Source organism: Schistocerca gregaria, chromosome 8 (assembly GCF_023897955.1).
Source record: "Schistocerca gregaria isolate iqSchGreg1 chromosome 8, iqSchGreg1.2, whole genome shotgun sequence".
NCBI lineage: Eukaryota > Metazoa > Arthropoda > Insecta > Orthoptera > Acrididae > Schistocerca > Schistocerca gregaria.
In genome coordinates, this window is record NC_064927.1 from 325,033,014 (window position 1) to 325,170,430 (window position 137,417).

Here is a 137,417-nt window from a genome sequence, read left to right on the forward strand (position 1 = left end):
AAAACAAACCCTGCCCTTTCCTTCTGTTATCCCACTATGTGTTTGTGTATCCTTGTGTGTTTATGTTCTTCTTGTCTTTATATGTTCATCTGATAAGACTTATGTCGTAAAATTTTCTAATATTCAGCTACATTCACTATGATGAGGAATAGTGTTATCCTCAAATATAATTTGCATTAATAATATGTCGTTTTCTTTGTAAATATGTTTAGAAATTATTTATTCTGTTCTGTTTTAATGCTCATGTGTGAAGTTGATGTTTCAAAAGTTATTCTGATCTTTTATGTATGTACTTATGTCGTAATTTTTGTAACACTGATGTATTTGCTATTTCGATTCTTTTGCAAAGCCTGTACTACTGCAAATGTTATCTGTATTGTTATGTTCTTTAATGATGTATTTTGTACCTTTGTTATTGTATTCTTATGTTATAAAATTGTAATTGACACCAGTTCTTCAAATTAAGTAACTTGTAAATTACATTTCACTGCACACGTTTCTGTTGGTCATAGTATATGGACAATATGTGAGAAGTAGGGACTGATAGTGTTTGCACGTGTGTTAATAATTCAGTAAGGGACTGGATAACAGCATTGCTGGTTCTAAGGACATTTCAAAAACAATTTTTGTGAGTGCACAAGTGGTGGTTATGGACTTGCTATATTATCCACAAGACTCTTCAACGGTGATTGTGAGCGTGCACAATGGCTGCTGGCCATCTCTGCAAGAACTACAGTGGGTCTACACCTTTGATGACCCACCAATACCATAATTTCTACAAGGACTGCAGTGGGTCTGCACCTCTGGTGGCCCACCAATACCGTAATCTCTACCAGGACTACTCTGTGACGACCTACCTACCAATAGTCTTTAAAACTTCGACTGACTCTGCTGTGGGTTTGCTCTGTTGTGGCCCATTACCTGTCTGCATGTCAAGAGTCAGCACTGTCTGTCCGTTGGAAGGACAACGATACTTCTTCAAGACTGCTTAGAAATTCACTACTTCCAAGTGCATTTTCTTTTACTGCTCAGACTTTGAGAAAAACACTGCAATTTTACTTTGATGAACGATCAGGACTGTCTTTATGGACTGTGAGAAAATGTTAGCTTCTGACCAACATTGTATCAATAAGTGTGTGCATTTGATATCTTTGTTATAGTAATTATGAAAAATTTTATCAAATCATTATTGGCCAGTGCCCAAAACAATTTGTAAAATTTTTTGTGCGGAGCATGGGGGCTATGTAAGTAGGCTGTTTAGGATTTTTTATTGGTAACTCCGCCGCCACGTAGCGCTCTGTATGAAAATCACTGGCTTTGCTGTGTGCAGTCTGTGTTTAGTTTGCATTGTTGTCTGCCATTGTAGTGTTGAGCTGCGGCAGCTGGATGCTAACAGTGCGTAGCGTTGCGCAGTTGGAGGTGAGCCGCCAGCAGTGGTGGACGTGGGGAGAGAGATGGCGGAGTTTCGAAATTTGTAAGAATTGGTGTCATGAACTGCTATATATATTATGACTAGTGAGGTAAATACATTGTTTGTTCTCTATTAAAATCTTTCATCTGCTAACTATGCCTATCAGTAGTTAGTGCCTTCAGTAGTTTGAATCTTTTATTTAGCTGGCATTAGTGGCGCTCGCTGTATTGCAGTAGCTTGAGTAACGAAGATTTTTGTGAGGTAAGTGATTTGTGAAACGTATAGGTTAATGTTAATCAGGGCCATTCTTTCGTAGGGATTTTTGGAAGTCAGATTGCGTTGCGCTAAAAAACGATTGTGTGTCAGTTTAAGCACAGTCGTGTATTATTTTTCTAAGGGGACGTTTCATAGGACAACATCAAAAAGTTAACAGACTTCAGCCCAGGTCTAACAAAAGAACTAGTGATGGTAGAAATGAAACAAATAATCAGAAAGAACAAACAATCCATAAAAACAAATACAAAAACATATGACAAGAAAACCATTAACAGTACACGCAAAAACCAACATAATGTACTCATCACCAAGCCAGACAAAGGGGACTCTTTGCTTTTAATAAAGAAAAAGAACAAATTGAGGAAACAGAGAAATTCTTCAAAGAAAATGAAATAACCAGCATAAAGTTACCAAAACAACCTGAAGGCTCTTAGAAAGAATCACACACACTCTCACAAAAAAACAGAGAAAAAGAATGACTGAAAGGAATCCTAAAGGTGCACTCTCTACAAGCCTTCTAAAGAGCCACAAAGCTGTTACTCCAGTCAGACCAGTGGCTGATTTCAGAAAAGCCCCGTGTTATTTACTAAGGAAACACATACACACATTCCTATAGAATAAGTACAAATAACAAACAACAGAAGTCTCAAAAAGACAGGAGAAACAATTGGGAAAATTAAGAATATCAACATCCTGTGAAAAGTAACACTGTTAAGCTTTATAGACCAACTTTCGAAACTAATTTCCAGACATACATGTAGATGAAATCTCACCCAGCTGAAGGTTAGTCACAGAACAAAATCATTTCAATTTCACTAACAACCTCTGTTTGCAACAAGAGGGGCTGCACATGGCTCCTCCATCAATGTCACTTCAGGCAACCTTTTCTTGGATGAGATGGAGAACACAATGTTTAACAACATTGTGAAACAGTAGGGTACAAAGTAATGCATTGGTACTGATATATGGACGACAGTCTTCCTCATAGATGAAACACAAAGTAGGAGAGAAGAGCTACACAGTAACATCAACATAATAGATCCAAAAATACACTTCACAGTAGTAATTGAAAAAATAAGAAACTACTTTTCCTAGACCTTATAATTGCAAAAAACACCAATCAACAAGAATTTTCCACCTACAAAAAACATACACCCACAAGCAATGCTATCCATAGCACCTCCAACCATCCAGCAGCTTGTAAGTATGGCAGTTTCACATGCATGCTCCACAGTATAAACAGAACAGATTTTATACCTGAAAGCTACAAACATGAGATGAAGATAACCCGAGAAGTTGTTGAAAATGAGTACAAATCAGACACCATGAAAAATCAAAAAATAAATATAAAAATAAAAGATAATGATCGTGGCCACTCACTCAAATGCACAACCAAAGGATCTGAAAACACAGAAGCAGAATACACAGAACATACCAGAAAAAAGAAACAACTAATAAAATAGCGTATAGAATTGGAAATATATTGATGATTCAAGGGTCCTGAATAACATTCAGAAAAAAACAGCACTGTACTACGAAGGATAAGAGCAGAAAGGAAACCTTGAGACAAATTCAGCAAAGCGGGAATATACCAACCCATAGGCATCGGTGGTCAATCCCCGTAAGTAGAACAAACTAGCATAAACTTCCAAAGAAGCTACATAGAGCACATGCGTGCTCCGAAGTGTAACAGCACACATTTTGTTTTCTCAGAACTCTTAACACATAAAAACCACCAACCCACAAATATCACACATTGAAACACAGTTACAGTCTACATGTTGTATGGTTAAAAAACGCAACAAACATAGAAAACATGTAGTGACTCGAATGTAAATCGGAGGTACCGTATTATAAAAACTATTCACAAAACAGGAACTGGAAGCAAACAATACACATGCAATAACATTTTTTATTGTTTTATAACGGTGCTAGCTGCACATGATTTAGAACAAAGAAAAAAAAAAACCACTGGTGTGTCGCACAGCTTGAGCAAGCATGTAAACAAAAGTCTTATGCATCAAGGCGTACCTGCATTCCTAGATTGCACACCGATAAAATTAGTTACGTCAGTAGTTTCACAAATATTCACTTTATTTTACAAGAGTAGCAACAACAATGTATTCTCAAAAGAATTTTCTACAAGGATCGCTCTCTCCTTTGTAGGAGCGAATCAAGGATAAGTAAAAAAAGATTAGACGAACGAACGGTGAGGTGCGAGCCGCCTCTGTGCATCCCTTACATCAAGACTTTTTAAACCTTCCCGTCCGAAATCCATTCCCTACAACAGTATGTCATCACGGTACCTACTCGCTCTTACACATGTCATTAGTACTAACAACATATGCAAACAATCGAAATGAAAGCCTTTACACGTATTTTCCTGCATAAATGCTGTCACTGCAACCCCCTTTACTGAAACTCTGATCGAGTATATACACTGCCGGAAAAAATATAACACCCTCAAGGAATGTGTTCACCGCCACCAGGGTATAGTATGAACGTACTGAGAGACTCGACTGAGTTACAGTTCACACGCAGTGTGTACTAGGCCGAAGTATATGCTTTTATTGTATCTATCTCTTTCTTTCTCGTACGTAAACAAAGCCCTAGTCAGGTGTTCTCTTTCCTTTGCCAGGCAGTACATTGTTGACAACCATGATAGCAGACGAAGCTAAACCTCAGTGTGTTCTGCGGAGAACAGTGCTAACAGCAAAGTGTACAAAACCCAGCAAATTAAAAGACTACGTTTGAAAGAAGTCATGCAGAGTTCGCTGGAAGACACATTGAATTCAAATGGTTCAAATGGCTCTAAGCACTATGAGACTTAACATCTGAGGTCATCAGTCCCGTGGACTTAGAACTACATAAGCCTAACTAACCTAAGGACATCACACACATCCATGCCCGAACCTGCGACCGTAGCGGTCTGGCGGTTCCTGACTGAAGCGCCTAGAACCGCTCTGTCACAAGGGCCGGTAGACATTGAATTCTTCAAACGTAAAGAAGTTGCTCTGGTAAGTCGAAGTAACGATACAACATGCTACTTTCTCTAGTCAGCAGAAACTGATTTAGAAGGTTCATACCGAATCACTCTCCGAATCGCTGAGAGTAAGAAACATCGCGTCAATAGGGGAGGAGCCCATCGAGTTCGGCTTACTAGATGTGGTGAAGTTAGTTCACAGAGAGCAACACCTGGAAAAGATAAACAAAATATCTATTCCTAACAACAACACCAGAATGAGTCTAGATGTTTTGGGCACTGTAGTCAGTGAAACAAGATGAAGTCAGTTCTTTGACATGCACTTAGATGAATAGACATGTGTTACATCTTGTTCCCGGTTGCTTGACTACATTCGATACATAAAAGATGGCTGTATCTGTTCTAAAAGTACTAGATACTACAACATTCGGTGGATATATTTTTGAGTCAGCGCAGAATTTTGTTGAAAAAACAAGAGATGTCTTGGTCGAAGCTGGTTACGTCTGCACAGAGGGAGCACCTTCCACGATGGGCGTTCGCTCTTCATCTCTCACAATAGTGATAGAAGTTGCTCCAAATGCAGCATCTAGCCAAAGTACTATGCACCGTTATGCTTTGGCAATGAAAATACTTCCACCTGATTTTGTTGCATTTTCTGAAGCAGGTAGTGAAGAATGTAAACCGCATCGCAGGAGTGCAACAAAAACTTCTGAAAGAGTTGTGCAAAGAGGTTAGAACCAAATTTTTGTGCTATTATTCCAGACAGAAGTACGATGGCTACCACATGTCAAGATGTTGCATACAATGGTCGAGATTCGACAACAAATTTCTTTGTCACTGGAAAGGGCGAGGATAGAGAAGAACGAAGACTTACATGCTAAACAACAGATAATATATTTATTTACAAAGTGATATAGCTTGCGAATTTCTATCTAGAAATATATGGGCTTAACCTCGTCTTGCAAAGAAAAATATTGTGAATATTTCGGTTGCACAAGATCAAATTGATAGTTTTCTTTGTGGATTAGAGATTTACCATCATAGTACTGAAATTCAAGACATTTTCAAGTTTCACATGTGCACGACACCATCAGTGAAAGATGCACATCCATACAAGAAGTGATTTAGCTCTTATCAGTAGGAATAAATTCTACCAGTAACTGTTTTTATGAATTGGATACCCAACAAGTAGATGGCTGGGCTTTAAGACCGTTTTCAGTGAATGAAGGAGTATTTTCGGATAGTGAGGTTCAAGTCAGTGCAGTATTTCTTGGACTACATGAGGACAGCAGACTGAAATAGATTTCTCGAAACTAGCAGTAACTGGAAGGAAGATTGACTAAGGGTATCCATTATTTTCAGGAAAAGTCTTACTGATGGTTGTGGCCACAACTTATAGGTGTGATGTGGATTTACACCTAAGATAGCAATAAAAACGAACACAAGGAAGCGATTGAACTTGAAACATGATTTGCAATGTGCGTTGTCTAAACCAGCATAAAAAAGATTGTTGGAACCAACAATGTCACTGATTTTCGTTGTTTCTTGTTTTAATATAACTTGTGAAAATTTTGTATTTTCTTGTAATATTAAAACAGAAATGTTCAAACAATTTTTTCCCAGTCTAAACTCTCTGAGATGTATTGGTTTCTATATCCTTTCTCATCTCTTTTAGAAGTAATGATCTCAGAAAGGCTGTGAACCAATGTGTCAGACTATGATACACAATACAATTAGGATGTGTAGAGATTTTTCTGATAATCAGTTTCTGAAAAAGCACTTTGAATCATCGACCGAATGAGACGGCGCAGTGGCTAAGTTCCTGGACTGAAATTGATATGGAGGATTTGCAAATTCCCATCAGTCAATCACTTTCAAGTTTTCTGTCATTGGTAAAATGACAGAAAACTTGAAAGTGCTAGCCCAGCCCGACAGTGTTTAACTTCGGTGATCCGAGAACCGGTGCTATCACAGCGGCAAGACCGTTGTCTGGAGCGTATCTAGCCACGAGAAACACCCCCATCTGGAACACTACCTCCTCCATATTTAACTGTGGGTACTGGACATGATGGTAGGTGTCGTTCTCCAGGTTCTCGGCATACCCATCGCTTTCCATCTGATTGACACAAGTTATAGCATGATTAGCCACTCCAGATCACTCATTTCCAGTTATCGACTGTCCAGCGGCGTCGCTGTTTACTCCACATCATACGTTGCTTAGCACTGAATACAGAAACGTTATGTTTCTGAGGAGCTGTTCGACCGTTGTACTCACCCTTTTCGACTCCATATGCACAGTCATTGTGCCAGATGAAGTGCTAGTTGCACTACGGAAATCTCGAGTGTTTTATTCGGCCGATTCTATGCGATTTTTGAGAACCGGCCTCCGTAATGCTCGACGATCGCTGCCCAGCAGACCATGAGATATGCCTGGTCTGGGTTAGCTGTGGTCAGTTCCTTCGCGTTTCCACTTCAACATCGCATCACCAACAGTCGATGCGGGCAGCTCTGCTGGGGTCGAAATGTCACTGATGGGTATGTTGCTCAGATGACATCCTATGACTAGTCCACGTCTCAAGGCACTGAGATCTCCTAACTGACCCCTTCTCTGCTGAAAACACGGTGATCCCCACCTCGTTTCATGCTGGCGCACTTCTTTGACATCTGATGATCAACTCCGCCATAAATAGGGATGTCCGGATACTTTTGATGGGGTAGTGTAATTAAGTAGGTTCTGTTAACTAATTTTTGGTTTACAATGATTTATAAATTTTGCTGCACTGAATAAATCTAAACTTTCTTCAATCTGTTAACAACTAGACTGCATTATTCCTTGGTGAAATCGATCGTTTTTCTTTCTTAAAGATTTCTAAGTACTCGATTTCGTGTTGATGTCCTTGATCATTGACACGGAAGAACGGGAGAGAGCAGGAACGTACTCCACTGGACAACCGTGTCCCGAATCTACCATGTCTGTTAAAACTAGACTTCCTTTCCTTTGATTAAGACACTGCGAAGATATTCGCCTTGGAACTTTACATAGTGGATTTATGACTAGTGAGTGGTAACGATGAAGCGAGCGCAACAGTTCAGATATGGGGGACGTTAATCACCTGATCTTTGCTTGCCAAAAGTATAAAAATTCGTCTCTGAGCCAGGATATCTAGGGATTCCGTTCCCTTTAAGTACTATTAGTCTACTAATGCTTCTATGTCTCGTGAGGCGCATTTTAAGTAGTAATATGAAAATATGAGAGGATCGATTACAAGTGAAGTGATTTTCTGAAATGTATGTGTTTTCTAAAACGCTGTGTAGGAGATATTTGTTGGACCTGTCCGTGTCTAATTAGTTTTATATGGGTGAGTGCCAAATAAAATAAATAAAACAGCCTTTAGTCGTCCGCGCGGAACTTCTTTAAAATCAGGTATGGTTCAGAACTGGAATGTTTGGCTCGGTGTTACCAACGACTGCAGAGCTTATAAAAGGAATATTCAGAAAGAAACGCTAGTTATTTCTATTACACATTTTTATTCAGCAGTTCCGAATGGCGTCGCATCATTACAGTACATCTGTTAGGACAAGGAAGCTGACGAACGTTTCCCCCGCGCTGGCGCCGACTTCTAACGTCTGCTGCTCGTGCTGTTGCTCCTGGCGGCTACCAGAGAATCCACCAGTGACGTCACAGTGTCCACAGCCTGAAACACAGCATCAGTGTCCTCCACCTGAGTAAACGAACTGTGTAGATGTTACTCGCAAAAGCGAAAACGCGTATTTTCTTAAATTTGCAGTCTGTCAAATGCTTTGATGCTGCTCTCCATCGCATCCTAAGGCGCACTTAATCTTTTAATAACTGGATATCTACTACACTCGGCATTGGTTCAAATGGCTCTTAGCACTATGGGACTTATCATCTGTGCTCATCAGTCCCCTAGAACTTAGATCTACTTAAACCTAACTAACCTAAGGACATCACACACATCCATGCCCGAGGCAGGATTCCAACCTGCGACCGTAGCAGTCGCGCGGTTCCGGACTGAGCGCCTAGAACCGCTCGGCCACCGCCGCCGGCACACTCAGCATTCTCTGCTTTTTTCACTTGGATTGGAGTCCACTAGCACGATAAATTTCATAATTTGGCGCATTGGCTCTTATTGTCGAGATTAAACTAACCTTTTATTGCTCACTATTGGCTTTATAATAATATTCAAAGCGTAAAGCATAATCCGTTAAGCATTCATACTTTCGTTGCATTCAGCATACTCATCTATATCGCACAATTTTAGGAGCAGTGTGTGTGTGGCTGCCTGGCCTTTAGAATTACAGTCACAACACCAGGTATTTAAAAAATAATAATTACCTGTACAGTCAACGGATTAAGGTTTGCAATTTAGACTTGCTACACAGCCGAAACAATGTATCAATCAACTACCCAATGAAAAATAAATCGTTTAACACTAACGAGAACAGCCAGTGGGGAAAACTGGTTTCATTCATAACGATTTCTGCTCTATATTTTGCTAAACTTACCTGTCCCACTAATTTTCCACTGTATTTCATCTCATCGCCATATTCAGTGTTCGTAGACGCGTTAGGAAACATCACTCTAAGACAGTCGCAGTCAACCTGGTCCCTTCCGCTCACTAGTGTGTGTTCCAGCTTTTGTGCTGGGTTGCGGGCGATTGGCATTAATGACATTTTCACTTCATTTTCGTAAAATTTTGACATCAAGTATTTCGTAAGTAATTACTATCGTATTCTTAACGTTATTGTAACACTGCTTAGTAGATTTTATAAAGTAATTTCCATAGTATGCAAATATCAATTACTGTGAACTTCTGGGCTGTTAAAATGTTACTACTAACAGAGGTGCATAGGTGGGCAGTAGGTAAGAAAGGTCCGCCCCAATACCTAAACGGTCAGCGCGTTGGAATGCCACGGCTGGGTGCGACTCTCGCCTGGGCAGAAGATTTTCTCCATTCAGGGACTGTTTGTTGTGCTGTTATCATCATCATTTCATCCCAATTGTAGACGCTAAAATCGCCCAATGTGGCGTCGCACTCCATAAGACTTGCATTTGGCTGCCGAACTTCCCGCATGGGAACTCCCGGCCACTGACGTCACACGATCACTTCCAGGTAAGAAATTTTGACTATCCCTGACGAAACTGTTCCTTATTCTGGTTAAAGCTATCTGTCGACATGTTTCTTGGCTGTAATTCCGTTAGTAGTCTGGTGTGCAAGAAAATGAGTAAATTAAATCAGTTGTACTATGTATAGTTTGTTTTTCGTACTCGATATGGTGGTGTCTGTTTGTTCTATATCGTGTCTCCCTACCACTTCCGCGCAATGACGCTCTGAGCGTCTTTTTTAGGGAATTGACTAGTTTGAACCTGGGACCTGTTGCTGGTAAGGAGACGCCAGACCACACATGACATGTAGAATTCAGAAGAGTTCAGTGAGACTAGCGATGATATAACCAGATACTAAATGATCTCAGCGTCAGATTCCACTGCACTCCGTTTAAAAGAATCTTAATACTAACTAAATTTAGTGGAAGGGGTTCAAGGCTTTCCTATTTTTAGTTATCTGGTAAAATAACGTCGAAAAAGCAGTTAAGTTTACCATTGGAAATTTTATTCTACTCACAAAACATCATTTATAAATTGCACTATTGATAAAAGGAAATGTTTTAATACAGGATGGTAAAAACCAACTGCGTTCAACAAAAATGTGAACGAATATTCCCTGAATGGGTTTCAAGTTCTACAATCGATCGAAGGATGACCTATGCCATATCACATCTATAATCTAGGTTTAATTTAAGTTTCACAAAAGAGAAAACTATCAAAATGGTCTACAGTGACCCTCAATTATCTTTAATTACTTATCTAACTTGTCGTAAATTACAGTGGGTGATGTGGCTTCTCAATAACTATATAAAAGAAAAATCATCGCGTTTCAGTTCAGTTCTTCAAGTGGCAAATGCGAACACCATGAGTTTTAATTAACGATCGACACTAGTATTACGCAAAAAGGGGTGTAACAGATGAGACTTGTGCAGTTCTGAGTGAAGCCTTATGCGCTCAAAAAATGCGGCATCGCGTGCGTTTATTACCTTGTCGGTGTTTAGACAGCGTCAGGGCAGCGGCCGGCGCAGCACAGCTCCGCTCACCTCGCCATCCCGGAAGCAACTCTCCCCTAACTTCTCCTTACTACAGTTTACCGAAGTTGGTTTAAAAAACTAACTGGCTGTGTTTTCATCTGACCAATCAGGGTCTCAATGTTATCCTTAAGCTCCGCCTACAAAAATTCTGTCTATACAATGAGAAACGTTATACTTTTCGTGGTGGGGCAATGTTTTTAAAGTTTGCAACGTAATAGAGACGCTAAAACGTCTCACGCTGAAACCCGCAGCTGGTGTGGTCCTTTTAGCGTTATCGTAAGATCTATACTGTTCTTCTGGAGGACTCTATCTTTTAACATGGGCTGGGGGGTGGTCCTTGACGTACCTGAGACGCGAAAAAGTCTCACGCTAAAACGTGCGGGTGGTAGTGGCCCTTTTTGTGTTATCGTAAGATCTACACTGTTTTTCTGGAGGGCTCTAGCTTTTAACATGGGCTGGAGGTTGGTTCTTGACATAACAGAAATGCGAAAAAGTCTCACACTAAAACTTGCGGGTGGTAGTGTTAGCGGTAGGCTGGCGACGTGTGTGTCCAGTCCGTCTCTTATCGTAGGGCCTTCTAGCTTAACACGGTTCTGCTCTCGGCTTTTGTTCTCGTTTCTCCCCTAGGAAATGCGTTGGTCTCACGGTGGGAAGGTATGACATGCATTTAGGCATTCTTGTGTTAGTCTGTGGTATTCCATTTGCTCACTTATTACTCGTATTACTTTGGTTAATTTAATGTCACGATTTATTCCGAGGTATGTGACATACTACTGGATTTGCTTATCATGTCAGGGTGTTCATGGAAGGTGTTGGATTTGCCTGACACCTTACAATGTCATCGTGTGTGTCAGTCCCTGAAGTCCTACTTCTTAGGAAGATAGGAACAGGATGTACACAACATTGCCACAACAAATTTGAAACTACTTCAAGTCAGCTGGGGGCTTCGATTTGCAATTAACGGCCGAAAGAGCATGTGGTAACCACGAGATCGTCTTTGCTAATATTAACTATATTATTAATCCAGAGTTACATAGTCGCTCAGAAAAGAAATTTTTAAAAGTCAGCCTTTTCTCTCACAGTCGCTACTGCAGATTTTCGATAACATCTTGGTAGCGTGTAAAGCGATTTGCTGCTTCGACCATGTCGTCGAGCGTAATATATTCTCTAATACGCACTGACGGAAAAATATCACAACACCAAAAAGTAATTAATGTAGACTAATGAAATTTCGGGAATAAATTTGTTTAGGTAACATTGGAAGATCAAAGGTTCATGTAGGGGTGAGATAAGCCACTGCAAATGTGAACTGCTAGTGCAGTAATAGCCGGTGTTGCCGCCAGATTGTTTAATGCAAGCATGCTAAGTTGCATGCATTGTGTTGTACAGGTGCCGGATGTCAGTATGTGCGATGGAGTTCCATGCCTGTTGCACTTCCTTGATGAATTCAGGGACAGTTAGTGGTGTTTGTAGTTGACACTGGTGTTCTCCTCCGATGAATGGCAGCACAACATGTCGAACCATCAGACTGACGTACAGACTGGCATTCAGAGCGCTTGGGATAACCACGAGAGTCGTCCACCTGCCATACGAAATCGTACACCGGAACATAAGTCCAGCTGCAGTTCCAGACAGGTTGCTTGCGGTCTCTCAACTGGCCTCCAACCAATACATGGCCTTCACTGGTACCGAGGTAGAAGTGGCTTTCATCGGGAAACACAACAGAATTCCACCCCTCTGCTCCAATGAGTTCTCGCTTGACTGATGCAGCAGATACTGGTGGTTTGGGGTCTTGGAATGCACATTACAGGGAGTCTGGCTCAGAGATGTCCTCGAAGTAACCGATTTGCAACACGAATTTCCAGAATCCTGGAGTAGCGTGGATCAGCATTTAGTTATCCGTATATATTGTAACTGTTCATTGGCCCAGTCTTCTTGCGACCATACATCCTCTTGACCACCGGTTCCAGCAGTCATGCACAGTAGCCACTTTCCTGCCAAGTATTTCTGTAATATCGCAGAAGGAACATCGAGCTTACTGGAGCCCAATTAAATAACCCTGTTCAAAACCTCTGGGCTCTTGACAATGGCGTCTTTGTCACGCTAAAGACATTCTTGACCAACATCAAGTCACCACACCCAGTCCCAAAGGTGACTAACATTCACACACGTTACAGTGCGTAAAGCAAACCTGGTACGCAGTCTCATAGTGGCACTCCTAGAGCCACTCTGATGCCAGTGGCATGAAATTGGAATAGACATCATGTATTAGATAAGAAACACGCCCACTAATTTTATTATGTCATGCAACTCATTCTGTGTCAGGGTGTAAGAGCCTGTTACTACGAGTAGAAACAAATATTGAACTGGGGACCTAGAAACGACGGGAAGTTTAGTTCCCGCCTTAGCCCTCAGTGGTACGCAACACCACAACCGGCTGCAGCAGTCCATTCACCTCACAAAAAATTGCTCTAAGCATTATGGGACTTAACATCTGATGTCATCAGTCCCCTAGACTTAGAACTTCCTAAAGCTAACTAACCTAAGGACATCACACACATCCATACCCGAGGCAGGATTCGAACCTGTGACAGTAGCATCAGCTCGGTTCCGGATTAAAGCACCTAGAACAGCACGGTCACAGCAGCTGGCCTTACCCCGCCGCCCCCCCCCACTCCGAACCAAGTATTAATGTATGGTTCGCCACTCCCCCCTCCCCCTACCCCCGCCCCCCCCCCTCCCCGTGGAACGTCTCATTACAGACGATTGTAACCCCAACGTTTGCGTGGTACAGTAATTATGGTGTACGCGTTCGTGGAGACTGTGCAGCAATCGCCGACATAGTGTAACTGAGGCGGAATAAGGGTAACCATCCTGAATTCGCCGAGACATACGGAAAACCGACTTAAAAACCATCCACAGGCTGGCCAGCACATCCGACCTCGCCACTAATCCACCGGGCGGATTCGTGCCGGGGAGCGTCACGCCTTCCCGCTCGGGAAGCAGTGAGTTAGACCGCACTACTTGCCGGGGGTGCTAACAAATATATATTTACAATGAAATAAAAGTTGCAACATTAATCGGAAAAACACTTGCCATTGCTGAACAGAAAAAACAGTCGTAGGCAGTAGAAGTTGTCAACTTACCTTAGTACACTCCTGGAAATTGAAATAAGAACACCGTGAATTCATTGTCCCAGGAAGGGGGGACTTTATTGACACATTCCTGGGGTCAGATACATCACATGATTACACTGACAGAACCACAGGCACATAAACACAGGCAACAGAGCATGCACAATGTCGGCACTAGTACAGTGTATATCCACCTTTCGCAGCAATGCAGGCTGCAGTTCTCCCATGGAGACAATCGTAGAGATGCTGGATGTAGTCCTGTGGAACGGCTTGCCATGCCATTTCCACCTGGCGCCTCAGTTGGACCAGCGTTCGTGCTGGACGTGCAGACCACGTGAGACGACGCTTCATCCAGTCACAAACATGCTCAATGGGGGACAGATCCGGAGATCTTGCTGGCCAGGGTAGTTGACTTACACTTTCTAGAGCACGTTGGGTGGCACGGGATACATGCGGACGTGCATTGTCCTGTTGGAACAGCAAGTTCCCTTGCCGGTATAGGAATGGTAGAACGATGGGTACGATGACGGTTTGGATGTACCGTGCACTATTCAGTGTCCCCTCGACGATCACCAGAGGTGTACGGCCAGTGTAGGAGATCGCTCCCCACACCATAATGCCGGGTGTTGGCCCTGTGTGCCTCGGTCGTATGCAGTCCTGATTGTGGCGCTCACCTGCACGGCGCAAAACACGCATACGACCATCATTGGCACCAAGGCAGAAGCGACTTTCATCGCTGAAGACGACACGTCTCCATTCGTCCCTCCATTGACGCCTGTCGCGACACCACTGGAGGTGGGCTGCACGATGTTGGGGCGTGAGCGGAAGACGGCCTAACGGTGTGCGGGACCGTAGCCCAGCTTCATGGAGACGGTTGCGAATGGTCCTCGCCGATACCCCAGGAGCAACAGTGTACCTAATTTGCTGGGAAGTGGCGGTGCGGTCCCCTACGGCACTGCGTAGGATCCTACGGTCTTGGCGTGCATCCGTGCGTCGCTGCGGTCCGGTCCCAGGTCGACGGGCACGTGCACCTTCCGCCGACAACTGACGACAACATCGATGCACTGTGGAGATCTCACGCCCCACGTGTTGAGCAATTCGGCGGTACGTCCACCCGGCCTCCCGCATGCCCACTATACGGCCTCGCTCAAAGTCCGTCAACTGCACATACGGTTCACGTCCACGCTGTCGCGGCATGCTACCAGTGTTAAAGACTGCGATGGAGCTCCGTATGCCACGGCAAACTGGCTGACACTGACGGCGGCGGTGCACAAATGCTGCGCAGCTAGCGCCATTCGACGGCCAACACCGCGGTTCCTGGTGTGTCCGCTGTGCCGTGCGTGTGATCATTGCTTGTACAGCCCTCTCGCAGTGTCCGGAGCAAGTATGGTGGGTCTGACACACCGGTGTCAATGTGTTCTTTTTTCCATTTCCAGTAGTGTAAAATGGGTCAACTGTAAGAAGCAAATGGTTTGCAATAAACACCTGCTCAACTCTATGCAACGAAATTAGCATCTCAAGTTTCACTATTAATCCAGGAGTCTGCTACTCTTACCCCTTTGAGTAAGGACGCGACCATGTTAAGCTTCGCGTCGCCCACTGCCTGTCCGAGGTCCGCCAGCTGTTTCAGGGAGGCGGTGGCGTCGGCCGTCAGCTGGACGATGGCGTCGACGCTGTCTTCAGCCGCGCTGCCGAGCAGGCCGATCAGCTGCGCCACGTCGCTGCCGATGCCGTTGGCCAGTGAAGAGACGGAGCTCAGAACGCCAGACGAGACGCTGCCGCTCAGGTTCTAAAAAAAGACACGAGAACACACGGATGACTGGGGCCGAGGTTTACAAGCAAATGATTGGAAATGAGTTAGGGAACGTACTGTATTTCCTTCTCGGAATAGAATCTAATTTGTAACGAGTGTTTACTTCAGTTCCTCACGTCAGGCGGTTGTTGTTGTTGTTGTGGTCTTCAGTCCTGAGACTGGTTTGATGCAGCTCTTCATGCTACTATATCCTGTGCAAGCTTCTTCATCTCTCAGTACCTACTGCTACTTACATCCTTCTCAATCTGCTTGGTGTTTTCATCTCTTGGTCTCCCTTTACAATTTTTACCCTCCACGCTCCTCACCAGTACTAAATTGGTGATCCCTTGAGGTCTCAGAACATGTACTACCAACCGATCCCTTTCTCTACTTAAGTTGTGTCACAAACTCATTAGTTATGTGATCTACCCATCTAATCTTCAGCATTCTTCTTTAGCATCACATTTCGAACTCTTATATTCTCTTATTCTCTAAACTATTAATCGTCCATGTGTCACTTCCATACATGGCTACACTCCAAACTAATACTTCCAGAAACGACTTAATGCCACTTAAATCTATACTCGATCTTAACAAATTTATCTTCTTCAGAAACGCTTTCCTTGCCATTGCCTGTCTACATTTTATATCCTCTCTACTTCGACCATCATGAGTTATTTTGCTCCCCAAATAGCAAAACTCTTTTACTACTTTAAGTGTCTCATTTTCTAACCTAATTCCCTAAGCATCACCCGACTTAATTCGACTACATTCCATTATCCTCCTGCAGTGCTAGTTGGCATATAAACTTGTACAACTGTAGTAGGCGTGGGCTTCGTATCTATCTTGGCCACAATAATGCGTTCACATGCTGTTTGTAGTAGCTCAGCCGCGCTCCTATTTTTTTATTCATTATTAAACCTACTCCTGGATTACCCCTATTTGATTTTGTATTTATAACCCTGTATTCACTTGACCAAAAGTCTTGTTCCTCCTGCCACCGAACTTCACTATATCTCACTATATCTAACTTTAACCTATCCATTTCCCTTTTTAAATTTTCTAACCTACCCACCCAATTAAGGGATCTGACATTCCACGCTCCGATCCGTAGAGCGCCAGTTTTCTTTCTCCTGATAACGACGTACTCTCGAGTAGTCCCCGCCCGGAGGTCCGAATGGAGGACTATCCGGAATATTTTACCCAAGAGGACGCCATCAACATTTAATCATACAGTAAAGCTGCATACCCTCAGGAAAAATTACGGCTGTAGTTTCCCCTTGCTTTCAGCCGTTCACAGTACCAGCACAGCAAGGCCGTTTTGGTTAGTGTTACAGGGCCAGATCAGTCAATCATCCAGACTGTTACCCCTGCAACTACTGAAAAGGCTGCTGCCCCTCTTCAGGAACCACACGTTTGTCTAGCCTCTCAACAGATACCCCTCCGTTGTGGTTGCACCTATGGTACGGTTGATGTCTTTAAATCTGTATGAAAGTGTCTGTTGCGCCGGCAAGCATCGTTCTCACCTGAAGATGGCCGCTAACGAAGGGCTCAAATACCGTGAAAATATGATTGCTTTATCAGGCTACGTATTCAACAAGAATATTGTCACTTATTTCGCCGGCAAAGTCTATGTAATGTTGTTACGATCATGTGCGGCGTTCAGAACCGCATTTTCGCAAGCATAGATTTAGCAAGCGAACTTCCGCTTAAAACTTCTATTTTCTTAGCACCTATAGGGAGCTAAGTTGGTTGGTGTTTATCTCACCAATCTGTCGTCTCAGTTACAGATGAGTGACGACAGATTCCTTTGCATGCAAAGGGAAGTAACTCTAACCGTGAAACCCGGCAGCGGCGTTTGAGAAAATAAGTAATATGTAACAAGTACCGACGTCATCCATTAATGTTATAAAGTCTTATGAAAGTCTTATCTTAGAAAATCAGTTCTTATTTAAACAGAGTGGCTTCCTGTGCATCTATCCATTAGTCTCATTAGTATTTTATGCCACGATAGTCAGAAAAAATCACTAGCAGTACGGCTCAGCGTGTAAGTAAACAGATAACACATTCCGTAAGGACTTAAGTTGTGCCTTTAGTATTTTTCCCTCTGGAACTGAAAGGTGCAAACAAGAAATGTACGTTATGCACCGTACACTCTCCCATAAACGGATACAACTGAATAAATCCGAAGCAAATGGGAGTGGTAACGGACTTACTGAACGGTGTGAAACTTTCTGCAGAAAAATCATCTTCACTTTCTACGTGAGACTTACCAGCATAAAGAAAATTAGTGTTCGCCGCATAGAGACCTTAGTGAATATCAGCTCTCATACTCCCATCTTAGTAGGAATCGTCCAAGGAATTAATAACGTAGAAGTTCAAAAAGAAACTAGATTCGAATCATTGCGAGACACGTATAAAGCTGAGAGATATTCCATTAAATAAAAAATGTGGCAATAAATGCGAACCAGGAAAGGCTGCAGGAGAACACTTGTGAGTTTCACAGACTATTACTGGAAAAGAAAAATGGAGACCGGAACCAATATCCTGGAAATTCTGTCAAATCATTACAACTAACGCTCAGACGCAGATAGTGAACTAAAGACTGCGATCAGGCAACTGACAAGCGAGCAGACAATCGTAAAGCTTGATGTGTAGAAAAATGGAAGACAAATCTGACACATACAAAAAAGCGTGCATACCGACAGCGACAATCCTGTAGCAAGCCAAAAGAAACATATCTCCGGGAATTATAAGAAGAGCCTTCGACATGACTATCAAACCATACTTAAATGAGAAGCAACCATAAATCATGAATTTTTGAAGAGAAAATGAGAAATTGTCTGGTAGTAAGAATGAAAATTGTGAGATCTTAGCCAGATACTTAAAGAACTTGTTAAATTGTGAAGAATCCTGAAGATAAATGACAAATCAGAGTTATAGAACAAAAGAACAAAAGTTGAAATCCCCAAGACGAAAAAGAATTACTTAAAATAGCTGCGCAACCCAGAAATAACAAAGTGGCAGCTAGAGACACAGTCACAGCAAATATTCTGGAAAAGGGTAGTGAAATAACGTTTAGAAGTTCAAAGCAAGAAACGGGAAAAGTCTGAGAATCTGAAGTAATACTCATTCATTCAAATAATAATTCTTTTCATCCTTCATACACAAAAAGTTGATGAACATATTTGGTGAAATAATTGTTTTAGTGGTTTGGCATGAAATGACAAAGTGAAAAATTCTTAATTTCCCGACACTCAGTAGTCCTCGCTCCGGTTGAAAATGGCACACCAAACGGAAGTCTGTGACGTTCAACAGGGATAAGTTTCGCCGTCGTAAGATGAACTTGAACAATTCTGTATAAGGGGGATTTATATGAAGACGAATGTAATCACTGTTTTCTTCTGAAGTATATTTCTTAACATTGCTTGAACCTCTACCCAACTCACATAAAAAATATATCAACTTGACGAAGAGTTCATGGGATGTACTACAAGCGTTAAAAATCACTAACATAAAATCATGTAATTCTAGAGGTAGTGGCATGTGAAAAGGATGTTATTTATGTATATGAAAAAAGTGGCACAAAACACCACATTATGAGTTGTATGTTGCTTCTAAGAAATATTCGCTTGTCACCGGTTGTCAAAAATGTATCTAAGATATGATGTAAGAACATAAAGTGTGTTTCTGAATATCTACCTTTGCCAAAAACTATGCATTACTACAACAATGTGACATCGCGTCTGTTACTTAATTGCTTACCAGAACTCCTTCTACCGCTGTCTCAACTTGGTCTTGGACATCCTCCTGCAAAGAATGAAAGAAAATGTTTTCACTGTTGTAATGCCTCTTGTAGATCGTGACCGTCTTTCAGCCACAGTTTATAATCCCACCTGTATGTCAGACACAACATTAGCAGTCGTGTTAAGGGCATCCACGAGACGACTTCGTTTGTGGCGTTGACCATCGTACCTACGGACTGTCCCAACGAACCAAGCACGTCCCCCAAGCCACCGATAAGGCCCCACGTGGGGGTAGATGTGCCGATCTGTAAAATAACAAGACACAATAAAGTCAGTCTATCCATAACATGCAGTGTGCCTAGAACGCTTTGTTTCCACTACAACTAATCATATATTAGAATGGTTGTACCATGAAACAGTGTGTTTTATTTCAACTTTGGTTCCGACTCCTAAGTAACTGAAAATGTCGATACCGCCTAACCGGTTGAACGATAAGCTAAGTGTAAGCAGATATGTACCACCGAAAAAAATGTCGTGTTCTTGTTGGACGATGACTTTTCAAGAAACCAGGCTGCCTGTATTAATTTACAACCCCGGAGTGTAAGATGAAGTTTGTTTCAACAGACGTCTGGTGGTAGTGACGGAGTAGCTAAATAGCTTGTCTGTCTCACGTTGCCGGCCGGAGTGGTAGAGCGGTTCTAGGCGCTTCAGTCTGCAACCGCGCGACCGCTACGGTCGCAGGTTCAGGTTCGAATCCTGCCTCGGGCATGGATGTGTGTGTTGTCCTTAGGTTAGTTAGGTTTAAGTAGTTCTAAGTTCTAGGGGACTGATGACAACAGAAGTTAAGTCCCATAGTGCTCAGAGCCATTTGAACAATTTTTTTTGTCTCAACTTATCCTGTCGTGAAAGACTGATGAAAGGTTTGGAATCACCTCACAGTCTGGTTAACGGTATTGTCATACCGTTGCTTATTTCCGATTAGGCAGCCAAATTCAGGCACTCGTACATGGAAAGCAAGGAGGTGATATCGAAGAGTGCAAAAGAATACTTCGGGGAGAGACATAAGAAAACAAAGTGAAGAAGGATAGCCAGTTGGAGAATAAGAAGAAAAGGATAAAGAAGAAGAAGATGACGATTACTTCATCAATGTGCCAGTAAAGCGAGAAACACTGCTGATACGTTCTATGGTACATACAGGGTGGTCCATCGATCGTGACCGGGCCAAATATCTCATGAAATAAGCGTCAAACGGAAAAACTACAAAGAACGAAACTTGTATAGCTTGAAGGGAGAAACCAGATGGCGCTATGGTTGGCCCACTAGATGGCGCTGCCATAGGTCAAACGGATATCAACTGCGTTTTAAAAAATAGGAACTCCCATTTTTTATTACATATTCGTGTAGTACGTAAAGAAATATGAATGTTTTAGTCGGACCACTTTTTTCGCTTTGTGATAGATGACCCTGTAATAGTCACAAACATATGGCTCACAATTTTAGACGAACAGTTGGTAACAGTTAGGTTTCTTAAATTAAAACACAGAACTTGGGTACGTTTGAATATTTTATTTCGATTGTTCCAATGTGATACATGTAATTTTGTGAACTCATCATTTCTGAAAACGCATACTGTTACAGCTATGTTACTAGTAAATACCACATTAATGAATTAATGCTCAAAATGATGTTTAGCCTCAATGCATTGGCAAGACGTGTAACAACATTCCTCTCAACAGCGAGTAGTTCGCCTTCCGTAATGTTCGCACATACACTGACAATGCGCTGACGCATGTTGTCAGGCGTTGTCGGTGGATCACGATAGCAAATATCCTTCAACTTTCCCCACAGAAAGAAATCCGGGGACGTCAGATATGGTGAACGTGCTGGCCATGGTATGATTCTCGACGACCAATCCGCCTGTCATTAAATATGCTATTCAATACCACTTCAACCCCTATGTGCCGGATATCCATCGTGTTGGAAGTACGTCGCCATTCTGTCATGCAGTGAAGTATCTTGTAGTAACATTACGTAGGCAATCAGCATACATTGCACCATTTACATTGCAATCGATAAAATGGGGGCCAATTATCCTCCCTCCCATAATGCCGCACCATACATTAATCCGGCAAGGTCGCTGATGTTCCACTTTTCGCAGCCATCGTAATTTTCCGTTGTCCAATAGTGCGTATTATGCCGGTTTATATTACCGCTGTTGGTGAATGACGCTACGTCGCTAAATAGAACGCGTGCAAAAAATCTGTCATCGTCCCGTAACTTCTCTTGCCTGGTGGCAGAACTGTACACAACGTTCAAAGTCGTCGCCATGCAACTCCTGGTGCATATAAATACGGTGCGGGTGCAATCGATGTTGATGTAGCATTCTCAACACCGACGTTTTTGAGATTCCCGATTCTCGCGTAATTTATCTGCTACTGATGTGCGGATTAGCCGCGACAGCAGCTAAAACACCTGCATGGGCATCATAATTTGCTGCAGGTCGTGGTTGACGTTTCACATGTGGCTGAACACTTCCTGTTTCCTTAAATAACGTAACTATCCGGCGAACGGTCCGGACGGATGATGTCGTCCAGGATACCGAGCAACATACATAGCACACTCTCGTTGGGCATTTTGATCACAATATCCATACCTGAACACGATATTGACTTTTTATGCAATTGGTAAACGGTCCATTTGAACACGGGTAATGTATCACGAAGCAAATACCGTCCACACTGGCGGGATGTTACATGATACCACGTACTTATACATTTGTGACCATTATAGCGCCATCTATCACAAAGCGAAAAAAGTGGTCCAACTAAAACATTCATATTTCTTTATGTACTAGACGAATATGTAATAAAAAATGGGGGTTGCTGTTTTAAAAAAATGGAGTTGATATCTCTTTGACCTATGGCAGCGCCATCTAGCGGGCCAAGCATAGCGCCATCTGGTTTCCTTCTTCAAGTTAGACGAGTTTCGTTCTTTGTAGTTTCTTCGTTTGACGCTTATTTCGTGAGATATTTGCCCTGGTGACTATCAATGGACCACCCCTGTATATTACAGTGTAGATTACAGGGTGGTGATAATGAGACTATCCTCCAGTTATCTTTTCAGTATTGTAGTATCGTATCTTAAGAGAAGAAATGGAAAGAAACGATATTGGTCCAGTAATGATCACGAGAAACCAAATGTCAACTTCGTATGTGAACATACAGCAAAAGGTCATTCTCCACATATTGCGAAAGTTATGTTGTGCCGTCCAAGTCGAGCACGGTTAAATGGGGGGGGGGGGGGGGGGAGGGGGGGAGGGTCCAGCAATTAGTGTTGCGGCCATTCCTGCTCCTTATTTATGGTATGCCTATTACGATGACAGGTGATTACAAAAATATCTGTTTGCTGATGACGTAAAATCATCTTGGTAAAGCTTGGTAGTAAAGGATGTTGTGTGAAACGGTGGCACTGTTTCAAATAACGCAGTTCAAACCATATGTTCATGGCTTGTAGTAAATAAGCTAACACTAAATCGCTATAGGACACAGTTTTTACTGTTTCTAACACGCAGTTCAACAAAACCTGACGTCCTAATTACACAGAATGGGTGTATGATTAGTGAGAATCAACATTTAAAATTTATAGGTGTTCAGACTGATAGTAAACTGTCGTGGAATGCCCATGTTTAGGATCTTGTTCAGAGAATTAATGCTACCATTTTCTATCAGAATATATCTCAAGTATGTGATAGTTCGACACGTAAAGTAATCTGCTTATTTTAATTCGCTTATGACGTATGGTACTGTATTTTAGGGTAACTCTCCTTTCTCAAAGGTTAATTTTGCCTCAGATACAGGCGGTTCGAGCAGTAAGTAGTGTAAGTTCGCGAACCTGTTGTTCATTAGTCTTAGTATTCTGAAACTGATTTCTCAATGTATACAGTCTTTAATGTCAGTTTTTGTTAACAATATCAGCTTTCGCTCAGCGCATGCTAGGCAGAAATCCAATCTGAATTTGGATCCCACCTCCTTTACTCTTGAGCATCCATTTTCAATAAAGAATAAAATTCAAAACTCTCGTCAGTAATACTCGTGTTTGCGAATCTAAACTGAAGAGTTTCCTCATGGGTAAGTCCTTCTATTCCGTCGAAGAATTCCTTGAAAAATCTAGCTAATTCGTGTGTTACATTGTTGATTGTTTCTATACACTGCTGGAGATGGAAAAAAGAACACATTGACACTGGTGTGTCAGACCCACCATACTTGCTCCGGACACTGTGAGAGGGCTGTACAAGCAATGATCACATGCACGGCACAGCGGACACACCAGTAACAGTGGTGTTGGCCGTCGAATGGCGCTATCTGCCAGGCATTTGTGCACAGCCGCCGTCAGTGTCAGCCAGTTTGCCGTGGCATACAGAGCTCCATCGCAGTCTTTAACACTGGTAGCATGCCGCGACAGCGTGGACGTGAACCGTATGTGCAGTTGACGGACTTTGAGCGAGGCCGTATAGTGGGCATGCGGGAGGCCGGGTGGACGTACCGCCGAATTGCTCAACACGTGGGGTGTGAGGTCTCCACAGTACATCGATGTTGTCGCCAGTGGTCGGTGGAAGATGCACGTGCCCGTCGACCTGGGACCGGACCGCAGCAACGCACGGATGCACGCCAAGACCGTAGGATCCTACGCAGTGCCGTAGGGGACCGCACCGCCACTTCCCAGCAAATTAGGGACACTGTTGCTCCTGGGGTATCGGTGAGGACCATTCGCAACCGTCTCCATAAAGCTGGGATACGGTCCCGCACACCGATAGGCCGTCTTCCGCTCACGCCCCAACATCGTGCAGCCCGCCTCCAGTGGTGTCGCGACAGGCGTGAATGGAGGGACGAATGGAGACGTGTCGTCTTCAGCGATGAAAGTCGCTTCTGCCTTGGTGCCAATGATGGTCGTATGCGTGTTTTGCGCCGTGCAGGTGAGTGCCACAATCAGGACTGCATACGACCGAGGCACACAGGGCCAACACCCGGCATCATGGTGTGGGGAGCGATCTCCTACACTGGCCGTACACCTCTGGTGATCGTCGAGGGGACACTGAATAGTGTACGGTACATCCAAACCGTCATCGTACCCATCGTTCTACCATTCCTAGACCGGCAAGGGAACTTGCTGTTCCAACAGGACAATGCACGTCCGCATGTATCCCGTGCCACCCAACGTGCTCTAGAAGGTGTAAGTCAACTACCGTGGCCAGCAAGATCTCCGGATATGTCCCCCATTGAGCATGTTTGGGACTGGATGAAGTGTCGTCTCACGCGGTCTGCACGAACGCTGGTCCAACTGAGGCGCCAGGTGGAAATGGCATGGCAAGCCGTTCCATAGGACTACATCCAGCATCTCTACGATTGTCTCCATGGGAGAATAGCAGCCTGCATTGCTGCGAAAGGTGGATATACACTGTACTAGTGCCGACATTGTGCATGCTCTGTTGCCTGTGTCTATGTGCCTGTGGTTCCGTCAGTGTGATCATGTGATGTATCTGACCCCAGGAATGTGTCAATAAAGTTTCCCCTTCCTGGGACAACGAATTCACGGTGTTCTTATTTCAATTTCCAGGAGTTTATAAAGTGATAGATTGTCGTTTTTTTAGGATTCATAAACATTTTATTCGAGCTATTATTATTTTTCTATTGCAATTTATGTACTCACACGTTCCATGACCATGGAGATTTGCTCATCAGTTGGTTCTAATTAACTAGAGGCGCAAAATAAAAAATAAAATAGAAAATAAAAAAATTAAACAGAATCCACTTCCGCAGTTCAGGGCTCAGTGTGTGTAAGACAGCTATATACAGCAACAACATGTAGGTGCTGGTGTATTTATTGCTATTTCGTTGGGGAAGACCGATCTACTTGGCGGGGAAACCGGTTTGGTGATTACATGTGACCTCAGTACCCCAACGGTATACACTACAGGCAGAATGGACAGTAATGGCTGATCTTCAGGGCAATTCCATACGTGAGTGACTGCATAAAACCCGAAGATAAAAAAGACACAGAGCGCCCGAGGTGCCACGGCCAAGATCGTAGCTTGCAGTAGGCTCGAGAGTAAAGACTGCAAGTTCCTGGAGCACAGAGGCCAGAGCGAGAAAGATGATTAGTTTGGACGCCATGTCGGTAAATGCTGCTGCTGCTGGTTCTGCTGCTGCTGAGAAGTGCCACTCTGATGCGGAATCAGAGCATTTTATACCATTTTTCCTCTGAAAACACAGCTTTTGCATAATGTTTGCAACGATACCAAATGTAACCTCTGCAAACAGGTTGCATCAGGTCATGAAGTTAGTACAGGTGCAGAGGAGGACCTTGAGCCAGTGGCGACGAGCGTGATGGATGTGACGTTACTTGCAGTTACCACAAAGAACCGGGTGAACTGTAAGTCACAAGGCCACATTGGTGTACCCAGCTGTTTGCCTTACTGGAAATTATGGTCTCGCCACCGTCCTTATTCACTCATATCACACTCTGAGGCTGTTCTGTAGCACCGCCTGCCCTGATTTTTTAATTCATCTCCAAACTTCAACAAGACGTTTATGGTCAGCACCAGAAAGCACTTTACACTCAGCATATCGTCCACCTAGACGAACTCTTGAAAATGGCACAAATACCGAAACAAGCCTGTCGTGAATTCATGCAAAAACAAGAAGGGATAAACTATTTGCAGCTAATTTTGTAAAAGTAAAGAAGATGCCATGTTTTGAAGTTATGCAAGCTGAGGACCAAGCAGAGAAGAAGCCTTGTGCATTTGAAACTAAAAAGTACTAGTTGCATAATTCCTAAGGGTGTGGCAAAACGATGTTTCATATAATATCTTTTCTGCCCAACTAACTTGTGGGTGAAATTTCGGAGCAAAACATGTGTCTGGTTCTGAGAGAGCGATAATTAATATACCATTATCTTGTTGGTTCCTATAAGAGCAGAGTATAGGGCAACTGCCTAGCCGTTAGTTACGATTCAAATACTGCAACACAGTTTCGTTAGCACCGGTCGGACATACAGGAATACTAAATTTTGTTCAATATAATTTCACAACATAAAGTTTCAAATGCTCATTTCTATCATGTACAAGCCTGTGAAGACTTACTGTGCAGTGTAATGTGTCCCACAAAATTAATAATACGAGAAAGAGAAATTTTGAATGTTAATTTTTACGGAGGTGGGACGTATCACATTGAAGACAGAAGACGCACATTAATTACATCGATAAGTAAAATTTTGAGGGGAGTGAAATTAAAACGTCTACAGTAGAAGAAAGCCCTATTACCTGGATACTTAAGTGCCTGTAAATTTAGACGCACAGATCGTCCTTGGAGAACGGAGAAACTCGGTGTTGCCAGACCGTGATAACATGAAACTAAATGTAATAAATGACTTACATTACGACAGCAATAGCAATCGGACCTCGTACTATGAATTTGGTCTACAGGTTAGAATTAAGAATGTGATAAGGCGCATTTGATAGCGAGTTGATGTCCTGTTATCGTCACGTCACCGAACCAATCGCTCCCAGTGTATTTAGCTTGCTGAAACATACTGTACATACAAGCTTCATGAATTATTAGTAAAGTGTATTAATTTCTCAATAAATAAAAACATAGTAAGTACTAGCAATAGTAATATTCGTAACCTAATTCCGTATAATAAATAACAGGTTCTTACAACATGGCAGTCTGAGACACAAGGTAACAAGAATGAGGCTTACCGTGTCTCATTTCTTTTCAAAAGATAAGATAAGTGAAGTTTATAAACGGATAGTTTATAACTTCAGCTACAGACACAAAATTATCTGAACGTTGATATATAGAATACCGTGATTTGTTATAGCAGGAAACGTTTTCAAGAATGAATCTTTAACCCTGCGGTGGAAAGTGCGCTGAAGTGAAACTCCCGGAAAAATTAAAACATTTCGCTAATCCATATCTCTAATCCGCAGTCTTGGTCTTACCAAAAAGATGTATCACAAGGCCAAGTTATCCGGGCGCACCACATCATTCATCTCAAACTTTCGTTCTGCCAATGTATCTCTCCTAGTGTCTGATCTACAGAGAGGCTTTCTAGCACTACATATTATGTAGTAAAAATATACCCAAATAATGGATAAGCGTTGTGAAAAAGGTTACACGTGTAAAAAATTACATCTGTCATCGCAGAATACTCTTCCCAAGTATAAGATCAATGAGTGGAAAATTGTTTGCTCAAGATATGCGATGTAAAATACTAAACTACTTTCAGTTTCATCTACTTTCTGGAGGGATGCTGCCTCAGAGACGAACATTTGAGACAGCAAAGAAAACTATGGAGTGGCATCATGGCTGTGACGTCAGCAGAGAGCGTGTGTAAGTCATATGTTTACGGTATGTAGAGGCCCATGGTGAGATGAAATACTCTAAAGTTTGTTCCGAAATTAACTAGATTCTAAATAATTGTAAACCTGTGGGTCCGTTAACTTTTAACATTGCTTTATTGTTGGATTAAATGACATGTCTAATACCACTGTTAAATGATCTGTACATGAAAGACTAACTTATCTGCTGCAGTAGCAGTCCTCAACAGGAGGATGTGGTAAAAATGACAATGGAACAATTTAAGCGTTGCCCTTTTTGGAGAATCATTGTCAATTCACGAGACATCCCTGAACAGTCCGTATAGTGGAAGCAAGGTGAGGGCCCAGGTTCCTTTGGTCCGCTACATGAGTTGGCGTTTTCGATACACTTACTCCTCGTAATTTAGTTCTTGTATCTTAATAACGCTGTTTTCTTGCGCAAATGAATATCTTATAGATATTTCTCGGTCGAAGAACGGTGAGAAAATTTTGAGAACGGTGTGCTTAAAGTACCATCTCGGCAGTCACTTAAAATCATTTGAGGAAGCCACAGAAAACTTAAAATTGGTCGGCAGATGGGTATTGAAAGTCCTCCATACGAATTTGTATCCAGAGACTTCACCACTGCACTATCTCCTTTGGTCGATAATTTAAAATGCTTTGTGAGAAACAGACTAACCAGATGTCGCAAAGTATCGAAGTTGTACTGTATTCCATAGTCTACTAACACTTACACTAGCGACACTTTCTGTTGATCCATTTGACAGGAGGAGCAACGCTAGCTCTCTCAAAGCGGTGAAATCATACCATCAGATAACGTCATAGACTCCTATGTGATGTGGAGCTGACCACTAGACGTCAAGAGAGACGGACCACTACAACAGGATACCGGGAGATTGTCAGTAGAGGAGCTGACTTCCCCTCTGGACTAGTCATCGGACTTTGACTGAGCAATAAATCCATTAGCGACATTTCCGAAGGATTATATCGTAGTTATGGAAACAGCAAGCAATCAGCAATATTGTGCTGATGCTATGTACATGCCTCATGAATAAGGAAAAAATAAGAATTGATATAAATTTAGGTTAGGGTCAAAGAGTTCGTACTAAGGTGTCGCGATCGCCTTTGATTCGATAATCGATAATGATTTTAACACCATTTTCTCCTAGAACCAAGTTTTAAAAATGAACGAAGATTCTAATGTAACGTCTCGTCGACAAAGACCTCGGAATACGAGAAGACGGGGAAAGAAAACGGCAGTGTCCTTTCAAAGAAACCATCCTGAAATTTCCCGTAAGTGATATAGGGAATTCACATGAAACTGAATTGCAGTTTTGAACTATCTTTCTCCTGATTGTGAGTTGAGTGTGCTAAACACTGCGCCACTTGGTTTGCTACCAAGTTTTAGCTCTTGCATTTAGTACACATCGGCGCGCAGATAATTTGCTTCTTCGAATTAACGATCGATGATGTGATCGTAAAAATCGTGCCTCCATACTTTCACAGACTCGCAATCTTTACAGTAATTCATCACTCACGTGATTCAGAACCATTCCAACTATAGCGAAAATTCAGAAACGTTGAGACCGCTACTTTGTACACGCAGCAGTTGTTCTGCTGCAGCTGTGTAACCATATCGGAAGTCGGGACGTGACGCCCCAGGATATCCGCTGCGTGCATTCAGTTGCCAGGTAGCAGCTGACACGGGAGCTGCTGATGCGCTTGTAGCACTAACCTGAGCAGGTGCTATACTTCACTGCGGGTATTATTGGGAACAGATGCTCTCAGCTTTGTTATATTGACTGTAACTGCGTTTCAGGTATTGTGAAAAGCGAAGACCTCTTCCACAAAACGCCGTGAATTTAAAATAAAACTATCAATATTTAAGGCAATTATGGAAATAGCCTAAACGGATGTCCTATTTGTAGCTTGTCGCGCAGATGGCGTTATGCACATAATATGGCTACTCTTTATTGTATGGATCCAACGAGTTCAGTAAACACTAGAGAACAAAATACAGGGTGTCCTGGCTAGGGGTAAACACAAAAAAAAAAAATGCTTATAACGAAAAACTCGTCATTTTTTTTACGTTTTGGGTAAATATACAATTGACAGAGACACTCTCCAAGGTGTGATCCTCACCATTTCGTGTACGGCACTGACTCATCTGGGGCCTACACGAGCATCAGAGAAAGTAAATCATCCCACATGTAAATCACCTGAACCGAACTCTTCGGGGGAAGGGAAGTTTGATTTCAAATGCTTAAAAGTCTTAAAATGCACGTGAATGAAGAGACGGTGGAATGCGTGCGCGGGGAATTCTCTAGAAAGCCACATAAATACATTAGAGAAGCCAGTAGGGACCAGGTTTCCCCAGTTAGACGGTGCGCGCCATTGCACACAAACATTTATGCTTGCGTGTTTACAAACTTCTGTTTTTGCATCACATTAAGCCTGGGAGTCACAGAAAACAATGTGATATTGCTGTTGAAATGTTGCATCGTATGGACGAAAACATTGATTACCTCAGTGCAGTGCTATTCGTTGTTAGATCTACCTTCGACGTCTGTGGCAAAGTTGACCGACATAATTGTCGAACAGAGGAAGTGAGACTCCAGGAGAAGTGTCTGAGTACGGAAGAGACACGCTAAAAGTTAATGTGTAATTGGGACTACGTAACAATATCTGATTGGTCCACTTTCATTAAGGGCACAAATATCTCGACATGTTGGCGAACTATGCAGTTGCACAGATGCCTTCCGACGTCATTTTTGAGCACCACTGTCCAGAATGTTCTTCAAACCAATCGCGAACAATTGTGACTCGGTGACATGGCGAATGGTCAGTCACAAAAATTTCATCTTTGCGATCAAGACACCCATGAATGGCTGCAAATGATTTCCAAGTAACCGAATATCTAGAGGACCCATTTCATTCCATGTACACACAATCACATCCGAGGTTTCCAGTCGCCTATCGTCCAGCCAATATGATTACAAGGCCAGGAAAGACGCTACAAGCGATGTCGTGCTCTTACGAAAGGCACCCATGTCGATCCCCTTCTGCCCCTTAACATCAAATTTCGCTTTACTGTTCTAAGGGATCCGTTTATCAGACGTCGAACATTGATATCGGCGGATATTTCGCGCAGTTGCTTGTCTGTTAGCACTGGCAAATTTACGTAAGCACCGATGCTTCCGTGGTAACAGGATATTCTAGGCACACTCTTGACATTGTGGATATCGGAATATTCAATTTCCTTATGTCGGTGTTTGCTTCATAATCTTTTTCAAATATATCCCCTGTTTTGTTTAACAGATTTTTGAATATCTTTTCCGTCTCCAATAAAATTACTGTGTCATCATCAAACTGCAACATTTTCGTTTCTGCGGTCTGAGCTTGAATTCAATTCACAAATTTCTCTTTATTTTCTTTCACTGCTTGCTCAATGCTAAAACAGGATAACATTAATGATAGGATAAAACCGGTCTCACTCTCCTGAACCACAGTTTTATTTTCACACCCTTCCTCTCATCTGACTGGAGTCCGGTTTCTGGCACCTTTCGTTCCTATTGCTTTATCCCTGCTACATTTCAAATATCGAGGAGTTCTATATTCACAGCTCCTATGTAAGGTGTCAGGTAAATCCAACACCTTCCATGAAAACCCTGACATGATAGCAAATCCGGCAGTATGTCACAAAACTCCAAATAAATCCTGACATTAAATTAACCAAAGTAATATGATCAACGAGTGAGCAAATGGAATACCACAGACTAACACAAGAACGCCTAAATGCATGTCACACCTTCCCACTATGAAACAGACGCAGTTACGAGAGGAGAAACGAGAAGCCTAGAGCTGAGTCGTGTAGGCTAGGAGGCCCTACGATAAGGGACGGATACCCACGTCTCCGGCCGACCGCCAAGACCACCCCCAGCCCATGTTAAAAGATAGAGCCCTCCACAAGAACAGTATAGATCTTAGGATAACACTAAAAGGGCTACACCATCTGCAAGTTTTAGCGTGAGACTATATGCGTCTCTGTTACGTTGCAAACATTAAAAACATTGCCCCACCATGAAAAGAATAACGTTTCTCACTGGATAGGCAGAATTTTTGTGGGCGGAGCTTAAGGTTAACATTGAGACCCTGATTGGTCAGTTGAAAACACAGCCAGATAGCTTTTCTTAAACCAACTTCGGTAAATTGTAGTAAGGAGAAGATAGAAAGAGTTGCTTCCGAGACGACGAGGTGTGTGGAGCTGCGCCGCCCGCCGCCCCCTGACGCTGCCTAACCAACGACAAGGTAGTGAACGCACGCGATGACACATGAGAGTGCATAAGGCTTCACTCAGAACTGCAGAAGTCTCATCTGTTACACCCCCTTTCCACTTAATACTAGTGTTGATCATCTATTAAACTTCGTAGTATTCACATTTGCTATTAGAAGTTAAAGTCTGAAATGCGATGATTTTTCTGTTATATAATTATTGAGAAGCCACATCAGCCACTGTAATTTACGACAAGTTGAATAAGTAATTAAAGATAATACTGTAGACCAGTTTGATAGTTTTCTCTTTTATGAAACGTAACTTAAACCTAGATTATAGATGTGATATGGCATAATTCATCCTTCGATCCATTATAGAACTTGGAAACCCATTCAGGGAATATTCGTTCACATTTTTGATGAACGCAGTTGGTTTTTATCATCCTGTATTAAAATATTTCCTTTTATCAATAGTGCAATTTATAAACAATTTTTTGTGAGTAGAATAAAATTTCCAGTGGTAAACTTAACTGCTTTTTCGACACTATTTTACGAGCTAACTAAAAATAGGAAAGCCTTGAACCTCTTCCACTAAATTTAGTTAGTATTAAGATTCTTTTATAGTGAGTGCAGTGGAGCTGACGCTGAAATCATTAAGTATTTGATTATATCATCGCTAGTCTTACTGAACTCTTCTGAACTCTACATGTGATGTGTGGTGTGGCGTCTCCTTACCAGCAACAGGTCCCATTTTCAAACTAGTCAATTCCCTAAAAAACACGCTCAGAGCGTCGTTGCGCGAAAGTGGTAGGGAGACACGAGTTAGGACAAACAGACACCACGCAGAATGTTAGAGCTAAATATTAGGTTTGCCTTACTTCAGTCTGTCTGTCTGTCTCCTGCGTTTCTCAAGAACCTAAACTGCTCAAGGTTGGTTTTCGCCAGTCGTTCTGTTCGCTTCCAAATAATTTATGTTAGTATTTTGCGTAATGTATAAGGGGACATATAAATATGATTCTTGTCTTCATAAGAACTGTTCCATATGTTCGGTGAATGTTTGTTGTGCAGCATGTCTTAAGAATATTTCCCTTTTAGGAATCTTTCGTAACCTAGGGTACAGTAAAATGTGACAGTGGTGCACACCCGAGGGGTAGGTGTGTGCAGAAACATTGGAGTTTTGGCTTCACTGAAGAATGACTGATATTAAACGCTGTGTAACTAGGAAAGTTTTCGTGGTAGAGGAACCAATCTCTTGCTCGCTACAATGCAGGCACTTTTTCTCTGCGGTGTCACAAGCAAACAATCCGGAGATAAAGCTGGTTAAGAAATGCTTCGGGAACAAATCCCTGGTTGACTGTATCTAGCTCTCCCTCAAAAAGCAAACCTACATACACGGCTCAGTGTCATTGATGTGATCACCGCCAATGTCCGACATACATACATGTCCAAGGGAACGTTGGATCGTAATTATGTATAATACAGGCACTGCAATATTGTAGAAATAAAGATGGATTTTTCAAAGTGGCCGGTATAACAATTAGGAATGCCATCTGATCGTACATATAAAATGAGCTTGTGTTTATTCTCCATGTAAGATCTGTAGTAATTATGTACTGTGTGCTCACTGATAGTGACAAAACAACGTCAATAAAAAAATTTAAAAGATAGAACCTATATCTTCAATTAACAAATTAACTAGAAGTAAATAGATAACAGCACAAGTGCGAGCACGAATGTTCAACCGGCCAATAGAAGTGATATATATATAAAAAGCATTGTAGATAGTTACAACTACACTCACTATACAACCCAGTCTACAATGTAATTTTATTGAAGCTGTCTACAATAATTTTATAGTATAGTCTACGTCATTTTGATTGACTCTGTGGTAGTCACTACGCACCGAGTAAGGCTTGCATTCGAATTAAGATGACATTTGAAGTAAGTTCAGCCCCGAGTAGTTTTTCATAGCCCCTCTCCCTCCATCCCCCTTTTTATCATGAGTGATACTTCGCAAGACCCCTCCAAGTGTGGCCGGTTTTGCATTCGCTCCCACACCAGTGCGGTTTTCTTTTCACGTCATGATGCCTTGTTAATTAACGATATAGGTTACATGTAAAAACTTGTTTTGATTACTCTTGCTTTCTCACACAGTATGTCATTACTACAATATTTTATATGGAGCATAGGTCCGTGCTAATTTTGTATTTATAGTCAGACACCATTCCTAATTTTTGTATCGGGCACATTGAAAAAATACGCCTTTATTTCTGGGGCACCGACGTTAATTGCTTCTAACCACAGCATGTCATCATTTAATTCGTACTACACACGCTATCCAGCGTCGAAATAGGTAACTGTAGCGGTTCTCCACCTTTACGTTCACACTCCGCCGGTAGTACAATGTTGTGTGGCAATCTTGTGAGAATCAAGTTCGCCGCCAATATGCACGGGTGGTATGAGGATATTGTCAACTGTGTGCATTTTGTCAACTGGATTTTTATCAAGATACGTATACCTGTGGAGCGTCTTTTTATGTTTTGACTTCAGGTAACGTAACATGGCAATTTCATAAACACTTCCCTAACAAATGATGCCGTTTGTATTTTACATAATTGGTGAAATTAATTGTAGCCTCCCTTCCCGTTTTTTAATATCTTTATATGTTTCCCCTTACATCATATGATGGCATCATAAGACTGATGAAACTTGTTGTCTTGGAACAATGAGAAAGTCAACACTGCCATTGCGGGGTACGAAGTCTGTTATTCATTCCCAACTGTTTACGACCACGTGCTCTCCAGCGTAGCTGACACTTCAGAACAAATGTCGTATGGTTAAGAATACTTTTAATCTTTGTGTTTCTTCGTACAAATGTGTGAAGCCGAAATCTGCTTCACAAAAGGACGGCTGCATTCTTAGCAAAAGAGAGTTATGGCTAGGATGCCGAAAATTTTCGGAAAGCTCATCAAACCGAATTCGGCCATTCCTTGGCACGTCGTGGGTGCACTTGCTGGTTTATTCAGTCTTCAATTTTCAGGAGATAACAGCTAAAGGGGTAGAGATAGTTTCTAAGAGATTTTGTATTTCAGAAATCTGCACTCGTCTGAACCCTCGGTATGTCGAAGCATGTTGCCTCTGTTCGAGGTCACCACCAGCCTCAGAAATGCTACTAGGAACAAAGGCGTTTGAGCCTTTCTTCAAACTAACCACTGAGACGAAAGTAATGCCACTTCCTTACCGTGGTGCGTGTGTCATTCAACGACTTTTCGAGTCAAAAAGGGGCGATAATATTTTAGTTCCCCATTTTCACTCTGTTATACATTTTGTTTCCAAACTCAGTGGAGCATATAAGTATTCAATGACAGCAATGTATCAACTGTTGCATTAAAAACTAGTTTCGCGTTTGGTCTGTTATAAATATTGACGGTAACACTTATATCTCTCCTTACTGAGTGACATTGGGAATTATGTAAAAACATTTTTTTTACGTTTGTTTATGTTAGATCTGTTAGCAAATGCTCACATAATGTTGTTTGTTTTCTATTTGATGTGGAGACGACGACATCGTGACTAAGAGGCATCGTAACTTTATACACTGAAGCGCCAAAGAAACTGGTATAGGCATCCGTTTTCAAATACAGAGATAAGTAAACAGGCAGAATTCAGAGCTGCCATCGGCAACACCTATATAAGACAAGTGTGTGGCGCAATTGTTAGATCGATTAGTGCTGCTACAATGGCAGGTTATCAAGATTTAAGTGAGTTTGAACGTGGTGTTGTAGTCGGCGCACGAGCGATGGGACACACCGTCTAAAAATGGCTCTGAGCACTATGGGACTTAACATCTGAGGTCATCAGTCCCCTAGAACTTAGAACTACTTAAACCTAACTAACCTAGGGACACCACACACATCAATGCCTGAGGCAGGATTCGAACCTGCGACCGTAGCGGTCACGCGATTCCAGACTGATGCGCCTAGAACCGCTTGCCCACACCGGCCGGCTGGACTTTAGGAACCGAAGCCCACTCGTGTACCTTTGATGACTACACGACGCGAAGCTTTACGCCCGTCAACAATGACATTGGATTAATGAAGACTGGAACCATGTTGTCTGGTCGAGTCATTTCAAATTGTATCGAGCTATGGAGACAATATGATTAGTCCACGGACCCTGCGTGTCGGCAGGGGACTGTTCAAGCTGGCGGAGGCTCTGTAATTGTGTAAGGCATGTGCAGTTGGAGTGATATTGGACCACTGATAATTCCAGATATGACTCTGACAGGTGACAAGCACGTAAGGATCCATTCACGTTCATTGTGCATTCCGAAGGACTTGGTCAATTCCAGTAGGACAATGTGTCACCCTACCCAGAATTGCTGCAGAGTAGCTCCAGGAGCACTCTTCTGAGTTTAAACACTTCCGCCCGCCATCAAACTCCCCATATATGAACACTATTGATAATATCTGCGATGCGTTTCAAAGTGTTGTTCAGAAGATATCCCCACCCCCTCGTATTCTTACGGATTTATGGACAACCCTTGCAGGGTTCATGGTTCAGTTCCCTCCAGCACTACTTCAGACATTAGTGGTGTCCACCTCACATCGTGTTGCGGCACTTCTGCGGCTCCCGTGGACCCTCCACGATATTAGGCAGGTGTACCAGTTCTTTTGGCATGGATTGAAAGGTACATTTGCAACCGCCTTTCGAAAGAACGATGAACAGATGTAACTACAGTGGCGATTTGACGACACATATCGTCTGGCATAGTCGGTTCTTCGTCATACACTACATCTTTGAGTGCTCCACAAAGAAATTTTTTTTTTTTTTTTGGTCATCAGTCTACTGACTGGTTTGATGTGGCCCGCGAGGAATTCCTTTCCTGTACTAACCTCTTCATCTCAGAGTAGCACTTGCAACCTACGTCCTCAATTATTTGCTTGACGTATTCCAATCTCTGTCTTCCTCTACAGTTTTTGCCCTCTACAGCTCCCTCTAGTACCATGGAAGTCATTCCCTCATGTCTTAGCAGATGTCCTGTCATCCTGTCCCTTCTCCTTATCAGAAAGTAGAGGAGTTAAACCGTGAAACCTCACAGGCCATTTGACAACAGAATATCGGTCTATCCAACGTCTAGGAAAGGTCTTATTCAGCGTTTGCTTTGCAATATGGGACGAGTAAGCTGGACAATCGTCGTGTTGCAGCCACATACGCTGTCGAATATCAAGTGTTACCTCTTCCAGAAGAACCTTCAGAATTTCCGTTTAGAAGATAGCCCGTACCGTAGGTGCAACCACAGCGGAAAGATGTCTGTTGAGGAGCCAGACGAACGTGTGGTTCCTGAAGAGGGCAGCAGCCTCTTCAGTAGTTGCAGGGGCAACGTTCCGGACGATTGACTGACCTGGCCTTTTAACATCAGCCAAAGCGGCCTTGCTGTGCTGGTACTGCGAATAGCTGAAAGCAAGGGGAAACTACAGCCGTAATTTTTCCCAAAGGCATGCAGCTCTACTGTATCGTTAAATGATGATGGCATCTTCTTGGGTAAGAGGTAACATAGTCCTTCATTAGGAACTCTGGCCGAGGACTACTCAGGAGGATGTCGTTATCACGAGATACGAAACTGGCGTTCTACGGATCGAAGTGTGGGATGTCTGATTCCTTATTTGGGCATGTATGTAAGAAAATTTGAAATAGGGAAATGGATAGGTTAATGCTAGATATAGGGAAATTAGTGAAGTCCGGTGGCAGGAGAAACAGGACTTCTGGTCATGTGAATACAGGGTTATAAATACAAAATCAAATAGGGGTAATGCGAGAGTAGGTTTAATAACGGATAACGAAACAGGGGCGCATTATCGTAGCCAAGATAGACACGAAGCCACAGTAGTAGAGGTTTATATGCTAACTAGCTCTGCAGATGAGGAGGGGATAGGGGAAATGTGTGATGAGATAAAAGAAATTATTCAGATAGTCAAGGGATAGGAAAATTTAGTAGTCATGGGGGACTGGAATTCGATGGTAGGAAAAGGAAGAGAGCGGAAAGTTGTAGGTGAATATGGACTTGGGGAAAGGAACGAAAAAGGAAGCCGCCTGGCAGAATTTTGCGCAGAGCGCAGTTTAATCATAGCTAACACTCGGTTAAAGAATCCTGAAAGAAGGCTGTTTACGTGCAATGGACCTAGAGACACCGGAAGGTTTCAGATTTATTATACAATGGTAAGACAGAGAGTTCAGAGTAAATTGTAAGACATTTCCAGAGGCAGATGTGGAACCTGACCACAATTAATTGGATATGAACTGCAAATTAAAACTGAAAAAAACTGCAAAAATGCGGGAATTTAAGGAGACGGGACCTGGATAAACTGAAAGAACGAGTGGTTGTAGACAGTTTCAGAGGGAGCATTAGGGAACGACTGACGAGAAAAGGGGAAAGGAATACAGCAGAAGAAGAATGGGTAGTTTTGACAGACAAAATAGTGAAGGCAGCAGAGTATCTTGACGAGGGCTAGCACAAATCCTTGGGTAACAGAAGAGATATTCAGTTTAATCGACGAAAGGAGGGAATATAAAAATGCAATAAGTGAGGCAGGTGAAAGGGAATACAAACGTCTAAAGAGTGAGACTGACAGGAAGTCCATATTGGCTAAGTAGGAATGGCTAGTAGGCAAATGTAATGATACGGTAGCATATATCACTAGTGGTAAGATAGATGCTACACACAGAAAAAATTAAAGAGACCTTTGGAGAAAAGAGAAGCAATTGTATGAATAACAAGAGCTCAGATGGAAAACCAAAGTAAAGAAGGGAAAGCAGAAAGTGGAAGGAGTATATAGAGGGTCTCTACAAAAGAGATGTAATTGAGGGCAATACTATGGAAATGGAAGAGGACGTAAATACAGAGGAAATGGGAGATATGATACTGCTTGAAGAATTTGACAGAGGACTTAAAGACCTAAGTCGAAACAGACCAGGAGTAGATAATATTCCGTTTGAACTGCTGATAGCCTTGGGAGAGCCAGCCGTGATGAAACTCTTCCATCTGGTGAGCAAGATTTATGAGACAGGTGAAATACCTGCTGACTTAAAGAAGAATAAGGTAATTCCAATTCCAAAGAAAGCAGTTGCTAACAGGTGTGAAGATTGCCAAACTACCAGTTTAATAAGTCACAGCTGCAAAATACTAACACGGATCCTTTACAGAAGATTCGAGAAACTGACAATAGTCGACCTCGGGGAAGATCCATTTGTATTCCGGAGAGATATAGGACCACGCGAGGCAGTACTGACGCAACGACTTCTCATAGGAGATAGGTTAAGGAAAGATAAACCTACGTTTATAGATTTGTAGACGAAAATGTTGACTGTAATACTCTCTTTCAAATTCTAAAGGCGGAAAGGGCAAAGTATAGGGAGCGGAAGGCTATTTACAATTTGCGCAGAAACCAGATGGCAGTAATAAGAGTCGAGGGCACGAAAGGGACGCAGTGGTTAAGAAAGGGAAAGAAGTGAGACAGATTTGTAGCCTATCCCCGCTGTTATTCAATCTGTATATAGAGCAAGCAGTAAAGGAAACAAAAGAAAAATTTGTAGTAGGAATTAAAGTCGAAGAAATAAAAACTTTGAGGTTTGCCGATGACATTGTAATTCTGTCAGAGACAGCAGAGGACTTAGGGTAGCAGCTGAACAAAATGGACAGCGCCTTGAAAGGATTGTAACCATGTTGTTGTTGTTGTTGCGGTCTTCAGTCCTGAGACTGGTTTGATGCACCTCTCCATGCTGCTCTATCCTCTGCAAGCTTCTTCATCTCCCAGTACCTACTGTAACCTACATCCTTCTGAATCTGCTTAGTGTATTCATCTCTTGGTCTCCCTCTACGATTTTTACCCTCCACGCTGCCCTCCAATACCAAATTGGTGATCCCTTGAGGCCTCAGAACATGTACTACCAACCGATCCCTTTTTCTACTCAAGTTGTGCTACAAACGCGTTAGTTATGTGATCTACCCATCTAATCTTCAACATTCTTCTGTAGCACCACATTTCAAAAGCTTCTATTCTCTTCTTGTCCAAACAATTTTTCGTCCATGTTTCACTTCCATACTTGGCTACACTCCATACAAATACTTTCAGATATGACTTCCTGACACTTAAATCTATACTCGATGTTAACAAATTTCTCTTCTTCAGAAACGCTTTCCCTGTCATTGGCCATCTACATTTTATATCGTCTCTACTTCGACCATCATCAGTTATTTTGCTCCCCAAATAGCAAATCTCCTTTACTACTTTAAGTGTCTCATTTCCTAATCTAATTCCCTCAGCATCACCCGACTTAATTCGACTACATTCCATTATCCTCGTTTTGCTTTTGTTGATGTTCATCTTATATCCTCCTTTCAAGACACTGTCCATTCCGTTCAACTGCTCTTCCAAGTCCTTTGCTGTCTCTGACAGAATTACAATGTCATCGGCGAACCTCATAGTTTTTATTTCTTCTCCATGCATTTTAATACCTACTCCGAATTTTTCTTTTGTTTCATTTACTGCTTGCTCAATATACAGATTGAATAACATCGGGGAGAGGCTACAACCCTGTCTCACTCCCTTCCCGACCACTGCTTTCCTTTCATGTCCCTCGACTCTTATAACTGCCATCTGGTTTCTGTACAAAATGTAAATAGCCTTTCGCTCCCTGTATTTTACCCCTGCCACCTTTAGAATTTGAAAGAGAGTGTTCCAGTCAACATTGTCAAAAGCTTTCTTTAAGTCTACAAATGCTAGACAAGTAAGTTTGCCTATCCTTAATCTTTCTTCTAAGATAAGTCGTAGTGTCAATATTGCCTCACGTGTTCCAGTGTTTCTATGGAATCCAAACTGATCTTCCCCGAGGTCGGCTTCTACTAGTTTTTCCATTCTTCTGTAAAGAACTAGTGTTAGTATTTTGCAGCTGTTGCTTATTAAACTGATTGTTCTGTAATTTTCACATCTGTCAACACTTGCTTTGTTTGGGATTGGAATTATTATATTCTTCTTGGAGTCTGAGGGTATTTCGTCTGTTTCATACATCTTGCTCACCAGATGCTAAAGTTTTGTCAGGACTGGCTCTCCCAAGGCCGTCAGTAGTTCCAATGGAATGTTGTCTACTCCGGGGGCCTTGTTTCCACTCAGGTCTTTCAGTGCTCTGTCAAACTCTTCACGCAATATCATATCTCCCATTTCATCTTCATCTACATTCTCTTCAATTTCCATAATATTGTCCTCAAGTACATCGCCCTTGTATAGACCCTCTATATACTCCTTCCACCTTTCTGCTTTCCCTTCTTTGCTTAGAACTGGGTTTCCATCTGAGCTCTTGATGTTCATACAAGTACTTCTCTTATCTCCAAAGGTCTCTTTAATTTTCCTGTAGGCAGTATCTATCTTACCCCTAGTGCGATAAGCCTCTACATCCTTACATTTGCCCTGCTTGGCCATTTTGCACTTCCTGTCGATCTCATTTTTGAGACGCTTGTATTCCTTTTTGCCTGCTTCATTTACTGCATTTTTATATTTTCTCCTTTCATCAATTAAATTCAATATTTCTTCTGTTACCCAAGGATTTCTACTAGCTCTCGTCTTTTTACCTACTTGATCCTCTGCTGCCTTCACTACTTCATCCCTCAGAGCTACCCATTCTTCTTCTACTGTATTTCTTTCCCCCATTCCTTTCAATTGTTCCCTTATGCTCTCCCTGAAACTCTGTACAACCTCTGGTTCTTTCAGTTTATCCAAGTCCCATCTCCTTTATTTCCCACATTTTTGCAATTTCTTCAGTATTAATCTACAGGTCATAACCAATAGATTGTGGTCAGAGTCCACATCTGCCCTGGAAATGTCTAACAATTTAAAACCTGGTTCCTAAATCTCTGTCTTACCATTATATAATCTATCTGATACCTTTTAGTATCTCCAGGGTTCTTCCATGTATACAACCTCCTTTCATGATTCTGAAACCGAGTGTTAGCTGTGATTTAGTTGTGCTCTGTGCAAAATTCTACCAGGCGGCTTCCTCTTTCACTTCTTAGCCCCAATCCATATTCACCTACTATGTTTCCTTCTCTCCCTTTTCCTACACTCGAATTCCAGTCACCCATAACTATTAAATTTTCGTCTCCCTTCACTATATGAATAATTTCTTTTATTTCATCATACATTTCTTCAATTTCTTCGACATCTGCAGAGTTAGTTGGCATATAAACTTGTACTACTGTAGTAGGTGTGGACTTCGTATCTATCTTGGCCACAATAATGCGTTCACTATGCTGTTTGTAGTAGCTTACCCGCATTCCTATTTTCCTATTCATTATTAAACCTACTCCTGCATTACCCCTATTTGATTTTGTATTTATAACCCTGTATTCATCTGACCAAAAGTCTTGTTCCTCCTGCCACCGAACTTCACTATATCCCATTATATCTAACTTTAACCTATCCATTTCCCTTTTTAAATTTTCTAACCCACCTGCCCGATTAAGGGATCTGACATTCCACACTCCGATCCATAGAATGCCAGTTTTCTTTCTCCTGATAACGATGTCCTCCTGAGTAGTACCCACCCGGACATCCGAATGGGGGACTATTTTACATCCGGAATATTTTACCCAAGAGGACGCCATCATCATTTATTCATACAGTAAAGCTGCATGCCCTCGGGATAAATTACGGCCGTAGTTTCGCCTTGCTTTCAGCCGTTCGCAGTACCAGCACAGCAAAGTCGTTTTGGTTATTGTTGGAAGGGCAGATCAGTCAATCATCCAGACTGTTGCCCTTGCAACTAGTGAAAAGGCTGCTGCCCCTCATCAGGAACCACACGTTTGTCTGGCCTCTCAACAGATACCCCTCCGTTGTGGTTGCACCTACGGTACGGCTATCTGTATCGCTGAGGCACGTAAGCCTCCCCACCAGCGGCAAGGTCCATGGTTCATTTAGGCTTTTGAGATATGGTGCTACAGAAGAATGGTGAAGATTAGATGGGTAGATTACGTAACTAATTAGGAGGTACTGAATAGAATTGGGGAGAAGAGAAATTTGTGGTACAACCTAACTAAAGGAAGGGATCGGTTGCTAGGACACATTCTGAAGCATCAAGGGATCACCAATTTATTACTGAAGGGAAGCGTGGGGGGTAAAAATCTTAGTGGGAGGCCAATAGATGACTGCGCTAAGCAGATTCAAGAGGATGTAGGTTGCTGTAGTTGCTCGGAGATGAAGAAGCTTGTGCAGGATAGAATATCATGTAACGCTGGATCAAACCAGTCTTTGGACTGAAGAACGCAACAGCAACATGAAGCCGTAACACACGTTTACGCTCCATGGCCATTGATGTTGAACCAGACGAAGCCAGTGTGGAATTTCGGCTGCTCTGTAGTGAATGTTATCCAAATTTACGTTAGCGAGGTTAGTACCGTTACCTTATCGGTAAAGAACACACCTCGGAAATACCTAGCGTCGTCTCTCAGTTACTAAAGAACAAACGGAAAAAAATCTATACGACTTTCGAAATCACGGATGTCGAGCGCCTGAATTAGTGACAGATGATAGGGATGGAGATCTGTCCATACAGAATGCAAATGACACTGAACTGGCTGATTCCACATTCTTTGGCAATATATCTCGTAGCAATGTGCGGAGTCATTAGCTCGTAGCCGCAACAGATCCTTCGTGTTCTCTGTCAGTTGCAATCTTGTCCTCTTTTTTGACGTTCAGTCAGGGTTTTCGCACTAGCGACGTAATAATTCGTGCAGTTACCTGGCGCGTTGGACACTGGCGATCCGGATAGGTACTCCATGCCGTTGTACTGTTTTTACGGCATTTCTTCTACAATCGCCATATAAAAGTAGTATATCCTACTTCTTCTAATTAGAATAGACGTCTGCACGAAGCGAATGTTGAAGCAGAAGTGGGCGGCCTGCAGTACAGGCAAGGAAACAGGTAGGTGTGCTGACATTCTGTCGCAGCGTAGCACGAGAGTTCTACTTGGCGGTGTTCGCTACGACATTCCTCGAACCTTTTTACGACCGGGTACAACGACAACAAACGCTATATCACTGCAATTCTTCTCAAGAGCTATCGAATGCAGCTTTAAAGGTATACAGTTCCATTTAAAAAATGGACTTGCTTCATTCTCTCCGTTGATACCAGTGCTATAAACGTTAACACATTAAGCAAGGGAAAAAAAGACCTTCGTGCCCCTCGAGGCTCAAACATTTGCCTAAAACCGCTTTTCCATATGTTAATCGTTCACGAAATAAAAAAGTCTGTTACGTCTTACGTGGCTCGCCCTATATATCCAAATACAGAGATGTGTAAATAAGCAGAATACGGCTCTTCGGTCGGCAAAATCTATACAAGAGAATAAGTAAGTGTCTGTCGCAGTCGTTAGCTTGGTTACTGCTGCTACAATGGGCAGATAAGCAAGATTTAAGTGAGTTTGCACGTGGTGTTGTAATAGGCGCATGAGCGGCGGGCCACATCTCCAAGGTCTACTAAGCACACTGCCTACACTACGCCGGTGTGGGATCCTTACTAGATAGGACTTAAAGAAAAAGTTCATAGAAGGTCAGCACGGTTTTATTATAGCGAAATATGAGAGAGAGTGTCATCCCGCAGTACTCTTACGGATTTATGGATAGTTCCCTCTAGCATTACTTCAGATATTAGTCGAGTCCATGAAACGTCGTGTTGCGACACTTCCGTTTGCTCGCGCGTGCCCTACAGGATACTGGGCAGGTGTACCAGTTTCTTTGGCTCTTCAGTATGTATATATACTGGGTGGTCGTAAATTCCCGTTACAAACTTCTAGGACTTGCAGAGGTGAGTGAGTACGTGATATTTTGAATAGGAATACAGCTGGCCAGAGTGGCCGAGCTGCTCTAGGCACTACAGTCTGGAACCGCGCGACCGCTACGGTCGCAGGTTCGAATCCTGCCTCGGACATATATGTGTGTGATGTCCTTAGGTTAGTTAGGTTTAAGTAGTTCTAAGTTCTAGGGAACTGATGACCTCAGCAGCAGTTAAGTCCCATAGTGCTCAGAGCCTTATGAACCATTTGAATAGGAATACATGTCCGGAAACGTTCCGTTTTCGTGCTACAGCCGTTTGAAAAGATGTTTACTAGGTAGGTTTGCAACAGGATAGTCATAGTAATGGGGGCTTACGTCATATCGGCTGACATCCTATCCTACCTCACTGACCTGGTTGGTCTGTCAGTGTTGGAGCAACATGGTTGAGTACAAGTTTGCAGAAAACACAGACGTGATCTTCCTGAAGGCCGAAGCTCACGGCAATGTAAGAGCTGGTCGTCGCCTTTATCAAGATAGTTCTCCACAACTTCAGACTATATCGCGTACCCTTTTCGCCACAATCACGCAGCGGTTTCGAAAAAGGGTATATTCACCAGCAGCAGGAGTGACTGTGCTGCTCCAGGGAGTCCCCACACGCCCGAATCGGAAGAGGCGTTAGTGCATCACATTGAAGAGAATCCGGCGACAAGTACACGAGTAGTCTCATTGTCTATTAAAGTATAGAACTATAAAACAAGTGATTTACTGGATCACGCCCAGTCAACCACTTGTAAAAACGGTCGCATTAGCAACACGTTTTCAAATGGTTGTAGCACGGAAAAGGTACGTTTCTGAACATGGCTTCCTATTCAAAATATTATGCGCTCCCTCCCCACTACAAGCCCTAGAAGTTTGTAACGGGAATTTCCAACCACAACTTAAGAGTAAGTGGAACAATGTATTGTTAAAAAGTTTCCCAGGAGATTTCAATTGCATACTGTAGATTTCTTACATGAATGCAAATTGTGTGGATATGTGTGTGTGTATGTGTGTTGAAATAAAACAATCCCTTGCTTTACATTCCTTTTTTGATATCCCAATGAAATACTCTCCGAAGATGCAACCCATTGAAAGTTTCGTAATTCCAGTTGTATCTAATAAGTGATTTTGTATAATACATGAAATCCATAAAATTTATTATTTCATGTATTTACTAGTATCTTATGTTTGTCCAATATATAACAGCTTTTTATGCATTCACTAATTAAGCTACAATTATGAAAAATCAGGTTGGCATTTTTACCATTATTTCGTATAATGTGATGTATATCTTATGTAAGAATCTTTTGTATTCTATACTCCAGTTTGGGCCTAAAATACGAAAGTTTGTGTGTACAGTTATTCATAATAACTTTGAACTTTTAATAGTTAATTTTATAAATTTGCATTATAGTTTTGTTAACTTCATTTTTAAGAACGTATAAATAGGGGGAGCAGAAAGTTCAGGAAAGCTCAGTTGCAGATGGTTCACAGACGTGACAACTGTGACGCACGTCAGTGTAATAATATAATTGTTGTACTATGGTTTTGTGACTATGTAGCATGTTATGTGGAGTGAGCTCCCACCAAGACGACGTTGTGAAGCTTGTCACTAATAAATCGCTATAAAACGACTTGGTACCTGGCCTATTTCATGGAATTCACGTAACAAGATCCACATTGCAGATGAAGTTGACCGGGATGACGACTTCAGCAGCAGCGGCAGGAAGCAGATTACTCCGAGTTACACCGAACTAAGATATGTATAAGAAATGAACTAAACTTTACATGTCAATGCAGAACTAATTACTAAAGTTTAATGTTTGGAAACTGATCTAGCAGTAAACATATGTAATTGTCTCAAAGTTATCTTTGAGCGGTTGAGGCCAAAGTGTTGAATAATGATCACATGTTCTTGACGTCATTGGAACACAAGTATAACAACAAACTTTTGAAATTCTCTGTTTAATCAAATAATCTTTCAATGATTGTTTCTGCGACAGTTCTAGTCTCCTCCATGACACTGCCAAAAATTTCCTTACAATGGTGGAGGAGCTGGGATAGTCGTAAGTCTACATGGAGTGCTAATACCTGTGAAATTTCAGGTGCCGTAAATAAATGAAAGATGAATCTTGTTTATATGTGGACAGAAGAAAAGTAACAAAAACTGATGCTCCACTCTAAGGACTTGCAACATCGCCAGTGAACGAAAGATGAGCACTCTGTTTCTCAATTATATTGGCTTGGAACGAATTCATTGTTAATTTCAGTTGTTCAATGGTTACAAAGTGCTACGACAAATCTGTAATAGTTGTCGTACAAGGTTCTATCCGTGTGACGATTCGTGGGTAGAGAACACAATTTACTGATTCTGAGCATTGTTGCACGTCTAATACCCCCATTAAGAGTGAGAATAATATTCTTCTCGTACCTATCAGCACTAGGGTGAGTAGTCAAATTTATGCTTCGACTCCGAACTTAAATTCTGAAACTCATAATCATGAAAATGCGTCGCGCTGTTCGTGTTACCCTGTACATGGCTTTGAACAATCAGGCCAATTTATAAATTTAATTAAACAGTTATCCCAATTTTTGGATACTAAACTGTTAGATGGTTGCAAGAAAGTAGAGAAGAATGTCAATCAGAATATAAAGAATGTTAATCAGGACATAGATAGTAACATTCAGAAAGTCTATGCAAGTTAGGCTCATTCAATCAGAATTTGGGTACAACCAATACGAAATTGGCCGACACTACATTCGTGTCGACAATATTGAAACAAAAGTTGATTGTTTAAGTAAAGATACCGACTCAGAAGTAAATACAATAAATGATAGAATTCATGTCGTTGAGGAACGGGTCAGATTCACAGAAACAAATGTTATCGATGAGTTAATCAAGAGCAGGAAAGCAGAAATTAAAGCTGTGCAGGAATATGTTACTTCCGAAAGTCAATATGTAGATGAGAAACTGAAATTTAACTCCTTATTAGTTGCAGAAGATTTTAAAACAGTCAACTTAAGAGTAAGTGTAACAATGTATTGTTAAAAACTTTCCCTGGAGGTGTCAAATTGCATCCTGCAGATTTCTTATATCAATGCAAAAACAGTTTCACACGTGGTACACCAGAAACATTAAAAGTGAAAGTAGCTAAGCGTTTTCTGGGTAGTAAAGCTTTCTCTTAGGCAAATCAGATTGTAAGGCCTGAAATGACTTTTGAACAGTTTTAAACATGGTTTTTTAATAAATTCTGGTCTAAAAGCAGTCAAGCTAGGAAAAAGTCTGAATTTTTGAAGGTCAGCAAATGAAAAGAACGGAAATTAAGCATGCGTGAGTTTTGTGAAATACAGCTAAGAAAATTGAAGCATCTAGACAAACATTTAGACCAGATTGATGCACTGAAACGACGTCTACCAAACCGGGTTCAGTGGAGCCAATTGACTAGATTGAAGAATTTTTGAAGTACATGGATAGGTTAGACTATTAATGGCAAAGTCATGGCAGGTCAAACAACCTAAGTAGGGGACAGTAGCAACACCAGACAGGTGGGTTCTCTCAAAATCAAAATTACCATAACAATAACAGACAAAATTACTATGGCAACAGTGGTTAAAATAGTAACAATTATAGACAAAACACCAACTCCAATTAGAACAGACAGTATAGACAGGAAAACGAGTAACTAGCTCATTGGGGGCCTGTCAGTTCGAGGTGAGGAGAAAAACTCATAACCAAGCTAAGAGCAGGAGAAACAGACAAAGGTCACACCACCAACATCACACAGATAACAATAGGAACTGTCACGTTAATAATGTAAAAAAGCACTATGAATGTTGGAAACTATATGTTGAAAGAAATGAGTAAAGATGACACAAAGACACAAAATAACTATAAGCTTAGTGAAGAACAGCTGACTAATTTATTTGACTCCAAGTGTGTATCCCAGGATTATTATAATGATGATTATAGTATTGCTAATTTACTAGTTAATGATGATGATCCTGTTTTGTTTGGTGTAGTAGAAGTCAACATGATAACCTTGTACCCAAAAATATTGATTATTTAGTAGATGATTCAGATGATGATGTAGCAGTACAGAGATTTGATGTTGTGCATCATCATCATGTGACTCATGACAATGATGATGATGATGATGATGACAATGACATTTGTTTAAAGAGGAGCCTGATGGCACGATTATTGTAGAAGTATTGGGAGACGAAGTTAATAATAATCAATTATTTGGTATTGATGACTTGATGAGTGATGATAAGGTACATAAAAGTCAATGATATTCTGCTGATGTCAGTGATATTTTAGCTAAGAGTAATGATGAGAGTGTACAAACTAAGCAGATAGGTTACAATTTACAGAAGTTTCAAATAATCAAGAAGTCAGTGAAGTGAAATGTAGCAGTGAAGAAGATCATTTGGAATTTGGGAATAATGAAGGCATGGAACACACACGAATAAACAATGAGTTAAGTAAAAATTCAGGCAGTCAGTAAGGTATAATTAGTGAGCACGGTTCCAAAGAAAGCAATAGTTTGTCAGATGCAGAAGAAATTCAGTCTAATAATGATATGGCTTTGCGTAATTTACTAACAGTTTCAGTGAATAAGCAACAGTCATGCATTAGTTTAGATTTTAAAGAAATGGAAGGTGATCTATTAATGGAGAAAGTGTAAGTTGATAAACAAGAGGTATCTGGTAGTCCATATTTTGAAATAACAACGGGGAATTGGAAAGGTCTGTGACTAATAGACACAGGTTATTTGTTGTATATCTGGTAAATTAAGAGAATGGTTGAGAAACAGTGCTTCATACATAGAATTTCCTGTAACATATTTTAAGATTAAGGGAGCTACAGGTAAATGCAGCAAACCAATTTCCAAACAGGCTTTGATATCATTTTTAATTGGGGATTTATTGTTTGAACAAGGATGTTTAAACAAGTATGTTTTGTGGTGGTAGACCTAAATGAAAATATTCTGTTGGCCATGAAATGGGTGATAAAAATGCAATTTTTGATTGGGAAAACTTAAGAATATGTTTCACAGAATCAAAATCTGGTAGTTCTGATGAGGCCAAAGTATATTTAAAGTGTACAGGAAATTGCAGTAGTCAGATAAAAGAAACTGAATTTTATGATGACATCTGCATGAAGATTGAGAGGAGTAACAGGAGGACAATTTTGATAGTAACAGTTTTTCACAGTTAGTGATAAAGTAAATAATGCAGATAGCTTACCCAACTCTGAGAGAGAAGATGTAGATCAGTTTCTATGGGAATATTGTGACGTTTTTTGTAATAAGCCACGAAGAGTTAAAAATTTTGTTTTCAAATTAAAAATGAAACCGCATGATACATTTTTGTCAGTCGATATGGGGTCTCTATTTGCAAAAGAAAATTAGTGGTGAGAGAACTGCAGAAGATGCAACCATGGAGGATAGTGGAAAGGAGTAGCAGCCAGTTCAATAATCCACTGGTTGTTGTTTCTAAGAGAGATGGAAGTGTTAGGCTTGTTTAGGATTCTCAACATTTAAACAAATTCCTTGAACAGGAAACTAACCATCTGGAATCCATGGAGGAGTTATTAAATAAATTCAGTGACACAAAATATTTTTCTAATCTAGATCTGAGATCAGGATTTCACCAAATTGTTTTGGATCCAAATTCAAGACAGTAGTCTGCATTATTATATAATGGAAAAAGCTATCAATATTGTGTGGTGCCATTTGCAGTTAAGGTTTCAGTTGTTGAATTTATCCACGCTTTAGATCATGTCTTAAGTAGAGAATTATGCCCAAATTGGAAATTTATGTGGATGATATTTTAGTAACTAGTAACCTATGGTAAGAACATGTTGAAATCTTAAGGCTAATTGGAAAAAAATTTAGACAGTGGATATGACTTCCAAATGTATATTTGGAGTGACAGAATTAAAATTTTTGGGCCACACTATTAGTGAAAAGGGGATTCTGCCTGACAATGATAAACTCATCGCCATATAGAAATTTCTGGTACCCAAAAATAAAAAGCCACTTAGGTCATTTTATGGTTTGGCAAACTTTTGCCATAAAATGTCTGTACACAGGCACTTAACGCATCATGTCTCAGAGAACTTTTTAAGAAAAATTCAGTTTGGGAATGGTCGACTAACCTAACCTAACCTAACCTAACCAGTCAAGAGGCATTGAATGAAATTATGAAGCAATGTTGCAACAGTAAAATCCTTCATGGCATTATCATTTGGTCTAATGACTTATGGAAGAGATTATCGGCTTGGGGGTCATCTTTTTCAGCAGAAAAAGTCAATGGGGCTATTGAACACATTTCAATCAGTTTTGACAGGAGAGGATTACAGAAACACGACAGAAATTATATAGTCATAGCTATTGTCTGGGGCTTTGGTCATAAAACAGTAGTTTTCTCTAACCACAAAGCTTTGAGCTACATACAGGAATGCTAACTTTTTCATGACAGAATTACCAGGTGGGCTATTTTCCTACAACAATTTGACTGCACAATACATTACATAAAAGGAGACAATATGTGATGCCTGATGCTCTCTCTTAATTACTAGTGGGGGTGAACTGGAAAATGAAAACTTACAGAGCAACAAAAATTTTCCGATCATGCACATTAGGAGAATAAAAGGGGAAAAGATAATTGCTAACATCTGTAACCAACTAGGTATAACCAAAATCAAGATGGGTATGAAAAAGTGAAATTATGTTATCAGCTTTTTAAACGGATTCTACTTCAAAGAAGCAGTTCCGACCCAGACAGTTGGAAGGTATGCTGGCCCAAACAACACATAGATACATGAATTAAATACACTCCTGGAAATTGAAATAAGAACACCGTGAATTCATTGTCATAGGAAGGGGAAACTTTATTGACACATTCTTGTTGTCAGATACATCATATGATCACACTGACAGAACCACAGGCACATAGACACAGGCAACAGAGCATGTACAATGTCGGCACTAGTACAGTGTATATCCACCTTTCGCAGCAATGCAGGCTGCTATTCTCCCATGCAGACGATCGTAGATATGCTGGATGTAGTCCTGGGGAACGGCTTGCCATGCCATTTCCACCTGGCGCCTCAGTTGGACCAGTGTTCGTGCCGGACGTGCAGACCGCGTGAGACGACGCTTCATCCAGTCCCAAACATGCTCATTGGGGGACAGATCCGAAGATCTTGCTGGCCAGGGTAGTTGACTTACACCTTCTAGAGCACGTTGGGTGGCACGGGATACATGTGGATGTGCATTGTCCTGTTGGAACAGCAAGTTCCCTTGCCGGTCTAGGAATGGTAGAACGATGGGTTCGATGACGGTTTGGATGTACCGTGCACTATTCAGTGTCCCCTCGACGATCACTTGAGGTGTACGGCCAGTGTAGGAGATTGCTCCCCACACCATGATGCTGGGTGTTGGCCCTGTGTGCCTCGGTTGTATGCAGTCCTGATTTTGGCGCTCACCTGCACGGCGCCAAACACGCATACGACCATCATTGGCACCAAGGCAGAAGCAACTCTCATCGCTGAAGACGACACGTCTCCATTCGTCCCCCATTCACGCCTGTCGTGACACCACTGGAGGCGGGATGCACGATGTTGGGGCGTGAGCGGAAGACGGCGTAACGGTGTGCGGGACCGTAGCCCAGCTTCATGGAGACGGTTGCGAATGGTCCTCGCCGATACCCCAGGAGCAACAGTGTCCCTAATTTGCCGGGAAGTGGCGGTGCGATCCCCTACGTCACTGCGTAGGATCCTACAGTCTTGGCGTGCATCCGTGCGTTGCTGCGGTCCGGTCGCAGGTCGACGGGCACGTGCACCTTCCGCCGACCACTGGCGACAACATCGATGTACTGTGGAGACCTCACGCCCCACGTGTTGAGCAATTCGGCGGTACGTCCACCCGGCCTCCCGCATGCCCACTATATGCCCTCGCTCAAAGTCCGTTAACTGCACATACGGTTCACGTCCACGCTGTCGCGGCATGCTACCAGTGTTAAAGACTGCGATGGAGCTCCGTACGCCACGGCAAACTGGCTGACACTGACGGCGGCGATGCACAACTGCTGTGCAGCTAGTGCCATTCAACGGCCAACACCGCGGTTCCTGGTGTGTCCGCTGTGCCGTGCGTGTGATCATTGCTTGTACAGCCCTCTCGCAGTGTCTGGAGCAAGTATGGTGGGTCTGACACACCGGTGTCAATGTGTTCTTTTTTCCATTTCCAGGAGTGTACATACACCAACTCTATGGACACTGTGGCATAATGAAATGTATACAAAAACTGAAGGAAAACGTATATTTCAATAATATCTCTAGAAGAATTAGGGATTGTCTGTTAACTGGTGACTGATGTCAGAGAGTTAAAGTGTTCAACAAGAGCATCAGGGTTTTAGGCAAAGTAAGTCTGCATTAAATGGCATTGATTTATTTGGAAAACTACCTCCTCTAACAATGATCGTTGTTATTTTTAATTGCAGCAGATCTGTTTTCGAAATTTATCGAATTGTATCCACTGAGGAAAGCAAACAGTAGGAAAATTTTTCAGTCTTTTACTAAATATTATTTCTTGAAAGTGGCTAAGCCACAGATAATCTTATCAGATAATGGCTGTCAGTTCACTTCAGCAATATGCAAGGAATTTAATAGCTATGAAAAGATAAAACATGTTTTAATATCTATTTATTCGTCATTGTACAATCCAACAGAGGTACATAGAGTACCAAAGATCACACAGCCTGGCCTCAGTAACACAATCAATTTGAAGCTGTACTGAATAATTAACAACACACTACCACAGGATTCACACCATTTGAAACAGTATGATAAAAACCCTGAAAAAGTTTTAATAGACTGGTTGGTTACCCTACTCATACTGAAATCACTGCAAATGACAGAAACAAAATTGTTTGGGAAAATATTGAATTATGCCACAAGAAAAGGAAACAAAAACGCCATAAGGAGCTTAAAATCATTCAATATAACGTAGGTAATCTGGTATTAAGCGAAAATTATGAAAAATCTAAAGCCACTAATATGGAGATATACGAATTTTTTGATATTTACATTGCATCATTTGAAATTGCAGAGATACCTGATCCTAATGCTTACCTTGTGATGTATCCTAGGTCAAAGAAGTTGTTTGGAATGAGAAATATTACTCAGCTGAAACCATATATTTAATAACTGTAAACCTTCAGGGGGGTACACATACACTTTGTTTACCATGTGTGTTTCATATGAAAGGTGCCCCAGCTAATGTGACATTTGCTTAACAGAAACATACCAGTGTCACATTGCACATACATAGCTTAAATACACATCTATTAGTAACTGAAGATAACTATCAAATTTTTTTTGAACACGAGTACCACATTCTGAAATATATGTTACATTATAAGAATGAGAGTAGATTTGAAAAGGTTTTCTGTTATTTTAAAGTATACCTAAGTGATCATGTGAGTACACAAGCCTATTTTCAAATTTTGCTAGATTATTGGATACTACATTGAATTTTCTGTACTAAACTTCACGTTTACAAACTCAAGAATTTTCAGGAATTTGCCTGATGACTGAGCTCTTTTTTGTGTTTAATTTTCAAATAAATAGAGGATCAAACTTATTGTGAGGTGATGAATTTTACAGAATATGCTTTTTGAAAAAAATTTACTGTACCATGATGAAGAGAATTTGAGGAAATTAATAGTGAGGAAGATAAATTCTGCCTGTGTCAAACAAGAGCAAAGTGGAAATGAAGTTTGAAAGTTTTAAAGGGTAGGCAGAACACAATTTTCATATTAACAATATTTCACATGAAAGCTGAAGCTTTCTGACAAGAGATGCTGTTTCTAGAACCAAGAAGAAACAATTGTGATTCTGCTATGTAGTCTTATGTTTAATGTTGTGACCAAACACTTAATGATTTTGATATACTCAGAGTATGAATTTCTAAAGATACATTTGTGTTACACACAATTTAAGATAAAACAGAAAAGTTAGAGAGGGAACACTCATAGATTGCAATTATCAGGGAGTTATGTACATATTTGTTTCTAGACTTATACACAGAGGTTAGCATGTGCCTTTGTGGACTGAAATATTGGGGTAAAAATGATTTGGAGAAACTGAATGAAACACTAAAAAAGTATTAGCATTTTAGAATGGTTTTCTTTGAATATTGTTGTTTTACTCATATATGACTTTTACATACATTTTTCACAAGATATATAAGATTGCAACATTTTATAATGAGATGTTGCCACATGTGAGGAAGAGAAAACAGTAGCACACAGTTCAAAAAGAATTCTGTATGGGAGAGAGAGGAAAAAAGATATGTAATATTTCAATGTACTGACATAATTTTGTTCCACTGACATGAAATTGAAAGCATTTGCTTCAAAGGTTTTCTATGAGATGTAATAGAACCTCAACTATACTTTTGTTACAAGAATAATAATGAAATATTTATCTTAAGTTGGACTTTATTTGCCTATGTGGTGTCAGTTTTCATAAAAAGCTGTCTGGTTTGTCGTTGGGTTATCAAATTTGCCCTAACACTGTCAGATGTTGTCCTAATGCCGTCAGATTTTCTCCTAATGGTGTCAAAGAGGAAGGGTCTTGGTTCTTCTGCGTTGGATAAAAGGAGGATCTGGCACGCAACTTACAGTGAAAGTCGTTGCATTGATGAAATGTGGACTGAAAAATAACTGAGACTTCACAAGTTGAAAAACTAATGAAACTTACTTGAATTTGTAAATGAATATCTTGTCGCCATTTCATCCAAGACAAATATTTCACTATATCCAAATGAAAATGACTAAGACTCAGGAGATGAGCAATACATGATAAAGAAACTATTCTTATAAATATTGTAAAATAATTTACTGAAATGTTAATCCAATTATGTAATTTCTCATATTTTTTAGGAAATTTGATCTTATGTGTATGTGTCTTCTTAAGTATAGTATTTATGTATCAATGTTTTGTGAGCTGATGCAGATTGGAACATTGAGGTCAACTGTAAAGTGAAGCCTGAAAAGTGATTCAAGGATTCTTGTTTGAAACAAAGACACAAAGAAAGTGAAATGCAAGAACCATAAAATGGGTGATGTGAAAGAAAACTTGGAAACCAGTTCTATGAAGACTGTACACAACGATTAAAAACACGTCACTGTACTCAGTGTCTTTAAAGAATTTCATGTACATTAGATGTAATGTTTATTCCTTTTGTAGCACTTATGAGTATTCTCCATTTGTATTTCTAAAGAAGAGCTTTGGCTCTCACAGATACCCAAACCTCTTTGGGGGGCTATTGAAATAGAACAATCCTTTGTTTTAGATTCAGTTTTCGGTACCCTAACGAAATACTCTCCGAAGAGGCAAATCATGGGACGTTTCGTAATTCCAATTGTATCTAATAAGTGAATTTGTATAATACATTAAATTTCATAAAATTTTCTTTTTCATTTGTTTACTTCTATGTCATGTTTGTCCAATATATGCTAGTATTATTTTGAATTCACTAATTAAGCCTTAATTAAGAAAAATTAAGTTGGCATTGTTGTTTTTCACTATTTTGTATGATGTGGTGTATTTCTTGTGAAAATTCTTTTATATTGTATACGTCAGTTTGGGCATTAAATAGGAAAAGTATTGTCTATGGTTTTTCAAAATAACTTTGAACTTTTTATAGTTTTGTTAACTTCATTGTCAACAACATGTAAATAGGGGAAGCAGAAGGCTAAGGAAAGCTCAGTTGCAGACAGTTCACAGACGCGACCATTGTGTCGCACGTCAGTGTAATAATCGAATTGGTGTATTGTGGTTTTGTTACTATGTAGTCTGCCTGTTGCGTGGATGGAGCTCCCACAAAGTAGAAGTTGTGAAGATTGTCACTAATATACCGCTATATAACTTGGTACCAGCATTATTTCATGGAATTCACGTAACTAGACCAGATCGCAGATTTAATTGACTTTGACGACGGCTTCAGCAGCAGCTGCAGGAAGCAGATTACTCCAAGCTACACCGATCTAAGATATGTATAAGCAATGAACTAAACTTTATATGTCATTACAGAACTAATTACTAAAGTTTAATGTTCGGAAACTGTTCTAGCAGTAAACATATGTAATGGTCTCATAGTTATCTTTGAGTGGTGGGGGCCAAAGTGTTCAATGATGATCACACGTTCTTGATGTCATTGTCACACAAGTATATCAATAAACTTTTCAAATTCTCTGTGTAATCAAATAATCGTTCAAGGATTTTTCTGTTGTATCCCAGCCTCTCCACTGCCAAAAAGTTTCGTTACAGTGTGTGCGCCCACACACAATGTGCAGTCATTTTGGACAGGTACATATTACACGCATATATGACAAACACATACAGGCACACATAATGTAAAAGCAACACACTCGCTCCTATATGGACAATTGCAAATGGGTCAGACAGTTTCACGAATACAGACGCATGTACACTATATTTACATCAAACAAATATATTTTCCCTTTCTTTCTCTACCACCTGAGTGAAGAGTGTGAATATGGAAGTGACGCGATTTCATTCTCAAAAATGTCCCGTTTGTTGTAATGGGCCGGCTTTAAGTTCCGATAAAGTGTGTATCACGTGGTATCATGATTGAATGCTTTCTTGGTGCGTCGTATGCAGGGCAGCGTGAGCAGCACTGAGCAGCAATCCTTTGTAATCAACAATCACAAGCACCACTGCTTCCACATGTCCCAAGCCCTTCTCTCGCCTTTGGGTGACACTCATATCTGCATGGTACAAAAAAACTGTTTAGCCAAAATATTATGACTACTTAAAAGCGTGTTGGTCCACCGCTGGAATGCAATTAAGCACTGGTTCTGCGTGCTATGGATTCGACAAGTATTTGAGAGGTTTCCAGGGGTTTGTGACACCATGTGCCCAAGCACAGATCACACACTTCACATAATTTACAGGCGGTTTCTTTGTGGGCGCGCACTGTCGCCAGATAGCGTCCCAACTGGGTTTCATCATATGTAGATAAGACTATTTGGTGGTCAAGATATCAGCGTGAGTCACTATCATGCTTCTCAAACCATTACAGCACGATCCTAGCCTTGTGATAGTGACAGCCATCGTGCTGGAAGATGACATCGCTGTTGAGGATAAATCAAGCATAAGGGGCTACAGATGGTCCTTAATAATGTTTACGTAGTCCACAGATATCATGGTGCTTACAATTATTACCGCAGGTCCCGTGGAAGAACTGATGGATGGCCCCCTTACCATAATACTGCTCCCTACAGCCAGCGTATGTGTCTCGCTGCATCTTTTGAGCAGCCGTTCGCCCTGATGACGGGGTATCTAGTCACGACAATCGAACTAGTTAAACAAGAAACTGGATACATTCGAGCCGGCGACATAATTCCATCGTTCTGCGATCCAATCCAAATGATCCAAAGCCCACTGTAACCGTAATTGACAATGTTTTTAACTCAAGATGGGAACACATAGGGTTCCTCTGCTGCTGAACACCATGTTCAACACTGTACACTGAATGGTGTTCTCCGAAATACGCGTGCCTACGTGAGCACTGTACCCTGTCGTCAGATTTGCCACAGATCGCCGCCTGTTCTGCTTTAGAGAGCGGGCAAGCTTCCCATCCCCATGTTCTGTAATGAGGTATTGACATCCGAATTCTTGTCGCTGATAACCTAGTTTGCAGTTATGAGTCTTGTTCAGAAGTTTCGATTGAGCGTGAAATTGAAACCACAGTGGAAATCAAAGCCGGTCGGGGAGCCGAGCGGTTCTAGGCGCTTCAGTTCGGAACCGCGCGACTGCTGCAGTCGTAGGTTCGAATCTTGCCTCGGGCATGGATGTGTGTAACGTCCTTAGGTTAGTTAGGTTTAAGTAGTTCTAAGTTCTAGGGGCTGATGACCTCAGATGTGAAGTCCCATAGTGCTTAGAGCCATTTGAACCATTTTCATTGGATATCAGAATTGTTTTATTTGCAGCAGGTAGCTACACCTTCCAGCTTCATCCCTACATAGTTATTGCTCCCACTTAGACATTTGTAGTAGTGTTATTCTAAAAATGAAATACCCTCGTCATATTAGGCAGCTGCATGTACTTACCAGCTTGCTGTCAATTCTCTATGCTGCTCTGCAGCTCGTTGTGTGCCAAAATATTATCCCTGTAGCCAGCAGTACATGTTTACAGAGATGAATAGTGTTATAGGATACCACCTCCGGGATGTATGGTGGGCGATCAAACCCTTCCCATCGAAAACGCTACAAGAACTTCTTCATTGCCCCTGCAGGGTGCGGCTGAGAATTTTTATGAAGAAGGAAAAGCATTCTGGGGTGTATGATGGGCGAGCAAACACTTCCTGTCGAAAACGCTGCAAGAGCTTCTTGATTGCCCCTGCAGTGTGGGACCGAGAAATTTCATGAAGATGGAAATGCATGACACTTATATATTGCAGGGCTGCGTGAAATCAGGCGAAATCTTGCAGGCACCCATACTTGACAGAAGACACTGTTTTCTATGTATCTTTATGTGCTCACTGTGCACTCAGAACGGCAAAGAGCAACGTGATTTGATCGACGAGCATACTGGAGACACTGCCCAACACATCTGTGCAAATCTTGATTGGATTTTCATTTTGCAACCGATCGGAACTTACTTTCTGGAGAACCCTCGTGCTATGCCATAATGATTACCAGCCACATAATCAGATACGTTGAACCCGTCGGGGAGGCATCTTTTTGCTTCATCTGGATCACAGCCCTTCACCCAAAAGATGAATCTGTCCCTATCCATATTAACTAACTTCAGACCGGCGAAAGGAGCTTTTGCAACCTCGTAATGAAACTGGTATGGATGGAATTTAGGTATGTCCGATATACACATACCGACGTAGACAGGTTGTGCAGGTGTATATTTTGGATATATTAGAACCAGTCGGCATAATCATCATCCCTCTCTCTATCTATCTGGCACCCACGTCATTCTCCAGGCTATGTTCACATGTATTTTTCGCATTTGCTTAGTGATGCAAGTTCCCACGATCGTTATGAAACAACTACGCTGCTTTTGCAGCAGTCATGAACGTGTGTGCAGAGAAGAAGCACAAAGGTTTAAGATAGAATACGATTCGATTCAAACCACGGGGTTTTTGCACATCACGCTGCCAAGTGTTGTATCTCGGGTGGAGGTGGCATGTGACTCCTGCTGATACTAAAGGTGCATCAGTGAAATGAGTATAATTCTGTCACCTGAATGTTAAGTACCTGAAAGGCGGCGTATCTGGACGTAGTAGTATACATACAACGAGTACAAAATTTCTTACCTTAAAATTGTACCTGTACATGTAGAGCAGCTTGTTCAAACCTGTCGGGACGAGGAGGAGAATGAACTGAATAAATAATAACAAACGTTATTTTCATTAAGAAATGATTTGTTTTCCATTCAAAAGAAATTTTACGATATCTGAAGCACACATAAGACGATTTTCTTCTTCTCCACAGTTCTTCTCCAGCTGCCAGATGGAAGGAGACTTATATGATTCATGTAGATACTTACATCCATGCGGTCTTCTTGCCACATTTGGTGTAGACAGTCAACTTTGCCTCATCAAATATTCGAAGTGATGTTGCCATATCTTTGTAAGGTGTGCCTGGTTTCTTCTATCGTGAACTTGTGTTAACCGTAATGCGGTTCGTCATGTTTTGACACACTTTACATAGCTGAAAGGCTTTGGTGAAGAGACATTTTTGAAGAATGTCATTATTATATGTCAACTGTTTGTGAATGCAGTAAATGTAGTATCCTTATATACAGTTACCTACATTCGTTGTAGAAGTCATGAAGCACCTATACCAATTTTTGCACGTTGAGGTGTCATTACAAAATGCTTAGGTGCACGCAACACGTCTGCGTTCATACTACTTGCTGAATAGGTCTTGTGAATGGTGAATAGTTAAATACATGGAGATGCAGTACTAAAGCATAAGCTACGGTGCCAGATAAGGAATTCCTTGAAGATTCGAATTCTAAGTGAACATCTGTCTGTCCTGCTTCAATTATTTCGTTCTATTTTGAGCAATCTGTCACGATGTTTGACGCCAAATTTCCGAGGGGTGAATGGTGAAACCTAGTAGACATATTGTACGGTAGACTGTACTCCTTCTCATTCCAGTATAGCATACACTGGATAAAAATTTGATTTAAGACAGACTTTTGCATTAGTTACATTACAATTGTTGAATATGGTAGAAACTTTTCCAGAGTTTCCCTTCCTCTCAGTTTGGAAGGCTAGTATAATGACCTATGATGTTCCTATTTCAATCAAAGTTTTAGCAAACCCGGGTTGCTTGGAGGTTGTTTTAGCATGGGATATTTAAAGCCCACCCATGGACAGGAAGATAACGACTGATGAATACCCACATTCAGAATCAGTGGAGCGAGTCATTCTCCAAATTGTTTTATCGGTGATAATTCAGGGATCTTCAGGGCCTCCTTATCAAGAGAATATTAAAAAAGCTGTACAAATCTTTTGCAGAAGTTGTTTGTGTCATGTATAAGCGGTTCATTTAATATACTTCTGATTTTTTGCTCTTTATATAGTACTCTCCAATTACTGTACTATATAAGTTTCCTACATTTCAGTTGTATATGCTTAATTGTGAGATCCTCATCCATTTCCAATATAGAGTGCCAATTTTCATTAATGTTAAAGGCTCCTCTTCAAAATTATCAATCCGAAAACATCCCTTTATTCCTTTTACCTCAATTTTAATGACTTGTCTCTGTTGGATGAAGTGACGATGCAAGTGCTACACAGGAATATATAGATAGCAGCTTTACCATATTTGTCAACGTCGTTTTCCAGTGAATTCCTGAATTTAAACTGTAGCGTGTTGTTGGTTGTAAATGAGACTTATGTATCACCTTTGCTTTTTTTATATCTCTTTTAACTCACTATGTGCTCACTCACATTACATTTGTGATTCTCTTTCTGATGTACATACGAATAGCTGTTTCTATGATGCTTCCAAATCGCAGGACATGTACGTCGCTCATTACAGTCTATTTCATCAGCTGCTGGTGATGAGAATGCACATTTTAAGGGGACGCGGTTTTATTGGAAATAGCCATCTAATTTTACCGTTGTTATTTATATTTCATCTTGATCTGTTTCAGACGTTCTTGTATACCAATTCTGATCATGAAGACTTGACCTTCGAACGATTAAAGATGAGTGTTTCACTTATTGTAAATATGTTTGAACATTGGTTTTAAGAACCATAACCTCATATCCATTGTGGATGAAATCAAATATCCTTACATGGTTTCAATATATGTAGTGGATTTAATAAACTTCATATCCATTGGACATGTGTGATAAAGTTGGATGCTTTTCTTTAAGATCCCATAAAAATTTCACATTTACTTTTGAGAAATCGCCTGAAAACTAACTACTTCTTGCAAAACTCAGTTTCTCCCATCCATTCCCATACAAAATGTAGAAGAGAAATCTGAATACTACGCACTGTTGTAGAAAGCGGGGGATCCACTGTAGAAATGTAATTCCGGCATATGTTAATAGTATGCTCAATAAGGATTGAAAGTTTTAAACTTCGTTTGCCTCCCTTCCACGTGGTCTACTGTTAAAGTGACAACTTTTAGAAGTTCCCGAGCAATTATATTAATTTTAGTACTGTATGTGTGATATCAACAGAATAAGACGCTCAGTTCGTAAAATCATCTATAAATGAGAAATCTGTAATTCTTAAGTTCATATCAGTTAGCGTATAATGGCTTTGTGGGTTTTAAACCTCAGCGCATCAGAGATATGGACGTGTGTGGACAATTTGTATAATGGTTGAAGTAAACGACCTCTTGTATCTTTCTTCATTTGTCACTTCTTTGCAAAGGGAACGGTTAGATTCAGGGTGGACAAGGTTATTACATTAACTTTTTCTTACACACAGAGTGTGAATTTACCTTACAATCAATGCATAAACAATATTAATTGCAACATAACATTTTACAAGTTATATACTACATTTAACTGTTATTTTTACATTATTAGTTCTGGAACAATGACTGATTTTAACAACAAATGTTTTACGTAACAAACATGAACACCTTATCTAAGTAGGTTACCAAACTGACAAAATCGATATTATAAATTATTTAACGCTACCCTTCTATGAACAGCATTACCTTGACTTGTCCAAGGTTTTGATCTATCTTGTTAGAAATGGTTCAAATGCCTCTGAGCACTATGGGAATTAACATCTGAGGTCATGAGTCCCCTAGAATTTAGAACTACTTATGCCTAACTAACGTAAGGACATCATACACATCCATGCCCGAGGCAGGATTCGAACCTGTTACCGTAGCGGTCGCACTGTTCCAGACTGAAGCGTCTAGAACCGCTCGGCCACAACGGCCGGCTATCTTGTTAGACTAATGTAACAACAGTGATACCAGTATGGCTATACTAATACTCTGGTACAAGACATTGATACATATACAGGGTATTACAAGAAGATACGGCCAAACTTTCAGAAAACATTCCTCACACAAAACGAAAGAAAATATGTTATGTGGACATGTGTCCTGAAACGCTTACTTTACATGTTAGAGCTCATTTTATTACTTCTCTTCAAATCACATTAATCATGGAATGGAAACATACAGCAACAGAACGTACCAGCGTGACTTCAAACACTTTGTTACAGGAAATGTTCAAAATGTCCTCCGTTAGCGAGGATACATGTATCCACCCTCCGTCGCATGAAATCCCTGATGCGCTGATGCAGCCCTGGAGAACGGCGTATTGTATCACAGCCGTCCACAATACGAGCACGAAGAGTCTCTATTTTGGTACCGGGGTTGCTTTCAAATGCCCCCATAAATGAAAGTCAAGAGGGTTGAGGGCAGGACAACGTGGAGGCCATGGAACTGCCTCTACCAATTCATCGGTCACCGAATCTGTTGTTGAGAAGCGTACGAAAACTTCGACTCAAATGTGCAGGAGCTCCATCGTGTATGAACCACAAGTTTTCTCGTACTTGTAAAGGCACATGATCTAGCAGCACAGGTATAGTATCCCGTATGAAATCATGATAACGTGCTCCACTGAGCGTAGGTGGAAATACATGGGGCCCAATCAAGACATCACCAACAATGCCTGCCCAAACGTTCACAGAAAATCTGTGTTGATGACGTGATTGCACAATTACGTGCGGATTCTCGTCAGCCCACACATGTTAATTGTGAAAATTTACAATCTGATCACGTTGGAATGAAGCCTCATCCGTAAAGAGAACATTTGCACTGAAATGAGGATTGACACATTGTTGGATGAACCATTCGCAGAAGTGTACCTGTGGAGGCCAATGTGCTGCAGATAGTGCCTGCACACGCTGTACATGGTACGGAAACAACTGGTTCTCCCGTAGCACTCTCCATACAGTGACGTGGTCAACGTTACCTTGTACAGCAACAACTTCTCTGACGCTGACATTAGGGTTACCGTCAACTGCACGAAGAATTGCTTCGTCCATTGCAGGTGTCGTCGTTCTAGGTCTTCCCAGTCGCGAGTCATAGGCTGGAATGTTCCGTGCTCCCTAAGACGCCGATCAATTGCTTCGAACGTCTTCCTGTCGGGACACCTTCGTTCTGGAAATCTGTCCCTATACAAACGAACCGAGCCACGGCTATTGCCCAGGGCTAATCCATAAATCAAATGGGCGTCTGCCAACTCCGCATTTGTAAATATTACACTGACTGCAAAACCACGTTCGTGATGAACACTAACCTGTTGATGCTACGTACTGATGTGCTTGATGCTAGTACTGTAGAGCAATGAATCGCATGTCAACAAAAGCACCGAAGTCAACATTACCATTCAATTGGGCCAACTGGCGGTGAATCGAGGAAGTACAGTACAAACTAACGAAAGTAAAATGAGCTCTTACAAGGAAATTAAGCGTTTCCGGACACATATCCACATAACATCTTTTCTTTATTTGTGTGTGAGGAATGACTCCTGAAAGTTTTGCCGTACCTTTTTGTAACACCCCGTATAACTAAACGACAACCTGTAACCGTGAATGATGGCAGTGTCTTCCGGGCAGGCCACTGCCGTGTTAATCCCCAGCAGGCAGCTCCCCTTTCATTATGTTTCGATGATTATGATACAATTTCATTCATATTTGGTGTATCGAAATTTTCCTTGACTGATATTAATCTGATGGACTATTAGGGATAGTGTAAGCCATTGATTGATCTCACACTACTTGCATGACTTGAGTAGACGCGGGAGGTGGCCACTGAATGAGAGGCAACTTTAGCACTTTCCCCGAGCAACAAGCCAGTTTGTAGATTCCTTTGGAGTCACCAAAATTGGCTGTTGGCGTGGTAGGCTAGGAGTTTATGGGCCGCCATTCTGGCAGCCGGCCTTGTTCCACTAGTGGTCAAGCACGAGGGTTTGAACGCCGTGGCTGAATGTGAAATGTCACTTCTTTAGAAACTGGCAGCGTCGGGCAACCTGGTGCCGGCCTAACTGCTATATTAGTGAGTGGAGGTGATTTGGGAGCCTGGTCTCTTATCCTGTGTGCGGGTCCTGGTAAAGCGACATCAGGCTGGCGCCCGGCTAATACGTTTATTTCAAGAACAGCGTACCCTGTGAGACGGCGGATTTCTCCGGATGTCGCTTTTCTTAGAGGGCGCAGCGCCCCGTCAAAACGGCACCCACTAAATCGTTTTATGGACGAGGCAGCTTGTTTTCACTAGGAAGCTTTCCTCATATTGTGAATTGCTCCGAGGATTTGGCTGCAGAATCTCCAGTCTTTGTGTGCTGTTTTTTCGGAGACCAGAATGTGCACAGCATTGAGAAAGATCAGATCTCCTCGCTAGAAAACACGATTGGCACAGTAACCACATGTAGGTTTATTCTAAAACATTTGGGGAAATGGCTGCTTTTCTGAAAGTTTTGAGCGAAGGGAAGAGGGGAACACTTGCTTCTCTACCGTCGCGGAGTACAGTCGTGAGAGCTCTTCTGTTTCTGAGGAGAGAGCAGTTAATTGTAAAGACGTCCAGACTCCCGGGCGAAACTTTAAATTTGTGCAGTCAAGAGACAATCACCGGCAGACGTGGTGTCACCTCCCACAGAACGACACTTCGGGAGTGCCTGCTCGCAGACGACAGCATCTCGTCTTTCAACAGCTATATCAGAAACGTTGCGTAGCTTCGGCAATCGTTTTCACGACCATCTTTTTTCATGGTATCCTTGGGCTTGCAGTAGTCACTCTGTATGCTCAGTGCTTCTTCACTACTACCAGTAATGATGTAACTTCCGGGATCCTCCCGAAATCATCTGAAGATGAACCTGAAAGGGTTCGAAAACCGGTTCATGTAATAAAGCATTATTATTATTATTGAAAAAAGTGACTGGTTGCAGTTGTGTATAAGTCATTTACACAGGATATAGTTCTGTTACAGGAAGTGTCTATCTTAAGTTTTCATGTATCAGGATTTGCAACAATTGTAAACGCCGCGGTGGACGGGTGTACAGGGGCGGCCATTCTATCACGAGACGGAATCCCAGTGAGCAATAACGAAATGTTGGACTCCGGTAGAGGCATAGCTTGCTTCTTTAAACAAGACATCATCTACTTGTTACGCCACAACCCCACCTAGTTGATAATTAGTGGTGATTTTAACTGTGTGATCCACAGGAAAGATGAATCACCAAACTTTAATTACTGTAGGGAAACTACATGATATGGTGCGTCACCTGCAGCTGAAGGATGCGTGGGAACTAAAATTTCCTACCCTGGTAAAGTAAACGTACCTGACCTCCCCACATGTAGCCGTCTAGACCGTTTGTATATCTCTGAGAACATTCGCCAACATGTTCTGGACGCAGATGTCATTCCAGCTAGTTTCTCCGACCACTGCGCCCTCTGCGTCACGATAAATCCGGCCAAACAGCATGCTAAATGGCATAGGATTTCGTGGAGCCTAAATGTTTCTATTCTCGCTGTTGCCGCGCTACGTCATCTCCACGACATGGGCGGATTGCCTCAAGCAATGCTGCATATATCCGAGAAACATAGCCTGGTGGAATGTTGTGGTCAAACGGAAAATGCGATTAGCCAAAAAAAAAAAAAAAAAAAAACAACTATAGTTGGCAATGGCCGCAAGATGTCAAACGCACGCTTGATTTTTACCAGACAGTGCTGCGAGATTTGCATGTGACTACGTCACTAATCAACACGCAGCTGACGACCATCAAATAAATAAAGGCGAAGCTTATAGGCTTAAAGCGAACGCAGCTTGAAGGACTGAAGTTCAGATCTAAAGCAAAATCGCTTCAAGAGGACGAACTTGAATCGCTGTATCACCTCATAAAACATCGTGCCAATCTCAAGCGAGGTTTTATCGGGGAGCTTGGCGTAGATGATGGACTCCGTTTGACCCGACGGAGTGATATTCTTGTTGCAGTTTACCGGTACTTCACGGATCTGTACTCGCAATGCGATACATATGATGACGACGACGGCGATATCGTGCGTGCTCTGCCCACCGTGCTCACGCCTGCGGAGAACTCGGCGGTCGTACACGATTTTGCTCCAGACGAAGTCCTTGAACTGATTTCTGGCTCGCCATCGGATAAATCCCCTGGCCATGATGGTCTGCACGGGAATTTTATGTGCGTTTCTGGCCCAAAATCGGACAAGCTCTTACAGATGTTCTCAATGAAGTGATGCGAAGGAGTGACGTGCCGGCCGAAAAGAAGGTCGAATTATATTGATACCTAAAGGAAATAACCGAAAAACCTTAGATAACTTCCGACCGATTACTTTACCCAATTTTGATTACAAAACCTTTGACAGAGCACTCAACAGCAGATTGTCTCCATTAATGAAGCAAGTGATTTACAACCATCAATCATGCTTCCCTCGTCGCACTATTATGACGCCCCTTTTGGAATATAGAGATGTAATACCCATACCGTCAGTCACTAACATGAATCTCGAATTGGTGTTTAATGACTTTTGCGAGGCATTTGATCGCGTCCGCCACGAGTACCTCCTACAACTACTGCAGTGGTGTGGTTTTGATCAACGGGTTATTAATGTCGTGCAACATTTCGTCACCGACATTACAACCAAAGTCAGCGTAAATGGACAGCTTATTCAGCCCAACGAGGTCCAAAGAGGAGTGCCGCAGGGGAGCCCTCTCTCCATGATGTTATTTGTTCCATCGCTCGAGCCGCTCTTATCAACCCTCAATACCGCGGTAGACGAGTACTGTCGTGCTTCCGGTGCTAAAATCAACGTCGTTATTGTACCTCGGGCGAAGCGTGTCCAAGCCCACACCACTCTGGGGACGATTATCGACAAATGCCCGCTAGAAATGAATGCAAAAAATTGGAAGCAGGCCACCAACAAAATGAAAGGTGCCATCTATGAAAACAATTGGTGGTCCGTAGGCATTTTCCTACGCATACTATTGCTCAGCACTTATATATTCAGTAAGGCGTACTATATAGCCCAAATATTTCCAGTCCCCAAGATGCAGGCCAAACACGTGATGAAACTCTCTAATAGATTTATCTGCAAGGGCATGTTTAAAGTGAAATTCACCACGCTGACGTCTTCCAGACAGGGCGGCGGACTCAACATGCCTGATATCAACAGAAAGTGTATTGCGTTATATATTTAACGAATCACCCAGTTATTGGACAGGGAACCTCTGAACGTAACCAGTTGACTCTTCCGAACCATACAACCCACTGATATGTCCCCACCCATTCTTGTAGGTAAAATGCATTACAAACTACGACATGTCAAGCAGTTTTTCTTAAAGTAAGCTATACAGATGGAAACTTTCTCATGCAGGATTTACCGACGACACATCTGAACTTAAATACCCGAGTGTTCATTGGAAGGCAGTTTGGGACAACATAAGTTTAACCGTCCACACTGCTGAGGTGGCGTCCACATGGTATAAAGTGGTAAACGATGTGATACCCACTAATGAAAGGTTGCATAAAATCGGCTTATGTGACAGTGACAAATGCGTTCGATGTTGTCTGGTCGACACCTTTTGCCATCGCTTCACTTGGGGCGGTCATCTCATTAACTGAAAATGGGTGCAGCAGAGGCTGGGCCTGATTACCCGCAGCACCCCAGACAGCCACTGCACCAACATCCTGCTCTGGTCGGACACGATACATCTTCCTGCAACCAAGAACAACACCACGATGTGGCTGTTAGGACAGTGTGTCACATATACCATCATCCACAATAGTGAAGATAATCTCATTAGTTTCGAGGCTTATATGAGAACTGCACGTTGGAAGATGAAACCTTACCCAAATTTCAGGACTATGTTTGGTAACATGTTAGACGTAATTTTTGAAAAACAAGGCGTAGGGTAATTCTCGACGCCGGTAAGAACACAAATCACATGCACGACGATGTAGCGGACAAAATACACAACGAATAAGGGGTTACACCGGTTATCAGGACTGCTACCGGCTTCTCAACGGTGTTATTAACTTCATTTGATCTTTTCCTTAATTTATGTTGGCTGTGCATGTCTTTGTTATTCGTTTGTATGCTCCAAATGACTTTCTGTGGAGAGTTTGGACGGTTGTGCATCAAATGAATTGCAATTCTAGTTAAGGCAATCATTTATATGTATATTTTGTAATTCTCTTTAATATGTTTGCGTTTTGGTTCTATGTCTCTGTCTGGACTGGAGATGGTATTGTCAGTTTAAAATTTTTGTTATGTTTTGTAAGCTTAAAAATGGCACTAAGTATATTGAAATGAGTTCGTCAGTCTATTGTAGGAAACAATTCGTTTTGAAACGGTTCCAGTACTTCATTATTTAGTTTTTGTGCTTATGTGCTTATATGATTGTTTAACAAAGAAAAAAAAGTGGCGGGCGAGCGAGACTCCCGTCCGGACGACCCTGGTTCGAGATCCTTCTTTGCTACTTTTGTTTCCTTTTTTTTCCAAATGTTTTAATTTGTAATTAATCAAGAAAATTCCGCAAGGAATTGATTGGAAGGAATTGCAGGCCTCTATAAATCACAAATACACATTGAATGCCAAATTTTTGCTTCAATCTTTTGCGTTTTTTTATTTGAACAAGAAATTAACCGCAATGTAATTTCAGGAAATATTTTATTATTGTTCATTTCTTTTAAAAAAAAAGTAGTCAGCTTGACGGAATGTCAATCCTAAGGGCCAGGGTTCGATTCCCGGCTGGGACGGAGATTTTCTCCCCTCAGGGACAGGGTGTTGTATTGTCCTAATCGTCATCATTTCATCCCCATCGACGTGCAAGTCGCCAAAGTGGCGTCAAATCGAAAGACTTGCACCCGGCGAACTGTCTAACCGACGGGACTCTTACATTTATTTTTATCGTCATTTATGCCAAATATATCGCATTTGTCTAATTGCTGTGGTTTTCTGACTTTTTTTCAGAGAGGTACAATGCGATTTTCCTGCACTGTTGTTGAGATGAAAGTCATCGTTTGGAAACACTTGACAATTTGGTGGTTTAGCTTCAGTTTCCTATTTGTACGAGCTTTATCGGTATTGCTAATGATACTACCTCACAAGACTATCCGGCAATATCTTTTTTTCAATAGCATATCGGTTTATGTTTCGCTGCTGTTGGTAATCGCTGCTTAAAGCACAACAAACGTTCTATGAAAATGACCGTCGATTCTTCAACTTTTGAAGTCCTGTCTTCCTCAGTTGGGTGTAATATTACGGTACATTGTCCCAAAATATAAACTAAATAGTGACAATATGTATATATTCATTGCCACCGAGGATGCCTTACAGCGAATAAAGGCGAAACGCGTATGGCACGGAATTTGTGTTTCATTCAGTTGCTTTCAGACGGTCCAAAAAGTAAAAAATATCAATATAACGTAAATGAACATCGATTGGTTGTAGTAGGGGACAAAGTGAACGATGAATTCCCTCATTATACCGTAAATGACCATCGATTGTTTGTAATAGGGGACAAATGGAATGAAGAATTCATTTTTGGGGAATCTGCAATCCGTAAGAGCCAAGTAGTTTGCTTTCACCTGTAAGTTTGCAATTAAAACAGATATTTATGACGAGACAAAGTTTGTTTTGTCGTCACCTGTAATTAGGCATCACACAGAGAAGTGAAAGAGGGAAAACCTCGCACAATATGTATCAATACAGGCGCGCAATTCACATCACCTGTGCAAGCACATTCTTAGGCAACCACTGGGACCCTGTCCTTGAATGTAACACACAAGCTGCACTCACCGAAGAATCAGACCATATGCACTACTCAAACTCCCCAAGAATAGCAGAGGCTCTGTAGGTTTCGCTGAGTTATCATTTACTTAAAGAGTAGTTTAATTATTTGCCTTGCAGCATTGATGACTTCTAAAGAAAGAAAAATACAGTTGACTGGAGATGTAAATAAAAACACAGAAGCGCTCATATAGGGATTTCGAGAATCAATATTTATGTATGTTGCCCAAATTGATCAACTTGTTGAACGGACCTTAAACACAGAATTCCAGCATTTACCAGGAATTTTTTCCAATGGAGAGAAACTCTAAATCATAGCATCATTTAAGTTACAGTCTACGCTATCTGACCTGTTCCAGTTTAACAAACCACCTTCTCCAGGGACATCCCATACTACATTTTTAAAAGGAACAGTAGCGCAGAGCTAGTTTTGGTACGCGATTTTTATCCATTCACAGCATTCAATGTTCGCAGCGTATTTCCATACCAAACTATTTATTTATTTATTTGTCTGTTACTTTTAGATCATGTGGAACTAAAGGGTCAGGCAAATGAAAAGGAGACAGTTGAAAAAAATTAGTAAACAGTTTATCATTTCAACAGTAGTAGGGTTGATTGTTAATACATTTATCCCACTGTGAGACAAGATGGTCAATGCCTTTAATGGAAAAATGTTTCGGATTGCCAATGGAACTATGATTGAACCCAAGCGCGCAACTCTACGTCCTAAGCAACTCGCAGGCTCGCAGGCTCTTCAAGCGTCAAGAATGTGGAATCGCATGAGGAGAAATCTCGACTGTACTATGAGAAGTGTAAGGACTTCCCAGTGAAACTTCTGCAAGCAGGAGTTACGTCATCTCTGGGAAAGCTATGATGATTTTCCTCGGTCTGTAACGGCCGACTTCTTATTGACCTTCTGGAATACAGCACTATAGTTCACACACAGAGTGTTAGTAACGGTGGGATGCGAGACACAGTCATCAGCACCCTGAACCCATGACAGATTATTTTGGAATGGATACCAAGATACAGATTGTTGCTCAGAATTTGGTGTTTATTATCATAATGGTTTGCAGAATGAGCACTGATAGCTAAGAGTTTGCGCAGTTGTTAATCAACATTCTCGTAGCTAACACAAATATTGCCCGTATTACCTCATTTCAAAGGAACATTCACACCAGAAAGCATCTCACAAAAATCATCTTCTAACCACCACGTCCTCCATCTGAGCTACCCTCACATTATCATAAACAACGGACTTCTGCTGATAGCAGAACCACAAACAGTCATCAGCACCTGAACTCATGATTATTTTGGAATGGATACCAAAGTACAGATTATTGGTCAAAATTTGGTCTTTATTATCATAACGGTTTGCAGAACGAGCGCTGGTACCTAAGGGTTTGCGGGGTTGTTACTCTACACTCTCGCAGAAAATACGAACATTGCCCGTGTTACCTCATTTCAAAGGAGCAGTCACATCAGAAAGCATGTAAAAAAAGAAGAAAAAAAAAAGAAAATCATTCTCTAACCACCATGTCCACCATCCGAGGTGCCCTTTCATCTATCATCAACAACGGACTTATGCTCATAGCAGAACCATAGTGACATCATCTGTTTCTAAAATAACTTCCAGTAACCAAGGAGTTATATGTCATCCATGTGCTGTGGTATCCAATGACTGTCTCTTTGGTAAATATAACAAATAAAACTGCCTCTTCTCGTAATGTAGAAACCTTACATCCCCTCATACCTACCAGTCAAGGATATCGCACAATATTGTTTGCTAAAGAAATTCTTTCAAAATTATATGCAAAAGAAATCAAAGTACTGAGATGTGATTATATGTCAAAAGACAAAAAAAGAAATACACAAACTTATACATTCAATAATTATAGAGCAGAATGGAAAAATCATTGTTTTCAAGGTAGTAGATATATCAAACATAAAGAATAAGTAAAGGTAGTGGTAAAGTAATGTAGACGGCCAACAAATCCAAACAGCCGTGTCCGTTGACGGACGGCATTATTCTCTTGCACCATAATTGGGTTGGGTTGTTTGGAGGTGGAGACTAGACAGCAAGGTCATCGGTCTCCTCGGATTTGGAAATGACGGGGAAGGAAGTCTGGCGTGCCCTTTCAAAGGAATCATCCCAGCATTCGTCTGGAGCGATTTAGGGAAATCACAGAAAATCTAAATCAGGATGGCCGTACGCGGGTGCAGCATAATGCGTGCCCACATGTTGCCGAGAAGTTTCGACTACGGGTCCGAAGTTTCACTTGAAATCCCTCACACATCTTCCATACAGTTCCAATCTTCCCGATTTAGATATTTTTGGAGCCTTGATGACAGGCTTTCGCAGCCGTCGATTTGCTTCATACGAAGAGACGCGCGCCAGGGTACAATCGTGGTTCCATAGCCAACCACAAACATATTTTCGTGATGGGCATTGCTCTTTTGTTTCACAGTGGGATAAAAGTATTGAAAGTTAAGCCGATTACTCTTGAAATTATATAGAGTTTATGTACTTTTTTCATCGTGCTTGGACGCACATTTAACTTTCCAAGCCTTGATGGCGACAACCTCGAAGTGCTCACATAATAAATATCTATTTTATTTGCAACTTTTGCTGTCACTTTGCATCGTAAATCAATAAGTGGTGCTGCCCTATAATATCTAACAGGCTGGGAGTGAACACATAATATTAAATCCACGATTAATATTTTTATTACGAAGGGAAAGGATATCGTGGTGTAGGAACTCCAGTAGACACAGGAGTGTGTAAATTACTAGAAAGTGTAGGAAAAGCTGAAAACACTTGTATGATAGATAACTGAAGAAAACCACAAATATGTTACGGAAATCTTCTTATAAAATATCAGACTCATACTTTATTGGTCAATTTTAATCGTTCTACACGATGAACTAGAACTCCACCGATAAAATTTCGGAAGTTGCTCAGTAATATTTTCTGAGAATTTTGGCGTAACGGACTTGTGGTCTCCAGTGGCTCGTAACAAAGTAATAATAGGATTGTGTGTAGTGGCACCAACATTTAGGATAGGGAAAGTAAATTTTGTGTCATATTCGGAGCATGTGTCACAGTCAGGTGTGGGCTGGATTGCAGTATGTTATGCATACCAGCAGTTGCGATGGTGGCGTAGAACTACCAGAGAGGGAGCACACAGCAGTTTCCATGGTGCTAGTAACAGGCAGAAGAGGGCCACTAAGGCAAATAGAGGACATGGTGGCGTAGAACTACCAGAGAGGGAGCAAACAGCAGTTTCCATGGTGCTAGTAAAAGGCAGAAGAGGGCCACTAAGGCAAATAGAGGACATGGTGGCGTAGAACTACCAGAGAGGGAGCACACAGCAGTTTCCATGGTGCTAGTAACAGGCAGAAGAGGGCCACTAAGGCAAATAGAGGACATGGTGGCGTAGAACTACCAGAGAGGGAGCACACAGCAGTTTCCATGGTGCTAGTAACAGGCAGAAGAGGGCCACTAAGGCAAATAGAGGACATGGTGGCGTAGAACTACCAGAGAGGGAGCACACAGCAGTTTCCATGGTGCTAGTAACAGGCAGAAGAGGGCCACTAAGGCAAATAGAGGACATGGTGGCGTAGAACTACCAGAGAGGGAGCACACAGCAGTTTCCATGGTGCTAGTAACAGGCAGAAGAGGGCCACTAAGGCAAATAGAGGACATGGTGGCGTAGAACTACCAGAGAGGGAGCACACAGCAGTTTCCATGGTGCTAGTAACAGGCAGAAGAGGGCCACTAAGGCAAATAGAGGACATGGTGGCGTAGAACTACCAGAGAGGGAGCAAACAGCAGTTTCCATGGTGCTAGTAACAGGCAGAAGAGGGCCACTAAGGCAAATAGAGGACATGGTGGCGTAGAACTACCAGAGAGGGAGCACACAGCAGTTTCCATGGTGCTAGTAACAGGCAGAAGAGGGCCACTAAGGCAAATAGAGGACATGGTGGCGTAGAACTACCAGAGAGGGAGCACACAGCAGTTTCCATGGTGCTAGTAACAGGCAGAAGAGGGCCACTAAGGCAAATAGAGGACATGGTGGCGTAGAACTACCAGAGAGGGAGCACACAGCAGTTTCCATGGTGCTAGTAACAGGCAGAAGAGGGCCACTAAGGCAAATAGAGGACATGGTGGCGTAGAACTACCAGAGAGGGAGCACACAGCAGTTTCCATGGTGCTAGTAACAGGCAGAAGAGGGCCACTGGCCAACCTAAGTGTTACGCATACGTGACGTGAAGCAGTGCATTAGCAAATCAGAGGTGCACAGCCGAATATAAATTGGTGCCACTTTCTAACAAGATTCATTCAAGTGTGGCAGCTCTCCTGGATGGCGGGGTGTGTCACACGACCTGGCTACACACAGCAACAGACGGGGCGACAGCATCCCAGTCCACGGCAGGTCATTGGTTCGACCCTCTGAGGCCAACACAGGGTCCGCAGCCAGCCAGCGGCAAGCCACTCTTTGGCTCGCTACCGTAGGCAGTCGTCTCGGCTCCCTACACACACCAGAGACTTCCGAGGCGAGAGCCGCATATCCGGATGCCATATCAGTGATGATCGTTGCCGCTGTGTTCTCAGCTACGCCAGCAAGAAAGAAGCAGCAGCAGGGTCGGCCTACAGCTCCTGGCAGAGCAGCGCGGATTCAATGGGGACGGTGGCCACTGAGTTGGCTGCATGTGCAGCCATCATGAAGTAATCGGAATTCTGCAGCTGGTGTACAAGACCAGCACGACACAGCGTTGTGTTGCACAGGCCGCTGGGGTGCTTCCTCAGCACTGAGGGCTCCCTTTGACGCAGACTGAGGTGAATGGAGCATTGTAGTGGAAACAAATAAATCATTTGGAAAGTTCTCGCTGAGTTTTAATACGGCACCTCCTGGCACCCACGAACTACGTTTGGTGTCTTCCTGCTACAATTTGGTCGTCCTGATACATTCGGTGGCAGAAGTATCCACAACATATGGTTTATTCGGTTTACTTCATCGATTACCTTTCTTTCTGTGACAATACCTTCACCACAGTGAAGAAGTGCGTAACACAGTCACTAAAATGTACAATTAAATACACAAAATAATGCAACGGGCCTTAGAAGCACAAGTATTGTGACGTAAATGTTACTGCTGTATTTTAGGAACTTTTATTACCCTACAACCAGCTTAATTCTAAGTGAATGTCTTCAGCGGTGATCTGATGATTATTTAGAACGATTCTGGGTGTTGCACAGTGAAAGAATCTACAATATAGCTGTCGTTTTTATTGACAACTTTTCCATTACTTAGGTGTAGGGCCAAAAGTTATCAAATTTGAGTGCTGTGTTGTTTTTGCCGTTGCTTTGTGAACAGGTAACCACAGCAAAGCTGTGATGCTTTTCGTCAGCATACATTAGCTGTCTATAATCTAACTCTTCAACACTAAAGCTACGCATGTTCCTGTGCACTGCTGCCAGAAATACACACCCATTACAGGATGGAACAGTTCTGACAGAAAGCGTGAGGGCGAAGAGTAAAATGGGCATTACTGTTGTCAAGAACAAAAACTGAGAGTAAACATAACAACACTGTTTCCAAACTGAAAACACACAACACAATGGCTACATTTGAGCTGTTGGGCATATGTTGTCCATAGAATACAGACACAAAGATAAACGGGGACAAAAACATCAAACGAAACATAATTTCTCTATAATGAGTCACTGGAGACCAACGGTCCCTTACTCCAAAGTAAACAAGATTAAGAACAGTTTCAAGAAGTTTTTGTCGCCTCGAGAACCAATCACTGTGGATCTGAAGATAATTATTTATTGAAATTCTTTTATTTTACTTGGGTGTGTGTTACGTCTTGACGATGCACTATTGTGTTAAGTCTTCGCGTGCTGCTTGAAAGTGCTGATAAGTAATCCAGTAATCCAAAGTTCTAGTAGCGATCAGTGCGGACAAATACAATATTACTGAATTATATTCCGATCGACTCACGAACCATGGGCCTTACTGAGATGCTGTGGTTTCCGTGCCTATGAGACATAGTTAGCCTTATCCTAACAGCAACCGCGTCATATAGGTATTTATGGAGAGGCTAGACAAATAAGGGATTTCTGTAGAAAGGCATCAGTTTGGGTGATTGATTAATATGACGTTGTAACTTTAGCCCAAATGACCTCACTACGCTGGTGCTCCGAAAGGCTGAAAGCATGTGAAAACTACAATCGTTACATTTCCCGAGGACATGCAACTCTACCGTATGGCTTAATGATTGTATCCTCCAGGGTAAAATATTACGGAGGTAAAAGACTTGTCAGGTAGAATCAGCAAGCGGGGGCTACTCAGGAGAATGTTGTCATCAGGAGAAACAAAAATAGCGTCCTAGAATGTTAATTCCCTAATCAGACAGACTGGGCAGATAATTTAAAAACAGGACAGACATTCTCGTCAGGGGGGTCAACACAAAATGAAAGAGGGGTAATGCAGGATTAGCCCAACTAATTAATAAGAAATGTGGAATGCAGGTTGGCTACTGTGAATAGCATACTGGAAAAATAGTAGGAGAATCAGAGCTGGGGGAGAGGAGTGGAAGAGTAAGCCACCCGCTAGAATTCTGCACAGAACACAACTTAATCGTTGCTAGTAGTTGGTTGGTAAATCGTGAAAGAAGACTGTATTTGTGGATGAGGCTTGGGAACATCAGAAGTTTTGAAATAGCTCGCATGATCTAAAGACAGGGATAACTAGGTTTTAAAGACCAAAATATTTCCAGGGGCAAATGTGCACTATAACCTTAATTTATTGGCTGGAAATTGCGTATTAAAGGTGAAATATTGCAAAAGCATAGGAATTTAAGGGGATGGGATCTGAATACGTTCGACAAATAGGGGCTGTCTAGAGTTTCAAAGGGAACATTTAGACAATGATTGACTGAAACAGGAGTAAGGAATGCTACAGAAGACACATGGATAGTTTTGAGAGATGAAATGGTTAAGTGAACGGAGAACCAGTACGCAAAATGACAATGCTCAATAGAAATTCTTAGTTAATACACAATTTAATGAATGCAAGTAACGAAAGGAGAAGTAAAAAGATAGCAAATGAAGAAGACAGAAAGGAGAAAAGATCTACGAAATGAGACTGAAGGCAAGTGTAAACTGCTGAAGTAAAAATGGCTGTGGGAAAGAGAGAAGCAGTGCATAAGAAAAGTGAAGAGTTCTTCGGAGAAAAGAGAAGCACGTGTATGAGTATTAAGAACTCAGATGGCAAGCATGTAACAAGAAAAAAAGTGAAGGATGAAAAGTAGAAGGAATACGTGCAGGGTCTATACTGATCAGCCAGAACAATATGACCACCTATCGACTATCGATACAAACGATAGGAGCGTCAACTGGCGGGGAATGACTGCTAGTTAGCATGTTGTACCAGTGGTGTACGGCTAGACCCGTGGTCTAGGGGAGCCGGCACGGTAGCTCAGCGTGTTCGGTCAGAGGGTTAGCTGCCCTCTGTAATAAAAAAACTGAGTTAATCGAGCAATAACGGACATAAACGGATGTCTCGCGACGTCCGCACCGAGCAAAGACAACGAACGAAAACGACCAAATGAGATTTAAAAAAAATTAAAAAGTGGGTAACGTTGAAGTCCCGTAATCGCTGCATCGATGGATTGAGTCCCGTTCATCAGAAAAAAAGGCAGCTTCTTTGATTCAAAATCAAAACGTCTTCGGTCCCGGGTTCGATCCCCGCCACTGCCTACACTTTGATAAATAATCAGCATTGGCGGCCGAAGACTTGCGGCATAAGAAGTTAGCCTCATTCTGCCAACGGCCTTGTCAAAGAGGGCGGAGGAGCGGATAGAGGTTGAGGATACTCTCTTGTCCTAGGGGTGGGAAATTGCCCCTAAAAGCGGAAGAATCAGCAATGATCAATGACATGAGGATTCAGAAGGCAATGGAAACCACTGCATTAAAGACACGTAACGTGTATCCACAGGACATGTTGCCTGTAGTTGAAGAAGTGTCATGTTGATCTCTCCATTGGCAAAAGATTCCGGAATAGTCCCCCATTCGGATCTCCGGGAGGGGACTGCCGAGGGGGAGGTTACCGTGAGGAAAAGATTGAATAATCATCGAAGGGATAATGTTCTACGAGTCGAGGCGTGGAATGTCAGAAGCTTGAACGTGATAGGGAAACTAGAAAATCAGAAAAGGGAAATGCAAAGGCTCAATCTAGATATAGTAGGGGTCAGTGAAGTGAAGTGGAAGGAAGACAAGGATTTCTGGTCAGATGAGTATCGGGTAATATCAACACCAGCAGAAAAAGGTATAACAGGTGTAGGATTCGTTATGAATAGGAAGGTAGGGCAGAGGGCGTGTTACTGTGAACAGTTCAGTGACCGGGTTGTTCTAATCAGAATCGACAGCAGACCAACACCGACAACGATAGTTCAGGTATACATGCCGACGTCGCAACCTGAAGATGAACAGATAGAGAAAGTGTATGAGGATATTGAAAGGGTAATGCAGTATGTAAAGGGGGACGAAAATCTAATGGTCATGGGCGACTAGAATTCAGTTGTAGGGGAAGGAGTTGAAGTAAAGGAGTGAAAGAGGAGAAAGACTAATAGAGTTCTGTAACAAGTTTCAGCTAGTAATAGCGAATACCCTGTTCAAGGATCACAAGAGGAGGAGATATACTTGGGAAAATTAGATTACATCATGGTCAGACAGAGATTCCGAAATCAGATACTGGATTGTAAGGCGTACCCAGGAGTAGATATAGACTCAGATCACAATATAGTAGTGATGAAGAGTAGGCTGAAGTTCAAGACATTAGTCAAGAAGAATCAATACGCTAAGAAGTGGGATACGGAAGTTCTAAGGAATGACGAGATACGTTTGAAGGTCTCTAACGCTATAGATACATCAATAAGGAATAGCGCAGTAGGCAACACAGTTGAAGAGGAATGGACGTCTCTAAAAAGGACCATCACAGAAGTTGGGAAGGAAAACATAGGTACAAAGAAGGCAGCTGCGAAGAAACCATGGGTAACAGACGAAAGACTTCAGTTGATTGATGAAAGGAGGAAGTACAAACATGTTCCGGGAAAATCAGGAGTACAGAAATACAAGTCGCTGAGAAACGAAATAAATAGGAAGTGCAGGGAAGCTAAGACGAAATGGCTGCAGGAAAAATGTAAAGACATCGAAAAAGATATGACTGTCGGAAGGACAGACTCAGCATACAGGAAAGTCAAAACAACCTTTGGTGACATTAAAAGCAACGGTGGTAACATGAAGAGTGCAACGGGAATTCCACTATTAAATGCAGAGGAGAGAGCAGATAGGTGGAAAGAATACATTGAAAGCCTCTATGAGGGTGAAGATTTTTCTGATGTGATAGAAGAAGAAACAGAAGTCGATTTAGAAGAGATAGGGGATCCAGTATTAGAATCGGAATTTAAAAGAGCTTTGGAGGACTTACGGTCTAATAAGGCAGAAGGGATAGATAACATTCCATCAGAATTTCTAAAATCATTAGGGGAAGTGGCAACAAAATGACTATTCACGTTGGTGTGTAGAATATATGAGTCTGACGACATACCATCTGACTTTCGGAAAAGCATCATCCACACATTTCCGAAGATGGCAAGAGCTGACAAGTGCGAGAATTATAGCACAATCAGCTTAACAGCTCATGCATCGAAGCTGCTTACAAGAATAATATACAGAAGAATGGAAAATAAAATTGAGAATGCGCTAGGTGACGATCAGTTTGGCTTTAGGAAAAGTAAAGGCACGAGAGAGGCAATTCTGACGTTACGGCTAATAATGGAAGCAAGGCGAAAGAAAAATCAAGACACGTTCATAGGATTTGCCGACCTGGAAAAAGCGTTCGACAATATAAAATGGTGCAAGCTGTTCAAGATTCTGAAAAAAAGTAGGGGTAAGCTATAGCGAGAAACGGGTCATATACAATATGTACAACAACCAAGAGGGAATAATAAGAGTGGACGATCAAGAACGAAGTGCTCGTTTTAAGAAGGGAGTAAGACAAGGCTGTAGCCTTTCGCCCTACTCTTCAATCTGTACATCGAGGAAGCAATGATGGAAATAAAAGAAAGATTCAGGAATGGAATTAAAATACAAGGTGAAAGGATATCAATGATACGATTCGCTGATGACATTGCTATCCTGAGTGAAAGTGAAGAAGAATTAAATGATCTGCTGAACGGAATGAACAGTCTAATGAGTACACACTATGGTTTGAGAGTAAATCGGAGGAAGACGAAGGTAATGAGAAGTAGTAGAAATGAGAACAGCGAGAAACTTAACATCAGGATTGATGGTCACGAAGTTAAAGAATTCTGCTACCTAGGCAGTAAAATAACCAATGACGGACGGAGCAAGAAGGACATCAAAAGCAGACTCGCTATGGCAAAAAAGGCATTTCTGGCCAAGAGAAGTCTACTAATATCAAATACCGGCCTTAATTTGAGGAAGAAATTCCTGACGATGTACGCATTGTATGGTAGTGAAACATGGACTGTGGGAAAACCGGAACAGAAGAGAATCGAAGCATTTGAGATGCGGTGCTATAGACGAATGTTGAAAATTAGGTGGACTGATAAGGTAAGGAATGAGGAGGTTCTACGCAGAATCGGAGAGGAAAGGAATATGTGGAAAACACTGATAAGGAGAAGGGATATGATGATAGGACATCTGCTAAGACATGAGGGAATGACTTCCACGGTACTAGAGGCGGGCCGCATCAAACCAGTCAGTAGACTGATGACCAAAGGAAAAAAAAAAAAACAGTGGTGTGCTGTCCACGTGAGGAATTGAGGAATAACGAAGGCGCGCGATCTGTCTGAGTATGACCGATGGCAGATTGTGATGGTCCAGAGGTTCGGCACGAGAGTTTGGCAAACTGCACGACTTGTGGTGTGTTCGAGGAGTGATGTCTTCAACGCGCTAGAACCGCCGCTATGACGTTCCAAGTAAGGTTTGCTTTAAATGCACGCAATTAGGGTCGTGAGCGTTAGTTACCTTTGAGGTTGGACGTGGTGACTTGATGTTAGTCAATAATGTATTTAAGACGGCAAAGACGCCTTTGTGAATACCTCAGTAAATTCGGTGTGTGTTAAAAATGTGCGTGAATTCCTAAGGGACCAAACCGCTGAGGTCATCGGTCCCTAGACTTACACACTACTTAAACTAACTTACGCTAAGGGCAACACACACACCCATGCCCGACGGATGAGTCGACTCTCCGGCGGAAGGGGGCGCGCAATTCGTAACATGGTGCCTCTAACCGCGCGGTTTGAACGAGTGTAATACGGCCACGAGGAGTTGGATGTTCCTCCTGCGATGCTACAGAAAGACTAGACAGGAAAGGAGCCACTCTACATGGCTGCTGGCAGCGGTTGACAAAGGAATGTACGGTGACAAGAATTCCGGGCTTTGGGCGTCCAGTCCGCTGCTCGAGGTCTCGGGGTCGCCTTCTCGCTTCCCGAGCACGGGGTCCCGGGTCCGATTACCGGAAGGGTCAGGGATTTTCACCGGCCTCGAGATGACTGGATGTTTGTGTTGTCCTCATAATTTCATCATCATTCATGAAAATGGCGAAATTGAACTGAACAAAGGTTGGGAATTTGTACGGGCGCTCATAACCGCGCAGTTGAGCGCCCCACAAACCAAACGTCATCATAATCATCTGGACCGCTACGTACTGCTACCGAAAAGGAAGACCATCATGTTCGTCGTATGGTTCTGCCATATTGTACTGCACCTGCAGCAGCAATTTCAGCAGAAGTTGGCGCCACGGTGAGTCATCGAATTCTTACAAATCGGTTACTTCCAGGACAAATCAGGACCAGAAGCCCTGTGGCGTGCATTTCACTGACTTGAAACCACCTTCATTTGCGACTTCAGTGGTGTTAAGCGAGAGCTCATTGGAGGGCAGAGAGGAGATCCGTTGTGTTTTTTGATGGACGTTGATTCTACCTTGGTGCCAGTGTAGACCGTGTGTTGTTTAGAAGGAGGCCAGTTGAAAGCGTGCGACCAATCTGTCTGTGTGCTGGACGCATTGGGCCTAAACATGGAGACATGGGCGGAGGTGAAATTTCGTATGACTTTTCTCCATTCTTATTCGAATGATAAAGCTCTGTGAGACACTTAATTCCGAAGGAACCATTATTATTATGATGACGATGTATACCAGGCCCCAGGCAGTGCACATCGTCAGGATCTGTTCAGCTGAATCTCTCTTATTTTCATGTAGAAAGTAAAGTATGTCGCCGTGGTTAGTCATGTTTGTCACTCACAGTGCTATAAGAACAAGCAAGTAGCTGCATGACGGCTGTCAGAGAACCGTATGTAACCATGACGGCCTATTTTAGCCGGGAAATGATAATAAGAGCGATTTAGGTAAATATTTTATGACGATGTGTAATGCCTGGTACCTTGTATACATGGAATCAAATAATAAACAGATTTTTTGTTCAACTGAAGGTGGCTCGTCAATGAGCCGAAACTAGTTATCTAATAAAGGAGTTTTAGAGGTCTTGACCTAGGCTTTTTTATCCAAATATTTTAATTGAAATAGAACATTAAAACTCAACAAACATAAATGTGTACAATTATAGTATATGGGCACCCTTCGCCTTTATGACGGCTTGAACGCTGGGGACACTTTCAGTGAGGTGTCAGATTGGCAGTGGAGGAATAACACCCTATTTGGTCTCAAGAGACAAAATGAAAGAAGGTGATAGCGATGGACGCTGGAGTCTGCGCGAAGATGACGGTCTGACTCATCGTAAAGCGGTTCCACAACGTTCAGGTCGAGACCCTGAGCAGGCCAGTCCCTGTCAGGAATGTTATACGACTCTGTCGCGTAGATGCTGTTTTAGGACAGGGAGCATCGTCATTCTGATACAATCATGGTCTCCGAATTGTTCCTGCAATGTCCGCAGTACAAAATGCTGAAAAATGTGTTCATATCGTTCTACATGTAGCGTTTCCTTAAGTGCAATAAGGGGGCCACACCCCTATACCGTAACAGCATCTCCTCCATATTTCACTGTTGGTACTAGACATGGTAGGTATCGTTCTCCAGGGATTCCAGAAACTCAAACCATTTCATCTAGTTGACTCAGGCTATAGCATCATTCGTCATGCCAAATCACTCGTTTCCAGTTATAGACTGTTTCCCTCACATTATGTACCGCTTAGCATTAACTACAGCAGTGTGTGGTTTGTGAGGAGCTACTCTACCGTTGCACTCTTTTCAACCCGCTATGCACAGTCATTGTCCTAGATCGATTGCTGGTTACACTGTGTAACTCTCGACTTTTTTCATTCCGCTGATTTTATGCGATTTTTGATAGGTGGTCCTTGTTTGGCTTTGGTATTGTTATGAAGTTTGCCTGTTTCCAAGCCGGAGGAAAGTTCTGAAGAGTTAGGCAAGCGTTGTATAGGGGCTGTGAGGAATTCGATTGGGTAGGTGTTTCAGTTGAAGAGGTAGGATGTTGTCTGGGCCAGTTGTCTTTCTGTCGCTTATGTATCTGAAGCATGTGCTGAATCATCCCATGTAGGCTTTCACGGCCGGCGTCTTCATCAGCAAACACTTCCGGGCTAAATTGCCGTGGTCGATCTGAAGAACTTCTTCTCCCTAACGTTTCGTCCTCAACTACGGAGAACATCTTCCGAGGTGAGTCGACGACTCGCTGCTAGGAGCTGGGGTCGCCGCTTATATGGAGATCGTAGAGGGCGCCACCGCACGTCACGTGGAGTCGATATGTAGCCATCTCTGGCTAACATCTGTTCTCTCGATTGCAGGCAATCGATTGTCACGTGATTGATGCAATGTCGACCGCCATATTTTGTCCAATTTTAATCCTTCTTCTTTACGATTAAAATTGTATTGATGTTTGTGGATTTCAATTGCCTCTCTATACATACGTGTATAATAATGCGACGTCCCGGCTAGCACGCTTGTCTCACCGAATTTTATTTCGTGATCTCCATCCTTAAAAACATGTTCCGCTACTGCCGATTTGTCGATGTGTCCCAAGCGACAGTTTCTTTTGTTCTCCGTCAAACGTGTATTGATGCTTCTTTTTGTAGTTCCTATGTAAAGCCTGCCACAACTACACGGAATTTTATACACCCCTGGGGCGGCTAGGGGGTGACGAGCATCTTTTGTTGATCTTAGGCACTCACTAATTTTCTTAGTAGGTCTGAAAATAGTCTCCACCTGAAACTTGGCTAGTACTTTTCCAATGAGATCCGTGATGTTATGGACGAAGGGCAGAAATACTTTTCCAGCTGATGGTTGTTGCTGTCTCCTATTTTTAGGCATTTTTCTACTTGGGTGAAGGGCTCGGTTAATCTCGTTTTTCGTATAACCATTTTTCACAAAAGCCATTCGTAAATGATGTAGTTCTTCTTGTAAGTAGCCTGGTTCACAAATATTATTGGCCCTATCCACTAGTGTCTTTATGATCCCCCTCTTTCGGCTAGGGTGGTGGTTTGAGTTCTTATGGAGGTAGCGATCAGTATGTGTACCTTTCCTGTAGACCTTGTAGCCTAAGGTCCCATCCGCCCGTTTGATAACTGATACATCCAAAAAGTTAGGTTGCCCATTATTCTCTTTTTCCATGGTAAATTTGATCTTTGGGTTGATCATTCAAGTCCTCTTCCCCATGATTCCATATTACAAAGGTATCATCCACATACCGATACCACTTCGAGGGGCTTTTTGTGGCCGACTGCAGTGCTTGATGTTCAAAATAGTCCATGAATAAATTCGCAATTGCAGGGCTTAGGGGGCTTCCCATGGCTACCCCATCAATCTGTTCATAAAATTCACCATTGTACTGAAAATAGGTCGAGGATAGACAGTGTTGGAACAAGGCCACTATATCAGTAGGGAACGTATCGGCTATATGAGAGAGAGCTTCATCAACTGGAACCATAGTAAACAATATGTGCTGAATGTATCGGAGTCCACTGGTGGAAATATGGTGTCGCTAGGACTTCAAAGTATTCTGTTCACTTACCTTATAACGTGTTCCTCGTGATCGCCACTCTCGTCCTCCACAGATGTTGGAGTGGGGAACTGTAGTTCCAGAGTGTCGGCCAATGCTTCAGCCTTGTCCTCCGCTTCGTAAGCGATCCCATTTCTATTCCTCCTTTCTGGTTTTGACAAGAATCGATAAATTTTTGGTGTTTTTTCTGCGTCAGCAAGAACGCTTACCCAGGTGGCTTCTCTGTGGGCCTAGAGCTCTCATCTGACGTTTCTGGCGAGTCTGTGGGCCCTGATTCGGTCTGCTGGGTCCCGATAGGTGTACCATCTCTGGCGGTAGTGTTTCTTCTCTTACAGCAAATCTTGAAGATGCTGTGGGAGAGCCCCTCTGGAGATGGTGTGGCATGCTTCCCACGTTCCACTATGATTTCACTGATGTTTGCTATTGCTGCATTGACTGTTCTCCTTATGTGTAGCTGTGGGATTGGGTGTTTGTTGTCCTTAGCGTAAGTTAATTTAAGATAGGTTACGTAGTGCTTCAGCTTAGGAACCGATGACCTCAGCAGTTTGATCCTATAAGACTTTACCACAAATTAAAAAGAAAAGGAAGGTCTAGTGTCAAGTTATCTTGTTGGGTCCTAGTCTAGTGACAGTAGCACCGGATTATGATCCGAGTCCAGATCATTTACTACTGTTATCGTGGTCTGGTGTCTCAGATTTTTACAGACAAGTATGTCTAATATGTCCGATCTGTGACTTGAATGTAAAGGAAGTGCGTCAGTGTGTCCGGTGGTATGACTGTAATGCTTCTGTATGCTTCCAGGTATTTACGCAAGACTGTTCCGGGCCTGTAATTCCAAGCACCACGTTTGGAGTTGAGGTCACCACCTATTATCACATATTCGGACATGTTTGTCGAGTCGATGAGGTCATTCAGCATGTAGGTTTGTCTTCCGTGGAGGGTGGTAAACAGCGATTAGAGCGACTGGTCTCCCTTCATTAGTGTTTCTATTGCTGTGGCTTTTGCTCTTCTACGGCGTGGTGTGTTTAGTTACCTTTGCGGAAGTCTGTTCTTGACTAATAGGGCTGTACCGTCCCCTTGTCGGTTCGGCGTTTCAGTCCAATATGTTAATTAGTTTCGTACGCTAAAGTTGTCATCTGGTGTTAGACGCGTCTCTGTGATTAACAACCCGTCGACTTTATATGAGTCAAGGAACTCTTGGAGGGTGTTCCTTTGAAACAGAATGCTATTGGCACTTCAGGTCATGATCGTGCTTCTTCGATTAAGGCCGGAGAAGGCTGAAAACTGCATTGCATATTATCGTAAAGTTCATGATCGCATCAGCAGCTTGCCTCAGCTGGGCTGCTGTGTTATCAATTGTTCCTAGAATTTTCGGGACGTTGAACTGGCTGACAAGACTGAGAATTTCTTTTACGTCTGTGCAGATACTTGCAGCTACAGAGGGGGGAGCGGTGGCACTTTCATTTCGTGCAGCTTGGGCGACGATTTTGACAACACAATACTCTCTGCCTCTAGTAACATATGGGGTCAGTTTCGCAATACAAAGGGCTACGTTTGAACAGAGAGTGTAATTACGTGGGTTCTGTTAACGAATTCTTGGTTTACAACGGGTTGTGAATTTTTCTCTGCAGAATAAATCTAAACTTTCTGTAATATGTACACAAGGAGACTGCGATTTTCCTCGGTGAAATTGGTAGTTTTCTATCTGAAAGATTTCTAAGCAACCGGTTTTAATTTCATGACTTTGAGCGTCAACAGGGAGGGATGGGAGAGAGCGCGAACATAGTCCACTGGTCAAACGTGTTCAGTGTCTACCATCTCTGTCAAAACTGGATTCCGCTTCCTTTAATTAAGGCACTATGACGATGTTCACTTCAAAATGGTTCAAATGGCCCTGCGCAGTATGGGACTTAACAGTCCCCTAGAACCACTTAAACCTAAATAACCTATGGATATCACACACATCCATGGCCGATGCAGGATTCGAACCTGCGACCGTAGCGGTCGCGCGCTTCCAGACTGAAGCGCCTAGAACCGCTCGGCAATTAAACTATGTATACTGGGTTTTTGTCCAGTGTGTGGGAGCTATAAAGAGTATAGTATTTCTCATGGCGGGAGCCATCCCACGTTGGTGATCTTGCAGACAAAAGTGTGTCGCCCGCGTAGAATTTCTCTAACGTTGGCTGTGGTTCAGATTTGAAAAGTTTGGCTCTGTGTTATCAGAGCTTGAACTTGTAACAGAAATATTCAGAAATCAAACGCTAGTCATTTCTATTACACATTTTTATTCAGCAGTTCCGAATGGCGTCGCATCATTACAGTACATCTGTTAGGACAAGGAAGCTGACGAACGTTTCCTCCGCGCTGGCGCCGACTTCTAACGTCTGCTGCTCGTGCTGTTGCTGCTGGAGGCTACCAGAGAATCCACCAGTGACGTCACAGTGTCCACAGCCTGAAACACAGCATCAGTGTCCTCCACCTGAGTAAATGAGCTGATTAGAGTTCGCGTGCACACGCGGAAACGCATGTTTTGTTAAGTTCATTAACTGCAAAGTACTTTGATTCTCTTCTCCATCACTGTCTGCACCGCTCTTAATCTTTGAATAACTAGCTGCTGCTGTTTCTAGTTGCAATAGGGTCCACAGCCAAGCTAAATTTCTTGTATGATAACAGTTTGCTGCACTCACGATTGTTGCTGTGATTGAAGCATCCTTAGATTTTATCTTGTTCACTGTTATATAAATTAGGCTGTATAGCCATTTTCAAAGCGAAATGTGTAACCCGTTGTGTTCGTGCTCGGGTTGGGGTCAACGTAGTCATCTGCGTCGCCGAATTTTAGAATCAGCGCGTGGCTAGCTAGGCTTTAGAATTACAGGCATATCACAGGGTATTACGAAAATCGTTACCCAGTATAGTCACAAGTGTAACGATGTGTGGTACTTAATGCGTCATGACTTACATTACAGACTCGCCACACAGCCGAAACTATGTACCACTGAACTACGTGCTATAAAATAAACCGTGTAATCCTAACGATAACAACTAGTGCGGAAACTATCATTCACGGAAATTTCTGCTTTGTATACGGGTAATCCCTGTCTGCTCCAGTAATTTTTATTACGTTTCTTCCTTTTTCCCTATGTTAATTGTTCGTAGACGCCTTAGCAAACATCCCTCTAAGCTATTGGTAGTCACTCTGGTCCCTACAGCTCAGTAGTGGGCATTCCAGCTATCATGGTGGGTAGTAGGCGTTTGGGGTTAAACATATTTTCATTAGCCTTTCCAAAATTTTGACAAAATATTTGGTAAGTGATTATTATTATATTATTTAACTTGATGTAGTTCTGCTTCGTAGATTTTATGAAGTTATTTCCCCACTTCGCAAATTACAGTTACTGTGAACTGGTGGGCGGTTAGAAAATTTTACTACTAACAAATGTACCTAAGTAGGTGGGATGTAAAACAGTTTGACTATCCCTATCTAACCTGTTCCTTCTTTTATTTAAAGACATCCGTCGTTCTGTTACTTGACTAAGATTTCGTGTGTAACCCAGTGAAACGATATCCAAGAGAATGAGCAAATTAAATCAGTTGTAGTAAGTAGCTTTCGTAGCTGAAGCCTCGACGTGTGATCCAGTCCCTATATGCTTACTCCGTAGGAAGATGGGAACAGGGAACAGTGCGTCGGTGAATGCGGAAATACTTGAAGGTGAACTACAGCTTTCGGTTTGTGACTAACGGCCGAACAAGCACGTGGTAGGCACGAGATCGTCTTTGCTAATGTCAACTGTATTCCTAACTATATTCTGTTAACTGTATTAACAATATTTTTAAGCCAGAGTTTCAGAGTAACTTACCAAAGGACTTTATAAAAGGCCGCCTTTTTCCTTGCAGTCGCAACCTGGAGATTTTCAAAAACTTCTAAGTAGTGCGGTAACCCATTTGCTGCTTCGATAATGTTTTTCGTTCGTGTCCTTTAATCTCTAATATGCAGGAACATATTAATACGATCAACCACAAATATATGCCGACACAAAAACTAAAACTGCACTGCCGGCCGTAGAGACACTTTTCATAACTGAATACAAAAAAAGATGAAACAATTGTAACAGGCAGTAAGTGCTGTCGCCCATTGTATCATGAAAATTACAAAGGCAGGTGAGTCACCTTACAAGGTAAGCAAATGTTTTGCAATAAACACCTGCTCAACTCTATGCAACGAAATTAGCATCTCAGGTTTCACTATTTATCCAGCAGGCTGCTGTTCTTACCCCTTTGAGTGAGGACACGACCATGTTAAGCTTCGCGTCGCCCACTGCCTGTGCGAGGTCCACCAGCTGGTTCAGGGAGGCGGTGGCGTCGGCCGTCAGCTGGACGATGGCGTCGACGCTGTCTTCGGCCGCGTTGTCGAGCAGGCCGATCAGCTGAGCCACGTCGCTGCCGATGCCGTTGGCCAGCGAAGACACAGAGCTCAGAACGCCAGACGAGACGCTGCCGGTCAGGTTCTAGAAGAAGGCACGGGGACACACTAATGAGTGGGGTGCAGGCTTACAACTAAACGATTGGAAACGATTCAGGGGACGTATTGTATTCCCTTCTTGTAACAGAAGCTGATTTGAGACAAATATCCTGGAGTAACGCCGACATGATATTTGCTGCTCTCGGGTGCTACTGGTGTCGTCTTTGTATCTGCATGAAAGTCTCCGTTGCGCCGGCGAGATAAGCAAGCAGCGTTCTCATCTAAAGGCGGTCCCCGGCGCGCCTCATGAAATACTGCGTCAAGAAGGTCATTTGATCCGGCTGCGAATACATCAAGAATGTTGTCTCTTAGTAAGCCGATGACGTCTACGTAGTGCTTTTATTGTTATGTGCGGAGTGCAGAGCAACATTTTCGCCAGCATAGCATTAGCAATGGAACAAATGTATGACCACTGCTTTCGCTTAAAAATTCTATTTTCTATGGGGCTATAGAGAACTAAACAGATTGGGATTTATGTCACCAGTCTGTCACTTCAGTTACAAATGAGCGTCCAACACACTTGTCTGTAAGCAAAAGGGAGAAACAGTAGCCATGAAACCTGGGAACGTTGTTATGGAAAATAAATAATATAAAACAGATACCAGCTTCATCTGTTAATGTAATACAGTCTCTCAAAACATACGTGTTACTACAAGTTTCTGATTTAAGTTACAATGAAATCAGTATGCTTATCTGAATACAAACGTTGATGTACGTCAACGGGGGCAGTCGAAAATGTGCTCCCCGACCGGGACTCGAACCCAGGATCTTCTGCTTACATGGCAGGCCCTCTACCCATATTTTTTCGGTTGTTGATCGTTGTGTTTGGTCGTTGCGGACGTCACAGGACATCCGTTGAACTTTGTTTCTTGTTCCTTCCACTCAGCTTTTTGTTACAGAGGCCAACCAGCTCTCTGACCAAGCACGTTGAGCTGCCGTGCTGGCATCCATCTGAGCTACCTAGGACACAAAGGATAGTGCGACTGCAGGGGCTTATATACGGCAGCCTCCCGTGACACCCACATTCCCAACTTACTGTCCCGCCCTATATTCATAGTGCCCCTGGCCATTATACTCAATACTTGCGGCTTTTGGCCCATCCCGTAAGAGTTCGGGCACAGTGCATCCGCACAGAAGAAGCTGGTCAAATGGCCAGTGAGTCTTAACTGTGTATATATGAAGATGGAGTCTCTTGTTTCGGACAAGTCTGAAAGAACAGATACCATCTTCATGTATATACACTCCTGGAAATGGAAAAAAGAACACATTGACACCGGTGTGTCAGACCCACCATACTTGCTCCGGACACTGCGAGAGGGCTGTACAAGCAATGATCACACGCACGGCACAGCGGACACACCAGGAACCGCGGTGTTGGCCGTCGAATGGCGCTAGCTGCGCAGCATTTGTGCACCGCCGCCGTCAGTGTCAGCCAGTTTGCCGTGACATACGGAGCTCCATCGCAGTCTTTAACACTGGCAGTTGACGGACTTTGAGCGAGGGCGTATAGTGGGCATGCGGGAGGCCGGGTGAACGTACCGCCAAATTGCTCAACACGTGGGGCGTGAGGTCTCCACAGTACATCGATGTTGTCGCCAGTGGTCGGCGGAAGGTGCACGTGCCCGTCGACCTGGGACCGGACCGCAGCGACGCACGGATGCACGCCAAGACCGTAGGATCCTACGCAGTGCCGTAGGGGGACCGCACCGCCACTTCCCAGCAAATTAGGAACACTGTTCCTCCTGGGGTATCGGCGAGGACCATTCGCAACCGTCTCCATGAAGCTGGGCTACGGTCCCGCACACCGTTAGGCCGTCTTCCGCTCACGCCCCAACATCGTGCAGCCCGCCTCCAGTGGTGTCGCGACAGGCGTGAATGGAGGGACGAATGGAGACGTGTCGTCTTCAGCGATGAGAGTCGCTTCTGCCTTGGTGCCAATGATGGTCGTATGCGTGTTTGGCGCCGTGCAGGTGAGCGCCACAATCAGGACTGCATACGACCGAGGCACACAGGGCCAACACCCGGCATCATGGTGTGGGGAGCGATCTCCTACACTGGCCGTACACCTCTGGTGATCGTCGAGGGGACACTGAATAGTGCCCGGTACATCCAAACCGTCATCGAACCCATCGTTCTACCATTCCTAGACCGGCAAGGGAACTTGCTGTTCCAACAGGACAATGCACTTCCGCATGTATCCCGTGCCACCCAACGTGCTCTAGAAGGTGTAAGTCAACTACCCTGGCCAGCAAGATCTCCGGATCTGTCCCCCATTGAGCATGTTTGGGACTGGATGATGCGTCGTCTCACGCGGTCTGCACATCCAGCACGAACGCTGGTCCAACTGAGACGCCAGGTGGAAATAGCATGGCAAGCCGTTCCACAGGACTACATCCAGCATGTCTGCGATCGTCTCCATGGGAGAATAGCAGCTGCATTGCTGCGAAAGGTGGATTTACACTGTACTAGTGCCGACATTGTGCAGGCTCTGTTGCCTGTGTCTATGTGCCTGTGGTTCTGTCAGTGTGATCATGTGATGTATCTGACCCCAGGAATGCGTCAATAAAGTTTCCCCTTCCTGGGACAATGAATTCACGGTGTTCTTATTTCAATTTCCAGGAGTGTATTCTGATTTAAGGTTATTTCTCGCTATTTGTTGGAAAAAGAATTAACAATCAAGATGAATATCTGGGGTTCACAAAATAATGAACTATTTAATTATCTTTACTCGGTAGGAAAACACAATATTGCAACAAACTCTGATATTGTAATTTCAATTTTTATACCAGCTCTGTATTTTACGTCACTTTATGGAACTGCAGCCAAATACTCTGTATGAGTGAAAGACACTGAAGAGCACTGATGAGGAGTCAAAGCTACAGTTAAGATGTGAATCGTTTCACAAATTACCGTAGGAGAGGAGCTCTTCGATGATAAGTTACACATCTCTTCATTTTTGTGTAGCATTAACCACCAAAATCTTTCTTCTCAAATCTCTATTGACAACTTATAAATATTGGGAACGTGGTGTCATCTGTAGCAACTTTCCTGAGACCCTTATATAAGAAATATCAGCTTATATCCGTAGTATGATTAACTACCGAGATGGCATAACCAGCTCATATTTTTCCATATACAACTATAATTCTTGTTGGCTCTAGTTTTGTTAGTGTTTTGCAACGTGATTATCAGAAGAAAGTATTAACAGTTTGGCTCAGTGTTTTGTGTAGGAAAGCCAATAACACATTCTGTAACGAAGTTTAGTTCTCTCTTTACAATAATCACCGCTGACACTGTAACGTGTGAACAAGAAGTGTACTTAATGTACCGTACACCCTCCCGTAAATGAGTAAAACGCAAGAAATGCGACGGAAGTGGGAGCACTCTGGGTTCAGTTAGAGGACGAACTACACAAAACTCAAACAACGGTGGAATAATTCTAAGGGATGATTTCAGTCCACAAGCAGAATGAAAATGATAGTTTTGGAAAAAACTTTACTGAACCCACAACAGAGTAAACGCAAGTGTTAAAGGACTAGGAGAAACTTTTGACTGTAAAATCATGTCCACTATCGATATAAGTCTTTTCAGGAAAAGGAAAATATAATGTTCGCGGCGTAGAGGCCTCAGAGAATATCATCTTTGCCCTATTGCCATCTTAGTACAAATCGCCAGCGTAATTATTAACGTAGAATTTCCCAAATTAACCAATCGAGATTTATCATTTCTTTACGTGCATAAGACTATGGCATATTCCTGTAAATAAGAAATATCTGTGTCTCACTAAGGCAATGAAAGTGAACTGTGAAAAGCTGCAAGTAGGCACAAGCGAGTTTCACAGACTACTACTGAAAAAGAAAGTGGAATCCGGGGATAATATCCTGTAAATTTTGGCAAATCATTACGGGTAACACTTAGTCACTGGTAGTCAACTGGAGACTGCGGTCGGGTAACTGAAAAAGTTCAATGATTCATAAAGCTCGTTATGTAGAAAAATGGAAGATACATTTGAGGCAACATAACATATCGATATTGCTATGCCAATACAAGAGTAGTACTGTCTTCCAGAAATAAAAGAGAAGCCTTATATGACTGAGAAACTGTATTCAGTTTGAAACCAACCATAGATCATGAGTTTTCGAAGAGAAAAAGAAAGCGAAATTGTGACACCTTAACCAGGAAGTTCGAGAACTTGTTAAATTATGAAGAACCGTGAAGATAAGTGGTCAAGAAAAAATATGGAACAAAGGAAGGAATATTTAGTTCCACAAGACGGAAAAGAATTATGTAAAATATTTGCGTGACTGAGAAACAATGTAGTCACGAGGTAAAGGCATAATCACAGCAAATATTCTGATATGGGAAGACGAAATCACGACGAAAGCTTTACAGCAAGAAGCAGAAACGTTAGGGGATTATGAAGTAATACATATTCGCTGAAAACTGTTCTTACACATCCTTTACACACAAAAACATTAAAGAACATATTTAGTGAAATAATTATTTCAGATGTTTGGCGTGAAATAACAAAGTGAAAAAATTCTTATGTTTGCTACGTTCTGTAGTTCGCGCACTAGGTTTAAATGATACAGCAAACGGAAATATGACAGGTTAGTTGAGATTAACCAGTTCTGTATTGCATTAGGGGGATTTATATGGAGACGAATGTAATCTCTGTTTTCTTGTGGGGTGTCATACTTCTTCATATTATTTGACCCCGCCCCCCCCCCTCTCACTCTCCATAAAAAATGTATTACCTTGATGAAAAGTTCATGGACTTACCACAGGCGTTAAATATCACCTAAATCTCAAGAGAACGACATGTGAAAGGGGAGCTATTTATGTTTACGAAAACGAAAGAAAACTAAGGAATTATCTTGTAAAAACTGTTGTTTTTATGGCTTCATTGGAAACACTTTTACTGCACATGCATTGTGCCTCGTAAAATCTCTGGTCTTCCGAGACCTTTCGTCAGCATTTATGTACGACCTGCAACTGTTCTACAATTTTGCTTACTGTAAAATACCGTTAATGATGTGTCTGTTATCTAGGTGGCGCACACTTCCGTTTACAGCGACAGACACGTTTTGCTGTTACGTCTTTCTTTTCACCAAATCAATTAGAGAACACTTGATATTTTAAACAATTTGTTTTTTATTCCTTGAATTCTTGTACGGAAACTGACTCATCGAAAAATGCTCGTGGAACCGCAAGACAGTGCAAATTCACATGACAAAACAAAGTTGCTACATTTATATCGCTGGTCAGTAAGTTTACGAAAAGAAATCGACCCCTCTTTCATGACCTGCTATGCGATTAGATGGCTGGGAAAGAACAAATTATCAATGTCTTAACCAAACCAAACGATATTTATAGGCTTGAAAGGAAAATGGCGTTCAAAGTGTAGACGACGACGTGGTTATTAGACACGGAACATAAGGTCGGTTATATAAATAATACGATGAGAAACTGGCCTTGGCCGTTTCAAAGGCACCTCAGGAGCCACAAGTTCTATCGCTGTTCAGAAATTTTGGGCCTCCACATGGCGATTTCAGTAAGTTAGCAATAGCGCCACATCGTTTGATTTTTAAGCTGAAAAGTTACCCGCCCGGTTTGTAGTCTAACTCACTGTTTTCCAAGCAGGAAGGCGTGTGGGTCCTCGACACGAATTCGACCGGCGGATGAATGTTGAGGTCCGGTGTGCCGGCCAGTCTGTGGATGCTTTTTAAGGCGGTTTTCCATCTGCCTCGGCAAATACGGGCTGGTTCCACTTATTCCGCCTCAGTTACATCTGTCGGCGATTGCTGCACAAACACTTTCTCTAAGTACGCGTACACCATCATAACTCTACCATGCAAATATTGTGATAACACTCGTCTAGTGCGAGACGTTCCCGGCGGGGGGTCCACTGGAGGCCGATCCGCATAATAACACTGGGTTCGGTGTGGGGCGGTGGTGGGGTGAGTAGACAGCTGTAGCCTCTTGTGGCGCTGTGTGCCACTGAGGGCTACGGCGGGACGAAGCCTCTCCATCGTTTCTAGGTCCCCAGTTCCATACAATACAATACAAGCTGAAAAGTTACACGTTCTTTCTCTGTATATAAAACTCCGGAGAGATTTGAGCAGTTTATCCGAGTGCAACTCCAGTCCATTTACTTCGGACGTTGGTTACGAGAGTGGCACAAAAATACGGCAGTTTGAGTTGTATGTTCCTTCCTAGAAACATTAGCTTCATGCAGGTTGTCAAAAACATATATTCCGATACGATTTAAGAACTTAGCGTGTGAATGTGAATGTCTACCTTCGCCAAAAACTCTGCAGTACTACAACAATATGACATTACGTCTAGTACTTAGTTGCTTACCAGAACTCCTTCTACCGCTGTATGAACTTGGTCTTGGACATCCTCCTGCCAAATGAAAGAAAATGATTCCAATATTGTGACGCCTCTTATAGATCGTGACCGTCTTTCACGCACTGTTTATAACCCCACCTGCATGTCAGACACGACGTAAGCAGTCGTGTTAAGGGCGTCCACGAGAAGATCCTCGCCTGTCTGGATAGCAGTGTTGACAGTATTCTCGATCCCCGAGACGACTTCGTGGGTGGCGTTGACCATCGGAAACGCTTTCCTTGCCATTGCCAGTCTACATTTTATATCCTCTCTACTTCGACCATCATGAGTTATTTTGCTCCCCAAATAGCAAAAATCCTTTACTACTTTAAGTGTCTCATTTCCCTCAGCGTCACCCGACTTAATTCGACTACGTACCATTATCCTCTTGCAGTGCTAGTTGGCATATAAACTTGTACTACTGTAGTAGGCGTGGGCTTCGTATCTATCTTGGCCACAATAATGCGTTCACATGCTGTTTGTAGTAGCTCAGCCGCGCTCCTAATTTTTTATTATTCATTATTAAACCTACTCCTGCATTACCCCTATTTGATTTTGTATTTATAACCCTGTATTCACCTGACCAAAAGTCTTGTTCCTCCTGCCACCGAACTTCACTATATCCCATTATATCTAACTTTAACCTATCCATTTTCCTTTTTAAATTTTCTAAGCTACCTACCCAATTAAGGGATCTGACATTCCACGCTCCGATCCGTAGAGCGCCAGTTTTCTTTCTCCTGATAACCACGTCCTCTCGAGTAGTCCCCGCCCGGAGGTCCGAATGGGTGACTATCCGGAATATTTTACCCAAGAGGACGCCATCATCATTTAATCATACAGTAAAGCTGCATACCCTCGGAAAAAATTACGGCTGTAGTTTCCCCTTGCTTTCAGCCGTTCGCAGTACCAGCACAGCAAGGCCGTTTTGGTTAGTGTTACAGGGCCAGATCAGTCAGTCATCCAGACTGTTACTCCTGCAACTACTGAAAAGGCTGCTGCCCCTCTTCAGGAACCACACGTTTGTCTAGCCTCTCAACAGATACCAGCATTTTCGCAAGCATAGATTTACCAAGCGAACTTCCGCTTAAAACTTCTGTTTTCTAAGCATCTATAGAGAGCTAAACTGGTTGTTGTTAATCTCACCAATCTGTCGTCTCAGTTACAGATGAGTGACGAGAGATTCCTTTGCATGCAAAGGGGAGTAGCTGTAACCGTGAAACCCTGCAGCGGCGTTTGAGAAAATAAGTAATATGTAACAAGTACCGACTTCATCCATTAATGTTATAAAGTCTTATGATATGTGCGTGTAAATACAAGTTTCTGATATAAGATTATTTTTCGATATTTTCTGAATAAAGAATTAGAAATGAAGACTATTATATGGACTTCAGACAATACTGAAATGCATAATTTCTTTGCTCGGTTGGAAAACACAATATTGCAACAACGTCAGATTTTATAGTTTCAATTTCTCTACTGCAGTTGTAATTTTCGTTACTTTATATGAATTACGTGTGTGAAAGATGTTGAGGAGAACAGATGTGGATACCAAACTACACCTGATATGTGAATCATTTCCCATGTGACTGTAGGAGTGGAGTTGTCATCTGTACCAACAATCCCGGGGCGCTTTTAAAATGAATATCAGCTTCTCTCCGTCATATGATTAACCACCAAGACGACATAACCAACTCATTTTTCAGGTAGAGTTATTATTCTTGTTGGCCTTAGAAAATCAGTTCTTATTTAAACAGAGTGGCCTCCTGTGCATCTATCCATTAGTCTCATTAGTATTTTATGCCACGATAGCCAGAAAAAATCACTAGTAGTACGGCTCAGCGTGTAAGTAAACAGATAACACATTCCGTAAGGACATCAGTTGTGCCTTTAGTATTCTTCCCTCTGGCACTGAAAGGTGCATTCAAGAAATGTACGTTATGCACCGTACACGCTCCCATAAACGGATACAACTGAATAAATCCGAAGGAAATGGGAGTGGTAACGGACTTACTGAACAGTGTGAAACATTTGACAGAAAAATCATGTTCACTTTCTACGTGAGACTTACCAGCATAAAGAAAATTAGTGTTCGCCGCATAGAGACCTTAGTGAATATCAGCTGTCATACTCCCATCTTAGTAGGAATCGTCCAAGGAATTAATAACGTAGAAGTTCAAAAAGAAACTAGATTCGAATCATTGCGAGACACGTATAAAGCTGAGAGATATTCCATTAAATAAAAAATGTGGCAATAAATGTGAACTCTGAAAGGCTGCAGGAGAACACATGTGAGTTTCCAAACTGTTACTGGAAAAGAAAAATGGAGACCGCAGACAATATCCGGGACATTCTGTCAAATCATTACAACTAACGCTCAGACGCAGATAGTGAACTGAAGACTGCGATCAGGCAACTCACAAGCGAGCAGACAATCGTAAAGGTTGATGTGTAGAAAAATGGAAGACAAATTTGACACATACAAAAAAGCGTGCATACCGACAGCGACAATCCTGTAGCAAGCCAAAAGAAACATATCTCCGGGAAATATAAGAAGAGCCTTCGACATGACTATCAGACCATACTTAAATGAGAAGTAACCATAAACGATGAATTTTTGAAGAGAAAATGAGAAACTGTCAGGGAGTAAGGATGAAAATTGTGAGATCTTAGCCAGATTCTTAGAGAACTTGTAAAATTGTGAAGAATCCTGAAGATAAATGGCAAATAAAAATTATAGAACAAAAGAACAAAAGTTGAAATCCACAAGACGAAAAAGAATTACTTAAAATTGCTGCGCAACCTGGAAAAGAGTAGTGAAATAACGTTTAGAAGTTCAAAGCAAGAAACGGGAAAAGTCTGTGAATCTGAAGTAATACTCATTCATTCAAATAATAATTCTTTTCATCCTTCATACACAAAAAGTTGATGAACACTTTTGGTGAAATAATTGTTTTAGTGGATTGGCATGAAATGACAAAGTGAAAAATTCTTAATTTCCCGACACTCAGTAGTCCTCGCTCCGGCTGAAAATGGTACACCAAACGGAAATCTGTGACGTTCAACAGGGATAAGTTTTGCCGTCGTAAGATGAACTTGAACAATTCTGTATAAGGGGGATTTATATGAAGACGAATGTAATCACTGTTTTCTTCTGAAGTATGATCATATTTCTTAACATTGCTTGAACCTCTACCCGACTCACATAAAAAATATATCAACTTGACGAAGAGTTCATGGGATGTACTACAAGCGTTAAAAATCACTAACATAAAATCATGTAATTCTCGAGGTAGTGGCATGTGAAAAGGATGTTATTTATGTATATGAAAAAAGTGGCACAAAACACCACATTATGAGTTGTATGTTGCTTCTAAGAAATATTCGCTTGTCAACATAAAGTGTTTTTCTGAATATCTACCCTTGCCAAAAACTGTGCAATACTACAACAATGTGACATCACGTCTGTTACTTAATTGCTTACCAGAACTCCTTCTACCGCGGTCTCAACTTGGTCTTGGACATCCTCCTGCAAAGAATGAAAGAAAATGTTTTCACTCTTGTAATGTCTCTTGTAGATCGTGACCGTCTTTCAGCCACAGTTTATAATCCCACCTGTATGTCAGACACAACGTTAGCAGTCGTGTTAAGAGCATCCACGAGAAGATCCTCTCCCGTCTGGATAGCAGTGTTGACAGTATTCTCGATACCCGAGACGACTTCGTGGGTGGCGTTGACCATCGTACCTACGGCCTGTCCCAACGAGCCAAGCACGTCCCCCAAGCCACCGATAAGGCCCCACGTGGGGGTAGATGTGCCGATCTGTAAAGTAACAAGACACAATAAAGTCAGTATATCCATAACATGCAGTGTGCCTAGAACGCTTTGTTTCCACTACAACTAATCATATATTAGAATGGTTGTACCATGAAACAGTCAGTTTTCCTTCAACATTGAGTAAGACTTCAATCAAAATGAAAATGCGACACCTCCGAAACTGTTGCACATTATACTGAGCGTAAGCTACTATGTGCCACTCAGGAAAATGTTGTGTTTTAGTTTGGGGATGAATTTAAAACAAAACTGGACTACTATTGTTATTGAATATCCTCGGACTGTAAGAGGATGTCTGTATCACTACGCTTTTGGTGGTCGTGGAGAAGCAGCTTAACCACTGTTCTATATCAGCTTATCATGTCCTGAAACAGTCCGGTTGTCAGTTTGTGTCTACCGATTTTTTTACCGTTGGGAATCCGAATTTTGAAAGTGAAAATGTCTTCCAAATTGGGTATTAAATGACTTCCTACATCGTCAGGTTTCGCTGAAGTTCTGGAATAGTGTGGACTGAGTCACACTCAGGTGAAATGTGTATTCGAGGCTCCCTTAGGTGTTTTACTGTTATCAAAGTGAAAACTGTTAATCCTCGTGAGTGTGAGCGTTGTTTCAGAAATGATATAATTAAAATATCAGGAAACTTTCATGCACAGTAAAGTTCCTAAGTCAGTATTGAATGTGGCACCCTTTTGTGCGTTAATGCACAAATGAGAGATGTACAGTAAATAAAGTAAGGCATAAGTATGGCTTGTGAGAAGAATTCTAGTTCAACGAAAAGAGAAATGGGAAATCGTTTGAAAAGTCACGTTGAAAGAATCCTGGTGATATTGAAGAGTGCAAAAGAGTTCTTTGCGGAAAGACGTAAGATGAAAACAGGGAAGATGGTTAGGGAGAAGAGGAAGAAGAAAAAGGGAAAGAAGAAGAATAACAGGACGATGGTGGTGACTGCACGACATGCAAGTAACACGAGAATCATTGTTGAAGATGTGGATGCCAGATACATTATACTGCAGAATGCAGGTTGCTGATATTGAGACCACCCTCCAGCTACCTTTTCACTACCCTTGTAGTTCCATATCTTAATAGAATAACTGGAAAGAAAGAGTGTCGGTCTAGTAACGATCACGCGAGATCAACTGTCAACTTTCTAAGTGAACCGACAGCAAAGGGTCAGTCTCCACAGTATTGAGAATGGCTACGTTGTGGGATCCGAGAAAAGCACTTTTAAATGAGGGTGCCCCAGGGGTTAATGCTAGGGCCACTCCTGTTCCTTATTTTGTAAGTGCTATGTCTGCTAGTATTACAGGTGATTCTAAAGTATTTCTGTTTTCTTATGTCACTAGCTTTGTGGAAAAGGATGTTGTGTAGAACACTGTCGCTGTTTCAAATAGTGCATTTCAAGACATAAGTTGGTGGCTTGTAGTAAATTAACTAACGCTAAATCGCAGTAAGACACTGTTTTTGCAGTTTCTAGCACACAGTCCAACAAAGCCTGAAGCTATAATTACACAGATTGGGCATATGGTTAGTAAGACTGATCAGTTCCAATTTCTGGGTGTTCAGATAGATGTTAAACCGTCGAGGAATGCCTATGTTCAGGATCTTTTCCAAAGACTAAATGCTGGCATTTTTACTATAACATCAGTATCTGAAGCACGTGATTGTTCGACACAAATAGTAATGTACTTTGCTTATTTACACTCGCTTATGACGTATTTTGGGGTAAATCCTCTCATTCTCAAAGGGTATTTTCGGCTCAGAAACAGACGGTTCGAGAAGTAAGTAGTGTAAGTTCTCGAACCTGTTGTCGACTCTTGTTCATCAGTTTTAGTATTTTGAAACAGATTTCTCAATGTATACACTCTTTAGTGTCAGTTTTTTTTTATACTATCAGATTTCGCACAATGCATGCTTGGCAGAAGTCCAATCTGCATTTGGATCCTACCTCCTTGAGTCCTGAGCATCCATTTTCAATAAAGAATAAAATTCAAAATTCTCGTCAGTAATACACGTGCTTGGAAATCTAAACTGGGTCAGTCGTAGTCTGTCGAAGAATTACTTGAAAAATTGAGCTAATTCCTGTGTTACATTATCGTTTGCCTTTATATAAACTGATTGCTTGACGTTTTATTAGGTTTCATAAAAACTTTATTTTATCTGTTATCACATTTCTGTTGAATTTCATATGCTCACACGTTCCACGACTATGGAGATTTTAGTCCTACGGAACTAGAGGCGTAAAATTAATATATATATATATATATATATATATATATATATATATATATATATATATATATATATATATACGTAAACAGAATTTTCTTCCGTAGCTCAGTGGTCAGTGTGTGTCCGACAAACAGGTGCTGGTGTTTTTATTGGTTTTTGTTTGTCAACAACAGATATCCACGGTGGCGGAAACGCTTTACTGATTCATGTTTCCTCAGTACCGCGACGGTATACACTACAGGCAGAATCGGAAGTATTGGTTGATCTTCAGGTCAGTTACGTATGTGAGTGACTGAACGACGTAGTTTCAATTTAGATGAAACACCTACAAATCCCAAGATAAAAAAGACACAGAGCACTCCAGGTGCTACAGCCATGATGCTACCCTGCAGTAGGCTCGAGAGTAAAGACTGCACGTACCTGGAGCACAGAGGCCAGAGCGAGAAAGATGATCAGTTTGGACGCCATGTCGGTAAATGCTGCTGCTGCTGGTTCTGCTGCTGCTGAGGAGTGCCACTATGATGCGGAATCAGAGCATTTTATACCATTTTTCGTCTGAAGAAGCAGCTGCTGCATTTTGTTGCAATGATACCAGATGTAACCTCTGCAAACAGGTTGCGTCAGGTCACGAAGTTTGTACAGGTGCAGAGGTGGACCTTGAACCAGTGGTTTGCTCGGAAATGCGTCAGGACAGGCGTGATAGATGTGACACACCTGCAGCCCCCACCAGGAACCAGGTGAATGGTGTATCACAAGGACACGTCGGGGTACGCGATGCCGGCCTTTGTGACCGAGCGGTTCTAGCGCTTCAGGGTGGTACCGTCCTGCTGTTATGGTCGGAGGTTCGAAACTTGCCTCGGGCATGGATGTGTATGAAGCCCATAGATTAGTTAGGTTTTAGTAGTCCATGGGGACTGATGACCTCAGAGGTGAAGTACCATAGTTGCTAGAGCCATTTGAACCATTTGAATTTGGGTACCCGATTTTTCGCCTTCCTGGAAACAAGAGTTCACCAGAGTCCTTATTCATTCATCTTACACTCGGAGGCTGTTCTTCAACATAATCAGTCTTTTTATTTTTACTATCTTTCTTTTTACTTAATCGCCAAACTAGAACCCACATTTTTCCTCAGCGGTACAAAGCAGCTCATAGTTAGCACGTTTTCCATCTAGGTGAAGACTTTAAAATGGCACAAATGCCGAAACAAGCTCTTCATGAGCCTATTTCAAAACAACAACAAAATGGTTCAAATGGCTCTGAGCACTATGAACTTCTGAGGTCATCAGTCCCCTAGAACTTAGAACTACTTAAACCTAACTAACCTAAGGACATCACACACACCCATGCCCGAGGCAGGAGTCGAACTTGCGACCGTTGCGGTCGCGCGGTTCCAGACTGTACCGCCTAGAACCGCTCGGCCACTCCGGCCGGCAAAAACAACAAGAGATTAACTATTTGCAGTTAATTTTGTAAAAGTATAAAGAAGGTACGATATTATGAAGTTATGCAAGCTGCGGGTCCAGCAGAGAAGAAGCCATATGCATTTGCGACTAAATTTGTGCTGGATGAATAACTGTTAAAGAGTGAAGCAGCACGATGTTTCATACAATAACGTTTCTGCCCAACTAACTTGGGGATGAAGTTTCGGAGCAAAAGATGTGCTTGGCACTGAGTGAGACGTAGTCAATTTACTGTTATGTTGATGGCAGAATTTAGGGCAACTGCCCAGTCGTTAGTTACAATTCCAGTATTGCAACACAGTGTCGTGATCATCCGTCGGACACAAAGGCAAACTGGATTTTGTTCAATACAGTTTCTCAATGCAAAGTGTCAAGTCCTCATCACAGTCATGTTTATGTGCGTGATGACAGACTGTGCATTGTAATGTATCCCACAAAATAATTTACATGAGAAAGTAAAATTTGGAATGTTAATTTTTCGGAAGGTGGGGCATATCACAATGAGGACAGCAGAAGCATTTTAATGACAGAATAGTAAAATTCTGAGATGGAATGTAATTAAGACTTCTACAATCGAAAACAACCCTATTACTCTGATAATTCTCGTAAATTTAGGGACAGAATCGTCTTTGGAGAGATAAGGTTGGTGACTAGCAGACCGTAATAACATGAAATTCAATTTAATAATGTCTTGCATTACAACAGCAATAGTAATCGGACTTTCAAAAATAATTGTATACTGCAGGTTCGACTTACAGCTGCACAAATATCCATTTGACAGCGTAGTGATGGTGTGAGAAGGTCACTTCACCAAACCATTCGCTCGCAATGTATTTAAATTGCTTCTGTAAGCATTATTCGAAAAGGGTATTAATCACTTCCCTGATAAATAAAACTATTATTTGTAACCAAATTACACATCTGACAATAACAGGTACTTACAACGTGGTAGCCTGGAGACTGAAGGTAACAAGAAGGCGGCTTACGGTGTCTCATTTCTTTTCAAAAGATAAGATAAGCGAAATTTATGAACGAATATTTTCCTACGTCCTAAGTTCAGCTATAAGCTCATAATGATCTGAACGTTGATAGTTTGACCACAGCGATATTTTATAGCGAGATATGCTTTCAAGAATGTAACAATGCGGTGGAACTTGCGCTCAAGTGAATCTTCCTGAAAAATTAGAACATTTTGTTAATCCAGGTCTCTTATCTGCAGCGTTGGTCTTCGTGAGCAGTTGCCTCACTAGCTGAGTTATCCAAGCGCACCACACTATCCGTCTCAAACTTTCATCCTACCCATTTATTTCTTCTAGCTTGTGATCTACATTGAGGCTTTCCAGCCTACTCCTTAAATACAACATAATATATAGCAAAGAATTACTAAAATTATACAAGGGAAGAACTGTAAAGTATTAAAACATCTGTCACTGCGGAACGCACTTTCCCAGTATAAGGCCGATGAGAGGGAAAATTGCACGCTCAGGTTCTGTGATGTAAAATGCTAAACATCTTTCAGTTTCATGAGCTCAGCGTCTCCTACTTTATGGAGGGATTCTGACGCAGTTTTTCCTACAAACCTTTGGGGCAACACACAGAACTGTGAAAGGGAAACAGTATTAATATGGACGTTATCTCAGCAGGCAGAGTTGTCACTGAATCCCGTAATATTTCTTTCGGAATCAATCAGACCTCTACTTAATTAGACTCTTGTAAGTTTGTTGATTTTTAATTTTGCTTTATTGTTTTACTACGTGGCATGTCTAACACCATTGTTAAACGATCTGTGAATGAAAGACTAACTATCTTACTTGCTGCAGTAGCAACCCTCATGAGAGAGGATGGTGTGGAAAATGACTATAAGACAGTTTAAGTGTTGTGGATTTTGAAGAATCGTTGTCAGTCACCACAGAAAACTTAAAATTGTTAGATGGACGTGGATTTGAAAGGCCTCCATACGAATTTCAGTCCACTGCGCTGGCTCCATTGGTCGACAGTCTAAAAAGTTATGTAAGAAAGAAATGAACAAGATTTTGTTAAGTATCAAAGTCGTACTGCATTCCACAGTCTCTTAACACATACACTCGTGACACTTTCTGTTGATCCGTGTGACATGTGGAGCAACACTAGCTGTCCATGGGATGAAGAGCGTACATCGCATAGTGTCAGAGACACAATCTCATCAGAAGTAACCGGACACCCCTATGTAATGGGTAATTGCTCACTAGATGCCACAAGAGGTGGACTTCTATAAAAGGAGGCTGGGATAATTGTCAGTACAAGAACAAAAAACTGATGGAAACTTTGAAACTTTCTGGCAGGTTAAAACTGTGTGCCGGAGCGAGACTCGAACTCGGCACCTTTGCCTTTGGCGGGCATGTGCTCTACCATATCAGCGCACACTCCGCTGCAGAGCGAAAATTACATTCTGGAAAAAACTGATGATTCAGTGAGGAGAGCTCAGTAACTTCCAGTCTGGAGTAGTCATTGGATGCCAACTAACAAATCCGTCAGGGACATTTCAGAGTGATTATATAGTAACTATGGAGTCAGCAAGCAATTGGGAATGTTGTGATTTAGCAACAAGTATGCCTTACGTAAAAAAAATGGAATTCCCTTTATTTAAATTTAGTTTAGGGTCAAAGAGTTTGTTGTTAGGTATCAGGATCGAGTTACCTTCGGTAATCGATAATTACATTATCTCCAACCTCCATTTCACTTTCTCAAGCCGACAACACTGAAGTGTCGTATATAGGCTCTCTAAAGTAACGAAATCTCAGTGGTGAAAAAATATTATTTCCCTTCAGTCCGAAAGTTGTCGCACGTAATTGGAAACTGATCTTCTTTTAAGTTTATGACGTGAACTGTCTTCAATCCAAAACTACATTTTCCAGAAGACATTCACAGAAGAAACTTTACATACTAAAACGCTGTCACGCATCGAGATTGTATGGGAACGGGAGAGTGAAAAGTTTTTTTAAAGGCTCCACAGTCCAGCACTGCGTCAGCACCAAACATGTATCAACAGAAGCCAGTCACAAGACATAAACCTTTAGCCATGGGTAATCAGTCACCAGAGTACGACATCGACACTTCTGTGTGGGAGTTAAAGCGAGCTTATCGGACAAGTGTAAGATATACACACCGAACTACCTTACTTGCTGTTGTAACATTAAGTAAGATGCAGCAGATGGTACTCAACACCTGTTGGTGACCTGGTGGAGAAGTTATGTTACTGAAAGAAACCCATTTAGCAAAATAGAACTAGAGACCGCTGACCATCCCTAGTAGACTGGACCGAATTGGTCATTATGAATGCCGTTAGACGGCAAAGCCTCTCCTCATTTCAATATAAATACCATGATCAGCTACCTTACTGGCTGTCTATCAGTAGGATAAGCGGTTTTCTTGTCGTTCACACTCGATCTCTCATTACTGTATTGTAACACCTTGTGTGAGATTGTTCCAGTATTGTCAACCTGTGCCAGTAATACCTTCGGTGCCTGGTGTATTGCCATTAGTTTCGTAACCACTGATAATTGATGATGGTGTCCAGGATGGTAGCTACTACTGATGAGTGGTCCATGGGCACAGTAACGCCATTCCAGTTTAGAGCCTGCACCGCTCTGTTGCTATGGTATCTTTTGGACCAGAAGGCCTAGAAAATGGGCAGGTCAGGATAAGGGTAACCCATGACATCATATATGACAGCTCTCGACACCAAGGTCCATTTGGTGGGAAAATGCGGGCAGTGGATAGAAAGGCACTGACAGCTCTCAGGGCGACATGTGAATCAATGACATACGTACCACAGTGACGCCTCCTTCATAGCGGATCTGCTACATGGCAAGCGCTTATGGACCATTGTGCGAGCAACCCGCCAGACCACAATTCAGCAGCCTGGGATTCAGGCTGACACGGCGATCTCTGGGAAGCTTGAGTCTGCCATTGATGACACTGTGGCATACACAGCAGCTGGCCACCGCTGAGGCCACAGTGATGAACATTGAACATTAAATTGAGTAATAACCAATCGTTTTATTTGCATCAAATGCTGCCTCACAGATCATTAGGTCACACATCCTGACGAAATCGGAGTAGTTTCCAGCTTGGGAGTGGGCGACTTCTGCAAAAGGTGCGACAACCTAGTATCCATTTGGTCAGTGCAGAAGCAGAAGAACCCAGGGCTCTTGCAGGAATCCGAAATGCCAAGTGAGGCGTTGATGGGTAGGTGACACCATGCGAATGAAGGTTAATAGGGCGGGAATTTGGGTTGGATGGAGAGCGTGTTCTGGAGGCCGACGCGGCTTTTAGGAACCACTCGCATTAAGAGGGTCTCTGTCTGGCACAAATTTTCATATGTAACCATCGATTCCCTTCGATGCCCAAATATGGCTTATGTCACTGAATTCCTTTCAGTTGTATTTGTATGGCTGCCGACCTCGCCGTGGGAGACCACCTTGAAGTGGTACTGTTCGTGTGGGCTGAGAAGTTTGTGTGTTCACGTGGAGCTGAGGGGTATGCCGGCTGTGGGAACCTATGGTCAGTAAGGTCTTGGCCAATGGACCAGACTAAGTGTGGCCCACAACAACCTGTCACCCCATATCCATTCCCTGTCCTTTCCCAACTCCTCAATACCGTACTCAGGGCGTGATGAGATCCATGAATGTCGTGAATGGAATCTTAGGAATACCAGGCGACCTCCCTGAGTAATTAGCCTTGCAGCACATGGGGTTCCTGTGGTGTGAACAGATTGGATACCCAACTCTCGTGGGACCAAAATGGGCACAAAAGAAAATTGCAAGACTGAGGGGAGAGTTAAGATCTCAGACACCCAAACATGGGGGGGGGGGGGGGGGGTGAAACTAATCTAAAACATCAGCTGAGCTGGGGGACAGACCTATTCAAGAAGTGGGAATGGTTACTAAGACGTTTGACCATATTAATATCAAAGACTTGCCTGAGGCTCAGAGGAGAAAACTTCTTAGAGAACAAAGCTAAAGGAGAGGCTTGAGTCCTAGACCTCCAAGAAAAGATTGTTCCAGGGTGAAGAGGATGTACAAACTCCTTCTACATCGAGGGCAGGAAGTAGGAGAACAAGGGAGGAATCTAAGACTCCCACTTCTCAGGATAAGCTTATCCAGAGAAAGCTGAGGGAAGGGAAAAGATCTGTATCACAGTGGTCTTATCTTTGTCTGTGAGGTGGTCAATACAGTGAACTAGGTTAAGGAAAAGGTGCCCAAATACCACCGTGGGAGGATGCAAAGCTGCTGGTAAAGACAGTGGCTCAGCTCTTCAAGACTGCAAAGATATTAATCTGGGTGCCAAAACTCCTTAAGGATACCTCTTCATACACTCTGATTGAGAAAATAGGGTCTAAAAACCTGAAAGATTCGACAGAAGATTGGAAGATAATCAATCGGAAGGTGGCACCAAATGGCCAAACCCTTGTGGAGGAAGTCGGAGAGAAGCCCCTGAAGGCAATGCGGGAGCAGGACCTGAGACTATTCTTGGGGTTCTCACAGGTTGCTGTCAGGGTAATCAAATGCATCAGAAGCGACAATGGTCGCCAGATGGAGACTGAATGAGGTGCAGATAAATCTGCAACACGGTAAAGGGCTGTTCTGAGTCGTCTTCTGGGAAGACAAGAAGTGGACGCGGCCCTGACTCAGGTACCCTATTTATATAAATGGGGAGTATCGGGTCTCTGTGGCAATGGAGGTAAGCTGTTTCTTGCTAGAAATATAAGAAAATTCAGAAGGTGCAATTCTGTAAAAAAATGGAATTCTCTCGACTTTTGTTCTAGGGACTTAGTGACCATTAGGATGCGGAAACGTCGAAAAGGTATCGCGAGGGAGTTTGTAATGGCCTCGACATACCTTCCTTACGAGGACGATGCCCTTCCTTCTGAGGAGGTGAGGAGACTAATGGAAGCCTGTAAACAAAAGGGCGATGCGATGCTAATGCCCACAACGTAGTGTGGGGCAGCACAGACACCAACAACAGAGGTGAATAACTTATAGGCTTTCTTCTAGCTAATAACTTAGAGGTTCTCAATAGGGGCAATGAACCTACATTTAGGAATATAAGAAGTGACGAGGTAACTGACATAACCTTCGGTTCCACTTTGATGGGTAGTTACGTCAAACAATGGCACGTGGCTTTAGAGCCATCCTCATCAGACCATATGCATATTAAGTTTGAGGCTGAATGGGCATTAGACAGACCATGTCCTATCGGAATCGCTGGAAAATGAACTGGGAGGCGTATAGGCGGGACCTCGACTCAAGGCTATTGAAAGCCAGTAGAGATTAAGGAGGTAGCAGAGGACGTGCGTGACCTCTGCCATCATGACCTCATACCATGACAACTGCTCAGTCACCAGGTAGTGCACGAATAGTGATGTATCTTGGTGGAACAACAACCTGGAATCACGGAAGAAACAGGTATGAAGACTGTTCAGCCTTGTGGGAAGGAAAGGTCAATGGGCAGAATATTGGGAGGCCCTTGACAAATACAATTTTGCAACTAAGAGAGCAAAGCAGGCATCCTGGAAGGTATTCTGTGAAGAGGTAGAGCGTACGGCTGTTCAGGCCAGACTTCACAAAATCCCCCCTAGGATACCAACTAACCAAGGAGGAACTTTAAGGAAAGAGGATTGGGAGCACAAGGACAGCACACGAAAAGCTGGAAATATTACTCCAGGCACATTTTTCTCAATGTACGCTGATAGACGACATAGACAAGAACGCGACCCCTGTGAGGTATCGGTTTTCAGGTATTCGAAGGGAGAACTGGGAATCTGCCAGAGAATGTGTCGACCATAATAAAATCCAGTGGGCTGTGGAAACATCCAGACTGTTCAAGTCACCTGGCCCAGACGGAATTTTTCCAGAGCTCCTGCAACAAGGAGGAGTAAACTTGATAATATTCCTATTATTAAGGGTTAGCCTAGCAGCAGGAATCATTCCTAACGTTTGGAGGGCAGTGAAGGTTATCTTCATTCCAAAGCCAGGGAGAACTCATCATACCAAATCCAAGGATATGAGACTAATAAGTCTGTCCTCCGTTCTTCTTACAACATTAGAAAAACTGGTCAACGTGGATGTCAGGGAGAGGAGGTTAACTAGGGTCCATCTACACATAAATCAATATGCATACCAAACAGGAAAATCGTGTGAAACTGCACTCCACCAACTTGCAGGGAAGGTGGAGAAAGCACTACACTTTCAGCAAGTAGCCCTCTGCATATTCTACATCGATGGTGCTTTAGTGTTAGAAAGGTAGAGGCCACCATGATGCAATAACAAATGTAATCAACACCACCAGAGGAAATACACAAGGAAGGGTCCTGTCCCCTCTACTGCCGAACATTGTGGAGAATGAACTCACTGTATAATTGAACTCTAGACAGTACTTTTTCCAGGGATACGCAGACGATCTTATCATAGTAATACTTAAGAGATTTTCAAATACAGTCAGAGCTGTGGCACAAGGAGCATTGAACATTGTGTAAAATTGGTGCAGGAAGCAGGATCTAAGGGTCAGTCCTAAGAAGCCTGCTGTAGTATCATTTGCAAGGAAGCAAATCCAATACACTTACTGGACTCTCAAGCTTCTCGATAAAACTCTGCCACCGAAGGAGATAGAGGTAACCCTGGATGAGAAGCTATCGTGGACCCCTCTCGTAAGGAGTACCTGTTGCAAGGTGAAAGATATTCTAATGAGTACCGGGAGAGCATGCGGTAAAAACTGGGGCTTCAGCCCCAAGAGTATGTGCTGGATATACACCGCAGTAGTAAGACCTATGACCACCTACGGGGCTATAGTGTGGTGGAAAAAAAGGTAGAACAACAGATAGCTGCTAAGGAGCCTGCTAAGGTGCAGAGATTAGTCTGCTTAGGAATTACAGGCGGAATTAGCAGCACATCCACTGCTGGGAACCATGCTGGACATGCCCCTATTACACCTGTGGATAAAGATGGAGGCAGCGGCTGGAGCACACAGATTAAAGACTGCCAAAAGCTGGAACTCACTGGAGTATCCAGGATCTCACACTAAAATGAGGTAGATATAGGTATGGTTGGGGAAATGCCGACCGACTACATAATAACTCCTAGCTGCTTCAACAAGCCTTTCTTGTAGTAATTGGAAGTAGAGAGCTCTGGGAGAACAAAATTCGGCACCGTACTGGGGACATATTCTGGTTCACTGATGGTTCGAAAACCGACCAAGATGTTGGGGGCGGGGCATACGGAGTGCAACCAAGGCTGGAGAGTGCAATAACTCTAGAGAAGATGGCCACTGTGTTTCAAGCAGAAATATATGCTATCAGGGTGCGCTTGGAGGAGAATTTGTGGAGGTGCTACAGAGGTCGTACCATTTTCATTTATTCAGACAGCCAAGCAGCCCTGAAAGCACTAGCAGCCTCTGCAACAAGAAAAATTGTAGCAGAATGCCACAAATTCATCTTTAAGCTAGCGGAAAGCAATAGGGTAAACCTATTGTGGGTCTCTAGTCACTCAGGGATTAGGAGTAAAGAGCAACCCGATAGGTTGGCCAGGATAGGGGCGATGACACCATATATTGGACCGGAACCTGTCCTGACAATCACCAAGGCGATGATAAAAATAAAACTACGAGACTAGGCAAGAAGACAGCATGTAGAATATTGGGCTAAGGTCCAAAACCAGAAACATGTCAAGATACTGATGCTGAATCCATGTTCTAATAGAATTCTCTCAATCCTGGGCTTGAACATCAGAGAAATCAAACTCACAGCTGAACTATTGACAGGCCATGAGAAGTTCAAAAAACACTTACATACAATTGGGATAATAGAAGAAAACCCCAAATGTAGGATGTGTGGTGTGGGCGAGGAAACCGCACCACCTTTGATCTTCGAGTGCTAGGCATTGGAGATTAAAAGACACAGAATATTCGGATTAACCGGACCTGAAGAAACTGTGTCTATCAAGCACTGGTAAAGGATCTCCTTGCACTTCCAAGGCATTGGTTGGCTATACTAGACACAGGTAACGATGCAGTACAATAAACTCTGTTCCGCTGTGAGTATCAGTGGGTTTGACCAATGTTGTTTTTACTTCCATGAAAAAATAAAATCAAATCATATCAAATCAATGGCTGCCGGGTATCCTAAGTTTTTCCAGTAGATGGCGTTTGGGTAAACTACAAATGACAGATTAAATGCAGTATGGAGACTACGGTTTGAGTTGCGTGTTACATTATCTGTACTTACCGATGTGCATGACTGCACAAATTTTGCAGTCAACAGTTGTGGCAATGTTAGGTAAGCCGATCCACCAAGGCAAGGTTGTACTACATCGGATTAAAAACAAAATCACTATTTAATTCCCTTGAGGCTTGATGGTTCAAATAGCTCTAAGCACTATGGGACTTAACATTTGAGAGGCCACTAATTTCGCCTGATATCTTCTGTTTCAAGGTACTTCTCCACGATGACAGCTCGGTGGGGCCGTGCATTATCATCCATTAGAAGGAAGGTGAGAACCACTGCACCCCTGAAGAGGCGGACGTCCCGATTAGATTAGATAAGATTAGTACTATTTCCATGGATCATGAAAGCGATATTTCGTAATGATGTGGAACGATTCAAATTTTACAATAGATGACATAATTAAGTTAATTTAACAACATACTTAATTTAATATAACAACTTTTTATTTTTTTGTGTTTTTATGTTTTCTATATTTTTTTTTCTTAATTTATATCTAAAAATTCCTTTATGGAGTAGAAAGAGTTGTCATTCAGAATTTCTTTTAATTTCTTCTTAAACACTTGTTGGTTATCTGTCAGACTTTTGATACTATTTGGTAAGTGACCAAAGACTTTAGTGGCAGTATAATTTACACCTTTCTGTGCCAAAGTTAGATTTAATCTTGAGTAACGAAGATCATCCTTTCTCCTAGTATTGTAGTTATGCACACTGCTATTACTTTTGAATTGGGTTTGGTTGTTAATAACAAATTTCATAAAAGAGTATATATACTGAGAAGCTACTGTGAATATCCCTAGATCCTTAAATAAATGTCTGCAGGATGATCTTGGGTGGACTCCAGCTATTATTCTGATTACACACTTTTGGGAAATAAATACTTTATTCCTCAGTGATGAATTACCCCAAAATATGATGCCATATGAAAACAATGAGTGAAAATAGGCGTAGTGAGCTAATTTACTAAGATGTTTATCACCAAAATTTGCAATGACCCTTATTGCATAAGTAGCTGAAATCAAACGTTTCAACAGATCATCAATGTGTTTCTTCCCATTTAATCTCTCATCAATGGACACACCTAAAAATTTGGAATATTCTACCTTAGCTATATGCTTCTGATTAAGTGCTATATTTAATAATGGCGTCATACCATTCACTGTACAGAACTGTATGTACTGTGTCTTATCAAAATTCAGTGAGATTCCGTTTACAAGGAACCACTTAGTAATTTTCTGAAAGACAGTATTGGCAATTTCATCAGTTAATTCTTGTTTGCCAGGTGTGATTACTATACTTGTATCATCAGAAAAGAGAACTAACTTTACCTCTTCATGAATATAGAATGGCAAGTCATTAATATATATTAAGAACAACAAAGTACCCAAGAGTGACGCTTGTGGAACCCCATGCTTGATAGTTTCGCAGTCTGAGGAATGTGCTGATCTTTGCATATTATGAGAACTGCTAATTTCAACTTTCTGCACTCTTCCAGTTAGGTACGAATTAAAACATTTGTGCACTTTCCCACTCATGCCACAATACTTGAGCTTGTCTTGCAGAATTTCATGATTTACACAATCAAAAGAATTAGAGAGATCACAAAAAATCCCAATGGGTGGTGTTCGGTTATGCAGATCATTCAAAATTTGATTGGTGATACACCTGACCTGTTACAGTTCCTCTGTTGGGGGTGTAAGTGCACCAATCATAATCCCACCCCACACCATCAAACCACGACCTCCATACAGGTCCCTTTCAAGGACATTAAGAGGTTGGTATCTGGTTCCCGGTTCACGCCAGATGAAAACCCGGCGAGAATCACTGTTCAGACAATACCTGGACTCGTTCGTGAACATAACCTGGGACCACTGTACCAATGACCATGCACGTTGTTCTTGACACCAGGCTTTATGGGCCCTCCTGTGAGCAGGCGTCAGTGGAATGTACCTTGCAGGTCTCCGGGCGAATAAACCATGTCTGTTCAGTCGTCTGTAGACTGTTTGTCTGATGACAACTGTTCCAGTGGCTGCGGTAAGGTCCTGAGCAAGGCTACCTATAGTACTCTGTGGACGTCTGCTGGTACTGATGGTGAGATATCGGTCTACTTGTGGTGTTGTACACTGTGGACATCACGTACTGTAGCGCCTGGACACGGTTCCTGTCTGCTGGAATTGTTCCCATAATCTTGAGATCACACTTTGTGCCACACGGAGGGCCCATGCTACGACCTGATGTGTTTGACCAGCCTCCAGTCGCCCTGGTATTCTACCCTTCATAACGTCATCAATATGTGTTCTCTGAGCCATTTTCAACACACAGTCACCATTATCACGTCTGAAAACGTCTGCACACTTACTCGCTGCGCTGTCCTCTGACATGCACCAACACACCTCTGTGTATGCGTTATGCCAGGGCTACTCTGCGACGACCGCAGGTCAAATGCACCGCATGGTCATACCCCGTGCTAATTTAAACCCACAAACCGCCCACCAGGTATCAGCGTTATCCTTAATTTACGAACCTGAGTGTAGAAGCCTGCTCGGATGAATCATGTTTTATGCTCCATCGAACAGATGACCCCTTGGCATTTATGGAGTGAAATGTGTGAAAGCGAACACGCTGAATCAATCGACGGAAGGACTCACGTCAGACGAAGGAGCGTTATGGTCTGGGGAATGTTTTCGTTGCATTCACTTGGTGGTCTCGTCATCCTGGATGGCAGACTGGACCAACACATGTATGCAGCTGTTCTTGGGGGTCATGTTCACCGCTACATGCACTTGTTCTTCTTCGGCACAGTAGACCTACCAGCAGGGCAATGCAACGTTCCACACAGCTCGCAGGAAAAATTTACCGTACTCGCCTGGCGGAGGGGATTCCGCAGACTTAAACCCTATCTTGAATCTTTGGTATCACTTCGACCGTGCTGTTCGCGCCATGAATCTTCAACAAAGAAACCTAGCGCAGCTACCCACGGCACTGAAGTCGGCACGGCTCCACATCCCTATCAGTACCTTCCAGAACCTCAGTGACTTCTTCCCGCACGTCTCGCAGCGGTCTGTGCTGCGAAAGGTGGTCATTCAGGCTTCTGACAGACCATCACATTAATGTGACTGGACACAGTGTATTTTCAGTTTGTTTCTCGTATGTTTTACATTCTTCGATCGTAGCCGATTGTTGTTTAGATTCCGTGTTATTGACGTCAGACAATATCTCGTTACCTATAATGAATTTTGACTTGATGGTAGGCTTTGTTCTGTCATGTCCGTAATTGCGGAATCACCGAACACGTGTAACACAGTTCACGACGACGTACACTCCGACCTGGCTAACGCTTCCACACAAATTTCGTGTACTTTGAATGCGAACATTTTAGGTTAGGATTTACCGTGACTGCTATTGATATAAAATGAAACAACAAATTTACTGTTACCAGTCATTGATTACTTATTTCCACGACGCATTTCAAAGGTTCAAACCTCCATCATCACGTGGATTTACATTTGTTAATATGACATTTGTGTGTGTGTGTGTGTGTGTGTGTGTGTTGTGTTACGATTGTTTTTTTTTTTTTTTTTTTTTTTTTTGGAGGAACTTGTGGCACTGTCTATTGTTTTGTTTCTCCACTAGACAGTGCCATAAGTCCCTCAAAAAAAATCCTAATACAACACACACACAAATGTCATATCAACACATGTAAATCCACCTGATGATGGAGGTTTGAACCTTTGAGACGCGTCGTGGAGATAAATAAACAGTGACTGCTAACAGTAAACTTGTTGTTGTATCTAATCAAATTTCGTGTAGTTAAGAATTCTCTTTACCTTTGGGTTTGTTCCTACAAATGTGTGGAACAGAAATATCCTTTGCAATCGAATGACTTCATTCGTAGCAAATGAGAATTATGTTTAGGATACTGAAAGGTTTCAGAAAGCCCATCAAGGTGAATTCTGACCATTCTTGTTGCATGGTTGTTGGATTTACCGGTTTATTCAGTCGTTCATTTTCAGGAGATAACAATTGAAGGGTAGAGATAGTTTAGAGATAATTCCCAAGAGATTTTGTATTAAAAAAAAAACATGAGTGACAAATACAGGATGATCACTCGTCTGTAACTTCGACCAGCCAAAGCACCCCACCTCTGCACAAAGTCACCATCAAGTTCAAGAGCATTGATTAGGAGGGACGAAAACTTCGAGGCATCTGAGCCTTTCCTCAAACTAACCATTCAGCCGAAAGTTCTGCTGTCATAATTAATATGTTTCAGTCACCTCATCGGCTGTATATGTCATTCTGCAACTTTACGAGTCCAAATGAGGTGACAGCCTTGTTGGTTCGCCATTTTCACTATGTTATACATTGTGCTCAATGACGGCTGTGTGACGGCTCCTACATTAAAAAGCCAGTTTCGCATTTGAACTGTTACTCATATTGACGGTAAAACTGATATCCTTGCATCTCGAATGGCATCAGGCGAATTTATCGTCAGAGACAGCGGGAAGATTGGATCCGCATTCTCAAGAGCCTTGGTGCACATTGTTGCCATTATTAAAAACACTTGAAATTAAAAGCTTTTTAATTAAGCGCATGATGAATACTCTCAGGGTCCCTTAAGTGTGGGTCGATGGCGGACGTGGTCCGTTTCACACTAACAATATTCGTATTATGTAGTCCTATACGAATTTTACCATGATCTTGAGGATAATTAAAATCAATATGAGAAGAATCATTAGAGAAAAATGTATACACTGAGGGGAGAAAAATGCCACACCCTCAAGAACAAGATCATTTTATTGACAACGGATGTGATAGGTGGTTCATTATTGTAGGAGTATATGACAACAAATTCTGACCGTATAAAATACACAGTAGTGTATCAGAGGTGGTTCTATGATAAAAGGCCGATTGTTCTTCTTATCAGCAATGTCAGTGTCCTCCGTTCAGAGGCCGTTGTCTATCTCCTCTCCCCTTTCCCGTTACACAACCTCATCCATTCTCTCCCCTCTCTAAGTAAAGTGTGTGTCACTTGTTTTCTGTACACCGCAGTGAGACTTTTATGAAGCGTCAGCAAAGGGCTGTTGTGTGACTTGAAGACGACAATAAACTCTACAAATGGGTGAGGCCTTACTTTAGCAATTGTGTGACTTAAAAGTGGTGACCTGCTACAATGTAGTACCTATTTATAATTATTTATTACACAATAAAAGGGTTTTCGCCGTCCACCATCTTGGTCTTTCTTATTACTGACCGACTCCTCATACGTATTCTGTCTGAACTCCTGTCATGTGCCTCTACATCTACATCTACATCTACATCTACATCCATACTCCGCAAGCCACCTGACGGTGTGTGGCGGAGGGTACCCTGAGTACCTCTATCGGTTCTCCCTTCTATTCCAGTCTCGTATTGTTCGTGGAAAGAAGGATTGTCGGTATGCTTCTGTGTGGGCTATAATCTCTCTGATTTTATCCTCATGGTCTCTTCGCGAGATATACGTAGGAGGGAGCAATATACTGCTTGACTCTTCAGTGAAGGTATGTTCTCGAAACTTTAACAAAAGCCCGTACCGGGCTACTGAGCGTCTCTCCTGCAGAGTCTTCCACTGGAGTTTATCTATCATCTCCGTAACGTTTTCGCGATTACTAAATGATCCTGTAACGAAGCGCGCTGCTCTCCGTTGGATCTTCTCTATCTCTTCTACCAACCCTATCTGGTGCGGATCCCACACTGATGAGCAGTACTCAAGCAGTGGGCGAACAAGCGTACTGTAACCTACTTCCTTTGTTGTCGGATTGCATTTCCTTAGGATTCTTCCAATGAATCTCAGTCTGGCATCTGCTTTACCGACGATCAACTTTATATGATCATTCCATTTTAAATCACTCCTAATGCGTACTCCCAGATAATTTATGGAATTAACTGCTTCCAGTTGCTGACCTGCTATTTTGTAGCTAAATGATAAGGGATATATCTTTCTAGCGTTTTACACAATCGTAAGCCTCTTACATTTATGTGTTTTTGTTTTAGGATTGAAGGTATGATTGTAAATAATAACAAATAAATAGTAACAAATTGTCTTCCTTTCTTCGTGACATTTGTGCAACATGGTCTTACTTATAATGTCAGAGACATTCATCTCAGGGGATTGATGACCTCAGAAGTTAAGTCCCATAGCGCTCATACCCATTTGAACCATTTGAACACTCATATCATGCAATACTTGTGATGTCAACATTTCTTTATTTTGTTGCAATATGTTCAGAGGTATTTTAATAATAATGGCTAGAAGCTTATTTATACACAAATAATTGTACTTTTGTATTACTAATATGAAAAATGAGGATCTGTACACTACAGTCCGAATGACAGTCTCTGATTCAGTTGTAACTCTTTAATACAGTAATCCAGCAGGACAATGCGACACCCCACACGTCTAGAATTGCTACAGGATGGCTCCAAGAATACTCTTTTGAGTGTAAACGCTTCCACTGGCCACCAAATTCCCCAGACATGACCATTATTGAGCTGGGATGCCTTGCAAAATGTTGTTGAGAAGAGATCTCCATCCTTTCATACTCCTATAGGTTTATGGACATCCCTGCAGGTTCGATGGTGTTATTTCCCTCCAGAACTACTTCAGACATTAGTATAGGATGAACTCTTGCAGTGCAAATTTGTGGAAATGGAAAATGCTATTCATGTGTGGTTTTCAAAAAACCCGTTGGTCGTCATGGGCTCGTATTGTTAGCCAATCAGCAGACTATAATAATATTTAGAAAGTGTATTTTTATACAAAGATACACTTTTTGTAAATGTAACAATGTCTATTGGCATTAAGAAATGAATGGTAGGGTAAATAAGGATGTCAGTAGTGTCTGTTGCAGATTCCTAGTGAGAGTCGTTTATGAAATAACATATTCTGGAATGTTCCCACAACGACACTTGTACAATACCTGTGGTAGCACACACTAAAGAACAACACAACAAGGATTTTGAGCAGTAATGAAACAACTAACCCTCAGATTTTGTTTTCAAAATGACAACCGACAGCGGTAATACATGCCTCCGTTATGGGGTACAGAGACTGCTGCGTATGTGCTAGCACTTCAGCTGAGACGTCCGAGCAGGCTGCGATAATACATCGTTGCATGTTATCAAGTACTATTTGGTTTGTCCTTGTAGACAGCTTTCCCCACAGATAAAGTTTTACGAGCGTCAAATACAGGGAATGGGCCGGCCAAGTAAGTGTCCTCTGCATGTAGTCTAACTATTTGGAAATAATTCGTGAAGACATGACGTAGTATTTCATGCGCTAAGGGCTGGGCAGCCATCATGTTGGTATGACAAGTTCTTCCAAGTCTGCACGGGATAGTCTTATAGCATCCGTTGAAAATTGTCTATTAGGAGGCTGCGATACTTGTGAGGAGTCAGTGTCTATGAAAAATGGGCTTATAAGCTGATATTTCATTATCCCACACCATAATCGAAACACGAGGTCACTCTTATTTGGTATCCTAACTGTGCCCACTCACAAAACAAAAACTTTTGCAAACTCCTTCTCAGTTGCCGCTGTCCGCCGCTGGAACAAACTGCCCCTTACCTTGAGGAAAATTCAAACTCCTGTTGCTTTTAAGAAGAAGTTGAAGCATTTCCTACTATCATCGTCATAAAGTTCTCCACAAAATTAATGTACAAGGCCAATCCTCTCATCTGTCAAATAGCAAAGCTAGCGTCTCCTATCTTGCTCCTGAGATGCCTTCCTCTTCATCTATCTCTATTAGCCACGCAATCTTCTTTTCCTTTATATTTCCTTAATTATGTTTCATCATGTCTCTCTATTCTTCTCCTCCCTTCACCATGAGTCTCCCTCATACTCCCTGCTGTCAGCACTCCTATCTAAAATCTTTCTCTTCAATAATGTATTTTTCCAGGTGTACCTTTCTAATTGTTTATTTCACTTTTTGTATTAGATGTAATTTAACATGCCTACTAAAACATATGAATGTAAAATAAGTAGAATGCCTGGTTAGATGTAAGAGAGGGCCCGATGGCTCTAATCTTGCCAGGTTAAATAAATAAATAAATAAATACGTTTACACTCCATTAACGGTGACGTTCCAGCAGATGAATACGATGGAGATTATCAACAGATCAGTAGTGCATCTTCTGGCAGTTTATCTGGCCATGACTGGTAAATGTGGTTGAATTACTAAGCAAGATACATGATACATCTTGAGTACCTTGTCGTAATCCTCGTTCAAAAGTTAACACAAGTGTCAAAATAGTTTCGACGCATCTCTTGACAAAGAGAGATGTGACTGGGATGGAACCTATGCCGATGAGAAAGGGTAAGACACTTGCCTGACTCATGTCACTTCATCATGCGACTGTGCGGGAGTCAATGTGCGGATCAACTGCGACAACAGCAAAGAACACAAATTTCCCCCTGTTCTGTCATCACTTGTTTCCTTCTGTTACGTTGTCTAGATGTTACGCAGCTACTTTCACATAACTGGTTGAAGAGGTTGATAAATAATTGCGGAGCTGGTTTACGTCTATTGGGATATCTTGCAGCATAAAATCTATAAAGAACAAACTGCAATCTTCCTGCACTCTCTGTACCCCATGAGCATGTTTGCTTTTTTTTTTTTTTTTTTTTTTTTTTTTTTTTTTACTTGGTCTGTAACACACTAACTGACTAGCAAGTCGAAAAACTCTCTATATATAGAAGTAAACTGTACTCAAACATAACAGCATGGTACCTAGTAACTATACAGGCTGAATGGCACGAACAAGTGGATACTTTTCGTATCTCGTAAACAATTCACACAGGCTGGTCCTTTCACTGTACTGAAACAAAAATTGGACATACTGGGTCAGTTGAGCAAGGATGCTGGTATCAGTTGTCATGTCAACATTCTGACATCTATAAGCGATGTTCTGGACGTCCATTCAGCACAGATGCCCACCAGGATAGTCGTACTTTAAGGGAAGCAGTGGGAGATCCCACATACATCACACCACTGATAAGAGTCGTGTCAACATGGTTATTATCAGTGAGGCTATGGGCACACACACCTTTAGCCCATCATCCACTCACGCCACAGCAGCGACCTGCCCGGCATGAATGGTGCCACAAGGGATCACGTGGCAGCTGCAATGGCACGTCATAGTCTTCAGCGGTGAAAACAGAATCTGCCCACACGCAAGTGATAGTCGTGTGCGCATACGATGTAGTCCTTGTGCACGCAGTCTCGGAGATTTCAAGGTACACTGGGACAATACTGGGCGTTATCGTCCAGGGTGTGCTAAGCTCTCGTTCGCCTTTGGTGTTTTTGGAGGGGACGCTAACCGGTGCTCGGTACGTTCAGAATGTTATTAGACCGATTCTTTTGCCATTCTTCCTACAGGAAGACGATGTTTTGTTCCAACAAGATAGTACTCGCTCAAACACTGCTCGTGAAACTCAATATCCTCTGCAAGATATGCAGCAACTGGCCTGGCCAACACCATCCCCAGACTTGTCTCCATTTGAGCAAGTATAGGATATAATGGGATAAGAAGTAGCTCGTGCGACTCATCAACCAACAACTCTTACAGAACTAGATGAGCAGGTAGAGCAGCATGAAATAACGTATTCCAGGTCCCTACTCTCCATCCATATCATCGACTGGCTGCCGGAGTCAGCACCTGCATTGCCCCCTGTGATGGCTAACCACGTCGTAATATGGGTCTTTCAGCATGGGTCGATACATGCTATCTCTGAACCACATGTGGTATCGATCTGTGAACGTAATCATTTTATATATGATATGTACATTCATGCATCATGCACAAATTGTACACAATCAACACACTCACTCCTCTTTGAACAATGATAGATGGGTCAGACTATGCAGACGCATTTTCGTCGTATTTGCAACAAATAAACACATCCTTTGTTTCTTTCTATATCACCTGAGCTACGAGTGTGAGTATGGAAGCGTCTCGATTGCCTTCTCGCAAATGACCCCTTTGTTGTCATGGTACGACTTTCAGTTCCGACAGAGTGTATACCACATGGTATAATGACCAAATAATTTCTTGCTGTACCATATGTGAAGCAGTGTGAGCAGCGTTGAGCAGCATCTTCTTGTAATGAACAATCCCGAGCACCACTGAGGCCACACAACAAATGCCCTTTGCTTGCCATTGATTGGGACCTGTGTCTGTACGGTATATTTACACTTTTAATCTGAGGCCTACAAACTACACAGTCTATAACCCATTCACCTGGTCTTTCATCAGCCCGATATCCTCATTGTTAGCAGATGCGAAGTGGAAATTACAGTGAAAATCAGAAATGCTTTATTTCCATCAGTTAGCTACGACTTTCAGCTATTATTCCACACATTCACCGAAATGTCGTACCAACTTTGCAATACCATCATCACAGAAGGCAGCCGCATGTGCTTTGCCGTTTCAAACAGTTTTCTACAGAGGTCTGCAACTAGCTACCTGCACAAAATTTTGTCCTCATAGCCACTGGCTCATGGAAGCAGAGATGGAAAATGTCAGAAGGAGCCACGTCTGGGCTATATGTGAGTGATCAAACACTTTGCCTGGAAAACGCCGCAGGCACATCTTCATTGCCCCTGCAGCTGAGAATTTTGATGAAGAAGGAAATGCATGACTGTTACGTTATGTGGGGTTCATGAAATTGGGAGAAACCTCTCGGAAGGCACCCTCACTTAGCGGGAGATACAATTTTCTAGGCATCTTTGAGTGCTGCTCACTGTGGGCTCGGAACTGCAGAGTGCAACGTGATTGGTCTACAGGCCTACTAGAGACACTGCCCAAAACATCTGTGTAAAGCTTCATCGAATTTTCATTGTGCTTTCCATTCCGCGACCGAATGGAACTTACTTTTTGGAAACCCCACATACTATGCCGTAACGATTATTGCCACATATCCAGATATGTCCCGCGACCTCTACGGTTGCTGGATCGAATCCTGCCTCGGGCATGGATGGGTGTGATGTCCTTAGGTTAGGTTAGGTTTAAGTAGTTCTAAGTTCTAGGGGACTGATGACCTCAGACGTTATGTCCCATAGTGATCAGATCCATTTGAACCATTTTATCAAGATATGTGCAGTCCGTAGGGAAGGCAACTTATTACTTCATATGTATCACAACGGTTCACTCAGTAGATGAAGCTCTCCATACTGTTATCTTCGGAAAGAGCTTTCATCAACTAGTTCTAGTATAGTTTGGATACACTCAATATACAGGGTGTTACAAAAAGGTACGGCCAAACTTTCAGGAAACATTCCTCACATACAAATAAAGAAAAGATGTTATGTGGACATGTGTCCGGAAACGCTTAATTTCCATGTAAGAGCTCATTTTAGTTTCGTCAGTATGTACAGTGCTTCCTCAATTCACCGCCAGTTGGCCCAATTGAAGGAAGGTAATGTTGACTTTGGTGCTTGTGTTGACATGCGACTCATTGCTCTACAGTACTAGCATCAAGCACATAAGAACTTAGCATCAACAGGTTAGTGTTCTTCACGAACGTGGTTTTGCAGTCACTGCAATGTTTACAAATGCGGAGTTGGCAGATGCCCATTTGATGTATGAATTAGTACGGGGCAATATCCGTGGCGCGGTACGTTTGTATCGAGACAGATTTCCAGAACGAAGGCGTCCCGACAGGAAGACGTTCGAAGCAATTGATCGGCGTCTTAGGGTGCACGGAACATTCCAGCCTATGACTCGCGACTGGGGAAGACCTAGAATGACGAGGACACCTTCAATGGACGAAGCAATTCTTCGTGCAGTTGACAATAACCCTAATGTCAGCGTCAGAGAGGTTGCTGCTGTACAAGGTAACGTTGAGCACGTCACTTTATGGAGAGTGCTACGGGAGAACCAATTGTTTCCGTACCATGTACAGCGTGTGCAGGCACTATCAGCAGCTGATTGGCCTCCACAGGTACACTTCTGCGAATGCTTCATCCAACAACGTGTCAATCCTCATTTCAGTGCAAATGTTCTCTTTATGGATGAGGCTTCATTCCAACGTGATCAAATTGTAAATTATCACAATCAACATGTGTGGACTGACGAGAATCCGCACGCAATTGTGCAATCACGTCATCAACACAGATTTTCTGTGAACGTTTGGGCAGGCATTGTTGGTGATGTCTTGATTGGGCCCCATGTTCTTCCACCTACGCTCAATGGAGCACGTTATCATGATTTCATACGGGATACTCTACCTGTGCTGCTAGAACATGGGCCTTTACAAGTACGACACAACATTTGGCTCATGCACGATGCAGCTCCTGCACATTTCAGTCGAAGTGTTCGTACGCTTCTCAACAACAGATTCGGAGACCGATGGATTGGTAGAGGCGGACCAATACCATGGCCTCCACGCTCTCCTGACCTCAACCCTCTTGACTTCCATTTATGGGAGCATTTGAAAACTCTTGTCTACGCAACCCCGGTACCAAATATAGAGGCTCTTCTTGTTCGTATTGTGGACGGCTGTGATACAATGCTCCATTCTCCAGGGCTGCATCAGCGCATCAGGGATTCCATGTGACGGAGGGTGGATGCATGTATCCTCGCTAACGGAGGATATTTTGAACATTTCCTGTAACAAAGTGTTTGAAGTCACGCTGGTACGTTTTGTTGCTGTGTGTTTCCATTCCATGATTAATGTGATTTGAAGAGAAGTAATAAAATGAGCTCTAATATGGAAAGGAACCGTTTCAGGACACATGTCCACATAACATATTTTCTTTCTTTGTGTGTGAGGAATGTTTCCTGAAAGTTTGGCCGTACCTTTTTGTAACACCCTGTATACATACCAACATAGACAGGTTGTGTTGTTGTATATAATATGCTAGAAACAGTTGGCATCATCTCTCTCTCTCTACCTGACACCCTGCGTGAGTCCCCAGGTTATGTTCACATGTATTTGTCTCATTTGCTCAATTACAGGTAATCATACGCTTGTTTTGAAACAATTATTCCGCTTTTCCAGCTGTCATGAAGATGAGTGCAGAGAAGAAGCAGAAAGAGCTACGGTTTAGGACGGAATGTAATTTGATTCGCACCATGATTCCATGGGCTTTTGCGTATCCAACTGCACTTTCTGTCCGCGGGCAGGACGTAACACGTGACTCCTGCCGATTCCAAAGACTCTCGAAGAAGTGAGTTAAATTCTGTAACATATACTTTACGAATCTCAAAGGCAGCATATGTGGTCGAATTAGTACACATACCAAGAGTAAAAAAATTTCTCACGATAGAACCTTACCTGTACATGCAGAGCAGCTTGTTCAGCCATATGGCGGAGGGGGAGGAAGAGGAGGAGGAGGATAAACTGAATGAAAACAATGCATCACATTTGTATGAGAAAATAATTTCTTTTCCATTCAGCTTGAAAGTAATTTTACATTTTCTGAAGCACACTCAAAACGATTTTCTTCTTCTCCACAGTTCTTCTTCAGCTGCTGGAGGGTATTACATCCGAACGATCTGTGTAGATACTTCTTGCCACATTTGAGGTAGGCAATCAAGCTTATCTGATCAAATATTCGAAGCATTGTCGCCATAACTTTATAAGGTGTGCCTGGATTGTTCCATCGTATTGAATGGTGACCATGTGTTAATCATATTGCAGTTTCTCATGTTTTGGCGTAATTCACATTCCTGAAGGCCTTTGGTAAAGCGATATTTGTGAAGAATGTTGTTATTGCATGTCAACTGTCTGTGAACGTGTAAACGCAGTGTCTTTGAATACAATCTGCTCACATTGACTGTAGAAGTCTTGAGCATGTATAAAGATGTTTGCATGTTGAGATTTCACTATGGAATGCTTTATGTGTACACAACACTTGTTTATTTATATAATTTTTTTGTATAGTTCCTCTGAGTGGTGAACAGTTAATTACATGGTCGTGTAGCAATAAAGAATAAGCTACGGTACCAGATATGAAATTTGTTCAAGATTCAAACTCTGTGTGGACGTTTATCTGTCTTGCTTCAATTATTTCCTTCGGTTTTGAGCAATCTATCAGGATGTTTCCGTGGGGTGAATGGTGAAACCTGGTACAACCTAATATACGGCAGCATTGTTGTTGAATATGGCATTTTCCTTCCTCTCAGTTTGGAATCCTAGTGTAATGCCACAGGGTGCTTATATTTCAGTGAAATGGAATGAACAGCCCAGGTTTGCTTGGAGGGTGTTGGTAGCATGGAATATACAAAGATCTCTCATGAACTTAAAGTTTCAATATTCCTTGCCTGTTATTTTATTAGTCATAATCTCATAAATTTCAGGCCCTCCTTATCAAGAGCATATTGAAAACGTTGTACAAAGTTTTTGAAGAAAATATTTGTGGTACCTATAAGCTGTTGATTTAAAATATTTCGATTTTTCGCTCTATGTATTGTAGTCTACAATTATTGTAGTAGATTCAGTTTCCTACTCTTAACTTGTATATGTAAAATCCTGAGATCCTCATCAGTACACAAATTAGGGCTACCATTTTCATGAATATGAATTATTACTTTTCAAAATTATCTATCCAAAACGCATCCCTGTGACTGCTTTTACTTCAACTTTAAAGAGCTGCCTTTCTGGCTGATGTAGTTCATAGTACAAGTGTTTCATTGACTTATGTAGATACCAGCTTTACCATATTTGTTTATACCATGTTTTAATTTACTTCTTAATTTAAATTGTAGGATGTTGTTGGTTGTAAATGCGGCTTGTGTGTCCTCTAGTTCTGTGACGCCTCTTTAATTTCATGTTTAAAACGTAAACTCTGTCCACAGGCCCTGGTGGACCCAGCGCAACCGACCAATCGTTGAGTCATCTTCAGCCCACAGGCATCACCGGATGCGGATACGGAGGGACATGTGGTCAGCACACCGCTCTCCCAGCCGTAGGTCCGTTTCCAAGACCGCAACCACTACTTCTCAATCTAGTAGCTCCTCTGTTTGCCTCACAATGGCTGAGTGCACCCCGCGTGCAAACAGCGGCAGACCGGATGGTCACCCATCCAAATGCCAACCCAGCCCGACAGTGCTTAACTTCGGTGATCTGACAGGAACCGATGTTACCACTGCAGCAAGAGCATTGGCCTTAATTTCATGTTTACAATCACTAAAACCTTGATCGCATTACTTCTGCTTTTCTATTTTGGGTGTGCATGTGAATAGCTGTTACTGTGATGCTTCCAAAACTCAGGACATCATATGTCATTTCAATTTAGTCTATTTTATCAGTTGATGGTGATGTGGATGTACATCTTAAGAAGACACAGTCACATAGGAAGTAATGATGTAAGTGTACTGTTGTTATTTATATTCCATCTTCCCTGCTTTTAGAGATTCTATATAACAGTTTTGACGATAAAGACTTGACCTTCGACACAAGTGAATGTTAGTGTTTTTCACATTGTAAATAGGTATTTGCACTGACGTTCTAATATTTACTGTAACAACCACGACCTCCTATCCATTACGGATAAAATCAAATATCCGTATATGGTATTGGTATATGTAGTAGATTTGAGAAACTGCAGGGCACTCTCACTTCTGATTTGGTGTAGGGAATACGATCTACGGCGATTTGACTTCATACATTGTGATGAAATGGTGGGCAGCAGTTTATGGTCTTGTTTGCGTGCTCTAGGGAAAGAAATACGGTAAGCTTTACCTATGTTGAAAGGAACAGGGTGCCGACTTAAATGACTGCAGTAAAAGCACGGCGTTGGTGGGGCGATAAAGTGCGTTTTTTCTGGGGAACGATGAAGTGACATTTCCGGACGGCCACGTGTAGTGGTCGCATTGTGCACAACACATTAGCTCTGGCGCCAGACGTCCATGTATATGGGCTAGCGCCGAAAAGTCGCCGACAGTCCATTGTAGGCCTTGTTAGTGAGCAAGACACCAAAAGAAATGTAAATGTTCTGAAAATGTTCCTGGAACAGGGAAACTGGGGCCCAGATGGCCAGACTCTGTTTCAAAACATGTTTTCTCAATGCGAGTTTATGCCCGTCCTTTGCAAACTTTGAAATGGACGCAACAGAGGAGGTAACAAGCTGTGCTTCCACCCTGTATTGTGTTAGGAAAAGACACGGCAAACGTGTGAGAAAGAGGCTGCAAAGCTGAATTTTTTCCGTTTTCTGCCAATTAACTTTAAGTCTCTAATTAGTCAAATCGGTTTGCAGTGCAAAGACCATTCATCGAGCTTAGAATGCCGGGCTCCAGCTTGTGATTGACTTGCGTGAAAATGGGGGAAATAAAAAAAAAGAAATGTAGTTTTGGAACCGAGCTGGCGAGGAAACGTGGAGAAAGGGAGATTGGCACTCTTGTACAAGTCTCTTGTACTGGCGCTTCGCTAGTAAAGAACTGCAGATCTCTACCTAAATGGTGAGACTTGTGTCCTTTGCTAGGGCACGACTTAGAGCCTGTGCCAGTCACCTTCTGACCCTCAGAGGTACTGCTTATATCATCATGGTCACAACGAGTGATGCGTGGGGATACTTATTTGTCTTGAGTCGGCTGTCTAAACATCTTACATATTCCGACACGCACAGTCGTGGACGGAGTCAAATTGGTTTGGCAGACCAGCAAATGGGTCCACCTGCACACTGGAATCCATCGGAGTTTCAGAGGCTCTTAGGGAAGTACCGCGTGCCTTCATTTTTCGGAAACGCGTATTTAATAACAGATTGAAGCCATCCATGACTTCAGTAGCCTAACGCATCGTTGTGTGCCTCCTTGACCAGTAGGATGGTAAAGTATTCGCTGCTGCGACCTAGGGCTATAATATCTATTTCTCAGCACCCTGAGCAGCGATAGAAATACACCGTTTGTTGCAATATGCTTGGGACAACAGTACATTTTCAGGCGGACAAACTTTCGAAATTACAGCAGTTACAATTTTCAACAACAGATGGCGCTGCAAGTGATGTGAAAGATATAGAAGACAACGCAGTCTGTGAGTGCGCCATTCTGTACGTCGTCTTTCTGCTGTAAGTGTGTGCTGTTCACAAGGTGCAAGTGTGCTGTGGACAACATGGTTTATTCCTTAGAACAGAGGATTTTTCTGGTGTTGGAATTCCACCGCCTAGAACACAGTGATGTTGCCACAAGACGAAGTTTTCAATGGAGGTTTAATGTAACCAAAGGACCGAAAAGCGATACAATAAAGGATCTGTTTGAAAAATTTCAATGGACTGGGAACGTGACGCATGAACGTGCTGGAAAGGTAGGGCGACCGCGTACAGCAACCACAGAGGGCAACGTGCAGCTGGTGAAGCAGGTGATCCAACAGCGGCCTTGGGTTTCCGTTCGCCGTGTTGCAGCTGCGGTCCAAATGACGCCAACGTCCACGTATCGTCTCATGCGCCAGAGTTTACACCTCTATCCATACAAAATTCAAACGCGGCAACCCCTCAGCGCCGCTACCATTGCTGCACGAGATACATTCGCTAACGATATAGTGCACAGGATTGATGACGGTGATATGCATGTGGGCAGCAGTTGGTTTACTGACGAAGCTTATTTTTACCTGGATGGCTTCGTCAATAAACAGAACTGGCGCATATGGGGAACCGAAAAGCCCCATGTTGCAGTCCCATCGTCCCTGTATCCTCAAAAAGTACTGGTCTGGGCCGCCATTTCTTCCAAAGGAATCATTGGTCCATTTTTCAGATCCGAAACGATTACTGCATCACGCTATCTGGACATTCTTCGTGAATTTGTGGCGGTACAAATTGCCTTAGACGACACTGCGAACACCTCGTGGTTTATGCAAGATGGTGCCCGGCCACATCGCACGGCCGACGTCTTTAATATCCTGAATGAATATTTCGATGATCGTGTGACTGCTTTGGGCTATCCGAAACATACAGGAGGCGGCGTGGATTGGCCTCCCTATTCGCCAGACATGAACCCTGTGACTTTTTTCTGTGGGGACACTTGAAAGACCAGGTGTACCGCCAGAATCCAGAAACAATTGAACAGCTGAAGCAGTACATCTCATCTGCATGTTGTCAAAGGTTTCGGGTAATTTCATTCAGAGACTACGCCATATTATTGCTACGCATGTTGGATATGTGGAAAATACCGTACTATAGAGTTTCCCAGACCGCAGCGCCATCTGCTGTTGACAATTGTAACTACTGTAATTTCGAAAGTTTGTCTGCCTGAAAATGTACTGTTGTCCCAAGCATATTGCAACAAACGGTGTATTTCTATCGCTGCTCGTTCAGTTTGTATTGCCGTTTCAAATATACCAGTCATTTTTGAAACACCCTGTAGATGCTTGGTGGTGGCGTACTTTGATGCCATAACCTGGATTCACGTGTATGAAGTGAGATAGAGCGAGTAGTGTTCTGGTTAGTGTCATGTGTCGATCCCCAGCAGATCACTTTGTCCACCATAGATCCCATTTTAGTAAGGCTTTTGTTACATAAATATTTTTTGTATGATATTTCCTTAATAACTTTGTTGTCTTGTCTTGTTTAAGATCAATAAATCAGTTGTTAATTAGACTACAACTTCTCCATGAGTTCTGATTAACAGTTCCTTCGCATTTTTATGGCAGTCTAGATCAGGGACATAAGGAGTAGCTTTTTCATTTGGTGTCCACTGCGTGGATCTTTTACGTCATTAACAGTAATCTTCCTACAGATTAACCAAACTTAGTAATCACTGAACATGACTGATAAAGTCGGATGTCATTTCTTACGATTCCATAATAAAAATTCCACATGTATTTTTTAGAAATCATCTGAAAACTACATGCTTTTCTTTCCATTGCTGTTCACGTGGTAAACTATATAATACATAGTGATGTAAAAAGGGTGTATTCACCGAAGAAAATGTAATTCTACCGCTTGTTAACAGTTTACTCAAAAAGAAGTCTTAAACTTTGTTTGTCTCGCTTTCACGTGTGCGATTGTTCAATCTTTGGAGCTTCTCAGATATTTCATTAATTGTAGTGCTATATACGTAACACGAAGGGAACAAAACGATCAGCTGGTATAATCAATACTCGATTTCAGCTGTGAAAGAGAAATCTGTGACTGGTAGCTCTTACATGAATAAGTGCATAATGGCATACATAATTTGTTTCCACTCGCTACGTAGGTTTCAGACCACAACACGGAAGACATATGGAAGTGCTCAGACTAAATGTATCAGTCAAGGATTAGTGGCCGAAGTGAAGTGCTACTTGCTCCTTTTTTATCTCAAAATGTGAAATTCCCTTACACACCAATGTCTAAACGTTATTATTCACAATATAACGTTTAACAGTTTATACGTATTATTTAACTGTCATGTTTACATTACCATTTCTGAAACTATAATGAAGTTTAGTCACAAACGTTTCAGATAACAAAGATAAACATTTTGTCTAAGTAGATAAACTGACAGAATCGATTAAAATAGTAAACCCTAAACATCTATGCACAGAAATATAATTAGTTGTATGGGCTCTGGTCTGTCCTGCTAGACTCATGTAACAACAGTGATAGCCAGTAAGGCTATGTTAATAACTTCTTACAAGCTCCTGATACATAAGCAACAAAAGCCCACTATAGCAAACACTATTTGTATGATTTGCTATAGTAAAAGTGTTAGAACATTATATACTGAGATTGTTGTCAATACCAATTGTGACGTCTGGGAAGCAGATGAATGTGAATCCAAATATCGATTTATAGTCAATAATGTCTCTGATCTGACCCTTTAATCGTTCATTTATGCCAAACACATCGCGTTTGGTCAGCATTTTGGTGTTTTATGATTATTTTTTGAGAGAGGTACAATTAGTTTTTTCTATCATTTTCATTGAGACAAAAGCGGTCTTTCGGAAACCTTTTCCTGGTGTCAACTATTTGGTGTCTAGCTTCAGTCTCAGAGAAGGGCGAGTTTTATGTGCTGCTAGTGATACTGTTTAACAAGAGAATCAGGCCACTATTTTTCAGTTGTATATCCGTTTATCTTTGGCTGCTGTTGTTTATGGCTGGGTAAAGCTCAAAAGGAGTTCTGTAAAGATGACAGTCGACTGTTCGTAATATGGTACAAAGGGAACGGCAAATTTATTTTTGGGAAAGCTACAGTCTTTAAGAGGAAGACAATTCCCTTTGAATGGTAGGAGTGCAAGTAAAATCGATTTGTGTGACGAGGCAATGTTTGTTCTGTTGTCATCTGTGATTGGGCGCCACACAGGGAAGTGAAAGAGGGAAAAACATGTCACAATCTTTGTTAGTACAGGCGCGTAATTTTCTTCACCTGTGCAAGCACATTCTTGGGCAACCACAGAGGCTCTGTCCCTGAGTCTAATACACAGGCAGCACTCACCGAATAGTCAGATCATGTACTTTACCAAAGCTCTCCAGAGTACCAGAGCTTCTGAAGGTTTCGCTGAGCTATAATTTCTTTTGAAAACATGGTTCATTTGATTTATCAGCATTGATTACTTTCAAAGAAGAAGAACTACATTTGATTCATAATGTAAATAAAAGAACCAAAGTACTCATACAGGGAGCTCAAGTTTTGATTTTTATGTACGTTGTCAAAATTGATCAGCTTGTAGCACACAACTTTAACGCAAAATTTCAGCATTTTCAGGGAGAGAATACAGCATCATTTACCTCATAGTCTAGGCTATCTGATCAGTTTAACAGCCCACCTTCTTCTGGGACTTCGCACATTGTGTTATGAAAAGAAACTGTAACTTAATTTTGATCCATTCATAACATTCAAAGATCGCAGTGTATTTAAGTTGAGCAATTTATTTCTTTATCTTTTCATTTTATTTAGTGCCTAGTGTAAAGGACAATCAAATGAAACTGAGACAGGTGAAAATACAGTAACAGGACTTTTCGTTATTTCAAAAATAATCGGCGTAACTGTTAATACTTTTATTGTACTGTGAGACAAGACGGTCAATAGTCTCATGGAAGAAAGGTTTACTGTCGCCTACGGAAACTAGATTGTACCCGTGTTCACCTTTGCGTCCGAAGCATATCGAGGGCCATGTCTTTCTTCTTGGCTCCAAGAATTTGCAAACCGCATGGGGAGGGGGGGGGGGGGGGGAGGTCCAGATTGTATGGAGGATGTGTAAGTGCGTCCTAGCGAAACTTCTGCAGCATAGTCGAAATAACAGGCACGCCAGCTTTGGGAAAGTCATGGTGATCTTTTACTTTGACTGCAAGAGCCCACTGCTAATTGCACACGGCGCCACAATGAACAGCGAGTGGTACGTGGGCATTTTGCATAGACTGTAGCTCGCCAACAAGTACAAACGCATAGGAACATTGACAGACGCCATCATTCTGTTGCAGGATAATGTTGTTTCGATCAGGCCTAAGACGCTTCGCTGGGATGTCCTTCCACATCGTGCATTCAGTCCCGGTCTCTCTCCATGGGATTGCCATATTTTTTGAGCCAAGAAGAAATTTGGCCGTCGAATTGCTTTAGGAAAGAAGTTGCACGCCTGTGTATAAACTTGATTTCGTAGGTAACCGCAAGCACATTTACATGAAGGCATTCACCGTTTCGTTTGGCAGTTGGACAAATGTATGAACAGTTATAGTGATTTCTTTCGAAACAACAAGCAGTTTACTTACTTTTTTTCATCTGCCTCGTCATTATTAGACTTCCCGTTACAGATGTCTACTTTTTTCCTTGCTTGTGTCATTCCGAAACAAATTCCCCACATTTATTTCCGTAAAAACTATAACAGACACAGAAATCGCAACAACACGATTACATGGAGAAGTTTTCACCCACTTACTCTCATTTTTGTGCTAAGTGACAACTGTTCGTTGTAGACTTTTTCCAACGAAGGACAAGAGCTTGCATAGAGCCCTTTCAAAAACCTGAAGTAGCTTTGGTTTGCCACTATCTTGTTGCTTTGCCAACGACACCTGAGATGACATGTAGTCCAAATTTCATAACTACGAAACAGATGGGAGTCTGAGGTTGCTTAATCTTGACTGTATACTGCTTCTGGTGGGACAGACCAGCCAAATAGGGCAATGCGTTCTATGGCCGCAAAACTGTTGTGGGGCCTATTGTTGGCTGATTCGCTTGTCAAGGCACCATGGAACATATTTTGGATTCCAGCCCGCAGCAGCGACGCTACTTTCACCTCTGATGTTGATGGTGTTCAGGAAATCGCCACCTTAACCCTCGTATTGACCTTTCAACTGCCGAAAACGTCGGTTAAATTAAAAAGAAAATTTTTAAGTATCTGTGGGTCCTAACTCACACACACTTTGTATAACGAAGACTGCTTAACTAATTGTTAAATGCATTTGTGCCGATATTTAGCTGTGTACACATTTCTTTGGTTGTAATCCACCAAACATCATGGGCGATCTGACATTACGCTGTTCATTATGAACACTGGTAGCTGAACAGGGTCGATTGGGCATGGACTCTGAACATCGTCTTCACCAATGAAGCTCAGTACCCACCACCGCTCATTACTCACGTCAGCTGTGTCGCTTTCGTACACGTACAGCAATCGTCAATGGATTTAAAATGGTGAAATTTGTTCGGCATGAGGACTTCAATGACACATCTGTTTTTCGAGAGCCTCGATTTCAAAAGCCATTTCGGAATGCTAACCTAATAGTGCTATCTGTCAATGGACGTGAGTGGTTCTAATGGCTCTGAGCTCTACGGGACTTAACATCTGAGGTCATCAGTCCCCTAGAACTTAGAACTACTTAAAGCTAACTAACCTAAGGACATCACACACATCCATGCCCCAGGCGGGATTCGAACCCGCGACCGTAGTGGTTGCGCTTCCAGATTGAAAGGCCTAGAACAGCTCGGCCACACGGCCGGCGACGTGAGTGGGAGAGTGAATTAATTTGTACTACGCCAACATTATCGGGTTTAGAATTCAAAGCCATTACAACAAAAATAAGAGGTCCTAGTTTTGGAATGACCCTTCCCATCATGTAGTCTCTCTTGGAGCAGCCCCATACTACACACAAGAGGCTCATTTTTGCTGCTTGTATCTGGAATGCATTCTAGCAGTTTACTACATACACCGGATGGTTACATCTTCACTGACGGTGTCCTGAGTGCTGCAATAAGAGCTGTGTATATCGCAGTACGCTGAAACATAGCTGGTATACTCTTTAACCTGTGTGTTAGGAGACTGTGCTGGAAAAAACAATAGTTCCACCTTCTGCCAACAGGTCGAAACATGACGCTGTAAGTAATCAGAATGTGAAATGTTTCCTGTTTAGAC

The 137,417-nt window shown here is 42.1% G+C and overlaps 1 protein-coding gene across 3 annotated transcripts; it reads right to left on the minus strand.

The window, feature by feature from the left end:
• Positions 1-8,178: 8,178 nt before the first annotated feature.
• LOC126284383 (uncharacterized) lies at positions 8,179-103,923 on the minus strand. Of its 3 annotated transcripts, none has more exons than XM_049983268.1 (5): positions 103,829-103,923; positions 100,961-101,167; positions 100,830-100,874; positions 90,705-90,938; positions 8,179-8,365 (listed from the first exon to the last, which is right to left on the minus strand). In XM_049983268.1, the coding sequence occupies exons 1-5, from the start codon at positions 103,874-103,876 to the stop codon at positions 8,291-8,293; spliced, it is 609 nt and encodes a 202-aa protein (XP_049839225.1). In that variant the 5' UTR covers positions 103,877-103,923; the 3' UTR covers positions 8,179-8,290. The 3 variants fall into 3 exon arrangements, with proteins under 3 accessions (XP_049839225.1, XP_049839226.1, XP_049839224.1); XM_049983269.1 differs by lacking the exons at positions 8,179-8,365; positions 100,830-100,874 and adding exons at positions 88,702-88,885; positions 97,316-97,360; XM_049983267.1 differs by lacking the exon at positions 8,179-8,365 and adding an exon at positions 88,702-88,885.
• Between the last annotated feature and the right edge of the window lie 33,494 nt (positions 103,924-137,417).

Bases quoted from the DNA above. Each gene is read 5' to 3' on its own strand.
- LOC126284383 (XM_049983268.1), bottom strand. From the start codon at position 103,876: ATGGCGTCCAAACTGATCATCTTTCTCGCTCTGGCCTCTGTGCTCCAG. The intron at 90,939-100,829 runs GTAAGCAATTAA...GCCTTCTTCTAG, and splicing joins CCGCGGTAGAAGGAGTTCTG to AACCTGACCGGCAGCGTCTC. The intron at 8,366-90,704 runs GTAAGAACAGCA...GCTGTGTTTCAG, and splicing joins TCGTGTCCTCACTCAAAGGG to GCTGTGGACACTGTGACGTC.